Here is a 110628-nt window from a genome sequence, read left to right on the forward strand (position 1 = left end):
GAGGGAAGGCTACGGGGGGGGGGGGTATGTTAGTGGGGAAATAGGTGGGGATGGTTAGGGTTATAGGTAGATGTAGTTAGGTTAGAGTAGAGTAATGGTTAGCGGGGAAATAGGTGGGGATGGTTAGGGTTAGGTAGATGTAGTTAGGCAATTGTAGAATAATGGTTAAGGGGTCAGGCAGGAATATGGTTTGTTTTGATGATATACACATATGGTTATTTTGTGCTTGTACGGGGGGGGGGGAGGGGTGGTTGATAGGTTAGATGGAAAAAAAATGATGAGTTTTGTTCGGTTAAGTAAAGAATGCTTTTTTATATGTTTTAGGAACTGCTGTATTCTCAAAAGAGTGTAAGAGAATTTATATAATGAAGTGGATATTGAGCAATCTGATCAAGTTGATCAAGATTTTTTTCCCTTTAAGAGTTATACTTTATCTGATATATTTATATATATAGTGTGTGCTCTGCCAAAAAAAGAAAAAAAAAAGGAAGTTAAGTGAAAAAGTGATTAAGTAGCACACATTTCTTAGTCGGTGTGTGAGTGATAAGGCACATTCGGATTGGCTTGATTAGGCTGATCAAAATAGCTTTTTCTGAGAATTATGTAGATTTTTATGTCATTTCCCTTATAAAAACAGGGTATGATTTGGTAAAAAGAATCAAATATATTGTACTGTATGTTTGTAAAATGATTTAGCAGCACAAGAAAGAAGAATACAGCTGCTTTCTTTTTTTGTTGGTGGATGTATTAATTTTATTGTTAATATGGATTTCACATTGAATGAAACTCAAATAAAAGAATATTAAAAAAAAAGTGTGTGTGTGTGTGTGTGTGTGTGCGTGTGTGTGTGTGTGTGTGTGTGTGTGTGTGCATGCGTATCTTTGCGTAATACCCTACCATTCTGTTTTCTATTACAACATCGCATTTTGTCACTGAAAGACTTTCGGAATTACGAACCTCTTTTAGGATTAACGAAACTTCGGAATAACGAAATTATTATTAATCCATTATTAATTTTCAAATTAGTAATAAATCTTCGATATAACGAACCGTTATTTCATTTTTGGATTAACAACCCTTCAGAATAACGAAATTCTATGCATGTTTGGATAAATGATTTTTGAAAGAACAGACCTTCGGAATAATGAACTTTAACAAAACTGGTCAACAATTTTGTGTGTGTGTGTGTGTGTGCGTGCGTGTGTTGTGTTGTGTGTGTGATTTCTTATGCAATGTAACTATCTTCCCTAGCACTTTTATGACACGCCTTGACATGCATTCTATCACTCTTTTTGAGTGGTTGACCACATTTCGACAAAGTGTTTGTCGCACATGTTCTGCGATGTAAAAGGTTTTATTCTATTGCTCATTTTCTCGTCCAAACCGATCATCGAGGGTAGAACATAACCTCGGCAGCCTAGATGATATCAAAATCGTGAACATTACCGTGTTGAATACGTCATATATCACGTGATATAATAAAGAACACATTTTCACTCATAGGGATACTCATGACGTCTGTGTCTTCAGAAAAGGAATATTTCGATTATCTAAAGAAAACATGAAAGAAATGATAGTTATATATTCACAACAGATTATGATCCTTTTTAAAGAAAACATTCCGTTAACTTTTAAGTATTGTTTGATCAGTAACGCATTCCTAAAAACAAACAAACGAAAATTGTCACAGATGGCACGTTTCGGCAGAATTGTTTTAAAAAAAGAAAAGCAATTGTTCAATTTTTTTTTTTTTTTTTGGGGGGGGGGGGTGTTAGCTCTTCTGTCGTGTTACATCAGAAACACAAATTTCTTCTATTCTGTTCCCCTTTTGAACCTTTGTGATGATGTTGGTTTCCGGAAAAATGACACGATGTTTCAGCTATTCAAATACATTTACACGTACTGTATAATACTGCAGTCCTAGTGATTTTTCGTGTAAAGAGTCGGGTATAAAAGGTGCGTGGCTTTAATGTTTGTAATGTAGGAAACGATTGGAAAGATGTTTGATTCTCTCAAGTGCCTTCTGTCCCTTCCAGTTTAAAGCCCACTACCGTCTTAGTCTGTGAAATCTGGCATTTGAAATGATTTCATCTTTACGTCTTTCAATGTCCATTCAATGAACCATGGTATTTTATGTGTAGCAAATACGTTAAGACAGAAAGATAGATGGCAAGGCACGGGGCCACAACAAATATAGAAAAGTCGGGCCACCGCTTTCCAAGGAAAGTATGTTTTGGTGACCTGGGGCCCGTTTCATAAAAATTGTCATCAGTGACAACTGCCACATTTGTATGACAAATTTGCTCTCAGCCAATCAGATGCAAGGATTTCAGTAGCTTGCCACATCTATGACCACTTGTCACTGATGACAAGTTTTATGAAACGGGCCCCTGATCGGGCCGCCAAATTGTCGGGCCATCAAAAGAAAAAGTTGGTGACGAGACTTTGGATGGATGGATGTACATAAATGATATACACAGATAGATAGATAAATAGAAAAATAGATAGATATTCTAGACAGATACATGTAGACAGACAGACAAACATACAGACAGAACGACAGACTGACAGATGTTGATTGATTGATAGACAGTGGATATATCAGTAATATACTTTCGATAGTAGCCGGACGGATGTATACGTTTATTTGGCGTGTCATTCATCCCTCCCTCCACCCTCCCCCCTCTCTCACTCTCTCTCTCTCTCTCTCTATCTATCTATCTATCTATCTATCTATCTATCTATCAATCAATCAATCAATCAATCAATCAATCAATCAATCAATCAATCAATCAATCAATCAATCAATCAATCAATCAATCAATCAATCAATCAATCAATCAATCAATCAATCTATCTATCTATCTATCTATCTATCTATCTATCTATCTATCTATCTATCTATCTATCTATCTATCTATCTATCTATCTATCTCCATGCCGTTCATATGTTTTCTTGCAGGCCAGGAGGTTGGAGGCAAAGCCGAGATGCATAAAAAAGTCAATTCCTGAAACTCGCAAGGAAGATGTCTTGAAGTGCCCCATGTGAAAGCTTCCTTCTAATGAACAATGCCAATGAAGATTATTCTGTACCGTCGCAATTGTAGCCACGTATTTAAGAATCTATTAAGACAGTCTGCTGGGTTGTAAGTGTTTATTGTAGGCCAACTCAAATCATAGGTTGTGCCTAAACATTTCAGGCTGGTGTGCGCGAGTTGTTCTCCAGCTCGTCAAGATTTTACAATACTCGAGAAAATGTAACGGTTGCATGCAATGGTGCAAAAAGACCTTTTAAAAACGCCCTAAAATTAACTTCCAGAAGAAGAGTTAGGAAATCAAAATGCCGACTTGCTTGGTTTTTGTGATATGACTGACAATGCTGAATTTATTGATATTTATAGTGAATCATCTAGTAGATTTTCTGATGCAGTAGACGATGTCAACAAAACAATAGGAAATAGACAATTTAATCATATGTGATACTGTATCTTGAATCATACAATCTTGTAAAAGTACTCTATCCTAGATCAAAGTACATTATGCTGCAAATGACTGTTGAAATTACTACCCGGCAATATTAAAACAGAACAGAATATCATAAGAAATTCTTGTAGTATCCCATCCACAATTATGTGCTTTATGCCTTTTGATCACGAACTATTATGATTTGCATAAGGAATTATACACACGGCCAAATGCCAAAAGACCTTCTCAATATACAGTGTATACCAAACAATGCTTCCAAATATGCACACACGGTACATACTCACATGCACATATATTGATCCAAGTATTGTCAGTTGCCTCCAATGGGCCTTTATTATCATCACATTCATTGGACCTTTTCTTTGTTTCTTTAGCACTGACAAGATAGCAAGAAATCAAGATGTCTAAATACTTTTCATGTAACCTACATGTTGACCATTTCTGCAGCATTTCTGTGCACAATATTAATTGAAAAAAAAAAAAAAAAAACATTTGCAGTTACTACATATTTTCCATAAGCAGCATAAGACACAATTGAAAGGCAACAACTTTATCTATTTATCATATAAAGAGTAATATTATGTGATTGTCTGTCTGTATCGGTGGCACACAATATACTAGCTACAGGCTACCCGAACAGCCTTGATGCAAGGTGCATATTGAGTTGTAATGAAGTTGTGGTCATAAATATGACAGCACCAATAAAAGAGACTGCCATACAGGTAATTATACAACTATAATAGAAAATTTCAAAAAAATATATTGGTATATACATTATAATGAAAATAATTTTTTTGAATTTGAGCAAAGGTGTAGAAAGACACTTTAGGCCATCTATGAACGTGAAAAGGAGGCCCTTGTATATAACTACAAGGAAAATTTGAGATAAATGAGAATGTGAAGAAAATTTGAGCATGCAGAAAAAGAAACAGAGCGAAGCAGTGAGAGAAAACACTGTCCAAAGTGTCCAATACAGATGAAAGAAAAAAAAAAAAAGAACATATCATTTTCTTCAACCGTCATTTACAATTCTGGTATGCCAAAAAAGACAAATACACCATGTAAATGTCAGAAACATCTACGTATGCATGCAGAAAGGAAAATTTTGCACTCTGTTTGATAAGACTCAGCAGGGCAGCGATGGCCATAGCACACAATGAAAAACATCTATCGGTATGGCCAAACTGGATATAGTGTACATGTATACACTTATGCACTACACACAGGGTCTTTGATACATTCTTTATCTTAGACATAAAATGCTTGAGAGTGCGGCAACAGGTTTGATTGTACCATAAGTGGCCTTATTATTCATCTGCAACCTTTAAATAAATAGATGACAACTTGTCATAGCATATGATCTGTAACTCATAATCACTCTGCCCTAACATCTTTGGTTTTACTACACTAATAACCCGTTTGTCTATTTCTCCCATGGTAATCATCTCATTATCAAGTTATCTCATTACACACAACACATATCATTTGTACAGATGAGATTCCCACAAGTAAAACAAAACCAGAAACATGTATGTTCCATTCAAGCTACTGACCCAAAAACTCAATAAAGGTAATAATTACCAGACTCAAGTTTGATTTGGTAGTTGCTTATACATTGTACCATATACAGAGTCTGTAGCAAACTTCTGTAATTTTGTTTTCATTGTAAATTCTGCTGGTTGTTTTTAGTTTGGTACATATTCACAGGATCAACATTCAATATCAAACTTCACATAACTCACGCTTACATGATCAAGGTTATCACAGGCTTTGCACACAAGAATGGCAAAGGAGAACGTCTAAAATAAGGCTGCTTAGAAGTAATAGTATTATGCAGGTACTCTGTCACAGATTACATAAGTAAACTATTCGTTTTCTGAATGAAATGTTTTAAAAGGCAAGAAATAAGAGGAAACCGAGTCAAAATTGAATTACACAAACACACTTTAAATGTGAAATTGTGACTGGCTGAATGTCAGAAGATAACACAGCTCGGTGTCCTATGGACTATTCATAATGTGTTGTTTGTGTAACATATGGGTCCGTAAACTTTTTTTTTTTTTTTTCAGCGGGTGTGGGACACAACATCAGTAGAAGCATCAATATTTGATTGGTGCTGCCATTACATTTAAAATCCAGCATGATTCAAAAGCGTCAGCAGACTGATTCTTTCACTTCACAGTTTTGAATCAAAACAACTACATTTCATTGGATTTCACAGAGTTGTTCAATATTTCAATGTGATTGCACAGATTTGAGCCACTCATGTTCAATATTTTACAAAGACTGTAGAGATTAGAGATAGCCTAGTGAAAACTTCAGGAAGTACAGTCATAGTAATAAAACTGACACTTTTTCTTCTTTTTCTTTTTAGGAGATCCCTTGAGGGGAGAAAGAAGCTACTATGACCATTCACATTTGGCTGAGGGATTTAGCTCAGAATTACCTACAGTAGCATACATGAGCATCACGAAAATCCACAGATTTCATTTCTTTTTTTAAACTGCAGAAACAAGATCTGCGACAAAAAGACAGACATGGAACAAAAAAAAGATATTGCTTTTGAGGCCTTTCAGTAGAGACATTATTCAAATGACTTTAGTGAAATGCAAGGACACTCAACAGAGGTTTGATCTTCTCACAGGGTGCCTAATGACAACATCACAGCTGAGTAATGTATGCAAGACACCTATCTGTAGGTTTGCTTGTGATGTCCGCATTCATGGTGAACCTCTGACCCGGTACCAACTTGAAGTGCAAACTCCGGAACAGCTTGGCCAGAATCACGCGGGACTGGATCTAAAGGGATTAGAAGAGGTAGTCAATCACTTAAATCTACAGACCTCTCAACCTTTCTGACAAAGAAAAAAGAAATAGGGATGATTTGGCTCAAAAAAAGGGAAATAAAGCAGTTCCCATTAGAGCATATAGTAAAACTAAAATGAAAAATAGGAAACTCCTTTTGTCACACAAGCTGGGTATGGTCAAAATTCAGATTCTTTCCTCCTAATTCAGAATGGTTGGGAGATCTGTGTTTACACTCCATCAACTACTACACTCAATACATCAATTGGCAACACCATCAAACAAGAAAGTCTTTCCTACAAAACCATAATTTCATATAGGGCCTATACTGAAACTAGAAATGTCGCTACGGCGACTGATGCCTCCGCCATAATGCATGATTCTCCCAATAGGTGTATAGTACAATGTCTTGACAATGTGTGATGACAGTTTCACATAACTGGCAAAATATCGAAATAACAGGTTTGTCAGAAATATCTTGAATGTTCACTTTCCACGAACTGGGTTTGCTATAATTGTCTATTAAAGAGTGCAGGTACACATATTTGGGGAATTGAAAATTTTTACTTGACTTCTGACCGACCTTACTATAAGTTTATGCATTGAGTATAATTTTCAAGGTATGAAGAAAGAGTGTAATTACAGTACAAAATATTTTTTTTCCATTTAAACCTGACCTTTGATCCTTAACCTTTGACCTTCTGGCTGGAAATTTCCAAGAGAATCTCCATCAAGTAATACATGTACATATATTAAACACTTTTAAAACTAATAATGCAATCATTGCATATACTAGTATACATGTATGAGGGAAATACAGTAGTAACATTTTGAGGAGTTGACCTTGACCTTTGAACCCCTGACTATTGACCCATGACCCCTAAATTCCCTAGATAATCCCTGCCAGTCAGTACATGCATATGTACCATGTTCCATGAAGATACATTGAACCATTTGCGAGAAAAGTGATATTGCAACATTTTCACCTAACCTTTGACCTTTTGACCTTTGACCTTATGACATGAAACTCTCTCTGGAGAATCCTTATGCAGTAGTACATGTCTACACTAAGTTTCAAGAAAATAACTGCGGGCATTGCATAGATATGGGGGAAATAGCAACATTTTTAGCATTTGACCTTGACCTTTTGACCTTTGACCTCTTGTCAATGTCACTAGAATCTACTCAACTAATTGTCCCATCATACATCATCCTTGGACCAAGTTTGGTGAAAGCTGCTTCATCCAGTTTAGAGTTATCACATAAACAGATAAATTTTAGGATTTGACCTTGATCTTTGACCTTTGACCTCTGTCTGATTTCACTGAAAAACTAATCAAGTAATTGTCCCATCATACATCATCCTCCAACAAAGTTTGGTGAAATTTGCTCCATACAGTCTTGAGTTATCGCGTAAACGGATACAATTTCATGATTTGACCTTGACCTTTGACCTTTGACCTTTAGCCGATTTCACCCAAAATCTTATCAAATCGTTGCCCCATCATACTTCATACTTGGACCAAGTTTGGTAAAATTCCAGTAAATATTACTCAAGTTATCGCGTAAACGAAAGCGGACGGACGTACGGATGTACGGACGTACGGACGTACAGACGTACGGACGTACGTACGGACGGACGGACAACCCGAAAACATAATGCCTCCGGCACCACTTCGTGGCGGAGGCATAAAAATCAACATCGATACTAAAAACAGGAAAATCTCTCACCATGAAGTACATCTCTAACATTCTGGGAGAAAACTTGCTAAGGTGTGAGACATAGAACCTCAACACACCTAAGCTACTGATTACAGGCAATAAATTCCCATGAGCCTTAAGCAACCAGGACGAGCAGAAATTGTAGCCTTTGAATGACCAAAGGGACCAAAAATATGGTAAAACCACACTTTGGCTACAATGGTTTTATAAACCTGACAAATCTAGAAGATGACTTTTATGACATGATACAGGTGTCTGTTTAATACATCATGAAAGTCATCATTCATTCACAAATCATTTTTCACACAATTAATTATAAAGCATTTCTACCTCCGCTATATCAAACCAGTGCACCAATGTTCATGATGGTTGTTTTGCAACAGCAAGTGCAACATGTACATGTTCTATATTTTTGCATACAACAGTCTCATATACTTATCAATTAGTTTGCAAAAAAATAAGATATATGAACCATTTTACAAGGCAATGTTGGAATTGAGGACAAATTAAAGACCTAAGGAGCCCCTGAGGAATGGTGATATCCCTGTAAAAAAAAAAAAAAAAAAAAAAAAGAACAAAGAAAAAAGAGAGATGAAGAAAGGAATAAAAATGGTCATACCAAGGCAAAGTGTTGACCGATGCAAGACCGGTGACCCAACGAGAAGGGAAAGTAGGCATACAGGGACTTCATCCGTCTGTTGGTAAAACGTATGATGAAAGACAGACCAAGATGAAGTCTAGTAGACTGAGGAGCTACAAATAAATAATGAGTTTGACATTTTACAACCAGGGATGAAAACCTTGTAAAAAAATGGAATTGCAGTATTCTGAAGGTTGAAAACAGATACTTTTTTTTTTGGGGGGGGGGTGCTTATGGGGGGGGGGGAGTAGGTGGAACAGTATTTTTACCTAATCATACGCATAAGCACAATTTAGCATAAATTAAATTTTTTCATAAATCAACTTAACAGTTTTTCAGATTGCATCACAAGCAATGTTTGTGCTAATTTTCGTTGCGATTGCGTAGTCGACGGCAGAGATCAATGGGCTCCCCCCCCCCCCCCAGCTCTATCATCTACCAAAATAGCCCGGCTTAGTTAGGGTTAAGGCTCTTGACCCTGGTTATCGGGAGTATGACTGGGTGTGCATAATCAACTTGACTATCACGCTCTCATATAAAAACAAAGAAAACATGAAATATCTACCAAAGTGATAAATACCTTTATATCTAGAGCAAAAAAAGAAAAAAAAAGACTCACTGATCTTCCTCGTCACGTCGGAAGCGTTCAGGACGAAATTCTTCAGGGTTGTCAAAGTAGCAATCCATCATACCCATGGCCAGGGTGCTAGCCTGTAATGGGAACATAACCTTATTAATTTCTTAATGGAATTATGTAGGTATGAGAGAGACAGGCATACACCTTATAAAATACAGAAAAAGTAGACATTTTCACATGATGAACTTTTCTCACTCTCTTCCAAGTAGTGCAAAGTACTTACATGTATGTTAGGGAAAAATTGCTTTAGCTTTAATATAATGCCATTAGGTTTTGATAAGAACCTCTTTCAGTATTTACCAGAACATGAGTTCCCTTGGGCAGATGGTACTGTTCATACTGGACGTCAAAACCCAATACACGGCTTGTGCCTTGGACTGGTGGATACAGCCTCATTGTTTCTTTCAGAACCTGCAAACATTGATTAGAATTGGGGGGGGGGAGAATAGAAAGGTCACAGAAGTATTTTGTATGTGCTACTGAAACGCGGAAATATTACATTATTTCATAGTTCCACAGTGAGACAAGAATTGCTGCTGCTGTTACTTGTACTACTAAACTTTTACATCATCAACAGCTACTTGTAATAATGATGAATTGGATTTCAAATCATATCATTTAGCTGCGGTCACATTACACGAAACTATGTGTAGTTTGCTTACTGATAACTTACAAAAGTTTAAGCACACAGTCACACTACAGACAAAACTATGCATAGTTTGTCATATCAAACTACCTGTAGTTTCGAGCTCTGACAGAAATTAAGAAAAAAAAAAATGCAAACATGAAACTGTACAAATTGATAAAAAATGCAGTGTGTGTAGTAAAACAACATGAATGGACCTACTATAGCATCACAAACTTTTGGAAGTTTCAGCCGCATCTGGGCACACTGCACAAACCTATGCATAGTTTTGCGGCTACATCCAAATTGCACATAGGAAGTTTGGCAGGAAGCTTTACTGGTAGCTCCTAAAAAAGTTTGCGGTCACATGGCCAAAACTATGCAGAGCAAAATACTGTGCAGTAAAACTACACCACATAGTTTCGCGTAGTGTGACCACGCCCATTGATAGTTGTCCCTGACTTGGCCTAGGAGTAAGACTTGGAGTAAGGGTGCATTTACACCAAGCACAGTATGGACAACGGGCCGGGTTTTTGCTATGGTGCGCCTATGGGAATCATGTCTGGTTCTGTTAAAAAAGAATCCGTAATTCTGCACAAAATCACCCAAAATGTGATTCTCATGTCAAAATCAAGAGAACAAAATCAACAGTAGAAGATTAATTGTGTAACAAAATTATTAGCGGGGAAGTAATATTGTTACCAGATATGGTTCCTTTTGGCGCACCATAGCAAAAACCCAGCCTGTTGCCCATACCATGCTCGGTGTAAACGGGCTTTCAGACTTGGCCTAGGAGTAAGTCGTGCAAGGAACCACCTTTACTGCTTGCTAGGTTACTCGTTTTCCTCATGAGGGTCACAGGAAAAAGTATGGATCTAGGGATCTCTTTGTGCCAATACCAGAGTGAAGTTTGGAATCGGACAACTGAGCTCATGCATGGTGTATGATTATGGTGTAAACTAGCATCTACCTGCACAGCACACATGTAATTCAAACGGATACTGGCATACATACCAAGGCCCACTCACCAGCATAAGGTATTCAAGCTTCATGATATCCTCATAAGAGACAAAGGTTTTGTCCCCCAACTTCTCATCTAACTCCTGTTTTACTCTGTGGAAAAGAAAGAAGAAAAAACAAAAAGAGGAAACAGAATATCTTGGTGAATAAAACTCTTATTCACATAGCCTTACACTGGCCACGGATTAAACTTCTCTCTTTGTAGCTGCACACAGTGACCATCTACATAAAGAGCATAACATAATCTACGAAAAATGTAATCCAGCACTTCCAAAACAATGAGAAAATGCTGTTTTTGTGTAATCTGAGGATTGAGCATATCTGGGCCCTGTACCTCTTACTATATGGATTTGCCTTAGTATAAATCCCTACTACTATCATCACTATGATCAATGATATTGTTTCTTACTCTATGGCTTTCATGATATAGGCCACTAATCTGAAGTGCAAAAAGAAAAACAAACACACACACACAAAGGCCAAAACCTTGAGGGGCCAGTTTATATTCTTAAAGCTTATGTACGTGCATCACAAAACTGACAAAAAATTGCCAGATATGGATTTTTAGTTAAATCATGAAAGAGCAGACTATAAGCTTTTAATGGTGTGTAACTCAATTCAAATGGACTCTCCTTACCTCTCTAAATATGGGAGAGAAAGCACACACCTGCGTAAGTATATGCTGAGAAAAGATGCTCTGAAGTACAATGTTATACATGTAGGGTCTACTCAAGCGCTTAATCTTACCAAGCTGCGCTAGCTGTGCCATAAATGGGACAAAAAACAGGACGTACAAAACTGCAGCAGCAACAAAGGGATCACAGATCAAGTTGAAATTGAGCATGCTCTATCAACGCAATCTGTACATCACTTACGCTGACTTTTAAAGCAGTAGCATAAGCCTTTCAAAAGTAATCAGAGTTGAAAGTGAACAGTGTGTAAAAGTTTTTTAAGGAAATTAAAAGGGGTGTCTAGGAGATACCAAATTACACTATTCTACCAGTGTTCTAGAAAAACTGCTAAATACACAATTCCCCATTCATTTTATGATTCCAAACTTTGGAATAATGTAGAAGAAGGGTTACTCTTTCAGAAAATATAAAAAATAAACTTAAAATTGACTACATCATAGATTGACCCCTTTCACCTTTCTTGAGTCCTCATGTAAAATCAGGGTTTGCAACTTTGCTGGTCTTGTGACGCATGGTCACACATAGTACTTACACTGACATATGAAACTGATACATATGTTCTGTTTCCCATATCTAATTGTAGTTTATATCCTGGGCATTGTTACAGCCAATAATTTCTCACTGTCATACACCCACTCAAGAATGAGCTCAGTGCCCTCTTTATCTGAAATCATGACTCACCAAACAACTTTCAAAAGGCTTTCAAGCTTCTTTATATGCACCTCTCCTTATCAAAGGTTACTTTTAACATCCAATACTTGCAAAGATACATGCCTTACAAATCTACAAGCTTAATTGTACTGCCCAACCAAGCACCAACCAATATGAAACCACATGCATTACAACGGATTTAGACATGAGACCTTTCACTCTGCAGTAAAAAGAACAAAAAAAAAAAAAACACACATGAAAGATGAAAATGTTGTGAGTCATTAGTGAGTCACAGAGTTGTCATTTTGAAACATGCCTTCATGAAACTTGTGTATATCTTTGCCATTCAAAAACAAAAACAACAACAACAACACTCACTTCTCATAGACATCTGGGTATCTGCACAACTGCTGGATGGTGAAAGCAAGTAGATTGCTGGTTGTTTCTTGACCTTTGTGTTGCAATGTAAAGAATTACAGAGAATAGGAAAAAGGGGAGAATACTGACATCAAAAATATAATACACCCATAGGTTTAACAGATCTACTGAGAAGCGGTTTAAAACGTACACACACATTTGAGAGGAAGCCTACACCACAAAGACATGGTTATATCAGGTTCGCTGATGACGTAGGCATTCCTTCTTCAGCATCTCCATTTTAACCTACACCCAGCGGAGGTTATGTTTTCCGTTAGGTATGTTTGTCTATCTGTCCGTCTGTGTACAAGGTAACTCAAGAACAGATGATCAGATTTTGACTAAACTTGAGGGTGTGGTCGTAATTATGAAAGAAACGATTAAGGCCAAGTAAAAAAAGAAACCAGTTTCTCGTCCTCGCGCGCATCGATTTTGGCCGCCGCATCAATTTTTTTACTATTTACTATTTTCAAAATGGCGCTGAAAATACCAAGAAATTCATAATTCTCGTCCCAGCCCGCTCTCCGCCCGCATCGACTTTTTGGATATTTACTATTTTTTCGACAATCGACAATCCACCTACCAATCGTAATGTCTCATTTGTAATTTATTACGTCTTGCGTCCTCTATAATAGCTGTAGTACAGCTGTAGCTTCTGTAGTGCGTATGTAATAACGCATGCATTTCACACTGCGAGCTCGGCAAGAAGGAATGACCCACAAAGCAGTCGAACTGTAGTTGGATGGGCGCGGGCGGGCGCTAGCTGTGTGATGTACAGCGCACTCGGTACGTCTTGATAGCGATAGCGGCAACATTTTTGCGATCTTGAAATCGCTGATATTCCGCGCATATTTTGCGCATTGTTCGTATTTTTCCCCGTTTCTCATATTTCAAGGTAGAAGCGGATGAATTGTACTGTACAAATGCTTGTGAGGATTGTATCGAGTTTGTAGGCCCTATACATTTTCATGTCATTGTGACTATGTGCATGTGTGTGCAGTGTCGGAAGGTTCGGCGCCGGTGCAGTGGCCGTACGTGCCGCACCGTATAGGCAAAGTGTGCGTGTCTGTAGCTGTCCAGGGTCGGTCACCGGTACCATCGGAACACATTCGAATGTGCATGTAGAAGCCCGTACACTCTGCTCTGTAACGTTGCATCTGACGGCGATGTATTGTTCTATTTTGAAGAGAAAATGAATGCGCTTTTCCAGCAAATGTAGAATTATCAAATGGGTGTATCTACAAAATGAATAACTTTTCCTCGGATTCTGGTTTGTCTCGTACGTATTTCTGCGGGATACTTTTCTTTACGATGTAAATTCACGGTCACGGCCGTGAGTCGTTTCATCTGTAGAATAACTAAATAAGTGTGGTATACAATCATTCATCATCCAAATGATGAGTGATTATCAAATGTCTTTTTAGAACGTGAAGAAAAGAAAGTTGTTGAAAGATATGTTTTATACCTGTTTCATTTAATAGTACAATACATCAGAATTGCAAGTACACTGGTATCAGAAATGCCATTACAACACTATAAATACCAGTATTAAGATGGTCATTTTCCCTTGACATCTGTAGTGGAAAGAAAAAGCAAATGTATTTCTGCATGCATGAAGTTTCATTTCAAGTATGGTACATCATCTATTTGTTTGAAAATGCACAGAGTGCAGGCAAGAAATTGCTAATTTTGAAACAACCATTCTGATTGGCTCAGGGTCTGCCCTATTAAGAAGACATGCATGCAACAAGATTTTGATTGGCCAGTGACAATCAGTTGCAAGTTGCGTTTAAACGCAAAGTTTCTAGCAACGGGGCCCAGCTGGTCTCTCATAACACAGCTACCAGAGTGATATTTCATTTCATAAATTGGATATAGAAAATAGTAAAGTCCTCTCTCGTTACCTTTCTCAGAATTACCGGACGAGAAACACATATTACTTTCATTTTGACAATCCTCAAAAAAAATAGTAAGATATCAAATAACCCGGACGAGAAACTACTATCTTTTTTTACTTGGCCTAAATGTTGGGGTCATGAGTTCAAAGATCAAAGATTACAGGGGTCCTAAAGGACATCAAATTTATAAGCTTTAAAAATCTCCCAATTACTCGGAAACTGATGATCGCATTTTCACCAAACTTGCAGACTGTGCTCATAATGAAGTAAGAAAGAAACGTTTCAATTTGGAGTCATGAGGTCAAAGTTCAAAGAGCATAAGGTTCATAAAAATACATAAAATAATCTTAATTTCCCAATAACTCTAGAACAGATGACTGGATTTTCGCCAAACTCACAGAATGTGTTCACAATGAATTAAGAAAGAAAGAATCAAATTTGGGGTCATGAAGTCAAAGGGCAACAGTCATAAAGGACATTAAAATAAATCTTATCTCCCAAAAACTCAACAATGGATGATTTGATATTCAATAAATGTTTGATGTAGATGCTCCTATACCCCTACTATTGTGCTGAAGATACTGCCTACAAAATAGCGATATTTTAGTCATGGCTGCTTGGCAGAGGTCAATAACAGTATGTGTAGCTGCACTCTTAGGAGACATAACAAAAAGTGCTAACATCTTGATAGTTCTTGGTAGTAGTGTGCTGCAGCAAGTAATCAATAACATCAGACAGACGAGACAAGTTGTAGGTTCTCCTACAGAATTTGGATTTTTACTCTTTACCACCGTGACAAAAAAAAAAAAAAAAATATATATATATATATATATATATATATATATATAAATACATGTGACCCGCTACAACAAAAGGATCCGAAAGTCGAGGAAGGACAATTTTTTGAAAATGGCATGACATTATTCCCTTACTCGTCTATTTTAATTTCATATATAGCACAACTCATAAACATACTCCGTTGCGGAGATATCAATGATTTATTAGCGCATGTCAAGTGGTTGAGGAAATCAGAGTTTCGAGAAAAATGTCTTCAAAGTTATCCTTCCGACGATATCATGATCAAGGGGAGGCGAGGCAGTTTTCACCACTTGACAATAGAAAGTATGTTCCTAACGACCTCTGCAATGTTCATTCAAGCTTAGCGCCAGTGGTTTACGTACGACCAATCAGTAATCAGGATGCCACGCACCGACCAATAAGCTCACTCCCTCGTTGCTAGGGGCGGAGTCTAGCTGCGGCGCCAAATCCAAATCTTCGGACACGTTTCTGCTTAGGTGAAAGTCGGAAAATCATGGCATAGAAAAACGCTGATTTCTTGCCTTTCCTTTGATCATTTAGCTTCGAAATTTCAGCAGATGACAGACAAAACATTAGACTACAAAATCATGCCAAAAACAGAAATCCGATTGTTTTGACCAATTTTGATGATGTGACTTCAAACTAAATTTTCTCGAATCAGCCGTCAGCGACTTTAGGATCCTTTTGTTGTAGCGGGTCACATATATATATATATATATATATATATATATATATATATATATATATATATATATATATCCCTAGTTGGCACCTTAGGGAGACATATTGGGGGGAAGTGTCTTCATTAGGGAGACAACTGGTCATTAAGGAGACAATTTTCGTGTCTCCATTGCGTAAATTGCCATTGAACATGTATTTTAAAATTTGCATATAAAACAAATGGAAATGTCTTCCAAATGACCCATCTAGGAGTATATATATATATATATATATATATATATAAATGAAAGCTGGGGCTACCTGCCACAAAGAAGGTGACAAACTCGTCAATCATTTCCTGCATGCCAAACCCCTGGTTGCTGAGGTTATCAGAAGCATTCAGGATGTGAGTCAGGATGTCTTTGGGGACGTCTTCTCCCCTCCGACGGGCTGCCATCCTCTCAAGGATGATGTCTCGACCGATGTTTCGGATGAGATGAGACGCCTTTTTCACTTCGCCTCGAAAGTCTGCCGCCTCCTTTGTGGGTAACATCTGAAAAAAGATTGAGTGAGAGAGACATGGAGAAGATACTACATCCAAGAGATCTATGATTTTTTTCACTTTATATTTAAAACCTCAACTCCTTTTCCTTCCATCTGCAATCAAAATATGCCATTGGTGATTTCCACAACGAATTTTGGACTGGAAGTCATCCTTGTGTAAATTGGACATGGATAGATAACATGCTATCAAACTTTTCTCAGGCTGCTTGTCTCAGTACCTTCAAAGTTACTGCCATGTCAATACGTTCTTTTTCTTAAATGGTAGTGGAACCTTTATTTGCTCAGACCAATGAAATGAAAAATAAAGGTGTTTTTTTTTCAAGAAAGGGTAGCAGTTCCACTATAAGCACTGATCTATTACAGGGTTCTGCTAAGCCTGCTCCTAGCATTGCATGATATTCAGTCACACAAAAAAAGGGGGGGGGGGTCATGACGGACATTATAGGTGCAAAGTCTCGTCCAAAGTTTATGTGCCAGGCAGGACTACCTGGAGTAGTCCAGATTCTGGACTCTTTTTATGATATATTTATTCAAGCTGCCAAATCAAGTTGAGTAATGCCGCAATCCCAAGAACCAGAGAAAAAAAGAAATATCAAGATCTGATTGCTCTATGCTAATGACTTTCGATCAGAAATTTTAGGGTGCATACATGTGAATTACAAGTGTGTGAACTTTTGACCTCTGTCATGAGCTGAGAGCAATCCGTCTGAACTTATTTTTCTTCAGTTCTAGGGATCGTGTCATCAAACATCTTATCACATACAAGTTTAGCAGCTCGAATAAAGATATCATAGAAAGAGCCCAGAATCTAGACCCCACAAGATTTGACCCAAGTGCGATGTCCTGCCCAAACCACACCATTGTCCAATCTTCCATCTTGCCCTTTATCTTTCTTATGCTAATAAGTATGCCACTGTAGAGTCTCCAACACAGAAGATTTAAGTTGCTTAACTCTTTTATGTGGCCACATTCACATGCCGGACTCTGCCGACGGCTTGCCAAGTTTGAATATTTTGCTCAAACGCATAACCTGCCCAAACTAGATAAATCGCCAAATACCATAGTACAATGAAAAAAAAAAAAACCTTTGCTCACGATTCCATTCATCACACAGATAGCTTGCATTGTGAATAGCGGTGTTCCATATATATCAAGTTTTTTTTTTTTTTTTGTAACTGTGTATACTCTAAACATACAGGAATTAAGACACTTAGCTTCTCAACTCTCAAGGAGTGCATTTCTTCTCTGATTTTTTTGGCCTCCTTCTTCTTCTTCATCATCATCATCTAATTATTCTTCCCCTCCTCCTCTTTTGTCTTCTTCTTCCGTAAGTAGTAGTCATAGTATCATTGTTATCTCTATAATCATTATTACTGGTACTGCTGTTGTAATCTCTTATCTCATGAATCTTTGGTAATACATTCTTACTCCACCCCCCCCCCCCCCCCCCCCACATCCACCACCTAAGATCTTACCCACAGCCAGGGTTTCCTAATGTTTGCCATCATCCCCTTCAGAACTAGGGCAGCAGCCTTTGGAAATGGGCAGTCAGGATCATTGATCACATCCAACTTCAGGGAGAAGCCAACCTGAGAATAACAGCATGAAAACAGGAGAAGATACAATCCTGATAATGATGATGATGATGATGATGATGATGATGATGATGATGATGATGATGATGATGATGATGATGATGATGATGATGGTGATGATGATGACAATATTGAAAACAACAGTGATGACAGAGAACAGTATCAAAAAGAGGAAAATAAATAACCAACATCCTATTTGATACAAATGAGATATATCCTGCAATCATACACACATACCACAGGCATGATTATGCTCAATGTGTCAGCACACATTAAGAACTGTCCCTTACACAAATTTTTGTAATTTTCCCCATTTAAAGGCATTATTTACCATTTGCAGATGAAGAAAAAAAAATCCAGCTTTAGGGCTTCAAAATAGTTCTAAAATGTGAGTTAGGGGTAGAAATGACCAATGTAAAAATTTGAATCAGTATAATTAATGTTAAGCATTGTTAAATATACAAAATGTGAACAATAAAAATGTTTCTGGATTAAACTGTCTACAGTTATGGTTTATAGAGAAAAATAGTGATATCATCTTTTATCTTTTAGTGATTGTGAATTCTGTATTCTCATTAGTCAATCAACCACTGAATATTTCCCGTATTCCGTGATAAGGTCATATTGTGCGCATGCGCTAAATCCGCCACTGAATAATTATTTTCCGTATTCCGTGATATGACCATGATATTACACAGCTAGCTGCGCCTGTACCAAAGACGCTTAAAGCCAAAACATAGTTCTGGTACACCTGCAAAAGTTGTCAAATTTTGCTCCCAAATGTGAACGTATGCCTAAGAAATGTGCGGAATAACGCTGTAATAACAAGATATTCGATGGGTAACGACGAAAATGCGAAATATTAACCAAAAAGGTTCGGTCTCAGAACTTACCCGAACAGGGTCAGGCTAAACTCGGACTCGGGGACAACTCGGCCTCGCTTTGACGGCGGGGTGAGTTGTCTTGGTTGTCCCTCTGGATTGTACAGTGTTGTACTATGGGAGCGGCCTGTATAGCGCTTCGCGTTCTGGCTACTCGCAGTAATGGTCGTAGTTAATACAACGCGCGCATCAAAAAAAAACCTCTTTGGCACGCATGCAAAATTAGTGTGCGCCTATCAAGCACCTCTAAAAACAATCAAAGACGCTTGATAAACAACAACAACTTCAAAGACAGCATGTCTCAGCAACTAAAGTGATGTGCGTAATATGCTTGAGGACCGCGCGCTGTCCATTTGTTTTGTACAGGATTAGCACGCACTTTCCTGTCTGTTCATTTAATATACAGTAGAATATGGCGATCACGAACTGCGTGTAAATTGTCTGAAATAGGGTCAAGTTTTCCCCGAGACCGAGTTAGTCTGGATCCTTCTGGAATAAAAGTCGGTTTACCGACTTTTATTTTTTATCTCAAAATACTCCAAAACGACTCATCATCCCGGCAAATCGCGTCAGCCAGGTAAGTTTCTTGGTAGACTCTTTCGATATATTGCAAGCAAATATGAAATGGTGCCAGACGGGTTCTCAAACCCTTACCAACACTATGTTTTCACTTTAACTGAAAAGATAGCAAAGTGCGCGCAAATCCTGTACAAAACAAATGGACAGAGCGCGGTCCTCAAGCGTATTACGCACATCACCTGAGACCACTCAAAGATGCTTGATAAACAACAACTTCAAAGACAGCACGTCTCAGGTAATGTGCGTCTTTGCCTGAGACGCGCTGTCTTTGAAGATGTTAACACTGCTATCTTTGGCATGTACGTAACGCGCGCATAATCAGCTCGCGAGACGTAAGTCAACATGGCTGACAGCCGGCGATTTCAACATCATTCATGAGAGGAAATCAGCGAGAAGAAGGTTAGCACAATGCCTAAAAATGTAGACCTACACTTAAAAAGATAAAATCGTTACCCCCTGCTTGTTCTTACGAAATACGGGAAATATCTACGGTCTGGTGCCATATACCATTCGGCCTCCGGCCTCATGGAATATGGCACCAGACCGTAGATATTTGCCCATATTTCGTGAACAAGCAGGGGGTAACTAATATTTTATGCCTTATTGCAAAAATATTATATGGTAGGATGTTTTCTGATACAACTGATCTACACATATATGCATGAAATGTATTATCTTGAACATTTTTTTAAATCACTCCTCCGCAAGGTACACTGCACCTGTAAGTATGAATCCGTCTGACTGGTGGACACCACAAAATAAAGGAATATTCAGTGGATGCACCTGCACAGTCCCATAACAACATTAATAAAACTGACCTGCCAAACATATTTTTTAATAGGAGGATTGCTTGCTGTAACAGCTTTTTAGGGGAAGGGATTGGGAACACACAACTGCCTGTTCCTTCTGAAAAACAGATCAGAAAATGCCTCCAAAAAACACCTTGAATACAACTGCTTCCTGACCTCTTTCAGTAGAATAAAAACACATTTGACGAACATATCTACATATTGTGCAGAGAGCTTAAAGGCACATTCCAGACGATTTTCATAATTTCACATCATGTAGTACATAAATCTACAACTCCCTGTATAGATTTGTGGAATTTATTGAGCAGAGAAACAATACTTTGAAAAACCTTAAACAAATTACACTGAACAAGGATGACGACATAGAGGGTTCACATATTTCAGAAATGATAGCAGTGTAATTCCATAATACCGCTTGCTTGCGAGTTCACCTGTCTATAATCTATGCATGCCTTCTTCTTTTGTTCTGCTTCCTTGAGCCCCAACTCGTGCATTTTTATGGTGACTCTGCCATGTCATCATCCTTGTTCATTGCAATTTGTTCTATTTCTTGAAAATATTCTTATTCTTCATCCCAATTATCACAAATGCTGAAACTCTGTCCTCAGTATAACTAATTTATAGTTGTACAAATGTAAAAATCTGAGAATCACCCGGAGGTCTCCTTTAATAATTTCATGTACAGTTATATGCAGTCTTTGTGCTTTGTTGTTGTTGTTTTAAGTATTGCTAAGTTTTCAGTCATTTTGGTATGCTTACCCTTGCTATGATGTCAAGAGTGACATTGTTGAACTTGTCTAACATGCATACTTCCTGTTGGCCATCAGCAACGGGAATAAGATTCTGAATGAAACTGTCAGCGCTTGAGTTGAATTCCTCAATCAGACCCATTAGGTACCTAGTAACACAAGAACAGAGCAAGGACACAAATCTATGTACATGATCACACATACTGTAAATGCAGAAACAGAGACTCCAACTCTCCCGTTTTCGATGGGAGATCTCCCGCCGAAAACCCATTTTTGCAAAATCTCCCGTTCTCCCGCTTGAGATTTGATTTCTCCCGCCCTGGCTCTGTGTCTCCCGTTGGGAAGGATTTCTTACTTATTGCTATTGTATGTTGAAAAAATAAGCCTTAGATAGCACCAGGGAGCATGTAGAACTCTAGGAACTTCGCGTTTCACACACATCAACTTGGAGTCTCCCGTTTGCTAGGGGTTTCAGGCGGGAAAATCTCCAGATCAGAAGGTGCTTAGGGTTGGAGTCTCTGCAGAAACATTCATGGCACATTAATTTTTGCAGATTTCACACTTCTTTTGGCTAGCATAAAAGTTCATAAACCCACAAAATTATGTTCGTGATTCTCTATGTGCCTTTTTGAATGGGTTAAATTGTGCCTTTCCTCAGCTGACAAATGCTCACTATGTGCGTGTGTATGCTTGCGTAGCTTTCTGTCCAAGGGATCATTGTGTGTATTCCACATTCAATATGTGTACTCAGTGGCGTATCTAGGGAAAACGGCGGCCAGGACAAGTGCGAAAATTGCGCCCCTAATTTCTGAAAAAGTGTTCAACCCCAACCCCATCCTGGTAGGGACTTCAAAAAAAGTCCACATGATATACTTTTTCAAGCACTTAAAAGGGGTCTTTTGGGGGTGTTTTAATGTAATAAATTTTGACAAATTTTGGCGAGCGAGCGCAGCGAGCGAGCTGAAAATTTCTGTATTTCAGATTACAAAACATGGAATTCTTGTCATTTTTTGGTTATCAAATCTTACAATTCTAATCAAGATATATATGATGGCCTTATAACGATTTATACCAACAAACTGAGGACTTGAAAAAATACTCTCAATTAGTATGAGCGAGTGAGCCGAAATTTGTATATTTCCGCGTCATCATTACGTTTTGTTCTTATCTTGTCTGATTTGGTTTTTTGTGCCCCCCCCCCACCCGTATGTTCGAAACCATTGGCGCCCTCTTTTGATCCAATCGGCGATCGCTTCAGAACGAAAGAAATTGCAGCCGCTGCTCCGTGTAACATCTTGCCTGCTAAATATAAAATGACATATGTGAACACAACAGACATTGTCATTTTGTACGCGTCATCATCACGTTTTGTTATCTTTTTTTTTATAAATAAAATTTGGCGAGCGAGTGCGAGTGAGCCTAAAATTTTAGTATTTCAGCTTACAAAACATGGAATTCTTGTAATTTTTTGCTTATTAAATCTTACAATTCTAATCAAGATATAGTGACGGCCTTATAGATAACGATTTATATAACAACAAACTGACGACTTGAAAGAAATACTCTAAATTAGTACACGGGAGTGAGCCAAAATTTGTATATTTCCACGTCATCGTCACGTTTTGTTCTTATCTCTTCTTTTTTCTTTTTTTTGGATAAATTTTGGCGAGCGAGCGCAGTGAGTGAGCCGAAAATTTTTGTATTTCAGCTTACAAAACATGGAATTCTTGTCATTCTTTGCTTATTAAATCTTACAATTCTAATCAAGATATAGTGACGGCCTTATAGATAACGATTTATACCAACAAACTGAGGACTTGAAAAAAAACTCTAAATTAGTTTACATATGACGGCCTTATAACGATTTATACCAACAAACTGAGGACTTGAACAAATACTCTCAATTAGTATGAGCGAGTGAGCCGAAATTTGTATATTTCCGCGTCATCATTACGTTTTGTTCTTATCTTGTTTGATTTGTTTTTTTGCGCACCCCCCCCCCCCCCTATGTTCGAAACCGTTATGGCACCATCTTTTGATCCAATCGGCGATCACTTCAGAACGAATGAAATTGCAGCCGCTGCTCCATGTAACATTTTGCCTGCTAATATATAAAATGACATGTGTGAACACAATAGACCTTGTCATTTTATCCGCGTCATCATGTTTTGTTCTTATCTTCTTTTTTTATATAAATTTTGGCGAGTGAGCGAGCGCAGTAAGCAAGCAGAAAATTTTTGTATTTCAGCTTACAAAACATGGAATTCTTGTGTGAACACAATAAACATTGTCATTTTGTCATCGTCATGTTTTGTTTTTATCTTGTTTGTTTGGGTTATCTGCCCCCCCCCCCCCCAACCCATTCTCCCTCCCCCCGTCCAGGCGAGTTTTTTTTTTTCTTCTTCTTCATTTGTTTGTTTGTTTGTTTTGTTTTTTTTTGGCGCCCCAAGGAGTGGCGCCCGGGGCACGTGCCCCCCTTGCCCCCCTTGCCCCCCCCCCCCCCCCACCCGATACGCCACTGTGTGTATTTATGTGATTCAAGCATGATGTGCACACACTGGTATGCATGTACATTTCATTTTCAAGTATGGGAAATGTCAAAACAATTTTTTTATCTGTGTGTGTGTGTGTGTGTGTGTATTTGTGTGCAATGGTAGAAAACGTGTTTAGTTAATCACGTAGCACAAAATTTAAGAACACATTTGTTTTTGAGGCACTCAGCGCGTAAATTTGATTGAGCCAAAAATAATGACATTTACAGTGTAACAACATAAGCACTCATAAGTCTGTCATGAAGTCTATTTGGTCCTGAGTAAACTGCATGCTTGAGCCTACAACACATGACCTTCATGTTATTACAGAAAACTGGACCTGAAGATGAGGAAGCAACATTGAATAAAAGCATTTAACCCTCTATGCACCACAGTGTATACCCCCTGTGTGCCTCATTATTCTGAGACCGCAAAGTAGACATAGTTGGGGAAAAACATTTTGTTTTTCAAATCTGTGTAGATTTTTAATAGATTTTTGTTACACTAGACTTGTCATGGGCAAAGTTGTAGAGAAAATGTCAAGCTAAGTTTGGGTGTCAAAAAGTTGCTCACATCTAAATAGTCATGACCTTTAAATCTTTGTCCAATACTATGCATATTTTAACTGGTCTACTGCTCGTACCTCATCCCTTTAATTTCTCAAGGTACATAATATCTGTTGGACAAGGTTCTCGTCAATCACTTGGGCCTGCAAATGGCATTGTATCAAACTGCCCATGTCTATTATCCCTTCATCAGGCATCTTTTTGTTCTAAGGACAGCATGCAACATGATCTTTTGAGTTTCAAAACTGATCTTCCTCATATGCTAAAAATAATCAATGAGCAAATTCTATAAGGAAGTCATGCCTACCAGTAGTTCCTCAACCATGCCTCATTCGCTTGAAAGCTTTAAAAATATCCCCTACTATACATGTAATGACAGAAAAAGAAATAAATTGAACTTAAATATGATCTTTAAATGCACAGCAATCAAAATCTAAGCTGCTTTTCTTCTCACTCCCTCCCTCTCTCTCTCTCTCATTATGTATCTATCTCTCTATTAGGCATATTGTTAGATATGACTGGTGTCACTTGTGTCACTTGATTAATTATAAATGTGGAACACTTTCATATGTGGGGGAGTTGATACAACTCCATGAAACCTTCGGTGAAGATATCCAGGAGTATGACTTTTGTCCCACTTAAAGCTAAAACACAGTTCTCAGAGGGGCTCAAAATTCATCTTCCACCGTATGGAATTTGCTTGCAATGTATCAAAAGGCCCTAACATGAGAATTGGCTGGCTGACACAATTTGCCAAGATAATGAGTCGTTTTGGAGTATTTTGAGATCTAAAGTGTAAAATAATTTTGAATGCATGTATATGTATGACTTTCATTCCTGAAGTGCCCTCCCCAAACAGAAGTTGTGGTTAGGTACACTGTATAGAGTTACATGATGACCGATCATGTCCTAGCAATCATATTTTCCAACAAAACTGCATGCATTTCGCTCTAGCATGGAAGATCAGTGGGTATCGTTGTTGCCCCCATCTGTTGATTATCAATAATGGATTTAAAGAAATTACGCAGCAACCATGATCGTGTATGCACTGAGATTGTAGTACTTCCAGTGAACAATTTTTCGGTAATTCTTTGCATTTTTGTTGTTTATAGAATTATCATACCCAAATGAAATTGCATTATTATGCATTGTAGTGTTAATTCATACATCTTTTTTATTGCATACATACATACATGCATGTACACGTAAATTTTAGAGCAAAAACTGCCAGTTCCACAGTCGTTTTTCCTGTCAGTGTCAGTGACATTTGACTTACTGTCTGTGGAATGCAGGGTTTATTAGGGTACGCTTCTTTTGCCACTTGCCGTGGTCGAGTTCCGTGACCAGTCCATAGCCGGCTATCCTCTCGGAAAAAACAAACTGCATCTTTTTGTAGGTGTGCGGTGGCTTTGTATGCAGGCTATTGGTCAAGAGGTTCTGCAAAGAAAGAGAATTGATTTGAACCGACAGTAATCGACAAGTCACATCTGGCACCTCACAAGTACAACATTTCTAAAGACGTGACATCCAAAAGGTCCTGGGAGATTCTCTTGAATGATGTTCTACAATAGACCCCGTTATAACAAAGTCCCCGAGACCGGCAGTTTTCTTTCATTACTGTAAAAGTAAAATTATTGGTACATTTTAGGTCATTTCTTCAAGAAACTAGCCACTTCACACAATATTCTGTACAAAACATCACACAAATTCACTAAAGAGCATTTATTCTGAGCTTGTGTGAGTTTTACACTCTACAAATTGTAAATGCTAACGATGCATTTAGGGGGTACAAACATATCTTTGACAGAGATTTCGAATTTAATCTGCTGTAATTCTGCAATATTTTACTGTTCTATTAGATTGTACTTCGTCACGTCAACAGAGAGATATTTCACTGTGATCACACATAAATGCAATGTGTGTGTCACATAATTCTCTGAACTTTTGTTTGTTGTTGTTTTTTTTGGGGGGAGGGGGTTATCAATGAATTTTGGTACATTATTTTAAATGTTGAAAATAATTTTCTGTGTAAGACGTTGACTGCTTCACAACATTGCATCACCATTATGCAATACTCTGCAATGTAAATCCTGAATTCATGCCACCATCTGTATATAAAACGTGATAATGGCCCTTCAAGAATAAAGTGATTGTGATGCGTGCCATATACTACATTTGGCTTTTTGACTGAGCACTGCATAATATGGCATCACTTCTATGCACCACTGACTTTGTGAAGTACAAAATTAATATACATCTTGAGTTCACACAATCATTACCTTGATAAATTTTGAGTCCAGGATGAAAATGATGACACGATGTAGGATCTGCAGTTTATGAATCATGCCATACTCCTTATACCTGAGTACCAGCAGAAGGAAAAAGCAGGGCAATATCTTTAGAGGTCACAAATTTCTAAACAATCACCGAGTATAAATGCACAAGTTACATGTATTTTAAGGGGATGGCTAGTAACTGATCTGTGGGAATCAGTGGGAATGCTGGGGGATGATTGTTCCAATTCTTGTGGGATTCATTTAAGAGTACATTATCTATTGTTGTGTGAAAATTGTTTGCTTCAGAACAGTCTCATATTCAAGTAATGTGCAGTTTAATGCCCCGTCACTGTACAGGCATGCTAACCTGGAAATATTAAACTGCACATTGCTTGAATATGAGACCATTCTGAAGCAAATAACTTTCACACAACAATAGGTAATGTACTCTTAAATGAATCCCACAAGGATTGGAACAATCATCCCCCAGCATTCCCACTAATCAGTTACTAGCCATCCCCTTTAAATGTAACTCTTGTAGAGAGTCATATTGCTTTTTTTTTTCTTATGCTCAATCATGCCCATGTCTAACAACATGTTATAATGTATTATGTTGTGAAATCATAACCACTAAAGTCAAGTTTTGCTGCCAAAAAAGAAGGCAAGGATACATGTACATATATACAGACACTTGGGGTGCTGACCACTCCACAAACTGGTAACATAAAGACATTACTGATAAAGGCTGGTACATGTACAGCATTTTTCATACATTTTGTAATAGGGTAATCACACATCCTGTAGATCTACTATTTCTAATCTAAAGTTATGGAAAAAAAAAAGTGAAATTGTAACATTTTCTCTTGACATTTGACCTCTGACCTCATGCCCTGACACTCTCTCTCAGAGAATCTTTATTGGGCAATAGTCCAGCAGGAACCCAGAGGGTTTTGATCAAACGCACGGGTACCAATAGCTGAGTAGTGAGGCCACAGCCCACCAGATGCTCCTAAAGCGCCCCCAGATTTGGCCTTAATGAAACACGTACAAAAGAACATACCTTCAGGCATTGCATATATACTGTAAAAGTGGATATTTTCGCGCAACTAATTTTTCGCGCTTGGCTGGGTCAGAATAGTTTCGCGTGTTTTTAATTCCGCGGAATCAAGACATCACGCACAGGAACATATGGCAAGCAGAAATATTCGCGGGCTTTAATTTTTCGCGCTAGTTTCTGGTTGCGCGAAATGCGCGAAAATTTCAACACCGCGAAAATTTCCACTTTTACAGTATGGGGGAAATAGTCAAATTTTGAGCATTTGACCTTGACCTTTTACCATGAGCATCTGCACCCAAAAGTTGATAGGCACAACTTTACCCATTCCTACATGTACATGTATATACATGCCTAGTATCATTACGATTCCACCTCAAAGTTTTTCAGTTATACGTTGTCCACAAAATTGTTTACAGGCACAGACAGACAGACACACAGACTCCCTTACACATAATACAGTGCTCACCACTTAGTAATCGGAAGGCCTATGGGTCGGGAGAAAAATATATGCACTGAACGAGTGGTACAATGTAAGTGCATGACATTGTGTACTTAAAGGGTGTGTACAGTTCTGGTCGAGGTGAGGTTTTAGCTTTTAACGTTTTGCGAGATATTGCAGAAACCACTCTATGAGATGTCAAAGAGCATGCACTTCTAAGGGGTATCAAAAGTTTATTCGATGAAAATCGGTTTTGAAATGGCTGAGATATCCAAAAACAAGGTGAAACAAAGAGATCCTAATAAAGTTGTGGCATGTCGCCTTTTAGCACTTTTTTGGATATCTCAGCCATTTGAAAACCAATTTTCATCAAATAAATGTTGAATCCTTCTTAAAATTACATGCTCTTTCATATCCATAAGAGGCTTTTCATTATCTCACTTAGGAATGTTCAAAACATGAATCCCCACCTCAACCAGTACTGAACAGTCCCTTTAAGCTAATGCTCTCAATAAGATAACAGCCTATAGCTCTGCGTCTCACTACCTAACAGCAACTGTTTAGATTGTAGTTGGCATAATTTATCGGGAAATGATTACAAATTAATCTTTCTGGTAAGGAAATGAAATCCCAGCAATCGTTTCTAAGGATTTACTTATCATCTTTAGACATTAATGACGAAAAAAATTAAAGTATTACAGCCAGATTTGCCCAGAGAAAGCGGTTCATTGTTCTGACTAAGCAGTGACAATAACATGTGAAAAATTTGTTTCCGGGTACATCAGGTTTTGTTGCACTTAAACAGGGTTCCCACTAAAGCCGTTCCCTATTAACGGGTGAGCACTGTAGTATGATATCTGGTATGATGGATCATGTTTGATGCAATGAAGACATACTTACAAATTATATGTCAGTTTTCCAATGGCATCCTCTTTCATGCTTTTTTCTACCAAGGCGTCATTGCCAAATATAAAGCTGTATGATACAGGCAAGAAACAAGGAAGTTACACTCAAACAGTGAATATTTGAGTTTGGTGACATTGTATCGTACACATTATGATGGCTAGACTAATGTTTTGTTTTTTGGTGTTTGTTTTTTTTTTACTTACATGTGTATAAAGCTGTCAACATATATAAGTTTCAACTCACTTGTAAAAGGGGAAGTGAATTTCCCTGCGTGTATGGGATTGAGGTACTGTACATGTACGTCAAAGGTAACTACTGTATGTACAAACATTGTATGTGCATACTAGGCTCTTAATGAAACGAAATGTTCATGGTTTGCTCCAGTTCTGACATTATACAAGAGGTTTAGAGGTGACATTTTTAACCACATACAATGTACACAATACAAATATATACATCTGTAAAGGTTTCATTACAAAACTGTATATATGTAAAAGGTCAAGTGTTAAAGGTCAGTCAACTAGTTTCTCTCAGCTATGAGGCAAACTCAACCCATTAACATTTAGCAACATGAAGCTGCAAACTTGCAAATATTAGTATGCCCATTAATCAAATTTTTAAGCCAGTGGCACTGTGTTCAGCCCTGTGTCTTTTTAATGTGGAGACTGCAGATGAACAGATGACTGTGACTATTTGAAGCTTCATCATGGTGTTAAAGAAGATGAGGGCAATAAAAATTTACAGCTGACACATAAAAAGCAACTGCAACATATCACTTGAACTGAAAGGACAGATGAGCTACACTTAAAAAAAAAAAAAAAAAAAACTGTCTCATGAAGAATACAACATCACATATTTTAAGAATGATACTTCAACAGGATACATCAACACGTTAATTCGTAAACAGCTTACATAGCTTTCAAAAGACATGCCAAAAAACACAAATATGATTGTTCTCTGTGCTGGAGATATAACACAAAATCTATCAATTAAACATTTAATTCACTTGACAAAATATCATAAATGTAAAGTCTACAAACAAACCCCTCCTGACTCCTTATAAAATTGTAATACAGACATACACAGTGTCATGTAAGGCCCCTACCAGAATGTACCAAAAAATAAATAAATAAATAAATAATATGTCTTCTCGGTCAACTACAAGAACTGAAGTCATCTTTATTAGTACATTCACTTGCACAATATTAAACACAGACTGTTCTGTTTCTTACCTCGTCCTCTGTGGACCTGGAATATGGCGATATTTGATGTGGGTGTATTTGATGTAAAGTAGGTACGCTGTGAACAGGGTTGCAACACTCGCAATGACCAGCAGGATGGCATAGAAAATCACTGCCAATACTAGGCTGTCATAGATCAAGGCCATCACTGTAGAACAGGTAGCAGTAGCTTGGACAAAATACAGTATGACTGCCTGTGCAGCTGGCCCTGATAAATGGAACAATCAAAATGAGATGCACAATGAGAGAGAGATACACTGTAATAAAATCATTGATGACAGCATTCCTTGGTTAGTACATGAACCCAGCAGTTGTACAATATCCTTTTGTAGTAATACACTACCTACCGGTACTTCTCAACTATGCTCAACTTATCATTTGTTTGCTTTGATGGCATGATAAAACCAATGCAAACCCTCAGAAGAGACCTCCTGGCTTAAAATCTGGCACCTCCCACTCTATTTACATCTCAATGTTTATGATGGCTCCCAAGTCAATTTTATGATGTCGAGTAGAAAAAGGAATCAAGCGTAAATATCTTGCTGAGTGTACCCATTACCGAACTCTATCCAGGATTCTTAACTCATTGATCTGTTAGCAGCAAAGTCAAACAATTTCCAGTTACATCATGCAAACAATTCTCCTGATTGTGATAGCCCCTTTGAAACATCAAAGAAAATACAGGCCTTAAATTGTCCTCACTAAAGAGGTTACCATCGTGTCTCTGATGCATTCAGTCAACTTAGTCTGCAAAAAAAAAAAAAAAAAAAAGAGAGAGCAGAACTTCATAACCATGGAGGAAAATTTGATCAGTATTGCATAAAAATCATGAAAAAGGACACCTCACATGTCAGGGACAGATCTCATCGATAAAACGAGGACAATTTAGAAAACAAGCAGTGCAGGGTGAATTGTTGTTGTTGTTGCTGTTGCTGCTGCTGCTGCTGCTGCTATTTTTGTTGTTGTTGCTGCTGTTGCTGCTATTGTTGTTGTTGCTGCTGTTGCTGCTGCTGCTGTTGCTGCTGCTGCTGCTGCTGCTGCTGCTGCTGCTGCTGTACACTATGTACATGATATTCAGACTAAAGATATGCAACAGGACACCTCATATGTCAGGGACAGATCTCATATGCAGTAGGAATAAGGGTGAATATTTTAGCCTTGGTGGTAGAAATTGCTAACCTTGTAACCTGTAAATAGCATTAATTTCTAGTAAAAACTTGGTGACAAATGTTCAAGGAGGTATGTTGTATATAAAAGCCAAAAGGAGGGAAGCAAGTACATATAACAATACATACATTGGGGGATTTCGGAAGAAGGAAGTTGAATGCAAACAATCTGCAAACTGAAATGGAAATAGGGAAGGGTCTATTACAATGATCAGACTACATCACAGATCTGGGATCGTGTCCCTTTTGTAGGTATAGCCTATAGGCCTAAAAACCTCTACTAAAATTACAAAGAAGAATAGAAACTGAAAAACAGAACAGATGGCATCACAATGTCCAGGGCTGAGAGTTACACTAAAGGTTAATATTTCTTTTGACCTGTTTGAATGTTGGAATAGTGCAAGAGAGCTTGAAAATCTTTCAGTTTTTTTTATAGTGGAGGGAACAGCTACAGGAGTTTCCCTGCCAGCCAAACCTGTATAGTGAAAGGCTGTATCATGAGTGAGTCTCGAGTATGAGCACACTCAATCAAACTTTCTATAAAGATCACTCCTAGAGTCCTACTCTTAAGAATGAGGTAGTACTTATGTAGACTGACTTTACATTAGATCATTATCAAGTAGCCCTGGCCTAGATGAATTGGCAAGAGTTCCATATATGTGACCCTGCACCACAAAACCAACAAAAAGTCGCCAGACATGGATTTTTAGCTAAGGGCATACATTCTGAAAAACAGACTCTAAGCTTTAAAATGATATAACTCGATTCAAATGGCTCTAAAGTACAGCATCTATTCAAGCGCTTAATCTTTACTAAGCTGTGCTACCTGTGTCATGAATGGGACAAAAAAAAAAAAAAAAAAACATGATCGTGTAACCACTGTAGCAACAACAATGAAGGGATTATCAGATTAAGTTGAAATTAAGCATAGCTCTATTAACACATTCTGTTCATGATAAATGTCAACTCTCCAAGTAGTAGCATTATCCTTTCAAAAGTTATTAGAGTTGAAAGTGAAGAGTGTGCAAAGGATTTTCAAGAAATAAATAGGGACCTCTAAGAAAAACCTGGTCACACTACTCTAACAAAAAGAGGGGTTGTAGAAAAACTGCTGAAAACCCACTTTCCCATTCAGTTTATAATCCAAAACTAAAGAATGATGCAGAAGAAGTATAGCTCTTTCAGAACATGTGGAAAACTCAAAATTGACTCAGTTGACCCGTTTAACCTTTCTTGAGCCCCGACATGAAATCAAGGGGTGCGACTTTTTGTTTGTTTTGTGACTAGATTAACCGCAATAGCAACCCCAACACATACATGATGTTACTATGTGCCCTACAACAGGGTTAGGACTTGAGTCTAGTTGAGTTACTGATGATAGACAGCCTACTCACGGCTACTGGGATGATGACACTATGCCTGTGGTCTTGTAGTAAGTTGCAGTTGAAGCTTTGCTTCATCATGTTCAACACATGGCCCTAATAACCCTAACCCCGGGTTACTCCTGAGCTCCTTGCTGGTCCAGGGAAATCCACTCATCATGAGAGGGGCTCCGTCTCACACGGCACTCTCCCCTGGCCCCTTATGAGCACCTAGCTGGTGGGGTACTCAAGAGGCTCCTTCCCCAGGCCCAGAGCGCTCCATCGAACATCTGATATTTTATTCGGTCGCAAATTCAAACTGATTTTTTGTTCACACACATAATAATAATAATAATAATCTTTTTGTATATCAATTTATAAAGCGCAAAACCTATAGACATATATTCTTCTGCGCTGCAAAAGCTTCTGATGTGCTTGATAATAACGAACAGTTAAATGAAAAGATGTGTTTTGAGTCGTGATTTAAAGACTGCTACTGTTGGGGATTTCCGGACTTCTAATGGTAGATCATTCCAGAGTTTGGGAGCTGCACAGGCAAATGCTCTGTCTCCCAATGTTACTTTTGTTTTACATGTTGGAATCTGTAAAAGAAGAGTGTCCTTAGAACTGCGCAAATTATGAGTATGTCGATGAGATTTAAACACTAATAATTCGGATATGTAACTGGGGGCTTGACCGATAAGTGACTTATACACAATCAACAAAATCTTAAACAATATTCGTTTACGAATCGGAAACCAGTGTAAATCTTTCAGAAGAGGAGTAATCCTTGAAAACCTAGGTTTGTTACAAATAAGCCTTGCACAGGAGTTTTGGACTCGCTGCAGGTGCCCAACTTGAGAATCAGGGAGTCCATATAATAACCCATTACAATAATCCAATTTACTAACAATACATGCTTGGACAATCATTTTCATACTGTTCTCATCAAAATATTTCCTGATGCGTCTAAGGTTATATATCATATGGTATGATGATTTACACACATTTGTGATGTGTGCTTCCATGTTCAGATGCGTGTCAAAACACACTCCAAGATTCGTAACTGTGGAAGATGACTTTATGACAGAACTTCCAACTGATATCCCATCAAAAGAAAGTTTAGATATTTGCTTGGATGTGCCAATCAATAACAGTTCAGTCTTACTGTCATTTAGCATGAGTTTGTTTATAGTTTACATAGTTTTGTGTGTACATCCTTGTGATCAATAGTACTAAAGTATGACATCGAGCTACTTTGTGACGCCAAAAGAAACTGAAATATTCATGTTAACAATTAACAAAGAATCTAAAGCTGAATCTGAGTATACAGTATATAATAATTATCCTCCAAGATCCTACACAATTCGGGGTATAAATCACGCTCGCGCGCCGCAAGCATGACTGAGGTAATAATTCAGATCAGAAAGAGACGTCATTTCATTTCAGTTCATTTCAATTAAACTTTTGTTTTCATTCATTCAACAGAATATGCAAAGAAATGATTGAAATTGGGCATGCATTTGAATACGTGAACTGAATTGGATTTCAAGACCAGTCAGCTATGCTATTCAGCGAATTTTTTCTTTCTTTCTCAATCGTTTCATACAGATTTGATTCACTTTGGAATTTTGCCAAAGCAATTACTTACCCTGCTCATTTAATCGCATCTATAGATAGCTCTGTTCTTTTCCTAATCTATGCCTAAATTATTTGCAACGAGCACTGCATGACTAAAGTCTGCTTTTCTATAGCCATGTCTCAGTATAGAGTAAGATAGAATCAATGTTACTTCTTTTTTTTTTTTTTTTGAAAGCGTTCAATTGCGTTCATTTAGTTGGTGACGGAAGAGGGCTCTACTGTCAAATCAGTCTCTGTCGACCTGAAAAGTTTAATGTTTTTTCAATGCATTCTGAAGAGTAATTTGCTGCTTGCGACTGCTGGGTGCTGTTTTCTTTTTCAGGCGATTCAGCATCGCTACAATTTCTGAGATGAACGTATCCATATGACACCTGGAATATAATTAGGTTATCCAATGAGGGAAATCTGGCGGATGAATGAGAATATCACTGGAGCCATTTGCTTGACGAATCAATGGAGAGAGAAAGAGAGAGAAGATAACACCTTCACTTTAGTCATCATTTAAATCCTCTTCCAAGACATTTATATCTAAATTGGGCAAACCATTGCCATCTGCTTCCGTCGGTTTTTTTTTTTTGTTTTGTTTTCTTCTTCTTCTGCTTCAGTCCTATCGGGTTTATCTATGACTTGACAATTGAAGTTCGTAAAGGGATGGTATAGTTTTTGGTGAAATGGCACCATTCAGGTTTTAACATTTTGACAGGTGTAAGTAGAAACCACATATATGAAATATTAAAGAACAGAAAATTCTATTTCTAGAGGAACTCGATCATCCGCGACACTGACCTGCGTTGTGCCAGAGTAAACTGTGCGGATAACTGGATAACAAAAGAGTAAATGATGATGATGATGATGATGATGGTGATGATGATGATGATGTCTCGTTGGAACAGAAATCCAGCGTCGAAAATTGACTCTGACAATTACTGCCAATCACTGACAATCACTTCTCAACAAGCGAAGCTGTTTCTTTTTGTGGCGTGAGATGAGCTAGCGCGGCGGCGAGAGTGACAGCTTCACACTGAACCCTCGACGTCTGACTGAGCTGAGCTGAGCTGCAGTGCTGGACGCGTAAACCTACCTATCGTCTGCGTTCGGGTCCGACTTTATCTTTGACGAGCATTTACCGCATTCCCATTTTCTGGACTCAGGAAGGCCAAGCCGGCTCACGTTGTGCTTGTGCAAATTGTAGCATGCTTTTTAGCTCGACACACTTTCCTCAGTATCAGCATGACATGTAAGTGTGTCAGCTGATTGCTGTCAATGCCGCCGCCGTGCATTGTGTAATGCTCAGGCGCACCGGTATCATGTGACACTCATGATTTCTCCAAAGACGTAGATAGAGTATGAGGTACCAAATGTGTCACGGAGAATATTAATTATTTGACATACAAAGTAATGTCAGCTGTCAGTAATAGATGCGTAGTTGCAATAAGGTTCAATAGCTGTTGCTAAAATTAACTCTTGAGATTGAATTATTAGGTTAATTGCTTCTTGCTCTGTAAGCCGTCATTTTAGCATAAATCAACATTAGGCCTATGCGCCCCATAGCCTTATAGCTTCGTCGTTGCCTCATCATTTTCGAAAGGCCAATCAGCGTGCAGACGCCCGTCCATTTAGTGGAAGTCAGTGGTTGCCTCGCACAAAATCACAATGGTTCATACCCGGAAATATTTATTGCAACCAGCTCGAACGCGACTGCACAGTGAGTATATCTGTGTACAAGGAGCGCAACAGGAATGAACGGGTGGTTGTTGTTGTTGTTGTTGTTGTTGTTGTTGTTGCTGCTGTTGTTGTTGTTGTTGTTGTTGTTGTTGTTGTTGTTGTTGTTGTTGTTGTTGTTTCCGTGTCATAGCTAGAGGTGTCTTGAATATTGTGAGAAACATAACGAATTAATTAGCATTATATTAAACAGACCAGATAATTTATTTAACCTGGAAAAGTGGCCTACACATGTTTTTTTTTTTTTTAATCGTTGTTATTGATGATGATGATGATGATGATGATGATTCGTGTTTTAGATAGGTGTATAGGTCTATTGCAAAAGCTAGCTTAATTGCCATCTTCTCAATATTGGACAACTATCAATATTAAATAGCCTATTAGTAGCAATTAGCTGATCAGCATATATTATTATAATGTAATGTTGTTAATCGTAATCCAGGATTAGAAGCCTGAAAACTCAGAAAACATGACAATTGGCGAGGTTTCCTATGACGAGGAAGGAATACAGCACCAGTTTGTATGTTTTCAAATGATGCAAGTGGGGGATGCGTGATGCAATTGTTGGGAAATAATTATCGCGCAAGCAATTTCATTTGCGAAATGCGCATTATTTTACAGGAGAAAACAAATATTTTGGCAGGGTGATTTCTAGTCTTTCTTTCTCTCTCTCTCTCTCTCATTTTCACACATTGCTTCTCAGAGTAGCCGTAGATAACCAAAGCGATGTTACATAGGGCCATGATGCGTGTGCACAAAAGTCCATTCCATTAAAGGTCCTCTTTACCTTTGGGAACAGTGATTCAAGATATCACATTTTGATGCATAATATGTGTAGGTCTGGCGTATCACAAGACATCCTACCATATACATTTTTTTGTAATGTAGCCTAAAATATAAGGAGATATAGGTGTTATTCTCATTAAACCATAACTGTATACGGTTTAGTCTGAAAACATTTTTATTATAGCTATTGTTCACATTTTGTGTATTTAACAATATAACATCGATTATACGGATTCAAATTCTTACAGTCGTTGTTTCTATCCCAAACTCACATTTTAGAACTATTATAAAGCACGAATGCTGGGTTTTGTTTCAGCTGCAAAATGGTAAATTATGCCTTTACCACTTTTGTGGCAGGAAAATTGTCACGTTTTCAGCTTTGCTTCTCCACCATCGGTGTTTATTCAAATGCAGTTATATAGTGTTGATTGCAGTACGGTGTATGAAAAGGCACCTCATGAGGGAAACGGCTCTTTTCTCAATGACGATGCACGATTAATCATCATTGTCCAAATTCCAATCTGAATCCCGTAGGGCCTACTTTAATTATCAAAGGGATTCCATAATTTTGGTTAAGATGGGGCTTCAAGTTTCCAGCTTTTGTTGTGGTGATCCAATGACAAACCTCTTGCAAAATATGAAGAAGCATATACCATTCTCCGGGACAGTTCAAAGCTTATTTGATGGAAATTGGTTTCAAAGTGGTTGAAGTATCAAAAAAAAAAAAAAAAAAAAAAAAAAAAAAAAAAAAAAAATCTAATAAAAAGTAGGACCCACCTTTTATTAGGACTGCTTTATTTTACTTTGATTTAGGATATCCCAGCCATCAGTTTAAAACCAATTTTCATCAAATTAACTTTGAATCCTTGTAGAATAATTGGTAAAATAATTATAGGCGTATATATACGCTCTTTTATTAATATTTCTACAAGTGGTTTCTAATCATCTTGCAAAAAAAAAAAAATGAAAATCTGAATCCCAATCTGAACCAAAACTATGTCATCCCTTTAAAGGCATACAGTCGTCGCAGGCGATTCGCAGCTCAGTAGAAAAGCACGACAAGCTGCTTCCCCCGTTATAGTACCCCCGTATGTACCGAATGCCGAACACGACGCTACGCAGCGCACCAGCGAAAAACCAGTGGGGCACGAGAGCCGTGCGAGCCGTCCACTGTAATTTCAACATGGACGCCCGAATACCTACCGAATGGGGCCGAATGGGTGCACGCACAAAACCGCACAACCATCCATGCGCATGAAAATCTCTCCTACCGGTCGCGGCGATACAACAGTAGAGCTGTGTGGTGTACGTACGTACGTATCTGGCTCCAGTCTCTGTTTATTTGCACTATGGTGCCAATTTCAGCAATCTAAGCAATAGTATTTTAAAATGTCTGAAAATATTATATAACAATATTTTAAATTATTCATATATTATTTTGTTTAATATTTGGTATTTATGAATATGCTTTGATGAAGAAATATTAATACTCTAAGCTTCATGTATAGCAAGTTGCAATGCATATGGCCGTATGGCAGGTTGTTTTGATCTCATCGTGCAATATAGTCTGCTGCGTCAGCTGTGTTATACGTACAGTACGTTGGGCCGGATCGTAACATAACAAAGTTGATATAAAGTCGTCGGTACCGGTATGTCAATATCAATAATGTGTGTGGTATGCGTGTACTATTTACAATAAAAAGTGCTGTACTGTTTCGGCTTAGCCTTGGCTTTGGTTTAGTAATGAAACCTCACAATGGAGATCAAACAGCCGTCCAACTCGAGGAAACGTATCTACTTGTTTGACGCTATCGACGAGTGGAGAACTCAGAGAGACGTGTTCTTAGCATGCTTAGGACAAGTACAAAGAGACCAGTGGCAGAGGGGGAAGCTTCAGCGTCAGCGTGCCGATGAAAAATTTGCTTTTCACTTGCTGGAGTTGCACGAACAGTTTTGCAGGAATTTAGAATGTGCAAATTCGTGTTATGCATGCACGGTAGAATTGTAATGCCACGGCTTACGCCAATCAAGCAACCCCAGCTGGCCAAGTCAACAACTTCAAGGAATCCAGATCCAGATGATGTGTAAGTAACGTTAGAAGTCTATTAGACCTACATGAATCAATGATTGAAGTGGAATGACTTTTTCTAATCTATCAGTAACTTTAGGGCCTTTGGCTTTGCGTTTGATCGACAAGTAGGCCTATTTTTCTATGTATAATTCCGCGAAAAACTTCTCTAAGTTCTCATTTATGTCAAATTATGATAACGCCGTAATCGAAATGACATTTGCTGGGTCAGTTTATCGCTTCTTAAAAACTGACCCAGCAGTAGGTAGCAAATGTCATTAGTCCCATTAAATGAGAAGTGTTTCATATCAATCATATTATGCAAATTCCCCAAGAATATGATTTAAGATTTGCAAATAAATTTTAAATAATTGAATAGATCTATCGCAAGCTCCATCATACATGTAGTCTAACCCAATAGATCTGGAAGAACTCTAACGTTAAACAGGGGAACTTGGGTTAGATGATAGATCTAACAATAGATTCTAGTTTAGGCCCTACTTTGACTTGAAGTTAAGTTGGCTGGTGCCTGGCGGCCTGCTGTGCGGCCGTACACACCGTGTACGTACGTACAATATGTATGTAAGTCGAACGTACACTGTCAGTGTACGTAAAGCAATGTAAAGCACACGTCATAGCCATACATGTACTGTACTACATTGTAGTAATTTGCCAAAAGTACAAGCTACGCTCACGTGGCATAGGTAGAAACCAATCGTAACACAATAGCTCGTCTTTGTGCGTGAACCAAAAATGATTATTTTGGTTAAGCTAAAAGTTTACACCCACACGGGAAAATCTCGAATTTTTGGGCTTGGGCCTATCGATATTCGGAATATCAGAGAATTTAGAGATATATTTATTTTTTTATTCATGTAGGTACAATTGTACATTCCATTTGGGGGGTTTAGCATGAGATTTTGTTAATCAGAGTAAGACAGTCAAAACTGGTTGAATTGCTTGAGTGAGCGTGAGTCTCACGCTCAATGTGTGCGAGTTGATTAGATATAGATTTTAGACATATTTACTGAAGATGGTGTGATGAAACGGTATGTCGGTTGGTGCACGGCCCCCTTCTACCATGGCCACAGGCACACTGTGCAGTGCAACTGTGGCCGTTGGCCCTGCACGGGCACAGTCGCTTCCCCGTCCTGAATTTACACACGCCAGAGCAAGTACATGATACAGGGTCTCCGACCCAATCGTCCGCGTTCAGAATAGACAACTCGGCGTTAATATCCGCTACCCATGACGATGTGTCATCGTCCATGATGGCCACCCTATCTATAATGTGGTCTGCACTCACTAGTCTGATCTGATCTGACGATTAATAGATTACAGTATAGTTGACGAGTGACGACGATCGACGATGCGATGAACAGAATGCGTAGTCGTACGAATAGGCAGCTAGCTAGCTCATGCGAACATCACACAGTACATACAGTATACCATACATTCAATTCACATTACACAAAACGTACTGTCCCGCGCTCAGATCAATCAAGCGAGCAATCGAGATACTATAGCGCGATGCATTGCTTTAGGGATGTCTTGCGCACGCACACAATTTCGCTTCGTAGCAACTTCGGAAGCGAGTTTACGTGCTGCCGCCCGCGGCTGAAATATGTCCATGTATCCTCGCGACTGGGTGTCTTTAAATGTATGCACATAATCATGTGGCGGCGGTGATGATGGGACCAAAGAAAGACGTAGACCTTGGTTTTTAGTCCATGACACGTCACCTAGGTCCTAACTATACACAGCCCAGTCGCCGCTGTACATACGTAGCGCGATTCGCGTAGCGTATTAACAGCGTCTGGTCGGGCTACCTAGGTCCATGGATGGAGCATGGATCCGTTGAAAATGAAGCCGCATGATAACTGCGGTCCGCGTGTGGTGTTTGAGTGTACATTGTGCGTACATGGCGGGGGGGGGGGGGAGGGGGGAGGGGGAGGTGTATGAGGGGGCGGGGCGGGGGAGGAGTGGTGCGCCTTGCGGTCGGTCGGCACATACGGTACCCTTGTTTCGCGCCGCTTCCTGTTTACACGCAATCCTCGAATGCGTGAATGCAGAAACAGCGGAAACTCGCAGATGTACATATGACATCATATTTGGAACAATTAAGCACTTAGCCAGGTTTGGTTACACTGTCATGGATCTTGTAGAGCTTGTTGAATGTGCAGACTTTGCTGCGAGGAAACACAAGGATCAACGCCGCAAGAATGCAGCTGCAACTCCGTACATCAATCATCCAATTGGTAGGTACAAATCCCTCAGCCTCACCCCCGAACTCTCTTGATCATTCTCGCCGAAACCCCGGCGGCCCCGTGTTTTTGAGAGCCGCTTCAGCAGAATCCCGAGGTTGCGCTGTAGCGCTGGTCGCATGTGGAAGTATGGTGCCCATTAGCCCCGGAGACCGCGCCGCTATGCAACGCTGCACGTTGGGGCTGGTCGCAGTTAGGTGCCCATATGCTGGCATTGTAATATGCACCCGGCTAGGGCTAGGCTTTGGATTCTTTCACAACACTTCAAATCAATACATGCAGTAGAGTCTAATAATAGTAGTACCATGTCACATGTGTGGCGTTAAAGGGACTGTACAGTACTGGTTGAGGTGGGGATTCATGTTTTGAACATTCCTAAGTGAGATAATGAGAAACCTCTTATGAAATATGAAAGAGCATGTAATTTTAAGAAGGATTCAACGTTTATTTGATGAAAATTGGTTTTCAAATGACTGAGATATCCAAAAAAGTGATAATAATAAAAGACGACAGGCCATGCCTTGCATATTAGGATCTCTTTGTTTCACCTTGCTTTTAGATATCTCAGCCATTTCAAAACTGATTTCCATCAAATAAACTTTTGATACCCCTTTGAATTGCATGCTCTTTGACATCTCATAGAGTGGTTTCTGAATATCGCAAAACATTAAAAGCTAAATCCTCACCTCGACCATCAGAACTGTACACACCCTTTAATGTATAGATGGGAGACAACTGGAGTGTTTTCCGACAAAAATTCTATCGGTAGAATAACTCGCCAACTGACGTTTGTCGCTGAAAACAAAATTTCAATAACCCGTGCCATGCTGGCATGCCGTGTCAACAGTCGACTGTTTTTGTGTGTACAGTGACTAGTGTAGTCCCACATAATGATCATAGCTCGAGCTGCCAAAATATTGACCGATTCTGTGACGCGCTATGTGTATTTTTGGCATGGGCGCAGCCATAGTGGGTGTATCAGCCGACCCCCCCCCCCCCCTCCGCACTCCCCCACCCCTCTCCCTACATTAGCACGCGCGCAGAATGAAAAACTGCTTTAGCCAATGGGCGTCTCGTACTGAGTACGCGAATGCTTGCTAGTGCGCGAACCTTTGTTACAAGTGCGTGATAAACATGTTGCCCCGGGGTGGGGGAGAGCAGGGGGGGTCGGCTGATACACCCACTGTGGCTGCGCCCTGTGCCGTAAAATGTCTGCTGCCCTCAGCGAACCCGAATTGGTCAATAGATCCAAGTTAGGATACTTTGTCTTTTTAGTATTTTTTCTATGATTTAAGTACTGAGCCCCGTTGCATAAAAGTTACTATTGTGGTAACTTTGCCATCCAGTGGTAAACTACCATGGTAGCAATACTCAACAGCCAATCAAAATCAAGAATTCCATGGAAGTTTACCATTGGATGGCAAAGTTACAATAATAATAATAATACATTTTATGCAACGGGTCCCTAGTCTACTTAAATGCCTTTTTACGTATCACAAAAGCTATCTTTTTCAACATACAATATGTTTGTGGGTTGTTTTTTTTTTCTGAAATCCAATTCAGCATGCTGGGTGAATGCAGACATTCTGCCAATTTTTAAACCATAAAAAGTGTGTCTTTTCCTCTCACCTCCCTGCTCTCATTCACATGTTTGCATATTACAGCCCTGTTGCTGTACACAAGTGTTACGACGTCTGATCGGGCTAATATCAGGATAACAAATTAAGACTAGACTACCGGTATGTTGTTTTTTATTCTGCAAAAGAAGGAAGCCCTACACAAACCCTTGTTTGTAGAAAGGTAGGCCTACTGTTGGTATGTATTGACCATGTGGGTGGAAAAAGTATAAATTATATAGCACTTATTATACTATTATTTATAAACACAAATATTCCCACTCATCCGGCTGATACAGTAACTGTATAACTGTAACCTGCAGAGAAATTTTTTAAAAAAGAAAAAAAAAAAGGAAAGAAGCTTTGTTATCAAATGTCCGATTTGTTACTGAGCTATTGTATAACAACGCAACACTAGACTGGCTTCTGTTTTTTCTTTTGTGTGTGTGTGTTTTTGTTTTTGTTTTTGTTTTAAGGAATTCTGATCTTTGTGAATCTTGGCCTCAGCAACCGCCCCCCCCCCTGTTTTTTTTGTGTGTGTGTGTGTGTGTGTGGGTGTGTGTGCCATATATGTGTGCCATATTAAGTATAACATTGCTACGCATTTCAAAACTATAGACCTAGCAATTAGCTAGCTGTGGTACAATTCAACTACTGCACTGCATTCTGTATGTAGAACTTCAGAGCTGTGAACAACCCAAGCATCCACATGCCCAGAGCATTAATTGACCGAGAGTGAAACTTACAGTGTACAGTGTGCGTAGGGATCAGTGTAAATGTGATGCCCTTGCCTGCAAAACAGTGGGCCCTAATTATCCCCTAAATAACTATTTACAAAGGCAAGTGAACAATATCTTCCTTGACATTTTTATAATGTGCTGGCAAGCTGAATATATAAATTGTGTCGAAACCTGCAGTGGGCATACTTGTGGGAAGAAATTTACACGTCAGTGAATGCTATGCATCATTTTGTGCAGTCCCGTCTAAATTTATAAGCAACACAGCGAAGCTGCTTTACATAGCTAGCTCTGATGTTTTAGATTTAAGGAATGAGTTATCCTTTTCCTGACATGACAGATAGATGGGTGTTGAGAGACTGAAGTAACAACAAACTAAGTTTCTGGATTTTCCATTGTGTCATTTTGATAGTGTTTCATGTTTATAATTTTTGTTTAATGATGGTGTAAGAAAGATTTAAAGACAGACTAGATTACCAATGAATTAAGTAACTCAGTAATTTCACAAAGTAATAAATTCTATTCCCAGAGTACCTTTCATACCCTGCATTCATGTTGATACATACAGAGATATACTGTGTGTATACATAAATGCCTGTAATTCACCCTATTGCGTGTAACTATAAAACTCAAACAGCGGTGTCACCATTAAACATAATAAAAAAAAACATGAAGCACTATCTCTATCTCAAAAATATAAAAGTTTTATAGATTTTCTAAGTCAAAAAGCAATTTTTACATGTCGGGGAAAAAATATCCAATTATAAGTTCTGGAAACACATAATTTCTGTTATGGAGTAGCATTGTTTTAGTCATGATAAAAAGGGAAAAATTAGATGTGACTATAAAGTGTGGTTGCAATGTATGCCTTGCTGTATTATAAATGGTAGTGATACAGTTTTTCTTTTGTGTGTTTGGGTATGTGACTGTGTCAATGTTTGTATGTTCGTACCGGTAAGTATGTTATATGACAATGGTTGGCCCAACCAGACGCCTTGACTTCTGTACAGCGACAGGGCTGTGTGATCAGTCAGTGTTTAATTTGCTTTTAAAAGCTTGTGTAACACTGTTTTATTTGCCAGAGGTGGATATGGATGTAAGTGACATTTTCTGCGAAAAATGGTGTTTGTTGATTGGTATTGTAATTGGTAAATTGTAATCTCTTTCAATGTTAGATGATGAAGTGTTTTTACATTCATTGTAGTACATATGTATTGGCTGTAGATCCATCAGGATTACCATATGATTTTCCAAAGTTGTGTATTTCATTTGAATTTAACAATGAAATATTTCCTCTGCAGGAGTGGCAAGGATATTGGCCAAAGAGGCAGATGTAACGGACCTGGCAACATTACAGGTAAAGCGAGTGTAGGCCACAGTAGCAATGCTTTCAATACAGTATGTAATGCTCTGTATGCATTATATGCCTTGTATCAGGAGTCAGAAGCATACAATACATGGAGATTTTAATACCAATACCCATCTATTATATTTATGATACCATGGCAGTTCAGGATACCATCTTTAATGTAGATACCAGTGATACATCTCATAGAAGAAAACATTACCGGTACTCAGACGTTTCCCATACATTGGCGCAGTAACTCTAATTTGAAACGCTCTCGCCTCTGTTAAAACAGTGCTTCAGGCTGATGTTGTGATGCTTTACAGCTGTAGTGATCCATTTTGTGTATTTGTTTTTTGGTTTGTTTTTTATTCTGAATCGGCTGACCATTCCTAATGAAAATCAGAATGCTGCATTATTGAAGAAATTTACTTTTTAATGGCAAGTGTGAATGAGGCATTTTAAAAATCTGAGTTTTAACATGCAATACACTGCATTTATTTCTCTCAGGCTGCACTCTTGCATGACACCGTGGAGGACACTGATACAACCTTTGATGAGATTGAGAAGCTCTTTGGGAAGGAGGTGCGCGACATTGTCGCCGACGTCACCGACGACAAATCCCTTCCCAAGATGGAGCGCAAACGTCGCCAGGTGGAGCATGCCTCCCACTGCAGCCCCAAGGCCAAACTGGTCAAGCTTGCAGACAAGCTCTACAACCTCAGGGACCTGGACCGAGAGGTGCCGCAGGGCTGGACCCAGGAGAGGGCCCAGGAGTACTTCCAGTGGGCCTCGCAGGTGGTCCAGGGTCTCCGCGGGTCCAGCCAAGCCCTGGAGAGGAGACTGGACGAGCTCTTCAAGAAACATGACGTCATTGTAGAAACGTAGAAACAGCTGCACGAGAGTGAATGATAATCTCTCAAATTGCCAATGTGAGAGATTAGAAATTACTGGGAGGATTCGTTCATATTCTTGGACAAGGGACCACATTGCTCCGCAATTACAGACATGATACCTTGTTTTGTTTGTTGTTGTTTTTTTTTGTGTGTGTTTGTTTGTTTGTTTGTTTGTTTGTTTTTGGTAAAATAGAAGGAAAACCGCCAATTCCAGTCTTACTTTTATTTATTCATTTTTTTTTTTTTTGGGGGGGGGGGATGTTGGATCTGGAGAGCATTGAATTATTCACATTGATACTTTAGCTATCCCATTTAGAATGTTTTCACAATATCTCAACAAGTAAAGATCTCAAGAAAAAGCACCCCCCCCCCCAAAAAAAAAAAAAAAAAAGTTCAACAATTACTTAAATAAAAATTTCATAACATGTAATTAAATGTGAGTGACTAGAGTTACTTGAGAAAATCACAGAGAGAACAGTTTCATGACTCATCCCAGTCACTTCTTCAACTCTTGTATGGTTGGCAAGCATTCACCCATGATAGGTGAATTGGCGATGTTACTGCCTTTACTGTTTATAACAGAGGTAGAGGAACTGTTCTCTCCTTGCTTTTCAGAAGTAAGTCAACTTGAACAGATTTAACCCGTTCCATGCCGAATTCTGAAATCCTCTTAGATTCAATACACAGGCTGTCATGGAATGGAATGGGTTAATTCTGTGTTATTATCATGTTTCTTAGATGAATTGAAATCTATATCAGTTTATTGGAAATCCATTTTACATAATGTCTGTGGCAATCATGAATGACACTTCATAGTCTTGCTTTTTCGTGCAGTCTGCATTTATATTTTCCTTGTGAAGTAGTTGTGAGTCATTTTCATGATTGCCCTGGGAAAATGCAATGAATTGAGCTGTTAGGTCTTTAGTAAAGTCTCATCGGTGAATATTGCCTTACTGCCTTGTCTTTCATTGCATTTGTAAGCGATTACAAGAGTCCGCCCTGAGTGCATGTTGTGTCCCAAGAACTAGATCGCTTTGCCAGATAAGGTATTCATGGACATCACACGTAATGGACCAAATTCATCAAATTTTGGGCGATCAAGCTTTTTTTTTTATCCACAGGTCAGTGATGTGGTATTATGTTGTGAATGTTGATGTTACTTGAATGTCGTCGAAAGCATGGTCCACATTTCTTTAATTTTGGATCAAATCATGAAGTTCTATCCCAGTTATGCAGAATGACATGAAACCAAGTCAAACTTTGCCTTTTGTTCACTGTGATTAGTGATTATATTTATTGATAGTTTTATGTTTTCGCGTGTGTTCTAGGATGAATTCAGCCAGATTATCCCAAACCAAAGAAAAGTGAGGTCAGTTAATTCACCAGCAATGTTTTCACCTTACTTATGCTGCCAAGACCTCAAGCAAAAACATGTTAACAACTGTACTGCTCATCTGTCAGGGTAATACTAATTAGAAATTCAGTGCTGAGCAATCACAAGAGTGTGTCAGAGTGTCAATATTTGACCATAGGCTACTCATCCTATGGTCAGCTAACTGACATTTTATATAGCAGTCAATATTTGTTTTGTGCTGTGAAATACCTGACAAATAAAAACCATGGAATGTTTGCACTCTTATATCAATTGGTGCAGTTGTTGAACTCTGATGTCCACCAGTTACTGAAATGTAAACAAAAGAGGAAAGTGTCATCACAATTGGGAGTGAGTTCATAGGCATCTCCTCAATGAGATGATAGAGAAACGTCATCAAACGATTTGTTGTAGTTGATATTAGACTCTGCCGATACCGTAACCAAGCTGATATCAGCATTCTGAAGACAAGTTACTTGGTGACAGTTTCGTTTATAGCACATCTCTCTGCTAGTACAATTGTACTATAAAGTGCTGTTCCTTCAGCACTACAGGATACTCTTTTTATCCTCTTGTCATTGGACATTAAGTGCAACTTTCCTTACGAGAAGCATAAAAGACAAATGAATATGGTCAGAGTTCAACACTTCTCTCATGAGCTGCAGCAACTCTACGCAAGCAGTTTCTGTCTTTTTTATTTCTATGTCAAATAGAAAAAAAAAATATGCTTTAATACACCAATTAAAATACACACCAGCCTAAATGTCCTGCAGTTGGTTACTGTAAATGTGGATATTTTTGCTCGAGTATTTTTTTTGCACTCAGCTGCGTAAGATGAACTTCATGTGTTTTTAATTCCTCAGAATCAGGAAATGAATTACTGAAGTATATGGCATGCAAAAAATATTTGTGTGCTTTTATTTTCACGCTAGCTTCTGGTTGTACACAAAAATTTCCACCTGTACGGTACTTTAGATACTAATTGGTCTGCTGTCTGTACAAATGAATATGATGGTGTTGCCAACCCGTTTGCTTTATTGTACCAAAGATCGTACAATCCACAAGATGATCAACTCTCCCAATTTTACATGGCCGCTGGTGAAACGGAAGTGACTACCGCCCACTGGCATTGATCGGGTATAGAGCGAACAAGCATAGCCTTTTGCAAAGGCAGCTCGCAATCATTTGTGGACGTGCACAGACAATGTAGCGATCTGTGAGCGTAGCTGAGCGAGCTGTGTGCGAGTCTGCCGCTTGCTGTGACCAGGGAGGTGAGACAAAAACTCACTGTGCACAGTCCTTTGAAAATCAAAATAATGATAAACCTGCTGATGGTTTGGTGTGGCTATTGATGCAGTTTAATGCATTGCACCAATTCTTAGGTGTACTCATGATTCTTAACAGAAAACTCCTCCTTCCTCGTCTTTGCCTGTCTTGGTCCTACACAAACATATTGGGAAAGTACAGCTCACCTGGAAACTTAACCCGCTCAGCGCTAGTGGCGCACTCCTTAAAAATCCCACAATTCCAAGCAGCAGCGTTTCACTTTTCAACTGAGAGTTGACCATCTTATGTAGTGTATAGGATCTTTGATTGTACTACAGAAATTGTGCAAATTTGAATGCACACTTTGCAGGCATTTTGCTGGTATTCAATTAAGGACCACGTTGACAGAATGAAAAAGATGCTTTATCCCTTGTCAGGAGAAAGTTGCCACTTTCCCATTACGAGAAGATATGCAGCCTACACCTTAATGTTTAAAAGGCAGTATTTTTGCAAGTTGTCAATTTTGCAAATGTCGGGCAACTTGCGAAATTCATAAATAAATATAGAAGCCTGCCAGACATACCTCATAATATATGGAGTATACACAATCCTGGCGATTTGAGTGACTTTTTAAGATTCCCAATAGACAGTAGCATGAACTCAAACCCCGTAACTGTGCCCTACAAATTCCTTTTTATACATACATGTATCTATGTTCAGACTGTAGAAACAGGTGCTGCATCTTTCTGTAAAGACTCTGATTTAAAGTACACACTAGTGTCTTTTGATGAGATATTACTGCATTTTTTTTTTATGTATTCATGTGGTTCTGATTTATGTGAAAGCTGATGTACATGTACTAGATTTTTTTTGTTGTTCATATAATGTGTGAAGGCAATAAATTTAGGTTTTAATATTACTGAAAGATATTTCACTATTCTACTATGTATACCGCATCTACCTACTCATCTCTCTCTCTCTATGTATATGCAAGTATATGTATATATATATATATATATATATATATATATATATATATATATATATATAGTCTACATATCTCACAGTGAGTAGTTGGATAGGGTAATACATGAAACACATGCGTGAGAAAAATTCATTCTGAGAAGAAAACACACAACACAGAACTTTCATTACAATCGTTTTGCATTTATTTGGTATTCACACTCCATGTTTTCTCCACAAATATTTTGTCTTACAGTCTGGTAGAAATGTCTGGGCATTGTTAGTGCATTATGCAGTCTGAGCTGCCACACAATATATATTTGTGATAAGAAAGATATTTAGAAAACCTGTATCTAAATGGACACATTCATAGTCTTGTGTGTAGTATTACAATCCAAGCACCACCACTATATAAATACCAACATGACAGGACACTGGGAAAATAAAGAGTTAACTTTTTAAAATTAATACATTATAAACTCTTAAACTTTTTTCAGGATATTCAATTGTTTTGTATAAAATAATTCTGTGATATGCTTTCACACTTCGAACAATTAAAACACTTCCATCACTCCCTTAAAATAAAAACTTTTAGTAAGTTAAGCCTAGCAAAGACCCTACAATGCTTCTGGCATTGCTATAGTCTAATACCAAGAGCCGGGAAAATACCAGATACTGTATATACTTTCTTTTTGAGTGATTAAAAGGAAAAACATCAACATTCAGGTCATACTAGTATATGATAGTGAAGAGTAGATACTTGTTACCTACAGAGTGTGACCCAGCACTCCCCTTTTTTGCCCAAACACATGCATATGTGCGAAAACATTAATGATGCCAAACCTCTCAGAGTCAGATTAAAAGCTTAGACCTGGAAAACTGGACTTTGCTGCAAATTCCTATATGCACTGGCATATCGACATTGCACATCATAAGGCATCTCACTTGCTTCTAGGATTTTTGGTTTGTATGCATCCACCCAAAAATAATTGATTTTTCTCTGAAGAATACCTACAAATGGCAGACTTTCACATTTTGGAAATGAATACCAGAAAATACTGCTTAGTTTTTGGTTTTTATTTGCCATGGCTTGTAAGTGGAATACAAAATCAAAAGACCAGCAGGGCACAGACTACACAGAATACTACTAACATCCTGTAACGTGAAGGGAAAGTGCTTTACAAAGACACGCTGGCCATCTAGTGTAGAACCATACATAACATCACTTACAAACACATTCCTTTCTTTTTCACATTTTTCATTCTAAAGAGGATGGCTACATGTGACAATTTCACTTAACTACACACTGTGCCACAGACTTGAAGTTCAATGAATTATGAACAATGAAATGACCACAATTCATCACCTTATGTCCCAATATTGTTGATATATTTTTTCTTCTTCTTTATTTGGCTCAAGTGTTGTTTATGACAAACAACAAATGATGCATCACACGTTACCCTGGGGTACCACGTTGTGTAGCGCCACCTCACGTCCACTCGAGGACAGCTGCAGAGAAATGCATGCACTGTGTGTGTGTGTACATCGTCATTCCCATGCCACTGCATGTATACATCCATGGCACGCTGTGCTAGCAATAGCGTGTGCTTCAGTGCAGTGCAGTGCAGTGCAGTGCAGTGCAGTGGCTAGCGCGCACTAGCTCCAGCACAAAAATAATTTCCACTTTTTGGCAACCCAGGGTACAACCTTTTTAAAAAAATAAATAATTCAACAAGATGGTTGATTTTTATTTGGTACCCCACGATTCCGTTTATGTCATCAAATAATTCCTAGAAATATAAGCATTCCAATAAATTTCTCATAGCAGGCTTAACCCCTGCCCTCTTCTCTTCTGGTCTGTATCATTCTGAAACATCTCATGTTCACATACCATAATACTATGTGTACAAGCAATGAGCAAAGCACAAGTACCATTTGGTCCACAACAGCAAAGCTGGCACTTTTAAAAAGTGTACATGTAAAATGATTTGGAGGTAAATGTGAGGGCTGTGGACGTGGGCTTTAATGACTGCAAGGTTGAAAAGGGCTCCAGCAGTGAGACTGATGACTGGAGTGGGGTATGTGCTTGCTGGGTGGGTGAAGAGAACAAGTTGAGATTGGCTCAACAAGAAGCAAAATTGCGAAGACTATCCTTACTCTACAAATAATATACAGTATATCCTACCCTTATTCTACAAATGATATACACCTGTACAGAATACTGTACCCTACAGACTACAAGCCAATAGACACACTGAACTAACATCAACAAAACATGTACACTACATTATTGTAGGTCGCCAACAGATTACTGCAAACACAAATTTTTGCGGTGCAGAAATTTTAGTGCATTTCATGCAACATGAAACTACCAAGTAAATAAAAAAACAAATTTTTTACTTGTACCCACATACTATTCTATATTTTAAGTTTTGCGGAATGGAAAACATGAAAAATGCATCTTCTCCAACCACTGCGAAAAACCACTGCGAAAAAAAAAATAAAATAAAGATAAATAAATTTTTAAAAAATATTACACTGTACTGATAAATTTCTACTTTTACAGTATGCCACACTCACACAGATGTTCTCATGACAAATGCCTAATTTCTGATGGTACAATGCATCAGTAAACATGTAAATGACAGCTTGAAACATCTAGTGAAGTTAAATGGATTGAAGCACACTCGCACACACATTTCATGTTTGAAGTGTAAAATCCACTTAAGGAAACTCCACTAGCAATCACATAGTACATTCACAATGCACAAGGGTTCTTCACAGTGTAACAATGGGACAAGTAGCAGAACTGCTTTAGAAAGAGCAAGAAAATGACTCATAGCGTGAAAGAAAAAAATTACACACATACAAACAAACAAATTACTATAGAATTTTGTCTAATATTTCTGGTTCTCAATCTCAGTAAGAAAAAATCAATTTACCAATTGGGCAAGGACAAGAAAATGACTCATAGTGTGAAAAAAAAAATACACACATACAGACAAACAAATTACTATAGAATTTTGTCTAATATTTCTGGTTCTCCATCCTAGTAAGAAAAAATCAATTTACCATTTGGGCAAAGATTGCTACGGTGTAGTACAAATTTCATATCAGACAGTGATTATCAATCTGGCAGACTGAGCTGAACAGAGTACGAGTAATTTCAAGTGATGAATAGTAAATTAATCAAATCACATGGAATGACTTTCCTTCTTAAAATGTGCACACACAGAAGTGCAACTTTCCTCACCTGTCCACCACAAAAGGCTGTAGTACACAAGAATCTATGCAAGATGATGAAAGTGTCTGTTGGTATACTGAAGATTTTACAAGACTGATTGCAGTTCACGATTGTTTTTGTGTCTTACGTGTACATACTCCAGTAGAAAAGTTACATAATGTTGTAGGGCCAAGTTGATTTGGCAATGTCATTGACGCTTTTTTTTCCCCGTTCTTTCTCTCTTTGGTTTCTTCTCTCTCGCTCTCATCAGAAAGGTCGATGATCATTCCACCTACCTGTTCTCGGCACTCACATTGCTTTGATTCACAAGGAGTACAAAAACTTGAAACATTTGGCTACCGGAATACACATGATGAGACACTCAGGAGTAATCCTTGGCAACCATGAAACATCCTACTCTATCTTGAGTTATGTTGTTGTTGTTGTTTTTCCCATATATTTTTCTATCATATAAATACAGCAAAATATGAATTTCATGCTATTTGATAGTTCTAAAAAGGAATATGTGGCTATTCATTGCAAAAAGAGACACTACATTCCACAATGGTGACATACTCACTCCTATCACATGGTACTATTGTTTCATTATTGCAACACACAAACACACACATATATATATATTATATATATCTACTTCATCTGACTGGGTTACGGACTCCACAAGAAAGTGTATTAAGTAACCACATAGTTTGATTAAATATGATGAATATGAGGCAATGGTGCTATGTAAAAGTAGTACATGCTATTAAAATTGATGATGATTCATACGATCCATATCATTTACCTGCTAGAATGTACAATTTGGAGACTTAAAAAACAAAACCGTTGTCAAATTGCATTTCAAACATTCCATGCTGTGACGAAAACGGCAATCTTCTTGACATAAAAACCTTTGATCAATATGCAGCATGGTATTGCTTGAGGGATAAAAATCTAGCACTACTAATCCTCTGGCAAGAGTGAGTTCCTAATAGTTTTGGAAAGTTTTCTTCTGTGCATTTATCAAAATCTTCATAAACCAAGGAGGCATTACACTTAGAAATACCCTGAGACATCTATTTCAGAAAATACCTTCCTTTGAATCTGAAAACAGTACAAGATAATACATGTATCTCTGCTGAAATGCAGATTCAAAGGTTATATTTTTTTCTCCCAACTTTTTTCTTCCATCCTTTCTCTATTGTACAAACCACAGATCACTGTGAAATGGCCATCCTACTCCTCAGACAATCTCTTTTTCCTTTACATAGACTTTTCAATGAAAAGTCTTCATATTCTGGTCAACAGAGCGCCACCATAACTTTTGACCCGTCATCTAAGACTTTTGAACACCAAACACACATGTGGTGACTCCAATGTCACATCACTGTAGACTTGTGTACATGCAAATTTGCAAGGCAATGGAAATTTTCTGAAGTGCCTTGCACACTTGAACGTTATCATACAAATAATGCACAGGTGAGAGTGCGTTAGTGGAAATGTATTGTCAATGCCTGAGAGTGACCTACATCGCCACAAACATTACAAACATAAACCTGTGCATTATTTGTTTTATGAAATGGGTCAATGAACTGCGACATCAACTGGTAAAACTTTGTATTTCAATACAATGGGGCCCCTCTATGACTAGCCATGCAGATGACCATGTGAATCAAAATGCTGTTTTGGTTGGTGCAGTGCACCCAGCTAGCTGCACATGCAAGTAGTAGAGCAATCGGAAATCTGCCATACATGTATGATAAAACGCCATTATGCTTTCTTGCTGCATGTTTTTTTGTTGTTTTTTTCACGCCCATGCACGTTAGTAAAAAAATAAAGAGCATATGCATGACTCGTTTCAGCGCTTCTGATTGGCTACATTCTTGAACCCATTTCATAAATATCACTTATCCTCACATGATGGACAAATATGCTGCCGGATTCAACTTTCTCCTACACAGACAGACACAGAAACAGAAAATTGTTTCACATCCTTCAAGCAAGAGAGCCTCAAAACGCTTGCAGCAATATGTTGCGGCATAATGAGTTGTCACACAGGGCAACTTCAATTAGTAAACCATCACTGTTTCAGTCCATAAATGCTTCCGCTAATTCTTTCACAGGAAAAACCAGAGTTTCAAAGTGACATGCTGGGTTGAAACAGGTGTGCCATTTTTGTAGTTGAAACATGTTACATATTCATTTTAGGAAATGTAAAGCATAAAAGGAGTTCAAATTTACAATGAGTACAGAACGCAGAGCCGAAAAGAGTCAATGGTTATACTTTCGTTACGGAATAGAAGGCAATAGAGAGTAAAACAAAGTCTCAGCAAATAAATCTATTAAGTTTAAGGAAAGGAAGATAAAAGTGATGACTAACAGACACCAATCACAACTCCTATAACTATTCAGTGGTACAAGATGATTCTGAAGTGCTTCATAGTACTGAGGGAAGTGTACAGTTCTCTACTTTGAAAGAATGAAAAAAAGAGTGGGCCATCATCCATATTAAAGAGTTAATCCTGTGGCACCAATGGTCTATATCATATTTTACATATTTATCCTATAATGTGTTAGACATTTCTGTAAAAGGCTACTATTGACAATGCTCATTGTGTTAGAATGTTAATTACAATTTCTGGATAAAAGTCACACCTCCCAATTCTAAATATGGAGGGCCTTTCAAACATGATGGGATTCTAAACTGTTTCAGTTAGGATTCCCATGTTCCACGACACAAAAGTATAATTATATCACAGTCTATACATATCCCATGCGACATGGATTATTAAAAAGCCAAGTATCATATTCAAGAACAAAAAAAAACACACCCCAAAAAAAAAACCCACCAAAAAACAGAAGCCAATCTCCTCAAAGTCAAACAGACCAGCAAAACGATTGCGAATTTTTTTCTGGAAAATTGGCGAGCATCTCACCACAGCAAGCAATCACTACACACTAACCACAATTACTTTGATACAGATATAGCACATGTGCAGAAAGAAGAGCTAGACCTAAGATAAGTTGTTAAATACACTTTTGCATTCATCTTTCCCAAGGCTTTAAATAGATGAAAAATAGATAAAAACAAGCTGCCAGGTCTGCATCTACAAAAATAGTTTGATACATACTCTCAAAAGGTTGGCTTCACAGTCATCCAAGAGATCAGGAAAAAAAAAAAAATCACACAAGAATGCATAGCAACTTGATGACATAAAATAAATGTATATATCATCTGAAATTGCTGACAGCATATTGTGGTACAAGAAGCAGACTTTAGAAGTCTCTCCAGCAGATCTCCCAAATTCTCTTAGGGTGTGACTGGAAAATGTGCAAGCATTTGCGTGACAAAATTTTGACATCCACCTCCCATACCGTGTGGCAATTAAAAACTATACAGCTTTTGAATTTTCATCTTTTTTTTCTTTTCTTTTTTTTTAATACAAAAAGCTAAGCATATCTTTACGGTGCTTTTATACGAAAATGTTTGCTAGACCACGCAAATGAGACAGAATGACCATGAAGAGAATGTGGTGATATATTCACTAAGGGCAGTCTGGAAATCGGATGGTTTAAATTTGCTCACGGAGTATGGCTGTGGTTAGCAATGTCCAGCGCAATAAGGTGTGAGGGTATCTTGCCCCGAGTGATTGCTGCAGTGTTTGCACAAGCTCTGGAGAGGTGTGAGCTTACAATCCAGGCATGGGATACTGGCGGGCGAAGCTCTCCACGCGCGATTTCAGATCAGCAATCTTGCTGCCTGTCTCTGCATCATTGGTCAGGTGCTCCCTGAAATCCTTCTGCTTCTTGCCTTGAAATACAAAAAAGAAACAATAATGATAAAATAAAAAATAAATGAAACCTAATTATATTTCAAAAAATAGCAATAATAGATAAATAGATAGATAAATAAATATATAAATAAATGAATAAATTGAGAGCATATGAAATGTTAAAGACAAAATGAACTGCTGTTTTCATGATAGAAATTGTAATATTTTAATATTCTATATTATACCTAATTTTGCACATTTTTTAAATAGAACATTTCATCCATACTTTCAGTTTCACCTTATTCTAACTCCTGGGCGTGTTGAACAAAAAAGAGTGCTCTTCTCATAAGCTACAGTAACTACAACTTCTCGCTGGCCACACAGGTTCTGTGACACTCCTACAACAGAAACTTCCTATCTTGATCGAGAGGATGGCACCAATACATTATCTGTCTCGCTTATTATGAAACAGAGGGAAAATTGTGACTTGTCAATTTTCCAAAGATATTCTGACTTTGTTGTACTGGATTTAAAGTAGGGATGCCAATCTTGTAAACAGCATTGTAGCATTCTGAAGGCTGTAAAAAGTGTATTTTTCAGTGAAAACTAAATCCAATATTTTTACTTTCCCTGCACATACACTTCTGCAAAAAACCTGCGGCATTTTTTGCAAAACAAAAATGCAATACAAAATGCTGCAAAAAAATAGCAATTTTTCATCTCTGCAAAAGTAAGCCATTAGGCTTGTCTTCAGCAGGTCAAAGTTTCAAAACAATGCACTATTCTGTGGTTAGGAAATTAGCGCAATGTCAAAATAACCTGCTATTTGTGCAACAAAGACACAAATAGAGCATTATTTGATTGGGAAAATTTTCCCCAAATTCCTGGTCTAGCTTGTGAAATAGCGCGCGAATTCACAAATTATAGTCCAAGAGTATTAGTTTAACCTGGACATTTTTGGTAACAAGCTGATTTTTTTAGGATAGGTCCAGAAAAATGTCTAGAATAACATACTATAAGTCCTCATAAATACTCCTTGAGTGTTTTCTGCAATCCAAGATGGCGTCCAGAATGGCTACCATTTCCTGAAATTCTTATAATTTTCCAACCACAGAACCCAAATAAAAAATTTAAATGTCTTTATATGTTTTGAAGCATGAAGCACTCAATTGAATACATTTCAAGAGATATTGACGCACGCAAGTACCGTAATCCAAGATGGCACCCAAAATGACCGCCATTTCAGGAAATGCATATAACTTTTCAACCAGGTAACCCAAATACAAAATTTAAATGTCTGAATATATGTTTTTAAGCGTGAAGAACTCAATAAAGTACATACTAACAGTTGTTGAAGCACACAAGTACCGTAATCCAAGATGGCGTCCAAAATGGCCGCCATTTCCGGAAATGCTTATAACTTTTCAACGAGGTAACCCAAATACAAAATTGAAATGTCTAAGTATATGTTTTTAAGCGTTAAGAACTCAATAAAGTACATACTAAGAGTTGTTGAAGCACGCAAGTACCGTAATCCAAGACGGCGTCCAAAATGGCCGCCATTTCCTGATTTTTTTTCTCATGATTTTGCAAAATAGATTTCCCATGTACACACTTGGAATATAAAAAAAATATGAATTGAGTGACAAGGAACCAAATATAATACTTATTCAGAGATTTTGAAACACACATAAAGCACTTAAGCACTTTCAGAAATGATAATGCCTCCGGCACCACTTCGTGGCGGAGGCATAAAAAATAGTGTCCAAATGGCTGCCATTTCATGTTTTCTCATAACCCTGCAACTATGTAACCGCGATACGCATTGAAATATCTAAATATATACATTGAGACATAAGGAACCCAATGAATTACTTCTTCAGAGATCATAAAGCACTCATTCAGAGATCATAAAGCACATAAGTACCAATAAAACCACACAAGTTCTTCCCGAAAACCAAATGTTGTCCAAAATGGCCGCTATTTGTTTTATCAAAACATTGCTGTTTTTAGCCCGTTTCAAGAGACAAAGAAATTCAATATAACGTTAGAGATTCAACAACTCAGTGGAATATTTCCCTTAAATGTGCATAACATGGGTTGGCCTACAGGTTGGATGGGATGCATCCCCCCACCCCTTCATTTCCAGGTTAGCATGCCTGTACAGTGACGGGGCGATCAGGAAACATTTAACTGCACATTACTTGAATATGAGACCATTCTGAAGCAAATAATTTTCACACAACAATTGATATATAATGTACTCTTAAATGAATCCCACAAGGACTGGAACAATCATCCCCCAGCATTCCCACTGATCAGTTATTAGCCATTCCCTTAAATGATGATCATAAAAATGCAAGAACTCCCTCTAGTCGAAAGAGGTCCCTCCCCCCCCCCCTCCCCATCCTCCACTCGCTCATTGCCTTGAATGTACTAGTCTTTATTCTACTTACACTTAAAAAAAAAAAAATCTCCCTTTGTGGGAGGGTGCTTCACCTCATACAACTCCCCCTCATATTTCCATAAATATATATAGTTTCTTACTTATATGACAAAAAGAAATAACAAATATCTCACCAAAAGAGTGCCCTATATCTCTGAATTTCAAATTGGAAAATGCCAAAATCTCCATCGTATGGGAAGGAGTTTTGTCGTCCCACACTCCCCCCGCTCTGACACTTTCCGTAACATATATTTTTCCTAACGTTTTTAAACAGAAATCAAATACCAGATATTTCACCAAATGGGTGCAACAGACCTGAAAATACAAAAATTTCCCTCATATGGGAGCGGGCAACCCTATGACCACATACTTCCATAAAAACATATATTTAGGAGCACCTGGTAAAGTAGAGGCGGAGAGTGACGCGGTGCGATGCTTCCGCAAATTTCTTTCAATTTCCAACGTCAAAGGACACCCAGCGACGGTTAGCGATGGTGTACAATCACTAGTTTAGACTGCGTGACTGCATGTACAAAAAGGCGCTTACTTGGTGGCCGTCGCGCTACGACCACAAAATAAGCTCCTTCGCAATCTACCCTCCTGATGCGTCTCTTGTAATGAATAGAAAGCTAAGTGCAATCCAGGATTTGGGGCCACGCACTGTTTTTGACCTGAAAATTACACTTAGATATTTTAGGTTACAGAAATGAATTGTGACATGATTCAACTCCTCAGCAATGCAACTGCGAACCAAATTCGGCAATTAGTATTAAGGAAGAAATGCCATAAATATTGCTTGATGCTTACAAAAATCACGAATTTACCATTTCGCGCTACTCGCTCGCTACTCATGATCCCCGACAGGACTGTCCCTGAGCAGCTCACAACACAGAGCAAACACAAAGCAAATTTTACGATCGCATTGAGTTTTGATACTTGACATCATTTTTTGTCACCTCAAACTCATTAAAGACAATCTCAATTAGATATTTATTTCTTTTTTATTTGGGTTACCTGTTTGAAAAGTTATAAGAATTTCAGGTTATGGCGGCCATTTTGGACACCATCTTGGATTACGGTACTTGTGTGCGTCAACATCTCTTAATATGTATTTTATTGAGTTCTTCATCCTTAAAAACATATGTTTAGACATTAAATTTTTGTATTTAGGTTACCTGGTTGAAAAGTTACAGGCACTTCCAGAAATGGCGGCCATTTTAGACACCATCTTGGATTACGGTACTTGTGTGCATCAATATCTCTTACATGTATTTCATTGAGTTCCTCATGATTCAAAACATATATTTAGACATTGAAATTTTGGATTTGCGTTCTGTGGTTGAAAAGTTATAAGAATTTCAGGAAATGGCGGCCATTTTGGACGCCATCTTTGATTGCAGAAAACGCTCAAGGAGGATTTATGAGGACTTTCAGTATGTTATTCTAGACATATTTCTGGACCTATCCTGAAAAAATCAGCTTGTTACCAAAAATGTCCAGGTTTGAGCCTATTTTGACCTAATGCTCTTGGACTATTAGCACGCTATTTCGGTTGCATCTCCATCAGCCTGAAATTTTCTTGCTGAGCCCACAGAGCTTTATGTAGAGTCCTTTTCCTAGAACCGCAAAATAGTGCGTCAGTTTGAACTCTGGTCTAATGAAAACAGGCCTATTGAAAGATTTCTTTTCAATGGGAGATATACACATTTATACAGCCATCTCTTTATGTCAAATAAAAATGCAATTTGGGCAAAGGTAATCACCGACAGAGATGATCAGTTCGTAATTTTGACTGTTGCAATGGTGGCAGCTGACTTTCCATTCAAAAGGAAATACCCAGCGTCAAATGTCACCAAAATAAAAACTTGTCTTTGCTACTCACCAACTTTGCTGACAATGTCCTGTGAGAGGTTGACTGCCTCAGCAATGAGATCAGCGACCTTCACAAATTCTTCTTCCTTGAAATTTCTTGTTGTCAGAGCAGGGGTACCTGATACCAAAGCCACAAATAATGACAACAACAGTTACATAAAAGTAGTCATAAGTTGACGACAAAGTCAGACTGAAATATCTTAATGTATCAAGTCCATGGGTATTAATCCTTTTAAAAATTGCAATGTAGTATGATGTCATGTATTCACACAACTCAAAGTTTATGTCATGACTTTGATTGACGTAAACACTGAGCACATACTGCAGCTCTATACATCTATCCATTTATTCCTTCTTCTTTTTTTTTCTTTTTCTTTTTTTGCTTTTTACATGAAGAGTGAATTCATTTAACAAGAGACCCATGGGTCTAGCGCTCACCTGAGTATCACAAGTTCATCTTTCACACAGTCATTAATCTAAATTACACACAGCTCTACCAAAATTTGGCCAGGCATTCTCAAGTAGAAGATGAACATGTACAATTAGGGCCCTAAGTCGGACCCCCCCCCACTCATAGTATCAATTTTAGCTCTATCACTTCTGGTTCTAGAGAAGAACACTCTTTTTTAAGATTCCTTAATTTGGGGGATGGGGGGGGGGGGGGCAGGAGCATGGTGCCCATTTTAGCAAATTGAGATCCTAACCCCCTAGGGATGCTACCTGCCAAGTTTGGTGAACATCCATCATGAGGCTTTCAAGAAGAAGATGAAAATGTACATTTATGTCCCAATTTGGACCTCCCCATCCCTCCCCCTGCCCGCAAGGGGGGGGGGGGGGGGGGCACCCCTGGATCTGCTATCAAACAAACTTGAAACTACAGTCATTAACGTACTAACTCGTAGTATTCACTTAGCTCTATCACTTCTGATTCTAGAGAAGATTTTTAAAGATTCCTTAATTTTTGGGGGGAGGTTGGGCCCCCTGGGGGCCCCTGAGTGTGGCATGGTGCCCATTTTAACAAGTTGAGATCCTAACCCCCTAGGGATGCTACCTGCCAAGTTTGGTGAAAATGGGTCATGGGTTCTCAAGAAGAAGATGAAAATGTACCTCCCCCCCCCCCCCGCCCCCCCCCCCCCCCCCCCCCCCAAGCAAGAGGGGGCACCCCTGGATCTGCCATGAACAAACTTGGAACTACAGTCATTAATGTCATTAATGTACTAATTTATAGTATGAACTTAGCTCTATCACTTCTGGTTCTAGAGAAGATTTGTAAAGATTCTTTAATTTCCGGGGGTTTGGGGTCTCCTGGGGCCCCCTGGGGGCCCCCTGGGTGGGGCATGGTGCCCATTTTAACAAATTGAGATCCTAATCCCCTAGGGATGCTACCTGCCAAGTTTGGTGAAAATCGGTCTTGGGATTTTCAAGAAGAAGATGAAAATGTAAAACATTTACACACGACGCATGACAGACGACGGATGCGGGACGAGTAGCGATTGCAATAGCTCACTTGAGCCTTCGGCTCAGGTGAGCTAAAAATTGAAACATGTCAAAAGCTGCAGGTTATCGTAGCATGCTAAAGGCCATTAAAGAAAAACTCACCAAGTCGCATGCCGCCAGGGGTGAAGGCATTCTTGTCGCCCGGACACGTATTCTTGTTGACTGTGATGGAGATCTTCTCCAGAATCAGTTCTACCTTGGTTCCGTCGAGACCCATGGGTCGAAGGTCAACAAGAAGAAGGTGATTGTCAGTGCCACCTGGGAAATGAACACAGAGATTATCAAAATGAGAATGAACAATAAGACCTTGCAAACATTATGTGGAATGGACTTACATGTATTCAGACTTGCCCCTGCATACATGAGTCAAGCTCTACCCACTACCATGGTGGCTACTGCTAGCCGATGGGCGACCCAACCTCTGATGCTACAGGTTAAGTGCCCATGATGTTTGAAGTTTCCATATTACATAACTGTGGCAGTTCCTAGAAGCTGAAAAGACTAGAACACCACATGACACATCTGCTGCATCAAAACAAGGGGAAATTCCATTTCTAAGTATGCAAAGTGATGCTCTGGAGGCATCACTACTGATAAACAAAGTTACTGTTCCTCAGAAATTTATCATGAAAGTGTCCACAGCTATGTAAGATAAGCATTTTCTGGAATATTAGAGATTTATGAATAGACTGCTGCAACTAAAACTGACCAAAATAGACCTTAAATGCTTCCAGCTAGTGACCACATAAAGTTATCCCTTCTAGAACTTGAATGATAATGTCTATAAAAGAAAAAACATATCACTGAAGCTGATGTTCCGTGGGCATGAAGCAGCCAGACTTGTACTTCAAAATGTAAAGGATGCACCTGAGTTTCTGTGCAATGTGTAGGGCTGCTCACAATTAAGTAAAGTAAATCAAAGTAGAGGACATTCTGGACAGCAACTATGGGGAATTGTGTCTTACATACATTTTAACATGTAAAAACACAATTCCTAAATAAGGGTGGTATTTTATCACTTTGTCAAGACATGAATTTAAAGTACTGTATAATCTGTTATTTTCGCGTACAGATATTTTCGCGAATTAGAAGATCACAGACATTTTTGCGAGATGTTGTTTTCACAAATTGACACCAACACTATCTTGCATGCATTGTTACTCAAGTGTATGGCGACACTTTCTTGTGTTGTTATATTCGCGATCCAACTGTGATTCGCGAAATTTGCAAAAATTAAACCCTCGCGAAAATAACCACTCATACAATAGCATGAAAGAGAGAGAGAGAGAGAAAACAGAAGAATGAGATGAGGGTGGGGCGTAAGGAATGGGGAGTTGGAATACAAACCTGTAAGCAGAGTGAATCCTTTCTCCATCAGCCTGGCACCAAGAGCCTGTGCGTTCTTGATGACTTGCACCTGGTAATCCCGGAACATCTGGGACTTGGCCTGAGATAGCATCATCCATACACAAAATGGATTATTCTCCTACTGCTTGCTTCAAATTCATGGATATCCCTAGTACTGACAGTGAGCTGACAAAGAATTTTTTCTGTTTTGTTTCAGTCTTATGTTTACTTGCTCCTTTCAACACTGCTTCATTAACTAGGAATAAATTTTACTTGCAGACATTGTTACTGTACCCAAGATTTAGTGTTCGCATTTAATGCCAGTAATGAATGAATAAATAAATAATGTATGTTAATATCTGAATCAATGTTGCTATGACCACACTTACTTTGCTATGTCAACCAGGGCCAACTGTTAATTCTTGAACTGACATTTAGACCATGAATAAGTTGCTGCTAATACCCAAAGCTTGGCACTCAACCCAGAACTGACATTATTACAATCATACGCATGTTGGTGCATCAACCATGACGAATGTCAAATTATTGATCTGATGCTGTTATACAACCAGAGGTACAGTTGCAATAAAACAAATATTTAACTCTTTTATCACCAGAACTTATGTTTTTACAGTCACACATTTATTGTCTCTGCAAGTGAAGTCAAGTGCAGGTCTGCCAACATTCCCACATCCAAATGAGGGAGATTTCACACAGCAATCAGGGAGATATCTGTGTGTTATATGCATTTCAATAGGCAAAAATAATTCCCAAATCAGGGAGATTTAAACATTCTCTTATTCAGACATGAACAGATTTTGACATTTTCAAGAAGACTCCTGCAGAATCAGGGATACTTGGCAGCTCTGCAAAGTGCTGAATTCAGAATCTAACATCACTCCATCAGTGGCTACAGTTACAAAGACTTTGTGACTACCAGTAATCCTTAAAGGGATGTCACGACCACCAATGCTCTCTTTGGCTCACCTGCTTGAGTGCTACAGCCACTCCAGCAATCTGCATGTTGTGGGGACCCCCCTGGAGTCCTGGGAAGAGGGCCTCATCAATCTTACTCTTGTAGTTGTACATGATGTCCTTGCCTGTCTTTTCGTTTGTCCCCTTCTTGCCGACACGGTAGAAAATCAGTCCAGCCCTGCCAAAGGTTTGTTTCATTCATTTCATTTTCTTCTTTTTTTTGTGTGTGCTTGTTGATTCAACAACAAAATTATAGGATTATAGCAAAACATACAGTATTTCACATTCCTAGTGCACATCATTTTAGTCTACACTGTACACGTCAAGTACAATCACATCTCCTGCATCTTTTATAAGGACATTCTATAAGGACCATTGATTAAGAAACTAACAAGCAAAAAAACATCCTTCTTAACCAATATCCACCAATCTACAGGATATCCCATAGTTCACGCTAACGCTGCGAACACTGATCTATGGGATAATCCGTAGCAGAAATGGCTCAGACAATGATGTCATTTATATAGCTTATTATAGCCTGTGAACTCTGACCTGATATTCCATAGTCCTTGGCATCACTTCCTGTTACTGATATTTTCACTTGGATTTGTATTCACTTCAGAGGTTTACAGCAGGCTGCTGACAGAATAGGTCTACATCAATGCGCAGATCGATAAATTATGTCCTCATATTTGTAAGCATTATACCCTATGATTTATACACCATTGGAAAGCTTACATTATGAAGATTTCAAAATTGATAGTTGTTTTCCTGTATAAAGGCTATGGATATTTTTCATTAGTGGTTTCTTTTGAATAAGTGATGTGATTATTCATAAATATGTAAATCATATGAAAATACTAAAATCGTATGACGTCGCATAATTCATGACATGGCGCTGATTTACATCTTATATGAAAGGCAATTTCTTTCTCTTTGTTAACTGGTATATAGTTTTCCAAAGTTTTGTTTTCATAAGTGTCAGTGACATCACCTTAAATTAGATACGTTCACTGAACTGATTGTACTTTATTTATTGTCAAATTTAATGAAAGTCTGGAATTGATATCAACGATTTAACCCTATTCTAACTGGGCTATTTGAGACCAAGTTTTTACTGAGGGGGGGTCAATTTGACCCCCCCTTCAGATCTCGGCCACCGATCGTGTGATCGCCGCGAAATTTTGCCTGAAGATAGAGCTGGATGTAAACTACAAGATAACATGGTCATACAATAGAAAAATATTGCCTTTCTATTTTTGATAAATTAATTATGCAAATTTGTGCATGAAATCATATTTTCACCTATAACTCCATTAAAAAGACTGGAGGATTGCTAAATTTTTGTGTCAGAATTCCTCAAGATACATCAAACAATTTTCTTGAAAAAAATTAGCACAATCGAAATCAATTTCTTTTGTTTTTTATTGTTTTGTTAATTTCTTATGTATTTTATTGTTTTTTCGACCTTTTGTTTTCTATTGTTTTTTTGCCAAAATTTGTTGCAGGCACTCTTCCAGGCTTATCTACACTAGAATTGATTAATTTCAATGGTTAAAAGTTGAAATAATCTAATTTATATCAATTTAACCAAAAAACACAATTTGCATTGGATTTGCACACGATATCATGAATTTGAGCTGTTTTTTGGTTGACATGCATATGCAAAACATTACGTAACTTCAAAACGGTGTACCCGGACGTCGCAAATTTGGTCTCAAAATATGCGGGAGACTTCAATGAAAAAAGTCGTGAAACGACGCGGCAAAATCTTTGCGCGTTGCGAAATCGTGGCGCGAAACATCGAGGGGGGGGGGTCAATTTGACCCCCCCCCCAGTTAGAATAGGGTTAAAAAACAAAACAAAAAAAAAAACTAAATCCCAGGAATTACTCTGCAGAATTTCCTGAAAGTCTTAAATTGAATCATAATACAACTCATATCACTCAGCAAAAATTTGGAAGTGTTCAAATTCAGCCCTGAGTTGGGCCTTTAAAGGGGATGGCTAGTAATTGATCAGTGGGAATGTAGGGGGATGATTGTTCCAATCCTTGTGGGATTCATTTAAGAGTACATTATATATCTATTGTGGTGTGTAAATTATTTGCTTCAGAATGGTCTCATATTCAAGTAATGTGCAGTTTAATGTTTCCAGGTTAGCATGCCTGTACAGTGACGGGGCATTAAACTGCACATTACTTGAATATGAGACCATTCTGAAGCAAATAAATTTCACACAACAATAGATATATAATGTACTCTTAAATGAATCCCACAAAAATTGGAACAATCATCCCCCAGCATTCCCACTGATTCCCACTGATCAGTTACTAGCCATCCCCTTTAAAGAATATAACTTAATAAATCAAAATGTAAGCTTTTTCCATCACAGTTCATTATCGTTCAAAGTGTGACTGATATGCTAATCAAACACTTCCTGGAGTTTAGCTTCCTTGTAAATTCCAATAAACAGACACGCAGCCCGATAGACAAGATATAAAACTATCCAGGGTTGCACTTCCTACATCGCCACACAGGAAGGTGTAATTATCCATTCTCATGGGCAGACCTGCCTTACAATCTGGATAATGATTGCTGCACATCTCTTCATTATTTGTTTGGAATATCCTATGCATAAGGATTGAAAAAGAATCAATCAAGGGCAAACACACACATGACGTGTTTAATCTCTTCACCCTAAAAAGATTAGGGGGGGGGGGGCCTCATGGTCATATACTAGGTGCATGCCAAATCTCCTAAAAAATTCTCAAAATCTCAAAAATAGCCCAGGCTTTTTAGGGTTCATACATTTTCGTATCGGGCTGAGCACTGGTATTCGGACTTGGGATTGAACATGGCTGACGGGAATGACAGACATGGCGCATTTCAGAGTCAAAGAAAGAGAAATGTAACAAACAGAAAAAAAAAAATGATAAAGGAATACTGATAATACAGGAATACTGTCTCATCTGCCACAAGGTACATGCTTTTAAACTAGAAGCACTCAGAGAACACAAATTGCTCCCATACTATGGTCACTAATGCCACACAACTGTGAAGGCATACTTTCAAAATAATTCTGAATGTGCATCCTGATAACCAGTGAAAGGTAATTACCTGTTCCTATTACCACAATCGCCCCATTTCATCGAAATATCATCAAAATCCCTTCGTAACTTTTCAAGTAATACTGCCCACAGACACAAAAACAAGCACAAACTAGAAATGTCGCTTTGGCGACTGGTATGCCTCCGCCATAATGCATGGTTCTCCGAATAGGTCTATAGCACAATGTCTTGACAATGTGTGATGACAGTTTCACGTAACTGGCAAAATATTAAAATGACAGGTTTGTCACAAATGCATTGAGTGTTCACTTTCCTTGAACTAGGTTTATTTGGATGAATGGCTACACTGTCTAAGAGTGCAGGTATTTGGGGATTTGAGGATTTGTACCCAACTTTTGACCCTTTTATAAGTTTAAAGAAGAAGTGAAATTTAGCACTTTCACTTGACCTTTGACCTTTTGACCTTTGGGCAAGAAACTTCAAAGAGAATCTGTATTGAATAATACATACATACACTAAGTTTCAACAAAAAATACTGCAGGCATTGCATAGATAAGAGAGAAATAATGACATTTTGATGAGTTGACCTTGACCTTTGACCCATGACCCCTAAATTCCCTACATGATCACTGCCAGTCAATACATGCATATGATACTAAGTTCCATGAAGATACCTTGAAATATTTGAGATATGGAGAAGTGAAATTTTAACATTTTCACTTGACCTTTGACCCTTGACCTTTGACCTTATGACCCAAAGCTCTCTCTGGGGAATCTTTATTTGGTAGTTCATGTATACACCAAGTTTCAAGAAGATACCTCCAGGCATTGCATAGATATAGGGGAAATAGTGAAATTTTGAGCATTTGACCTTGGCCTTTTGACCTTTGACCTTGACCATGTGCACCCAAAAGTTGATAGGCACAACTTCACCCACTCATACATATACATGCCAAGTTTCATTAAGAAGCCTCTACAGTTTTTTTAGATACGCTGTCCACAAAATTGATAACGGACGGAAGGACGGACGGACGGAAGGACCGACGGACGGAAGGACCGACGGACAACCCGAAAACATATTGCCTCTGGCGACACTTCGTGGCAGAGGCATAAAAAAAACAAAGTAAACTTCTATACTGAAGGCAAAATATGTAAATGGGAGAGCACCTTACCTTGCACCTCTCAGAGTCTTGTGGGTTGTTGTGGTGACGACGTCAGCGTAGTCAAAGGGAGATGGCGTGACCTTTGCTGCCACAAGGCCGCTGATGTGCGCCATGTCTGCCAACATGACTGCACCAACATCATCACAGATCTAGAATGGGCGGACAAGAAGTAGTCAACTCTACGCAATGAATTCCTTATAACCATGGGTAATTGTGGGTCATTACACCAAGGCATCAGGCAGTAATATTACAGCATTAGATTTATTCTGTGCCTTTTACAGGAAAGCTCTAGTTGACATGTTCTTTTGTACATGTGCTTGTACACAATTTTATACTTTGGTACATACAATTCAAAGACAACTCTTGCTGTCTTCACCCTCTCATAGTACAGCTTCTTTGAAAGAAATGTGCAACATCAACACTTAATCAATCGAAGGTATAAGCATGGACCTACTACCCGAAGGTCCATGGTATAAGGATCACAAGTTCTGAGGAAACTTTTCCTCTGGTATTGGAACCATAAGTTTTGTTAACCCGTTGAGGACGGACTGATTTTGCTACAACACGCATTTGTTTCCCATAGACACCTGCCCGAGTATACTCGGGACTCGTCCTCAACGGGTTAAGTGTGAAAGTGAACACACGTGACGATAATCAAAGTAATTATAACAGTGAAGACATAATGGGCCGAATGCATAAACGCTAGCAATTGCTTGTGCTAGCCTTTTACTCGAATCCGTATGCATAAAAACAAGCAATTGCTTGCGAGCAGAAGCTTTTGCTAGCAAGCACAAGCAATTGCTTGCTGCCCTCCAGCATTTGCTGAGAGACCAAGTATTTGCTTAAAAACGTATGCATAAAGCATACCTTTTGCTAGTTCTTGCTAGCAATTGCTTACGATTTTCCAAGCTCTGTAAAATGAGCTTGAGCTTTTGCTTATTACCGGAACGTTCCCTTTTTTAATCATTTTCATATTCATGAAGGAAAGACCACACTTGTGAAGGAATGGTATAAATCTACAAGAAATTACTCCTGAGTAGTGTAAGACACTTTTTCATTTCAACAACGGGAATGTTCAGTGGTTAGCACGCAAAATGTGATGAAAATCAGGTAGGATGTCTGGCTTCGGTGGAGAGCAAGGAGACCTCAGCTCTCCGTGTGCGATCTGGCAGATCCGGGCTACTACAAGCTGCAGTGATGGGAATCAGCCAGTAATACGTGTGTGTGTATGGATGTGTGTGTATGTGTCTGTGTGTGCATTTCATACCTCTTCTGCTATGTCAGGAAATGTTTCCACACACACATGCCCTTTTGTCCCTTTTGTTGAAAACGCAAGCAATTGCTTGTGCGGGACAAGCAAAAGGTATTAGCATAAGCAAAAGGTTATGCATATGAATTTAAGCAATTGCTTGAGCTAGACCTTTTGCTAGTCGAGCTTGTGCTTTTGCTTGAAGCAATTGCTTACAAGCAATTGCTTGTTTTATGCATTCGGCCCATTGCAGGGCCCCCATGTCATAAAAAATGCCATAAAAATGTCATAAAAAGTTGCTATGGTAACAATCCTCAGCTGCAATGGCAAAATGTCATGGTAATGTTAAGAATCCTACTTCCTGATTGGCTGTTGCTATGGGAAGTTGCTATTCTAGCAAGAGTTTTAATTCTAACATCTTTTATGAAATGGGGACCTGGTGAAGGTGGCCTCTGCCCACTTGCATGCACTTACAGAACGGTATCTGTCGTACTCCAACATCCTAGGGTAGGCGGAGTATCCAGCAATGATCATCTGAGGGCGGAACAGACGGGCAGTCTCAGCCAATTTGTCGTAGTCTATCAGGCCAGTCTCTTCCTGTGTAAATGACATGGATTTAATACCGATTACAACAACTCAATCTCCTTCAAGCCAAAACATAGTTCTGGTACGCCTGCACAAGTTGTCAAATTTCGCTCTCAAATGTGAATGTGTCCCTAAGAAATGTGCGGAATAACGCTGTAATAACAAGATATTCGATGGGTAACGACGAAAATGCGAAATATTAACCAAAAAGATTCAGTCTCAGAACTTACCCGAGCGGAGTCAGGCTAAACTCAGACTCGGGGACAACTCGGCCTCGCTTTGATGGCGGGCTGAGTTGTCTTGGTTGTCCCTCTGGATTGTACAGTGTTGTACTATGGGATCCGGAGCGGCCTGTATAGCGCTTCGCGTTCTGGCTACTCGCAGTAATGGTCCGAGTTGATACAACGCGCGCATCAAAAAACCTCTTTGTTATGGCGTGCATGCAAAATTAGTGTGCGCCTATCAAGCTCCTCTAAAAACAATCAAAGACGCTTGATAAACAACAACAACTTCGAAGACAGCGTGTCTTAGCAACTCAGGTGATGTGCGTATACGCTTGAGGACCGCGCGTTGTTTTGTACAGGATTAGCACGCACTTTCCTGTCTGTTCAATTAATATACAGTAGAATGTGGCGATCACGAACTGCGTGTAAATTGTCTGAAATAGGGTCGAGTTTTCCCTGAGACCGAGTTAGTATCGATCCTTCTGGAATAAAAGTCGGTAAACCGACTTTTATTTTTTATCTCAAAATACTCCAAAACGACTCATCATCCCGGCAAATCGCGTCAGCCAGGTAAGTTTCTTGGTAGACTCTTTCGATATATTGCAAGCAAATATGAAATGGTGCCAGACGGGTTCTCAAACCCTTACCAAAACTTTCTGACTTTAGGACAAAAAAAGATAACGAGCTGCATGTGGAGGCCACTTAGGAAAGCAAATTTTAAATTAGGTTTTTGAATGATTCAATACTGCATACATGTATGCAAAGTCAAAGTTGTCACATACACTGTAATGGGGGATCTTGCATTAGCATAGGCTCCTTGTTGAATACCTGTAAACTAACGGCTAATTCGGTAGACATACGATACAGCATGATATTTACTCATGGGTTGCTCGGAAAGATTTGAATTACATCTGCTAAAGATGACCATTTCATAAGGCAACTCCAGCATACAAAGACATTCACAAGAAGTAATTTCGCTTCTAAAACAGGCAAATCTTTCATTGAGAAAGCAACATCATTTCTACAGGAGTTCATGACCAGCACCTCGCTATGAATATATCCAGATCTACCTCTGAATGCCGGATGAATTTTTCATACTGCATCAAGATGATAATGCACCATGATTTCTTAGTTTTGTCTTGTTTTGTTTCATCTAGAATCTCCAATGTGATAGAGCGGATGAGTCTTCATTCTGCGCTACAAGAACATGCATGCTAGCAAGCAGAGAATGTTGTACGGCATGAGTTAGTCAACTCATCAACTTGTATAATATGTTAAACTTTGCATTTTGTTTGAATAAGTCATTTTTCGTGACTATAATAGAAAACTATAACATCATTTCTAATTTTTTAAGTGTTGACAATAAGTATTTGTTAAACCAATTCATTACATCAAGCCAGATAAGGAAGTAAATGACCAATCTTAAACTCTAAAGTATTGGCTAATATGGTTGAAATTCAAAACTGGTTTACATGAAGATATTTTGTCAACTCTACATGCTTTTGACTACAATAATATCTTTTTGTGTGTGTGTGTTTGTGTGTGTGTGTGTGTGTGTTGCGTGAAGGTACAGTTAAGTATTACAGTAACACACTCCATAGGAACTGAGAGTTTCAAGATACACAACAGCTAACAAAAAGTGCAATAAAACAAAAGCACAACCACTTTTCAAAATGATAACTCACATTTAGTCTAACACAACAGCTAACAAAAAGTGCAATAAAACAAAAGCACAACCACTTTTCAAAATGATAACTCACATTTAGTCTAACACAACAGCTAACAAAAAGTGCAATAAAACAAAAGCACAACCACTTTTCAAAATGATAACTCACATTTAGCCTATATGGCATGGACTCAAAATAAATCGATGTAGCCGAGATTCGTTTGGTTGGGGTCATGAAGCCATGGGTCAAACTGAAAATAAAAGAAGAAAGATTGGAGTCCAATAAATGTAACATAAATATGCATCTGCAGGAAATTAACTGGAAATATGCAAGGTTTGAAATGTTATAGTCAGCTCTAATTCATATTCACTGATCAAGGTAGGAACAATGTGTTGCGTTACATGTTGCTGAAATCATGTCAAATTACATAGAGACTGCAGACTACAGGTCTCAGCATCTCCCAGCATCTTTCTCACGGAAAAATCATTAAGATTCCAAAGAACAATCAAGGAGAGACTTTTGAGATACAAGCACATCAATAGGTGAACATTACAACCAAATTAGAGGTTTCTCATTTTCTTGTCTGACATGAATAGATGATTATTTTCCGAAGAAAATCCTGCTAAAATGTAAATCAAGGACATTTGGTAATTTCTGTTTTCATCCTCACCCAGCATCTTACAGACCCTCTCCCTACGCTTCTCTCCCAGACTCTTCCCCATCATTCCCTGTCTACATCTCACCCTCTCCTTGACTCTTCCTGATTTCTATCCCTGCTCCCCCACCATTCATCCTCTAGGAGTTTCAATCCCATATTATCTCTGCTCCTTCCCCATCCCCCACCTGCCTCTTCCAACCTTCACGCTGTCCCGTTCTCACTCTCGGTCTCTTCCCCACCCTCTCCATGACTCTTTCCCAGCCCCTCTTACCTCTTCCCTTTGCTCCCCTATTTCCTCATCCTCTCCTTGCCTTTTTTCCATCTCCTCCTAGATTCTTCTTACCCACTCCTTTTCTCGTCCCACCCTGCACCCGACTTCCCATCCCTTCCTTGCCCCTTCCCCACCCTCTCAACCCCTCTTCCCCACCCTCTCCATGCCTCTTTCCACCCTCTCCATGCCTCTTCCCCATCCCCTCCATGACTCTTCCCCACCCCTCCATGACTCTTCCCCCAACCTCTCCATGCTTCTCCCCACCCCCTCCATGCCTCTTCCCCACCCTCTCCATGACTCTTCCCACCTTCTCGATGACTATTCCCCACCCCTCCATGCCTCTTCCCAACCCCTCCTTTCTCTTCCGACCCTCTCCACGTCTCTTCCCCACCCTCCCTCGACTCCTTCCAAACCTCTCTGCCCCCCCCCCCTTTCCCATCTATTCATTGTAACTCACTGTCCACCATGTGGAAGATCGAGTCCCATCACTCTCTCATGTGGCTTCAACAGTCCAGTGTACACAGCGAAGTTCGCAGGAGATCCAGAATATGGCTGCACATTCACACCCCACTTTTCTGGGTCAAGGTCATATACATCTAGCGCCCTCTGTTGGCAGACTCGTTCAAGCTCATCGATCATGTACGTGCCACCGTAATACCTATATCACGAAGGAATAAGAGACAAAAGTTTCAAGGCTTGAAGGCACTGTGTAAATTTTTAAAGCACTTGTGCAAACAACACTCCATCACTTTGGCTGTCTGTTACAACAGCCTCAGAGGAAGACAGCAAACGGCATGCATGCAAGCAAAATTTAAAACAGGATTTAATGCCTCAAGCAAACTGAGAGGGGAGAGGCATTAAAATACAGCTTCAGTGTGGGACATGAGTTGTTCTTCTTATTTAACAGCAGGTCAGACAAACAAGTGCACATGCATTAGTGATGGATATACACCACCTAAAATACATAAGCGCTAAATATAAAGGGTACTAAACAACCTCGAGATTTTGCCACTTAATATATCAAGACATGCATTCAGAATCCATAAACTAAAAGGCAACCATAATCCTTATTCCTATCCTACTCCACATGTGGGATAGGCAGCATTTTTTTTCCCTTATTGTACAATGCTTTTCTTTCCCTTTCTTTGGATATCTCACCTATTTCGAATTCAAATTTTTCAAATTCTGAATTCCGAGTAACTCTATGCTCTTTAATATTTCATAGGAGGTTTCTCATTATCTCACAAATAAGTTCAAAACCTGAAGCTCCATTTCAACTCACAACTGTATCATCCCTTTAACCCGTTGAGGACAGTTTGATTTTGCTTCAACACGCATTTCCCATAGATGCTTGCCCGAGTATACTCGGGACTCGTCCTCAACGGGTTAAACAGGCATACAGCAGGGGTACAATGAATACTGTACAAGTAAGCTGTGGGTTACAATAGAGCACCAGTACAGAGAAAAGTAGGAAAAGTGATCGCTTATTACTTTGAAACTGGCAAGCACGGTTACTGTTCGGGATAATGTTGGCACGTAATTACTAAAATGCATGTGGGCAAATTCCAAGATAAAGGGGAGCTGATATGACATTTAAGTGTGTTGACGTATCAATCAGTTCCATCATCACTGTTCATAAAAATGATTTATATGTTTTCTGCTTTTACTATCGTAAAGGATTTCTAGAACCCATAGTCACGTTTCACTATCGTAAACATTATCTCAAAAAAATTTTATGTCCATCTAATTTTAGTAAGTACATATTTTTTATGGTAATCTAATTTTATCTCATTTTAACAGGTGTACAAACAGCTATGTTTACATTTACCTGATCAAGACTTCTAGATTTGTATTCCAGAGTTTTCAGTGTGTAATTTCACCTCATTGTAAAGTAACATCAATTTAGTCTGTCGGCTGCTATGTTTTACTAATACCATTATATAATTGTATATATTTTTGTTTGTTTTGCTTTGTTTTTAGCACCAAAAAAAAAAAAAACATTATTTCAATTAAATTCAATTCAATAATGACCATCACAAAATAAAATCTACTGTGGAAATGAATGTTCCCCTCATTTTCCCAGTCGGGTTTGAACTAGACAGGTGGGTGTTACAGGTATAATGGCAAACTGTTGAATAATAGCATGCCTTTTAAATTGTTTAATTCTCTCATGTCTGTTTTGGGTTGGTTGGTTCTTTAACCCATTGAGGATGGGCTGATTTTCCTGCCACATGCATTTCCCATACTACTTGCCAGAATATACTTGGACTCATAAGGAAGCCAGGATCCTTGTGATACACAAAAGTGGTGCCCTGAACTTTACAAGCTCAAATCTGCCCTGAATATTTTGACGATTACTGCACTTGCTGTGTGAAACTCATTGAAATCTCAGATCTATCTGTATGTAACACCAGGGGGCGGATCCAGGAATCCGTAAAGGGGGGGGGGGGGGTGGGGAGATTTTATTTTATACAACATTATGTAATTTATGTTGGTCACCGCACGATTCCATGCATACTTTTGGTATATTTTTTATGATTTTATAACTCCTTATAATTTTGGAAATGTTAAAGGGGGGGGGGGGGGGCATGCCCATTGCGCCCCGCGGTTCCCCCCCCCCCCCCCCATCTGCCACTGAACACCCATCTCTCTTTTGTGCTCACCTTCGACCTGGGTAGCCTTCTGAATACTTGTTTGTCAGGCACGATCCCGATGACTCCATCACTGCCCTGCTGGTGAAGTTCTGAAATTGGAAAGAACAGTGTTATTTAAACCGTACGATGGCTGTTGCCCAGTGAGATAGCCTTCAGTGCACCCAGTTCATGACAACGTCTATCGTTTCATACATGTAAGATTTACTTTTGACAATACTGACTTTCATGTTGTCATCATTATTTTGAGCAATTGCATGAAATGCTCTTCATCAAAAATAATTTGCTCCTTTGTAAAAACCTTGGTGTATAAATAAAAGCGTTTGCTCTGTTTTGCACACAATTTTCTACAAGACCTTGACACACATTTGCAATGTTAGTCTTGCTTGCTTGTCTGTTTTGTTTATTTGTTTGTTTGCTGACAAAGATTGTGACCCTTGCTTATTATCTCAGCAATGCACCGAACTTGGAAGAAAATATTTCCAATAATAAAATGGTTAAAGGCTCACAACAGGTTGGGCGGGTCCCTTGGCGGAATTGGTCTTCAACTGAAGACTGATCCCTAATTTCATTCAATTCCATAAATCCACATTTCATAACACTGGAAGGGGAAAGAAAAAGATCTCACATTTCTTCAAGGACAAGATCTCCTTCCTATCGCTTTCACAGTTCTGCTGACTAATCAGTGTAAAGTCACACACAGGTACAACCTGGTACCATGATTATTTTATAAGCTTGTCAGTCATTAACATCATAGAGCATGAGCCATATATGGCTTTATTATTGTACTACTTATCTCTGAATTTGCCATATATTGACATGTCAGCAGAAAAATGGTTGAATCAGCTGTAACTTGTTTACATATTTGGATATGTGCATGCTGTGTACATAGACTACCCAATGTACTTTGAATAAGAGCATACTTTGTACAACATACATTATATAATTATATGCCTACAATGTGTACGTATGTAAATGATCTGTCCCTGCCATATATGGTGACTATTAAAGGAATTTACCACTGCACAAAAAGTACAAGATTTCATTGTGGCATTTCAATGTCATGCTACATATTTACAACATATAGTAGAGCAGATAAGCCGAAAAATTGTGCAAAATTTGACTAAAGCATGAAACTTTCACCAGTGTTAGTACATGTTATAAGATTCATTTTAAGATCGGGAGGTAAGTGTGAATTGACCTCTGATGACCTCCAAAGGTCAATGACCTCAAAATTTGATAAAAATTGATATTTTGCGTCATTGATTAATGTTAAATATGGTAATGATGTACTAAAAACTCATTTTTCTTACAATGGAATTGTCTTCATGTTCCATAGAACCCTGACAGGTTTCTACCTTTGACCTCTGATGACCTCCAGAGATCAATGACCTCAAAATTTGATAAAAATTGATATTTTGCATCATTGATTAATGTTAAATATGGTAATGATGTAGTAAAAACTCATTTTTGTTACAGCGGAATTGTCTTCATGTTCCATAGATCCTTAACAGGTTTCTACCTTTGACCTCTGATGACCTCCAGAGGTCAATGACCTCAAAATTTGATAAAAATTGATATTTTACGTCATTGATTAATGTTAAATAATATGGTAATGATGTACTAAAAACTCATTTTTGTTACAGCGGAATTGTCTTCATGTTCCATAGATCCTGAACAGGTTTCTACCTTTGACCTCTAATGACCTCCAGAGGTCAATTATTGACCTCAAATTATCAGAATTTTGATATTTGGTGCAATTGGTTGATGATAAACATAACGATGTCCTAAAAATTCATTTGGGTTACAACTGAATCGTTTTCCTATTCCTCAGACCAAGGGAAATTATTTACATGTCTCTGCCTTTGACCTCTGAGGACTGTGACAAGTCAATGACCTCAAAATATCAAAATATCGATAGTTGATGTATATTCAATGGTTAACTGTATACCTGGTGTGCAATCATGCATTATGCTATTAACATTTATACTACATTGTACAAGAAGTGTCTTCTCATTCCACAGAACATTGGTCATTACCCTGTGTATATCCAACTTTGACCTCTAAGGACAGTGTGAGGTCAGACTTTTAGAATATCACTAAAAATTTGTGTAGGATTGCAAATATTGATGTTTGGCTTCATTGGTTTAATCCTAAATGTTTAATCATGTACAAATCATGCCTTGACGTTATAATCAAAGTATGTACAATTTGTATGCACATTCAACAAAGCATTGGTTCATAGTAACAGGTCTCAGGAATGTGAGCGGTCAATTACTTCAGAAATGAAGCTTACGTGTCTTCAGTGATGGCAGTGACCTCAAATATAATATTTATGTTTGGGTTAGTTATGCAGACTAGCTTGCATGAAATTATGTGCAACATTATCCAATTTGCACTGGACAAAATTTGTACGCTTAAACATGGAAGGTGGGGAGAGGAGTACCATAGTTTGGGTTGATGCTTAATAGTTTGTGAACAGGCATATGGCAAAGTCCCTTGAACTGGATGAAAGGGTGACAGATGCTAACCAGAAAACAACAGGCCCACCTCATCAGATGTACATGTACGTCACGAGTCAAACAACCCGAGTCGTACAGCCCATGAGTTACGCAGCCCACAAGTCATACATCCCGTGACCTAAATACTATACTAGTAGATGAACAAGGTCAATGAGCTCGACATCAAATATAATAGGCCCACAAGCTGTGCGGTCCGCGAGCTCGGCACTCGAGGAAAACAAGGCCCACGAGATTAATATATGTATTACATCAGAAAGCTTAATCTATTCAGTGTAGGTCTTGTGGACCTCCCCCTCCCCCCATGTGTCGGACTCTTATGGGCCTGGTTTGCCTAAGTGTCAAGCTTATGGGCAATGCTACCTAGTTTCGAGCTGGCGGGCCTGTGTTGGTCAGTGTCAAGCTCGTGGGCTGCATGGTTTCGGTGAATGACTCATGGTCCTGGAGCATACAGTGACGTCATGGACCATCTGGAAAGCGACATACTGTGAGGCATAACATGCATTCCACATGAAGCAACCCTGTGTTTTGCAACTTGCTATTGTCATCCAATTAAGTTTGGGTCATTACGTCAGGAAATTTTGGGCATTTTTTCAATGACCTGTTTAGGAACCTCAATTCCAAATAGGAGTGGAACTACTATTTACTCTAATTGTCTTCTTTATGCTTGATACTCCTTAACACTTTGGCCTGGTCAAGAGTTGTGCCCCCATGCCCAAATATTGGTTGTTTCCAATATGCCGCCATCCAGTTTGCATCCAATGTGTGAATCAGGGTACGCTGGCAGCGGGTACAGTAATATCACCTGCATGATCCGGTTAAGACTCTCTGCCAGCAAGTGATGATTCAGTGTAACCTGCTGAAATTGGTCTAGATCTATACCCTCGATCTATTTCAATACACGGCAGCATCTGTGTCTTCAGTGAAGCACGCGATCGGCACACAGATCTCCTCCACGACTAAACTGGATAGACATCCTGAGGTCAGACCAGCGTTCTTATAGGTGCACAGCCACTGTATGCGACCATCAGAGTCTTCCAATGGCAATATCTAAACAGTTTGGGTGAAGGCAAGCTTGTCTCTATGATGAGTGAGTGAGATGATAAGAAAGCTTCTTTTTGACTCGCGGGATAGGCTACAAGCCTTTCTCAGGCAGAGGTTCTGAATTATCGGGTCGTGCTCAGTCTGCACACAGTGAGCTGAATACCATATCAAGTATACGTGTGTAATGATTGTGTGTAATGATATGGGAAAAATGAATGGAAAAATTAAAGTACATGTTTATGTATTCTACGTGGAATCTGTTCCTGTCTGTTGTCTTGGAAGAAATGCATCAATCTTGCAATGTTGTTGTTTACTATTTTCCCTCTCCATCACGAGTATATAATTATGGAACGTGTTGATCAAAGTTTTTGTGATGTCAGAAAATGCGGGGCTGTATTGCAGGTGGCCTATTGAAGGTGGCCTTCAATTTGTTTTTCACAGTATATTGGCATGTTTAACAGATTGTAACTCACCAAGATGCCTCTTGAAATGTTTTGAAAAACTTCTGCTTGATTTTACATGAGCGGATGATTATCAGTTGTCTTTCTGCTTTTTCATCTTGTGTGAAACAAAGTATTGTTTCTCTTCAAAAGATAGCGTGCCAATTAATCTGCACTTACTGTTGGTGCTCTATCGCCCCTATAAGACATTCAAACCCACATTCTTCTTAGACATCCGTCTACAGGCATTGTGGTGTCGAGCGAGATCTGAACATCTCTCATGAAGCGAGACTTCTCTTTTCTTTTCTTTTCTCCACTAACAATGTGAAACAAAGATATCCGTAGGCGTTGTGGTATGAAGACGTGGTAGAGCGATCCTTCTCTTCTCTTTTCTTTTCTTTTCCCCACTAACAAACAAGTTTAGCACGAAACATAGAAGCATTCGCACATACTGTTTACATTTCCCATCACATGCTTTTAACATCGGAATTTTCATGTACACATTTTGCCTGGAAAAGAATTACCAAGAACTTTTCAACACAATACATGTTCAAAAGAAGCCATTTGGTTCATATATAATTTACTCGACTGAGTGATTTATAGGGGCCTACTTATCACTGTCCACGTACTCGAACAGTTTTCGCTAAAGATACAAGTATGTTTACAAGACTGGAAACAGTAGAATGATTTGCCCCTTAACATATCAGACTACTACATCTCTTGAAATGTTTTCAAACGTAAATGAAAGTCATTCCTCTTAAATGATTACTCTCGGTCGACGAATGAGGTCCTCGTCTGTCGATCTCGTCAGTGTGACTGGGCCGTCCGTTGAGCGGTCTGCCGTCACGCTCTCAGTAGGCCTATTCTCTTCATCACCATCACTTTCCACTTTGTATCAGTCTGACAGGGCGCTTCAACATCTCCATCTCCGATAACACCAGTTGACTATTTGGAGTTTGTAATTGCACTCCAAATTGGCGTAAACTAAAGTTTTGTGTTATCGTGACTCATAGTTTTTCCTACTGTCCTGCTGCTCGCCGGTTCAGTCATGACAGTCAGATCCTCGTCACATTCACAGCGTAGGTCGATGGTGCATTCAGCGTCGATAAAGATTAGTTGGTTGACTTGGGGGGGGGGGGCATGATGTACCAAGAAAGTGGAACTCCTGACTTTATCTCTGTGGTCTCCAACTATTCTCAAAGTTCCTCAAAATTCTCTCAAAATCCTCAAAACTCTGCAGCCTTTGCTTCACTACATAGCGTGAAGCCGCTCCCACTGTGCTTGCCACTCTAACTGATTTCTCGACTGAGACATGTTTTTTTTATAACTAATTTACTAACAAACTTCCTTTCCCTAAAGCATTTCCTTGGCTCAATCTTATATTGGGGTGTGGCGTTCACTAGAAATTAATTCCTTGCTGGTCAAATGTTCAATTTGCTCCTCCTATTCGTTTCTGTTAAAACTCAATTTTCTGTGATTCATCTCATTTTCGGATTAACTCGCCCACTGTCTTTTAGTTTCTTCATTCACTTGTTCTCTGTAACCACTGGTAAAGACTTTATTGTTCTTTGGATATCAAAATGATAAACCAAATGAACATTATTGTCCTTATGGCAACCAGCGTCATCGTTGTTCTGGGTCATTATCCCTGAATTTGTCTTTGGAGTTCCTGTTTGACCCACTCCACTAAACAATAAATGCTAAAAATAGAGGGATGAATTCTGACAGGAGGGCCACCTTCCAGCTCAGAAGGTCATTTATGTTTGGAGATCAGAGGGCAAAAACACGTCATCACGTCATTCTCCATAATTTGGAGCGGGGCTTTGGGGATGGAGAGTGCTGACCACTAGCGGGTAAAGTAGCCAACATCAAATTTAAAAATTCCTTTGACCATAGACTTTTCTTGGAAGAGGTGGTTTTGACCAAAAAAAAAAAGAAAAAGAAAGGAAATAGCTGGAAGGAAGATAAATGGTTTCATAAAGTCCAAGAAGGGGAAAGACTGAGCAGGGGAGACTGGGTCTAGTTGTTACAATTTTCACATTTTTAGGTCTGTACAAAAAACGAATAGAGGAATTGGCTTCATTTTTGCTGTGAGGATACCTTATTTCATCCTTTACTTAAAAACAGTACAAACTTTGGAAGTCCAGATAATATAAACAAGATATTACGTAATCAATAAACACAAAATTTTGTAACAACTTTCCCCGATGTTGGGGTAGGTTGTTACAGCACATGGGGTACTTTGTTACACCGTAGAAAGTCAACTCAAATCGGGTAATGCAGATCCGACGTGTTAGGTAATTCTTAATATTAACCTGTCTGGGTGTGCATGTTAGCCTATGCTGGGGTGTATGAGTGTGTTGGGTGTGTGTGTGTGTGTGTGTGTGTGTTTGTGTGTGTGTGTGTGCATATATATACAACCATAAATTCAATTGAAAGTGCATTGGGGTAAGTTGTTACACCACTCGATTCTCCAGACGGGTCAAGTTGTTGTAACAACTTGACCCAGTGCGTTTTCAAAAACTTTTCACACGTGTGGCCAATAAACAATCAAACATCACGTGTTGCTACTTTCACCAAAAGACAGCCAAAACACGCTTCTTTCAACCACATGCCCATCACTTACTGGAGAAGAATGGATTTGGTGTAATAAAGAAAAATCGAATTTTTCAAAATTTTACTCGGAGAGGTAAAAAAGTGTTTTTTGGACCTACCTTCTACATGTGACGTCCAGGCAACGCCAGATTTCGCATGCAGAGATCGTTGGCTATACGTTTTGATTTGATATTACTTGTATAACGCCATCTTTTGATCATAATAGAGAAAATGACAGTGTAACAACTTGCCCGTGTAACAACTAGACCCGGTCTCCCCCATATATTGACCTCACAGGGTGTCTAGGAAAACGACTGCAGTGTTCTGTTTTCTTTTACTCTCTATCCTATTCTATTCTATTCTATTCTACTCTATTCTTTATCATAAACATGTGCTAGTAGCCATCTGGGCTACAATTGTGTTTGTTTTGTACATCCTCTAAAGGTCACCTGAGGTCAAAGGTAGATCCCTATCTGTGCTCTTTTGAATAATGAAGACAATTTCTTGTAAGACAGGTATGTTTGTTTTGTACATCTTAACCATGTTTATCATTAACTAATGACACTACAGATCAATATTATGATATTTTGAGGTCATTGACCTCTAAAAGGTCACCAGAGGTCAGAGTTAGAAACCTGTCTTTGTTCTTTGGAATATGAAGACAGTTTTATTGCAAAACAGATATGCTTGTTTTGCACATCTTAACCATGTTTATCATTAACTAATAATATCACAGATCAATATTATGGTATTTTGAGGTCATTGACCTCTTAAGGTCATCAGAGGTCAAAGGTAAAAACCTGTCAATGCCCTGTGGAATCAGAAGATTTGTAGTACAAATGCATATTTAGTGCAGTGTAACCAAGATCTAAGCCTATCATTCACAAATGCCTCCAAACATCAATATTCTGATATTTAAAGTTCATTGACCTCTGGAGGTCATCAGAGGTCAAATCAGACTTACCTCCCGATCTTAAAATGAATCTTATGGTATGTACTAACACTGGTGAAAGTTTCATACTTTAGTCAAATTTTGCACAATTCTCATGATTTTGAGGGCTTAACCGCTCTACTAATAATACAGATTGTAAAATCTCCACTCCACTGATCCTTTGTTACAGTAAATTCAAGCAGGTAATTTCAAACAATCCAATTCATTTTTTTTTTTTCCCCAGACATGGCTAACTTGCTTGAAGAAGTACATTATGTTGTTTAGTGTACAAAAACAAAAAACAAACAAACCCAGAACAACTTTAGGGCCCTACTGTGTGACATACATGTACATTGCACATGACACTACAAATGTGCAATGTCAAGAAATCACAATCAAAAGATTCAACTTCTAAAATTCACTTAAAAGTCACTTAAGTATGCACCAAATGGCAAAGACTCCCTACCCTGGGAGGGGGGGGGGGAACCCCTCATCCCCCCCCCCCCCCCCCACAGGCTGCCATACCATAGAAATCAACTACTTGTATATTTATAATCAATTACCCGGTAACTCTTCATAAAACAGGGCCCAGAAGTCTAGTCAGCAGAGCTCTGAAATGGTGGTATTCGTGGTATTTGTGTCTATTATTCAGGGTCATTGTGCAGCACACATTCCCATGTGATATGCATCATTGGTTCCTGAGTTAAGCTCAATTTTGTGCAGAGGGTACACATTTCATTTAATAAAGGGATGGTACAGTATTGGTGGAGATGCGAATTGGGCTTATCACTTTTTGCCAGGTAACAAGAAAACACTTATGATATAGTATTCAGGGTCATTGTGCAGCACACATTCACATGTGATATGCATCATTGGTTTCTGTGTTAAGCTCAATTTTGTGCAGAGGGTTCACATTTCATTTAAAGGGAAGATAAACCCCAAGAACAATGTGGATTGAGTGAAAGCAGCAACATTAGTAGAACACATCAGTGAAAGTTTGAAGAAAATCGGACAATCGATGCAAAAGTTATGAATTTTTAAAGATTTGGTGTTGGAACCGCTGGATGAGGAGACTACTAGAGGTTATGACGTATGAGTGGACTACAATATCAAGAAAATATAAAGAAAATACTACAAGAATCCATTTTTCATGAAAATTACAAATTCCATCAACTTGATATTGACATTTGTTAAGGGTAGCAATTATTCCCCCTGCTTTCTGAAAGCGGTTGGTCCACTGCTCTTTCATAATTCTAGAAAAGTGAATTTTTGTTGAATATCCTTTATATTTTCTTTGTATTGTTGTCCACTCATACGTCATATCCTCTAGTAGTCTCCTCATCCAGCGGTTCCAACACCAAAACTTTAAAAATTCATAACTTTTGCATCGATTGTCCGATTTTTCTCAAACTTTCACTGATGTGTTCTACTAATGTTGCTGCTTTCACTCAATCCACATTGCTCTTTGGGTTTACCTTCCCTTTAATAAAGGGATGGTACAGTATTGGTGGAGATGCGAATTGGGCTTATCACTTTTTGCCAGATAACAAGAAAACACTTATGATATAGTACAGAGCATACCGTTTTAAGAGGAATTCAAAGTTTATTTGATGAAAATCGGGTTTGGAATGACTGAAACATCCAAAAACAAAGTAAAACAAAGCGATCGTAATAAAGTGTGGGTCCCACACTTTATTAGAATTGCTCTTTTTTGGATATCTCAGGCATTTCAAAACCAATTTTCATCAAATAACTGTTGAATTCCTCATAGAATTACATGCTCTTTCATATTTCATAAGAAGTTTCCCATTATCTCACCAAAAAATGTTAGTAACCTGAAGTTAGGTCTTAACCAAAACTATACGATCTCTTTAACCAAAATCTTTAACTCAACTTTAAAATTAATCATGGTTGTAATGAAACTGATTCATGCTTTCATGTTCAAATTACCTCCAACTAAATTGTACACTTTTCAGCTATTACTCATATCAATGGCAGTGTTATCTGATATACACATATAATTTTCGAACTATTAAAGGGACTGTACAGTACTGGCTGAGGTGAGGATTCATGTTTTGAACATTCCTAAGTGAGACAATGAGAAACCTCTTATGAAATATGAAAGAGCATGTAATCTTAAGAAGGATTCAACGTTTATTTGATGAAAATTTGTTTTCAAATGGCTGAGATATCAAAAAAAGTGATAATAATAAAAGGCAACAGGTCACGCCTTTTATTAGGATCTCTTTGTTTAACCTTGTTTTTGGATATCTCAGCCATTTCAAAACCGATTTTCATCAAATAAACTTTTGATACCCCTCAGAATTGCATGCTCTTTGACATCTCATAGAGCGGTTTCTGAATATCTCGCAAAACATTAAAAGCTAAATCCTCACCTCGACCAGAACTATACACACCCTTTAAGGATCAAAAGTGGGAAATGTTTTTTGTGACACCTACATGTAGTATGTGCGACGAAAGTTGCTATTAATTAGTCGAATCATGAATGACAACTGGTCCTTCTTGTTTTATCTGAAGATCTTGACAACATTGTTATCGGCATTATCGTGGTTTCTGTCTCCACTCACTTAATCACTGCTGGTGACAACTACTTGTAGCTCATCCTACCTTCACAGACTTTATTGTACATAAGGACTTAGCAAGAGTAAGCGGTAACACAAACTACAGTTTGGCCTTGTATGCAGTACTAAGTTGTTTTGTAGTATTCTTATAAATATGGAGACATTCCTTGGGCTTTAGATCACCGTGAATGTGAAGTTTTTTGACTGACAAGATGGAATTCTTTTCAGATATAATCAGATTCTACTTACCAGCACATGAAAGAGTCCCTCCAAAATGTCATCAGATTGTGAAACCTTTTCAGTCTCTTTCTGAAATACTACCAATTATATAGTTTGTTTGTTGAGTGTAGACCCATGGAACTCTTAATTATTTGATGTAGGGCATGTTCTCTGCTTTACCACAGGTATATTCTATTTTTTGTACACTGCATAAATTGCAAACTTAGATTTGAAACTGAATGATCATTATAGATTCCTAAGGTGAATTCAGAAGTCAAATGTCAATATTGTTTCTTCATCTGTCCTTTGAATAAATTATCACTTAGTATGATGTCAAGACTTTTTAAAAGGGAAATATGACTTCACATCTATTCTCACTCTGTATACATGTAAAATGTATTCTCATTAATGGAAACATTAAAACAGTCAATAGATAAGGAATGATTTCATAACATCATGGGTATTGGATCCAAGCGATGACGGGGAGAGACAAAGAGAGACATAGTGTGTGTGTGTGTGTGTGTGTGTGTGTGTGTGTATACCAGCATGTGTGTGTGTGCATGTATCTGTCCAGTTGTTTGGGTGTGTAGGTGCAAACAATGATAGCTAGGCCTATGAAATGCTATAGATTTGCTGACTTGATTGGAAGACAGGTACATCAAATCTTTCCGTTATTTGTGCATCATTTTCTCCATTCTGTAATTGTTTTATTTAGTCATAAAATGTTTATGTGAATATATATTCTTTTATTTCTTATTGCCATTAATTCTTGTGTTCTTTTTGTGTTCATTTGATGTCTTTTGCTCTGATTTATTCACTGGATTCGCTGGCCCTGATTCACCCGAAACTTTGTCACTTGAAGGGTACTTTTTTTTTTTTACATATATTCATGTTAAACGGTCAGCCTTATGTCAAGGACTATCTGTATTAATTTGTGATTATTTTTCGCGACCTTACCCGACCCTTCATATATTAGGGCACATTATTCACAAAAGGTCAGGTAATGAGACCACCCAACACGAAAGCAATCACCCAATGGAACGAAGTAAGGCCCATTACAGTGGCGTATCCAGAGGGGGGCGCAAGAGGCTCATGCCCCCCCCCCTTTATTTCTTGTTACAAACAAAAGAAATAAAAAGAAAAAAAGAAATGAAACCCGGAAGTGGGACAGTTGCGCCCCCCCCCCTTTACAGAATTCCTGAATCCGCCCCTGCAATTACCCCAACTGTTATCACTGTGTACAGCTAATACATTCAAATCCCAAATGAAAATATATTTGTTCCTCTCACATTGAGGATTACATAACTGCAATTTACATGTATAATGTTCAGAAAATTTGTATAATCAGGTAGGGCCTATGTATTTGCTTTGTTTAAATTTCTTTCCCTAGCTAATGTTATGTTTTGTACTGATTACATGGATATCCTTTCTCCTTTTTTGAAGTACCATAAGCACTGAAAGGTAGACTGTGCTATACAAATACTAGTAGCCAGTACCACTGCATGTAAAGAATGTGATAACAATCATGATGCCCACATAGAACAGTGTACCATGTCATGTTCTTCTGCTGACCTGGGAGGTACTAGCTCCCTTTCAATTTAGCTCCCTACTCTGACCCCTGTCCTACCCCCAAACTGTACTATGGTAGTGACCAGCATTCATCCAACTGAATTCATGGAAAATTTCTTGGCCACGCTGCACACCTTGGAGCATGATGGAAAGTCCCATTGACACAATAAAGTTAGAATTAATCCTGCAGACCCTTTGAAGAGCTTTGTTAAGGGGGGGGGGGGGGTTGGCGTACAATTCCAATTACCATGGTTCCTAATTTGAGTTGTGGGCCTCATAACAAACGTGCACACTGGAAGTGATTTGTACTCAGACTTTATTGAAACAACAGATCAGTACTCTAGAATCAATAAATGCTGGTCATACTTTGAATGGACAAATACTGTCTGAATGACTAGACTAGTGAGTCCACGCTGGTCAGCTGTTTGACTAGTCTTACAACAAGCCTTTTTAGTGCAAGGCTGCATGTCTCGCAGGGGTAGATAGTGCATAGTACAAAGAGCTCCTTGATAGTAATTAGTATGGACAAAAACATTCTGTTTCTGAACTGTGCAGCTTGTAGCAGCTGAATCCATGCTTACAAAACTAGGAGCACATCATGAATGTTGTGATTCACCACATCTTTACCACATAAAGATTGGTGTTCCTACAACATGGTTTAATAGGGAATCCCAGCAAACACAAGAACTTTTAAAACATCACACAAAATATTATTCCTGAAGTGAAGTGCACTTTATCATGTAGGCCTACAGTTCAATGATCTGAAATGTTAAAAAGTGTGCATATGATACATGAAATAAGATATGGCAGGCAATAGAGAAAAATATATCAAACTTAAAATATTTTGTCTTATATATAACCATAGACAGGTGAAAAAACATCTCATCACAAGAGACTAAATTGAAGAATATCATGACTACCCTATTAGCACCTATGCTAGCTCTTGGTTCTTTTAGCAACCCCACTGTGTACATTATTATCATCAATATGTTCAGTATATCTCTTTTTTGATAAATAGTTTAGATTACTTAATCATTTATCCATTATATATATCCATATGTTTCTTAGTTTAGACAGATACATTGTATGTGTGCTATGTATTAATATTGATGTTAACACAAAAGTGAAGTGTTACTTTACCATTGTGTATTCAAACTTTCTTGGACATACACTTTAGGTTGCTGTTATAAATAACTCAAACTCGCTGTATGGTGAAGAGAGCCCAGCTCCGTGGGGTTGAGCGAGGGCCTTTTGAGATTTGCTTCGCATCTTTTTGTTAGACCTTTGAATTACCGACTTTTGCTCCCCGATTTTGGGAGCAAAAGTCAACCGATCAGCGTATGTGAACTAGCATGACAACACCAAGACACGTAGATGGAGGATGTGGGGAGCACGCCATTCCATTGGTCGACCGGAACCCATTAATATGAATATTCAGTAGGGTTCATGTGTTATTAATATTAATGTGTGAAGCATGGATCTCAAAAGGCCCTCGCGCTGTTGTGCTCGGCTGGGCTCACTTCATTCATCCATTACATCGTCAACTTCACAGTATTCAGTAGGGTTCATGTGTTATTAATATTAATGTGTGAAGCAGATCTCAAAAGGCCCTCGCGTTGTTGTGCTCGGCTGGGCTAACTTCACTCATCCATTACAGCGAGAGAGCCTTGACAAAAGGCCACTACATCATTCACTTCACAGTATCAGAACAGCATTTCCCCATGAATGCACCATGTGTGAAAACTGGGGTCATCTCAAGCTACACACTGTACAAATGTACAACTGACTTCACATTTAATTAATGGTGCTCACTGATAGAGCCCACTAGTCTTGCTTATCATTAAAATTACCCCTTTACATTTGTATGTGTCCAAGCTTGGCTTGGACACATTGTCCTCTATCATCTGGTGATACTTTGTAGATTGTATAAAATATTGATCAAAGGTTGCTGTATAGGCCTAAATGATACCTGTGTGCTCATCTCATGTCACCTTGCCACAACCCATAACCTCAACTTACCAAGCTTTTTCACACATATTTAGAATTTCTGGACTTGCTAATAGTTTTACATTGTGTAGTAAGCCCACATAGCAGTCTAAACAGAAGGGCCATGCTGAATATTAAAGGAGATAAAGGGGATTACACTATGTAATCCCTATTCATTGACAAGTAGTTCCCAGACAATCTATGCAAATGGGTGAAGAAAACACCCCAGCCTGCATGTATGCTAATTGGCTGTTAACAAAGCAGAGTAACGGTAAGTAAGAACCAATAAGCTGGCATATGACAGATTCTAATACTGAATCATCTGGTGATACTATGTAGATTGTATGAATTATCAATCAAAGGGTCCTGTGTAAATGGTACCTGTGTGCTTAACTAACATGCAAATACTTTTTTTTTTTTATTTAATAAATCAGTTTTAAAATACCTCTGATGCAATCAGCTCCAAGCCACGGACTTGCCGATCTTTTTCCTGCTGAATGATGTTGTAAATTTCTGGATCCACATCCGCCAGTGGATCATTTCCTCCCCAGTCCGATGCTGCTTGCGTTGCAGCTGCTTTGGGCGACTGCGAGGTGACGGTGCTCAACTTGAGATTCATTAAAAGACATGAGCAGAGAAACAAAGTAATGATCAAAAGAATTATGGAACTCTTTACTGCGGGGTTACTGCGGGGAGCTGAAAAGAGGGCACTCAAGTTTGACGGCCATATTTTTGCACTGGAACTTCGAATTGAAAAGGGGACAACAGCATTTGATAGTGCGGGATTTTCTCAATCACGTAAGTCAAGTTTTTATGTGAATTTCAGTCTTAAATATTCTTATCAGGCAGATAAAAATTTGGTGGTCAATGAGTAGAAGGACCAACCATACATTGTAGTCGAAGAAGGAAATACATCGTATTGACATCAGAGAGTGTTGCTGTTGCTTCATTATTTTTTTCCTTAATTCTCTCCCCAATATGCCACAGAACTGAATTTTTAGATGTGAAGTTTGCAGTCTAACTGTTACATGCGTAACATGGGTTGGTCAGGAGTAGGTCTGAAAAATCACGACGTGACTCGCAGTCACACTGACTGTTGACGATTGTACGTACCAGCAGTACGACTGCAAAAATTTCTCTTGTCAAACTAGACATGTCATTAAATATAAAATTTTTCACCGACACTGTAGAACACTGTCACTAGTGCGTGTCTACTTCTGTAAATTTACTTGGTATGAATTTAATACCGTAGGCCTACATAGGCCTAGACTAGAGTCTAGACAGTTGGAGTACCGTATATACGTATACGGTAATCGGTATCTATTATCATATAGAATTCTAGACTGTCTACTGGTTACATACAAAAATTTCTACAATACGTTATGGTTATACCTTACTCATACTGAATGGTAGTGGTACAACGTTAAACCATGGAAGCATGGAGGTAGACCTCCATGGTTAAACAGTGCAATTTAGCTAGCAACCCAACCAGCCTACTAACGTTACTTTGTAGTAAACCCGGCCGGAGCGCTTCGGGTACGGTTCGGGCTGGACGGAGCTACATCGTGTACACCATGTCATCATCCTACTTTATCATGTTTATACGAACTAACGTTACCAGTTACAGATCGAGGTCAATAAGTGGAAACGATTATCAGAAGTGTAACCATACCTGTCTAAGAGCGGAACGAATGAAATGTCTTGACAACATTTTGTTGAACTATTGACAGGTGACGTAGTGGAGATTTAGAATGCTCAGAATACGAGGATCTGTTCTTTTGTGCCTTTATTGTCCGTGGGGGATGATCGGGAATGAACAGCTGGCGTTGATGTTCCACATATGCATGCGGCGGAATCCGGATCGCTCGTTCGTTGTGTCACACATGTGCGCGCACACGTATACCACATAATGCACAGTCGACGCGGTCGTTGTGGGTGGATCTGCCTCACAGAAAAGAGTTCTGTGATCTGCCTCTGCTGCGTGAAAAACCGTTGCACAAGTCGAAGCTCAGCCGCACTTCATTTTGTACTTCGCCGCATGCAGCACACACCGCAAGACCCAGAGCCCCCTTTATGACGCAAGGCTTGTCACGAAGGCTAGCTAACAGCTCGTTTGTACTAGTAGATAGCAGCTGCTGTCGTCGCATGCCAGGATCCAAATCCAAATCCAAATCCAAAGCCTTTATACGTCAGTAAGTGACCACACATTTTCGTACTGAAAAGCACAAGTGTCGCGACAGCTGGCGTACGGGGACGCCTGTGATAAAGGCTACAGAGCTGTAAAACAGTTTATTTTTTTTGAAAAAATTAATTATATGTAAAATAATGATATTATGTAGATGAAGGCGCAAGTATTCATATCTGAATGACGCGCCTCTAACATTAACACAACAACAACAAGGCGTACACGCCATTGAAACCAAAATAACAACAACATTCAGATTTTTAGCTGTTACTTTATGCTGAAAAAAAAAATGAAGGGGAAGCTAAAAAGCAGAGCTTGTAGCCAATCCCATCAAAACCATAATTAATAAGGTACAAAATTTTTTACCGTGTTCGAGCAGAGAAACATATCCAGGCCCTATCATTGAAGTGACAACACATAGTGACGACAAAACTAAAACCCTTGCTTTGGCCTTTCACAGGGTCGCCTTCTTGCAGCAAGGATTGGGCGGGGTGAGAAGAAGGAGTCATGAGTTGAGCTTGAAACGGACCATTTGGGACTGGGAAAGGAAATTGCAGATGAAAAGTAACAAATCCTCGCACAAAACTCCAGCCTCGTAGGGAGAGGAATATGCGCCCTGGATGACATCAATTGAATAGGACTGATTGCATAAATCACATAATAATTACCAACAGCTTGGGGGTATTGAATTTAGAGCTGAATTACAGGCGTCGACACATTCAAAGAGTTTCTGAATTTTTCTTTATTTTACTCCGGTTTTTTTTTTGTGTGTATGTGTGTGTGTGTGTGTGTGTGTGTGTGTGTGTGTGTGTTACTTCTCTTTATATCCGTATGATACCTGACACATTACAACTAATAATTTGCTAACAGCATGATCAAAGCAAATTAATTAAGAAAATATACCATATCAATTCATTCATTCATTAAGTTTTCCACACGACTTACTTTTGTAATAATAATATACATCTACAGATCGATAGAATCAAATACACTTGTATGCGTGAAAATCGAGTGTATACCGCAGACTTAACTTAACAATATACATGTATTTCATGATACAGAATGAATCTAAATCAGTCTAAAATATGTCATATTCCTATCGGGAAATAAATGTGCGCGGGGATTTCAGAAAAGCAGATGCTTCATATCATACTATAGGTCCTCGGAAAAGAAGTCGAACACAAATACCATCACTCTTACCAGGAAGGTGGAAGAGCGCCTTCCACCTCCCTGCTCTTCACGTTTCCTTTTTTCATTCTTTTATATTCGCATTTCGTTCAATGCCACAAAATTCGCATTCACAAAAACAAAGCAAAACTTTTGACAAAGACAAAATGCATTATAGGGCCTATTATACACAAATATGTAAAAATTTCATTATATGACTCATTTGACCAAGAACTAATTTTTTTTTTTTTTTTTTAAACACACATCTATTCTCGCAAAGTGCCCTCAAACGGGGACACGATATAGTTTGCTCAAGGCAATTGGGCACATTACCAGATTACACACATCCTGTCTAATACACACACTGCACGGTCACACATATGCGGTGCACCTGGCCAAGCTTGCATACACACACACATGCACACACACATACACACACACCAAAGAAAAATAAGAGAAACACCAACGAGACAAGGGACAGCTAGAGATGGATGCCTGTAGCTGCGAGGGAAAAAACAATGACATGAAGTTAGACATTGTAGATGAAATCCTGTGGACCTGTTCAACAACCATTCTATTCATTATTTTTATTTCACCATGTCGAGCAGTCTAATCGAACTCATTTCAAATCATCCATTGATTTATCCTTTCACCTGACTACTAGTATACCGTCTACAACGAAAAGACATATATTTTTAAGCTTATGTTGTGTAGCGGTGTTTCGCTACTTGGGATCAGTATGTTCATTGATTAATATAGAGGTACCAAGTCCATAGATATGTATAAGAAGACGCAAGAGAAACATAGGCTCCGGAGACTGGATTTGTGTTTCAGCGTATATTTATTTCTTGAGTTTAAGTTTATAACTCAAGACTCCAAAAGTTTACTAGTGCAAGTCGCCTTTACAATAATATCAGAGAGCAATCCGAAGGTGGCATGTTTCCATGGTGGATGTTGAATCCGAACTCTAGTCTTCTTCAAGACATGATCCAATTCTCCTCATACATTCAGTCATGAGGATTACACATTGGTTACTGGTTACACTGTTGTAACACACTATGAATGGGTGAATGGGGGCGGAGTCTTCATGTTAAAGAGGGGTTTTAATTGGGCAAAGCTTTGGTTGTTATAGGAACAAAGGCGGGACTAGTTTTATAAAGGAGGTGGTATTCTTGGTTTGGGGTTCAACAACAATTCTAAGTAGTCAATGGGGGAAGGGCAGGATGTTTAGATTTGGCTTAGCCGGGTCGTAACTAGATGGAGCTAGAAGTACTCAAGGGATGATGAAGGTCGATAACTCAGTGGATGAGGTGGAGAGTATTGGTAGGGGTCATTGACTGGTGGAGGTGAACTGGTATATGGGACGGGGTAGTCATAACTTTGTGTATATCATTACACAACACTTATAATGTATGAAATCTAAGAGTTCGTATAATGTTTAGGGCCATTATGAATAAACGTATTTTGCAATATTCGCACTCTAGTTTCTGGTTTGCATGTTACATATTATCACTCTGATTAATTAAATATTGTTTCTTTATTTTTAGGACTTTAAAACTTCAGGCATTTCACGTTCTTATTAAATTTGTACATCAAAACTCCCACGTTTATTGATACAAATAATCTAGTTTAAGAATTTTACTTTCTAATCTATAAAAAGAGATCAGAATGCACATGTAAATTATAACCATAAACAGGTCTACATGTACACGTACATACAAGTTTCTTATTGGTTATCAATATCTCATCAATGTTGATCCTAGAGCTGGCCTATAGCTTTCCCACGTAATAGGTCTTAAGCACTCACTAATGCAAGCATGCATGGTATTCATATTTAGTTAAATATGATATTTTGATATAGGAAAATTGTCATAGTTTGCAAATAGCCCCGCAGAATCTCGAAAAAGTTTATTAAAATTGATAAATCAATGAAAAGCCCCTAAATTTTCGAATCTACAAGGTTAATTTGCGTTCGATTAATTACAATTGTACCAGGTATAGAGGTAATCAGAGGAAAATTTCGATACTGATCCGATAAGGATCAATATAAAGGGCATATACCACATAAAATGTATTTGGAAGAAAACTCATTAAAAAAATCAAAATATATACCTATCCATATACTGCTGCAGCCCGACAGGTATAATTTCTGAACTATACTCCATGGACCTCCCAGATACCACATCAATGGTTCAGAGTGTCGAAGGCTTGGAGAAGTCCAGAAGAATACCCACGGTGTCCTCATGATTATCCATGTATATCTATAGAGCAAAAAAAAAAAAAAAAATGATAGGTTGAGTGATTCTCACGAAAATCAAATTGTGCTTTAAAGGTCCTGTTTACCTTTGGGAGCAGTGATTCAAAAATGTTCAAGATATCACTTTTGATGCATATACATGAAGGTCAGTCGTATCACTTAGTATACCATATACATTTGTTTTGTTTGTTTGCTTGTTTTTTGCAATAAAGCCTGAAATATAAAGAGGTATCACTATTTTTCACATTAAACCATAACTGTAGACAATTTAGTCCGGAAATATTCTTATCATACTATTGTTCACATTTAACAATACTTAACATTGATTATACTGGTTCAAATTTTAACATTGCATGGTTGTTTCTATCATTGACTCACATTTTCAAATTATTTTAAAGCACTAATGCTGGGTTTTTGTTTTCATCTGCAAATCAATGGTAAATTATTACTTTAAGAAACATATTTTGTCTTTCTTTTTATAAATTTAGCTGTTCTTACTATCTTATTTGGTCAAGTATTATCTTCGAATAAGATGTAAGTGAAGATAGGAGCTTTAGATTATAGAGAAGGTTGAAGGATCCCCTTTTTGAAAATCGGTATTTATTTGTATCTATATAGTTCCTATTTAGCAATTTTCATTTTATTTCATTTCATATTATTCACAAAATACTAATCATTAAATTCTTCTACTGTTACATGACTCATTGTAAAATATAATTTATATAAATAAATCTGATTTTTCATGCTTGCATTATTGAAGAACATGTAGTGTATACATGCAATGAGTATCAGCAGTTAGAAAATGCTGATGGCCGCATAATCCCTGCATGCATACACAGCTCCATTTAGACCGGGGCCCAGAAGATTTATTCGGCTGAAAAGGGTCACACTTTCATCGACTATTATCGACGTTATTTCCTCCTGGTTGACTTTACATTGAAACCGTTCAGTATAGTTTAGTTGTTGTTGTTTTTTAATCCATGGTTAATTCGCATGCTGTAGTCTATAAAAGGATATTCTTCAGTTGATTGTCTAAAATTCACGCTGTTTGATTTTTTAAGTCTGCATCCTTTCCACTTCGTCTATAGAGTATATTATGCTCGCCTGTGATTATTGTGCCTCCTTGGTCTGGCCGGGGGCCCAGAAGATTTATTCAGCTGAAAAGGGTCACACTTTTTGATGGTCTCATCATAGATGTGGCCAAGGGTCAATAAAATGAATTGCTGGCAAGTCACATCCTGTACCGTAAGCCTAGGGGCCAGAAAAAGGGGCCCCGAAAAATGCATTTATTCAGCCGAAGGGGTCACGGATAAAAGTTTGTGGATTTTGTTCCTTTGGGTGTACTTATCATGAAAACAGCAATGCCAGCTATTTTATCCTGTACGGGGCCCCAGACAGTAGCCCCAAAGGGCCCCATCGACATGGTGTTATTCAGCTGAAAAGGGTCACGGCTAATTTCTTTTGCAATGGAAGTAGTACCCATCAGAGATATCCAAAACACCAATGCCAGCTATTTTATCCTGTATGGGGCCCCAGGCAGTAGCCCCAAAGTGCCCCCCCCCCCCTCCACATACACACACACGTTGATTTTATTCAGCTGAAAAGGGTCACGGCTAATTTCTTTTGCAATGGAAGCAGTACCCATCAGAGATATCCAAAACACCAAAGCCAGTTATTTTATCCTGTACGGGGCCCCAGACAGTAGCCCCAAAGTGCCCCCCCCCCCCCTACACACACACGTTCATTTTATTCAGCTGAAAAGGGTCACGGCTAATTTCTTTTGCAATGGAAGTAGTACCCATCGGAGATATCCAAAACACCAATGCCAGCTATTTTATCCTGTATGGGGCCCCAGACAGTAGCCCCAAAGTGCCCCCGCCCTCCACATACACACACACATTGATTTATGCAGCAGAAAAGGGTCACGGCTAATTTCTTTTGCACGGAAAGTAGTACCCATCAGAGATATCCAAAACACCAAAGCCAGTTATTTTATCCTGTACGGGACCCCAGACAATAGCCCCAAAGTGCCCCCCCCCCCCCCACACACACACACACATTGATTTTATGCAGCAGAAAAGCGTCACGGCTAATTTCTTTTGCACGGAAAGTAGTACCCATCAGAGATATCCAAAACACCAATGCCAGCTATTTTATCCTGTATGGGGCCCCAGACAGTAACCCCAAATTGCCCCCCCCCCCCCCACTCCCCATACACACACACGTTGATTTTATTCAGCTGAAAAGGGTCACGGCTAATTTCTTTTGCAATGGAAGTAGTACCCATCAGAGATATCCAAAACACTAAAGCCAGTTATTTTATCCTGTACGGGGCCCCAGACAGTAGCCCCAAAGTGCCCCCCCCCCTCACACACACACACACACATTGATTTTATGCAGCAGAAAAGGGTCACGGCTAATTTCTTTTGCACGGAAAGTAGTACCCATCAGAGATATCCAAAACACCAAAGCCAGTTATTTTATCCTGTACGGGGTCCCAGACAGTAGCCCCAAAGTGCCCCACCCATATACTGTTAATCAGCTGAAAATGGTCTTGACAAAGTCTTTTGCAATGGAAATATTACTGCCTACTGAACAGAGATATCCCAAACACCAAAAAAAAAAAAAAAAAATCATCTTATCCTTTACAGGGCCCTATATAGGATACAGGAGCCCAGAAATACCACCTCATACGATTTTATTTTAAGAGCTGAAAAGAATCATGCCTAATTTCTTTTGAAATGGAATTAGTAGGCCGACACAGCAGCGGAGATACTAAAAAAAAAAAAAAAAAAAAACCGTGTTATCTTATCCTGTAATGGGGCCTTAGTATTGTGGTCTAGATTTGCCCCGGTAGGCCCCCCCCCCCCCCCGCACATAATTCGACCTAATCTAGCTGAAAACGGCCATTAATAATTTCTTTTGAGATGGAAGTAGGCCCTGTATATAGTACACACCAGATATACACAAAACACCAATACATTTGGTGTGTGTGTGTGTGTGTGTGTGTGTGTGTGTGCGGGGTCTCAGCCAGTAGCCAAGAAATGCCCCCTGAATGATTTTAAAAGGAGTCGTGGCTAACTTCTTTTGCTATGGAACTAACAAGATACCCAAAACACCAAAGCCAGTTATTATCCTGATATACGGCTAATTTCTTTTGCAATTGACGTAGGACGCAAAAATGATACAGTAATCACAGCACCAAAAACGAGTTGTATTATGCTGCACGGGGCCCCAGACAGTAAAGCCCAAATGTGCCCCACCCATAAGGTGGGGCACATTTCCGCTCGAGTATGTACGCCCGTGATTTTTATCATGGCTACTACTAAAACACTGATCAATTCAGTGCTTATTTACGTCGATGCAGGGCAATTTGTCAATCAGTTGCAATGAAGCATCTCGACGGAAGAATTTCATGAATTCGAACAATATTACGCAGTACCCGCTGCATACTATATAGCCTTTTGTCAAGGCCCTCTCGCTGTAATGGGCGAGCGAAGCGAGCCCAGCCGAGCGCACCAGCGCGAGGATTAGAACCAACACTCGCTGTCGGGCGAAAGCTCGATGGTCTAGTGGAGATGACGCCTGTCCGTCGTGGGTTCGAGTCCCGCTCGAGTACAATATGTACGCCCATGATTTTTATCATGGCTACTACTGAAACACTGATCAATTCAGTGCTTATTTACGTCGATGCAGGGTAATTTGTCAATCAGTTGTAATAGCTAATTTTATTGCAATATAAATAGTACTCAGCATGGATACCGGGAACACCAAAGCCAGTTATGTAATCCTACATTGTAGGACTGAAGTGTTACTGAAAATGGAGTCATGATTAATTTCTTGATTTCTTAGACTATATCCAGCTGATAAATTTTGTAGATTGGATCACTTTCATGTTCTTGATGTTTTCTTCCTATGTTCTTTCTGGGGCATAAGAACTCCATTTCCCTATTTACCTTCAAGGTTATTGAGTTGATATCAAAAACAATCTAGTCCAAATCGGACCTGTCACTAATTCTACAATGATCTTTTTGAAGTTCACATTTCTTCATGTGCTTACAGGCTTTCATTTGAAAATTCTAGAACATAGGTCGTCTTATTAAGCAACTATTTCAGACAAAGTTTGTGAATCTCATATCTACAATTGAAAATAATGTATCATAATTTTTATTAGGAATGTTTATTTTTACAGAGAGTATTAAATCACCATTTTTGTTAAAGGAGCTAACAACATCAGGATTACAATTGGAAGGGGGTATCGATCACATTAAGTGATGACTCAGTTTCATTTGTATTTATCTATATATTTGAATTTGGTGCATATTTTTGTGGAATGATATGTTATATTATTCTATATTGTTTGTAACTGTGTTACATTGATATCAAGCATGATTCTGGATGAATGCACTGATCAGGGAGAAAGGTCTCGAGTCTAGGTGATTAAATTTGCCTTTTTCTCCCCTGGCAACCAGCGGTGTGCACCTAGAATCACCACAATTATGATAAAATGTAATATAACAAATAATAATAACAAAAATGAGATTCAATGGATAATGACAGAAATTCATAAGTTTACACTTGGCAGGTAGAAAATATGGGGAGTGAAGTGTCATCCACCAAATGCACACATACGTATCAAAAGTCATTTTTATAGAATATTCTGAGTTCCTTAAGGCTATTGTCTAATGAAAATCTTATTGTCATCAACACATCACATTTGTTTCTCACAGTAAATAATTGTTTAATACAACTTATTCCTTTCATGTCGCTCTTGAGGTAATTATATTAGCTCTGGGATTTAGGGGTCATTAAGGGCTACTGTATAGGGCCCTGCACAGGACCAAAGGGCTTAGGTTTTTCGGGTATCACTGCAAAAATAAGATCAGCAATGATGATAGTCTCTAAAGCCCCTGCTCCTCCTCTACGCTGTTCTCGCCACGATTTGACAATTTTCTCAAATCGGAAAGGGTCGGGTAAAGCATGAGTCGATCTGGACACGGCACGTGTTTGAACACTCCAAGAACGATGTATTATATTCACGACTAACACGACGTCATGCTTGTTATGCTCTTACTACGATGATCAGGAATGAGACATTGCAATCTCTGCCGCTGCAGTTTCGCTTTAGAACGATGCAACCATGGAGCTACTAACAGTGTTAGTAGCTCCATGATGCAACTATGCTGTCAGTGCGATGTTGCCGATGTTATCCTAGCTAAGCACGCTCTATTATAGATAATGTTCTGAACGATCTATCCAATCTTATCACTCTTTCCCCCCTTCCTGATAGCTAAAAAGTACTCGATGTGCCCCGTCCTATGATGTACCCCGATTCGGTTGCTGACTCAGTTAGTCAACTTATTATCATGCAGAACCAAAGAGATATACTGTGATCATCGGAGAGGCTCATCAACTCGCTGTTCTTCTGCTGCAATTCATTATTAATCAAAGACGTAGTGATCTTTCCAAAAAGGCTTTTTCTTGATGTCCTTGCTTTTATAGTCCCTCTCCTTCCTGTTGTAGAGGCTTTCATATTTTTCAAAATTCTTTCATGTCCTCTTCTTCTTCCTCATGTTACCATCTATCACGTGCAGTCCCTCTTTCTTCGCCTTGTTGGTGGTTTCTTTGCTGCTTTCTTCTCTTCTTTGTCTTCATCCCTTCTTCTTCTTCTTAAGCGCACCTTCGTCTTCATTTTCGCGACAAAGACAACGTCCTCCTCATCATCATCAGTTTTGCTTCTCGATATTTTTGATCTTCTTCTGGCAGACATTTTTCCAGCTTATCGGCTACGTTCGATTTTAGAGCGGCGAGAGCGGAAGACGTGCGTAATTGAGTCTGGGAAAGCGTAGGAACAGCGTAATCACAGCGGGAATGAGGCGTACCAAGAGCGTCGTAGGAACAGACCTGGATTTTATACGAGAGTAGAGAACTTAGTGAGAGCGTCGTTAAAGCGGGAAGGTCGTGCTTTGATCAAGAAAGCGGCCCAGCAGCGGGACCACGTCGGTGTCTTACTTCCCGTTCTTGTGCCGCTGTTACTACACTCAGAAAAACCTGGAATTGCAACTGATTGACAAATTACCCTGCATCGACGTCGATGCAGGGCAATTTGTCAGTCAGTTGCAATGAAATCATCTCGACGGAAGAATTTCATGAATTTGAATAAAAACCTGGAATTGTTAAGCTCATCCCGCGGTATTTACACTGTCACTACGCTCTCCCCGTTTGAACTACGATTCAAAATAGGTCAATCTTGATGGGGAGATGGGGAAGAAATTTTGAACAGGTTCAAAATTTCTTCCCGATCTGTGAAATTGCCCGATCCAACCCCGTCACCCAAACGCTGCTGGTACGATGCTCCCGATCCCTGTACACTAATTTTGCCGCTCTCTCCCGATCTGACAGATTGGATAGATCGGGGTACAGATCATGATAGTGGTCGCCAAATAAAATCACATTGTTTGTGGGGGCACTTTAGGAATACTGTGTGGGGCCCCGTACAGCTATACTGTTTTGGTGTTTTGGTACCTCGTTGTGTACTACTTCCATTGGAAAAGAAATTATAGCCATGATTCTTTTCATTTAAAATAAAATAATAAGGGAGCACTTTCTAGCTACTGGCTGGGGGAAAACTGCATGGGTTTGGTGTTTTGGGTATCTCAGCTGTTACTTCCACTGCCAAGGAAATTAGGCATACATAACTCTTTTCACCTAATAACTCTTAATTTATTTGGGTTGGAAATACCTTGGGGCTATACCTGTCAAGGGCACTGCACAGCATAATATAGGTTTCCGGGCCAATTTCGCACCTCTTTCAATCCAATTCTTTATTGCTGCATTCAATTTAGCAAAATTTAGCCTATGTATAGATGACATGGTATTTCAATTTCATGATCGCCTCATTCAAATTCATTTTGGAACATTCCCATTACCTCTAACCTCATTCTAAATAACACTTTTTTTCAACTTAAATTCTTAAGACAAGAACCATTTCACTTTCCGTTCATTCATAAATTTATGATGATTGTATAGTCACGTGATCACGTATATGCTGCTCTTCTTCATTCAAATTGATTTCTGGGCATCCAATTATTTAACATGTTCTGCAGTTAATTTAGCAGATATGTTCATGGTTTTACGTCTTTTCTTATTTTCTTTCATCGTAGTTATTGTTTTGTAAGCATCATAACATTTCATGTTTTCGTATTCGTTTAAGAGACTGTGCGATATAACGAGGGTCGTTCTAAAAAAATTGAATGAACCTTCTATCAAATGAATCGACAAAAGTGCGAAATTGGCTGGGAAAACCTAACTGGCTCTGGTGTTTTAGGTATCTATGATGTATACTAAGGCCTACTTTAATTGTAAAAGAAAAACAACGATGACTCTTTTCAGCTAAATGATATCATAATAATATGTGGGGGAGGGGCACTTTATGGCTACTGTCGGGCCCAGTGCAGGATGAAATGACTGATTTCGTGATTTGGTCATCTCTTTTGTGTACTATACAGAAGTATGCTTCCTTTTCAAATTGCTTCTTTGGTGTTTTGCTACTGTCGCCTATAGGACCCCGTATACAGGATAAGATGACTTGCTTTGGTGTTTGGGATATCTCTGTTCAGTATGCCCTAATATTTCCATTGCAAAAGAATTTGTCAAGACCATTTTCAGCTGATTCACAGTATATCTATATGGGTGGGGAACTGTGGAGCTACTGTCTGGGGCCCCGTACAGGATAAAATAACTGGCTTTGGTGTTTTGGATATTCATAGGTATATTAAATACTTCTTCCAGTGCAAAAGAAATTGGCCGTGACCCTTTTCAGCTGAATGAAATCAATGTGTGTGTGTGTGTTGGGGGGAGGGGGCACTTTAGGGCTGCTGTCTGGGGCCCCGTACATGATAAAGTAACTGGTTTTGGTGTTTTGGATATCTCTGATGGGTACTACTTCCATTGCAAAAGAATTACCCGTGACCCTTTTCAGCTGAATAAAATCAACGTGTGTTTGTTTGTTTGTTTGTTTTTTATTGTTCCATATTCCACATTTCAACAAATACATAAAACATAAACATCACAAGACAAAAGCCTGGATGATTTGTCAAGTACAGCTTATAAGACAATAAAACATGTGAAATATGAGGAATCTACATAGAAGCATTGCTTGTAGGGTGTAGATTCCCAGATGCGGATGTGAGATTATTTCTTACTTGGTATATGTAATTAAAGGAATGACAATTTGTGAATTAGAGAAATATAAACGCCAAAAAGTAAAAAGAAAAAGAAAAAACAAAGAAAACAATGTCCGCGGCACAAGACTTCTTGAGAGTTGCGTGATCACCCGAGCGAGGTACAAGTTAGATGCTGCAGTGTACAAGTATATAGAGATACCAAATGTGTACAAAGGACGTTCAGGTGATAATACATAGATAATGTGTGTATGTTGGGGGGCACTTTGGGGCTACTGTCTGGGGCCTTGTACAGGATAAAATAACTGGCATTGGTGTTTGGGATATCTCTGATGGGTACTACTTCCATCGCAAAAGAAATTAGCCGTGACCCTTTTCGGCTGAATAAAATCAACGTCTGTGTGTATGGGGAGGGGGCACTTTGGGGCTGCTGTCTGGGGCCCCGTATAGGATAAAATAGCTGGCATTGGTGTTTTGGGTATCTCTGATGGGTACTACTTCCATTGCAAAAGAAATTAGCCGTAACCCTTTTCAGCTGAATAACACCGTGATGGGTGGGGCCTTTTGGGGCCACTGTCTGGGGCCCCGTACAGGATAAAATAGCTGGCATTGCTGTTTTCATGATAAGTATACACCAAAAGGAAAAATATCAACCAACTTTTATCCGTGACCCCCTTCGGCTGAATAAATGCATTTTCGGGGCCCTTTTTTGTGGCCCCAGGCTTAGGGTACAGGATGTGACTTGCCAGCAATTCATTTTATTGACCCATGGCCACATCCTAATATGATGAGACCATCAAAAAGTGTGACCCTTTTCAGCTGAATAAATCTTCTGGGCCCCCGGTCTAATTATATCACATGCCAGACCAAGGAGGCACATTAATCACAGGCGAGCATATACTCTATAGACGAAGTGGAAAGGATGCAGACTTAAAAAATCAAACAGCGTGAATTTTAGACAATCAACTGAAGAATAGCATCCGTTTATAGACTACAGCATGCGGATTAACCATGGATTAAAAAACAACAACAACTAAACTATACTGAACGGTTTCAATGTAAAGTCAACCAGGAGGAAATTACGTCGATAATAGCCTCATCCGCCTTTGCACGCAGCGATGTTCTCTCCCCGATTTCAATTATACTAAGTGCAATTCCGCACCATGCTAAAGATAACTTTAACGAGTGTTGATGAATAAAATGTTAGAAATTTAAGTGCATGTGATCATATCAATTTCAATTTCAATTTCAATTTTATTTCGGTATTCCTCGATGGAAAATACTTTTTAAAAAATGATAATAATTGTCACCTTGAATATATACAAGAAAATACAAACAATTATTATTACATAGCGGTCAGTGTGTCAGTTTTAATAAAAGTAAAAGAATGCAATAGAGAAATACGATGGAACCTACTAAAAAGCAAAGCTTGTTGAGTGTAGGTCCCAACAAAAGCCTGGGTGTGAACAACAGGAAGAGGAGCACGGATACAGCTAAAGATCAAACTAAAAAAAAATAAATAAAATAAAAAAGTCTATTAATATGCTCGGGGGTACAGAAGATTCTTCTCAAATACAATAAGATGAGTAGGGCCTTCAAGTAACCACACGCTACACAATGTATAATAGTAATAATGATAATAATAATAATAATGATAATAATAATATTTCTCTCTCTCTTGGTATATATTATATATGATATATATATGTTATATATGCTATATATGTAATATATATATATATATCATATTATTATATACAATATATATATTCAAATTCATGAAATTCTTCCGTCGAGATGTTTTCATTGCAACTGATTGACAAATTGCCCTACATCGACGTAAATAAGCACTGAATTGATCAGTGTTTTAGTAGTAGCCATGATAAAAAATCATGGGCGTACATACTCGAGCAGGATTCGAACCTACAACCTCCTGATCACCGCGGACAGGCGTCATCTCCACTAGACCACCGAGCTTTCGCCCGACAGCAAGTGTTGGTTCTAATCCTTATAGCATGCAGCGGGTACTGCTTTGTTATTCAAATTCATGAAATTCTTCCGTCTCGACGGAAGAATTTCCGGTGATCAGGAGGTCGTAGGTTCGAATCCTGCTCGAGTATGTACGCCCATGATTTTTTATCATGGCTACTACTAAAACACTGATCAATTCAGTGCTTATTTACGTCGATGTAGGGCAATTTGTCAATCAGTTGCAATGAAAACATCTCGACGGAAGAATTTCATGAATTTGAATAACAAAGCAGTACCCACTGCATGCTATAAGGATTAGAACCAACACTTGCTGTCGGGCGAAAGCTCGGTGGTCTAGTGGAGATGACGCCTGTCCGGTGATCAGGAGGTCGTAGGTTCGAATCCTGCTCGAGTATGTACGCCCATGATTTTTTATCATGGCTACTACTAAAACACTGATCAATTCAGTGCTTATTTACGTCGATGTAGGGCAATTTGTCAATCAGTTGCAATGAAAACATCTCGACGGAAGAATTTCATGAATTTGAATAACAAAGCAGTACCCGCTGCATGCTATAAGGATTAGAACCAACACTTGCTGTCGGGCGAAAGCTCGGTGGTCTAGTGGAGATGACGCCTGTCCGGTGATCAGGAGGTCGTAGGTTCGAATCCTGCTCGAGTATGTACGCCCATGATTTTTATCATGGCTACTACTAAAACACTGATCAATTCAGTGCTTATTTACGTCGATGTAGGGCAATTTGTCAATCAGTTGCAATGAAAACATCTCGACGGAAGAATTTCATGAATTTGAATAACAAAGCAGTACCCGCTGCATGCTATAAGGATTAGAACTAACACTTGCTGTCGGGCGAAAGCTCGGTGGTCTAGTGGAGATGACGCCTGTCCGGTGATCAGGAGGTCGTAGGTTCGAATCCTGCTCGAGTATGTACGCCCATGATTTTTTATCATGGCTACTACTAAAACACTGATCAATTCAGTGCTTATTTACGTCGATGTAGGGCAATTTGTCAATCAGTTGCAATGAAAACATCTCGACGGAAGAATTTCATGAATTTGAATAACAAAGCAGTACCCGCTGCATGCTATAAGGATTAGAACCAACACTTGCTGTCGGGCGAAAGCTCGGTGGTCTAGTGGAGATGACGCCTGTCCGGTGATCAGGAGGTCGTAGGTTCGAATCCTGCTCGAGTATGTACGCCCATGATTTTTTATCATGGCTACTACTAAAACACTGATCAATTCAGTGCTTATTTACGTCGATGTAGGGCAATTTGTCAATCAGTTGCAAATATATATATTGTATATATAACATATATGTATATATATATATATACTATATATATATATATATATATATATATATATATATATATATATATATATAATATCTTATATTGTATGATAGTGTGTGTGTGTGTGTGTATCAATACACTCCTTCCTGCACAACACAAACAAATCAGAATTCACCTTTGTAAATTATGGTCTCCAGTGATAGCAATATACCATTAAATGGGAAATTTAGCCGAAACGGTCAGATTTATTACTGACAAGTGATATTATTTCAAAAGCAAAGTAAAATCTTCCTACTATATACGTTGATTCTGAAGGGGATGTTATATAAGTCAATAGTAATAGTGCTCTTTCACTGTGCTGATGGAGAGTGGAAAATTTAATGTGTCTTGAAAAAAAAAAAGGGGGGGCTTGAATGTTAATATTACCTTATAAAAGGTGCCTGCTCATCAAATTTGGTATGATTATCATTAGCTCTACATAGAAGCTAAATTAAGACTTCGAGTTTAACAGCGGAATAACAATTAAAGCATTGCGATTAGGGTAACTCTAATACCCATCACCAATGTATGTGTCTGTCACGTTTTTGTGATTATAGTTTCTGGTGAAAAAGAAGAAGTTTTACATTCATTTGATAATCCCTCAGTGCTTGCCTTGACTAGCTTCACATATTTTTTCCTTCTTTCTTTCTCTGTCACATACATGACTTTTGCCTATATTGTGCCATTCCAATGGAATATCAAGTGCTTTTGAAACTTTGCAATTTCAAAAATTCCGTGCACCTCTCACAGGCCTTATATTATTATGTCACTTCAGCGAGCAGTCTTTATCTTTTACAATGAAATTGTATAAGCCTATAATATCAGATTTCGATTTCGATGAACCATGTGGTCCTATCATGTGTTTTGTAAAATACATAGGCTTCATTTCACGTAATATATCCAAAGTGCATTAGTGATGCGTGTGGTTTAGAGCAGAATAACGACATGTTATGGTATATGCTTGTACGATTGTTTCTATGTTACCATGCCCCTGGTCATTTGAGGAGTTCATTTTATCGGCTAGGGAATGAGAACTGCGTGTGTTGAGAAGAAAATTATTTGAGATCGCACAAAAGAAAAGAGGATTGTGAGAGTAATATGTATTGCAACCCACGATGAAATCAATGATTGCCATAAAACACAGCAAGTCGCGAAATTAGTGTATTAGTATCTTCATACATTAAAGAGAGAAAAGAGACAGATGCAGAGAAACACGTTCTTCTATTGTAGTCAAAGAGACAGGAGGGGAATTATATAAGCGATAGGCTTTCTCTGGAGTTACGATAATTATACGCACTGTCAAATAGATACGAGTAGTGCTGTGCAGTGAATGCTATCCCAGCCATACAAGAGAAATCCGCTAGTAGCCCCTTCCATCACAGAGCTTTTTACTCAAAGGAAGTGTTTCTGTACAGGGCACCCACTCACGACTTCAATGTACTGAAGCCCAGTGAATCCGACTCGTGTTGGTCGAATAGCAGGTCACTGGGCGTACCTGTACTCCAATGTAGTCTGGTTTGCAGACCCATTGTCAACTGGGGTCCCTTCAACTATTCATACGCCCTCCCCAACGACGAAATGGCCACCCTTGCTTAAGAGCATGGTCAGAGGCATCTGACACATACAGGACCAGCCAGCAGCTGCTAAACGTCCTAATTCTCTTTAAACATATAGAGGGTTTATGAATATGGAAAGGCAGGCAGATGGTCTGGAAGCCAGACTAAGTCCAATAAGGCGAGTGCGTCCGATGAAGGAACACAAGCTCAGTTTGCCATTGGACGCCATTTTCGGTCGGAAGTCGAGTCAGTCAGCGTTGGATAAGTATCGAGTCAGTCTGATGTGTGTCAGCTTCGTGTTGTGCTGCTATCGGGTATGTACAATGCCAGTGCATGCAGTCTGTTGGATATCTGGTGATTAACAGTCATCGGACGCCCATGTGATTGTGATTATAATCTGAGGTCTACCCAACATGTTCGATAGCCGCCCAGCACAAGTTCAACACTCATCGGAGAGCTAATGATTCTTCTAAACCGTCTGATATATCCGTTGTGAAATTCAACTGCAACTCGACGCTTATCGCATAACACGTGGTGACAACACCTGAATGCGAAAGGTGTGTAATAGAAGGATGCATTAGCTGTTCTCAGCTGGGTCATTAGCCACGTTTCTGGACAACCGCGCAATACTAAAATTTAAAAGCATTTCACGAAGATACTGATTGTGAAGATGAATCAAAGGAAGAACAAGACTAGTCGAGGACTTAAGATAGAGAGCCCCTTGAGGAGTCAGTGTTCAAATCCCCTCCCAGCATCGCACAAGCCAGCAGACTCTCCCGTGCCTCTACCTCATGTACCAGCGGCCAAAGCTCCCAAGGATTTAGAAACGGAGGATGATCATGCCCCCTTCTGCACCCCTATCAGTACTGTTGCTGAACCCCAGGGGACCCTCGGAGTTAATGGTAAGTGTTTAATTTAGAAAATCACAATGAAAAGTTAGAAAAAGAAATCTGCTTATTATGATAGAAATACTGTTGTTTGGACTTTTTTTTTTAAGATACATGTACAACTTTCTTAAATCAAAACTTCAAAGATCATGGTTTTGGCTTTTCATAAGTTGATTAAAACGACCACCTAACTTTGGCTAGTCATTATCTCTTTAATAAAAAATAAAAATGACTCTTGAGAAAAAGAAAAACTATAAAGCGAATTATGGTGCAATATGGTGCATAAAACAGACCCATGCGGGTCAGGTGTATGGGCAAAACGGACCACAGAATATTTTCCATTGATTCTGATGTGATTAACTGATTTGCCTGATTGCAATAATTTCTACTCAAGGCCCAAAGTATATTATTTTGTAATGGATCGACATGGACCTACATTGTACAATGTATATGCTTGGATGATTAGAAGAGAATTCGGTAATACAGGTTTCATTCTTGTTCTTGCGCAGTGGATACTCGAACCTCGATTAAAAAAAAAATGCATAATACATACGACTTTATAGGGGCAATCGGTTTATACCATTAAAAAGTGGATGCTCAAATGCCGATATGCATGATAATATACATAACATACCAAGTATAATAATGTATATTATACAATCACATTTGTATAGGCAATCGGTGTATATCGTATATACCATTAAATCAAAAAAGAATGGAGACATATAGTCCTACACTATAAAATACGTCAATGTGACTTGGTATGACCATGTCAACAACGTCTCCAGCTCAATTATACAAATTAAAGGAAACCCAAACCCAAAGAGAAACGTGGATTGAGTGAAAGCAGCAACATTAGTATAACACATCAGTGAAAGTTTGAGGAAAATCAGACAATCAATGCAAAAGTTATGAATTTTTAAAGTTTTGATGTTGGAACAGCTGGGTGAGGAGACTACTAGAGATTATGACGTACGATGTATGTGTGGACAACACTATAAAGAAAATATAAAGAGAATTCCACAAAAATTCATTTTTCATAAAAA

At 38.7% G+C, this 110628-nt stretch overlaps 3 protein-coding genes across 5 annotated transcripts; 1 reads left to right on the forward strand and 2 right to left on the reverse strand.

The window, feature by feature from the left end:
• Window positions 1-3144: 3144 nt before the first annotated feature.
• On the reverse strand, window positions 3145-35623 carry LOC140237648 (cholesterol 24-hydroxylase-like). 2 transcript variants are annotated; one of them, XM_072317575.1, is made up of 14 exons: window positions 35515-35623; window positions 30257-30473; window positions 29019-29093; window positions 26626-26707; window positions 25623-25783; window positions 21260-21398; window positions 18112-18225; window positions 16394-16625; window positions 12657-12729; window positions 10944-11028; window positions 9591-9701; window positions 9273-9364; window positions 8633-8708; window positions 3145-6285 (listed from the first exon to the last, which is right to left on the reverse strand). In XM_072317575.1, exons 2-14 carry the CDS (start codon window positions 30409-30411, stop codon window positions 6148-6150), a joined length of 1533 nt encoding a protein of 510 aa, XP_072173676.1. In that variant the 5' UTR covers window positions 30412-30473; window positions 35515-35623; the 3' UTR covers window positions 3145-6147. The 2 variants fall into 2 exon arrangements, with proteins under 2 accessions (XP_072173676.1, XP_072173677.1); XM_072317576.1 differs by lacking the exon at window positions 35515-35623 and adding an exon at window positions 35220-35421.
• A 404-nt stretch (window positions 35624-36027) lies between these two features.
• LOC140237884 (guanosine-3',5'-bis(diphosphate) 3'-pyrophosphohydrolase MESH1-like) lies at window positions 36028-45977 on the forward strand. Of its 2 annotated transcripts, none has more exons than XM_072317816.1 (3): window positions 36028-36138; window positions 44928-44983; window positions 45482-45977. In XM_072317816.1, the coding sequence occupies exons 1-3, from the start codon at window positions 36087-36089 to the stop codon at window positions 45857-45859; spliced, it is 486 nt and encodes a 161-aa protein (XP_072173917.1). In that variant the 5' UTR covers window positions 36028-36086; the 3' UTR covers window positions 45860-45977. The 2 variants fall into 2 exon arrangements, with proteins under 2 accessions (XP_072173917.1, XP_072173916.1); XM_072317815.1 differs by lacking the exon at window positions 36028-36138 and adding an exon at window positions 41089-41267.
• A 9851-nt stretch (window positions 45978-55828) lies between these two features.
• Window positions 55829-91812, reverse strand: LOC140237457 (serine hydroxymethyltransferase, mitochondrial-like). Its single transcript, XM_072317382.1, has 12 exons — window positions 91694-91812; window positions 90467-90628; window positions 76149-76228; window positions 73943-74143; window positions 72725-72806; window positions 70555-70677; window positions 68841-68980; window positions 64614-64779; window positions 63627-63726; window positions 62382-62537; window positions 60793-60900; window positions 55829-56502 (listed from the first exon to the last, which is right to left on the reverse strand). The coding sequence occupies exons 1-12, from the start codon at window positions 91730-91732 to the stop codon at window positions 56381-56383; spliced, it is 1479 nt and encodes a 492-aa protein (XP_072173483.1). The 5' UTR covers window positions 91733-91812; the 3' UTR covers window positions 55829-56380.
• Between the last annotated feature and the right edge of the window lie 18816 nt (window positions 91813-110628).

This window comes from Diadema setosum, chromosome 14, assembly GCF_964275005.1.
Source record: "Diadema setosum chromosome 14, eeDiaSeto1, whole genome shotgun sequence".
Classification (NCBI taxonomy): Eukaryota; Metazoa; Echinodermata; class Echinoidea; order Diadematoida; family Diadematidae; genus Diadema; species Diadema setosum.

Bases quoted from the DNA above. Each gene is read 5' to 3' on its own strand.
- LOC140237457 (XM_072317382.1), bottom strand. From the start codon at position 91,732: ATGTTGTCAAGACATTTCATTCGTTCCGCTCTTAGACAG. The intron at 70,678-72,724 runs GTGAGTTATCAT...TCATTTACACAG, and splicing joins CCATGCCATATAGGCTAAAT to GAAGAGACTGGCCTGATAGA. The intron at 64,780-68,840 runs GTAAGGTGCTCT...AACCTTTGGCAG, and splicing joins AAGACTCTGAGAGGTGCAAG to GGCTGGACTGATTTTCTACC.
- LOC140237648 (XM_072317575.1), bottom strand. From the start codon at position 30,411: ATGGCCTTGATCTATGACAGCCTAGTATTGGCAGTGATTTTCTATGCC. The intron at 25,784-26,625 runs GTAATGATTGTG...CTTTCTTTGCAG, and splicing joins TGGACTCAAAATTTATCAAG to AACCTCTTGACCAATAGCCT. The intron at 9,702-10,943 runs GTGAGTGGGCCT...CAATGTTTGCAG, and splicing joins AGCTTGAATACCTTATGCTG to GTTCTGAAAGAAACAATGAG.
- LOC140237884 (XM_072317815.1), top strand. From the start codon at position 41,162: ATGGATCTTGTAGAGCTTGTTGAATGTGCAGACTTTGCTGCGAGGAAA. The intron at 41,268-44,927 runs GTAGGTACAAAT...TTTCCTCTGCAG, and splicing joins GTACATCAATCATCCAATTG to GAGTGGCAAGGATATTGGCC. The intron at 44,984-45,481 runs GTAAAGCGAGTG...TATTTCTCTCAG, and splicing joins CGGACCTGGCAACATTACAG to GCTGCACTCTTGCATGACAC.